This window comes from Siphateles boraxobius, unplaced genomic scaffold (assembly GCF_051911475.1).
Source record: "Siphateles boraxobius isolate OS27281-9 unplaced genomic scaffold, OSU_SipBor_1 1, whole genome shotgun sequence".
Lineage (NCBI taxonomy): Eukaryota > Metazoa > Chordata > Actinopteri > Cypriniformes > Leuciscidae > Siphateles > Siphateles boraxobius.
The window spans coordinates 18,231,944-18,335,649 of NW_027508699.1; the positions used below are offsets into that span (position 1 = coordinate 18,231,944).

General features: G+C 36.3%; 9 protein-coding genes across 17 annotated transcripts; 4 read left to right on the plus strand and 5 right to left on the minus strand.

The window, feature by feature from the left end:
• The first annotated feature begins 2,411 nt into the window (after window positions 1–2,411).
• cldn18 (claudin 18) lies at window positions 2,412–4,136 on the plus strand. Its single transcript, XM_077227738.1, has 5 exons — window positions 2,412–2,634; window positions 3,004–3,168; window positions 3,296–3,446; window positions 3,554–3,652; window positions 3,801–4,136. The coding sequence occupies exons 1-5, from the start codon at window positions 2,415–2,417 to the stop codon at window positions 3,904–3,906; spliced, it is 741 nt and encodes a 246-aa protein (XP_077083853.1). The 5' UTR covers window positions 2,412–2,414; the 3' UTR covers window positions 3,907–4,136.
• A 148-nt stretch (window positions 4,137–4,284) lies between these two features.
• On the minus strand, window positions 4,285–22,477 carry hfm1 (helicase for meiosis 1). Of its 5 annotated transcripts, none has more exons than XM_077226387.1 (41): window positions 22,369–22,447; window positions 21,715–21,770; window positions 21,534–21,625; window positions 21,297–21,409; window positions 16,415–16,634; window positions 16,030–16,280; window positions 15,769–15,810; window positions 15,262–15,332; window positions 15,052–15,184; window positions 14,314–14,465; window positions 14,160–14,237; window positions 13,907–14,062; window positions 13,607–13,807; window positions 13,433–13,521; window positions 12,983–13,026; window positions 12,777–12,878; window positions 12,506–12,651; window positions 12,127–12,221; window positions 11,853–11,986; window positions 11,720–11,767; window positions 11,522–11,602; window positions 11,294–11,385; window positions 11,082–11,188; window positions 10,943–10,990; window positions 10,730–10,827; window positions 10,440–10,574; window positions 10,191–10,276; window positions 9,963–10,046; window positions 9,429–9,586; window positions 9,236–9,339; window positions 8,939–9,103; window positions 8,530–8,616; window positions 6,657–6,763; window positions 6,410–6,492; window positions 6,205–6,305; window positions 5,998–6,081; window positions 5,626–5,898; window positions 5,441–5,483; window positions 5,162–5,192; window positions 4,909–5,039; window positions 4,285–4,835 (listed from the first exon to the last, which is right to left on the minus strand). In XM_077226387.1, the coding sequence occupies exons 3-41, from the start codon at window positions 21,602–21,604 to the stop codon at window positions 4,769–4,771; spliced, it is 4,311 nt and encodes a 1,436-aa protein (XP_077082502.1). In that variant the 5' UTR covers window positions 21,605–21,625; window positions 21,715–21,770; window positions 22,369–22,447; the 3' UTR covers window positions 4,285–4,768. The 5 variants fall into 5 exon arrangements, with proteins under 5 accessions (XP_077082502.1, XP_077082508.1, XP_077082493.1 ...); XM_077226393.1 differs by lacking the exon at window positions 22,369–22,447 and adding an exon at window positions 21,950–22,014; XM_077226402.1 differs by having other exon boundaries at window positions 4,631–4,835; window positions 4,909–4,997.
• A 213-nt stretch (window positions 22,478–22,690) lies between these two features.
• znf644a (zinc finger protein 644a) lies at window positions 22,691–33,661 on the plus strand. 3 transcript variants are annotated; one of them, XM_077226424.1, is made up of 6 exons: window positions 22,691–22,810; window positions 26,528–29,156; window positions 30,458–30,988; window positions 31,537–31,662; window positions 32,371–32,473; window positions 32,671–33,661. In XM_077226424.1, the coding sequence occupies exons 2-6, from the start codon at window positions 26,552–26,554 to the stop codon at window positions 32,861–32,863; spliced, it is 3,558 nt and encodes a 1,185-aa protein (XP_077082539.1). In that variant the 5' UTR covers window positions 22,691–22,810; window positions 26,528–26,551; the 3' UTR covers window positions 32,864–33,661. The 3 variants fall into 3 exon arrangements, with proteins under 3 accessions (XP_077082539.1, XP_077082547.1, XP_077082556.1); XM_077226432.1 differs by having other exon boundaries at window positions 30,461–30,988; XM_077226441.1 differs by lacking the exon at window positions 31,537–31,662 and having other exon boundaries at window positions 22,701–22,810.
• A 612-nt stretch (window positions 33,662–34,273) lies between these two features.
• Window positions 34,274–40,059, minus strand: lrrc8da (leucine rich repeat containing 8 VRAC subunit Da). Its single transcript, XM_077226466.1, has 2 exons — window positions 39,528–40,059; window positions 34,274–38,222 (listed from the first exon to the last, which is right to left on the minus strand). Exon 2 carries the CDS (start codon window positions 38,218–38,220, stop codon window positions 35,743–35,745), a length of 2,478 nt encoding a protein of 825 aa, XP_077082581.1. The 5' UTR covers window positions 38,221–38,222; window positions 39,528–40,059; the 3' UTR covers window positions 34,274–35,742.
• A 1,800-nt stretch (window positions 40,060–41,859) lies between these two features.
• Window positions 41,860–45,877, plus strand: gtf2b (general transcription factor IIB). The gene is made up of 7 exons (XM_077226621.1): window positions 41,860–41,957; window positions 43,009–43,115; window positions 43,209–43,342; window positions 43,426–43,572; window positions 44,381–44,510; window positions 44,862–45,143; window positions 45,236–45,877. The coding sequence occupies exons 1-7, from the start codon at window positions 41,941–41,943 to the stop codon at window positions 45,367–45,369; spliced, it is 951 nt and encodes a 316-aa protein (XP_077082736.1). The 5' UTR covers window positions 41,860–41,940; the 3' UTR covers window positions 45,370–45,877.
• Window positions 45,878–45,944: 67 nt separating this feature from the next.
• Window positions 45,945–72,072, minus strand: pkn2a (protein kinase N2a). Its single transcript, XM_077226452.1, has 22 exons — window positions 71,710–72,072; window positions 66,580–66,871; window positions 59,274–59,428; window positions 58,156–58,285; window positions 57,921–58,066; window positions 56,637–56,865; window positions 55,852–56,034; window positions 55,625–55,734; window positions 55,385–55,528; window positions 55,078–55,153; window positions 53,390–53,549; window positions 53,172–53,289; window positions 52,779–52,915; window positions 52,615–52,702; window positions 51,896–51,987; window positions 51,624–51,800; window positions 50,570–50,632; window positions 48,963–49,039; window positions 48,744–48,886; window positions 47,915–48,022; window positions 47,735–47,815; window positions 45,945–47,632 (listed from the first exon to the last, which is right to left on the minus strand). Exons 1-22 carry the CDS (start codon window positions 71,728–71,730, stop codon window positions 47,429–47,431), a joined length of 2,934 nt encoding a protein of 977 aa, XP_077082567.1. The 5' UTR covers window positions 71,731–72,072; the 3' UTR covers window positions 45,945–47,428.
• Window positions 72,073–73,467: 1,395 nt separating this feature from the next.
• On the minus strand, window positions 73,468–75,989 carry lmo4 (LIM domain only 4). 3 transcript variants are annotated; one of them, XM_077226653.1, is made up of 5 exons: window positions 75,781–75,989; window positions 75,326–75,578; window positions 74,593–74,689; window positions 74,245–74,449; window positions 73,468–73,962 (listed from the first exon to the last, which is right to left on the minus strand). In XM_077226653.1, exons 2-4 carry the CDS (start codon window positions 75,559–75,561, stop codon window positions 74,285–74,287), a joined length of 498 nt encoding a protein of 165 aa, XP_077082768.1. In that variant the 5' UTR covers window positions 75,562–75,578; window positions 75,781–75,989; the 3' UTR covers window positions 73,468–73,962; window positions 74,245–74,284. The 3 variants fall into 3 exon arrangements, with proteins under 3 accessions (XP_077082768.1, XP_077082749.1, XP_077082758.1); XM_077226643.1 differs by having other exon boundaries at window positions 73,853–73,958; window positions 74,239–74,449; XM_077226634.1 differs by having other exon boundaries at window positions 73,468–74,449.
• Window positions 75,990–78,757: 2,768 nt separating this feature from the next.
• On the minus strand, window positions 78,758–94,313 carry hs2st1a (heparan sulfate 2-O-sulfotransferase 1a). Its single transcript, XM_077226607.1, has 7 exons — window positions 93,871–94,313; window positions 85,201–85,433; window positions 84,793–84,878; window positions 84,202–84,340; window positions 82,309–82,406; window positions 82,058–82,215; window positions 78,758–81,974 (listed from the first exon to the last, which is right to left on the minus strand). Exons 1-7 carry the CDS (start codon window positions 93,992–93,994, stop codon window positions 81,748–81,750), a joined length of 1,065 nt encoding a protein of 354 aa, XP_077082722.1. The 5' UTR covers window positions 93,995–94,313; the 3' UTR covers window positions 78,758–81,747.
• A 533-nt stretch (window positions 94,314–94,846) lies between these two features.
• On the plus strand, window positions 94,847–97,768 carry selenof (selenoprotein F). Its single transcript, XM_077226666.1, has 5 exons — window positions 94,847–94,968; window positions 96,013–96,180; window positions 96,435–96,498; window positions 96,720–96,769; window positions 97,097–97,768. Exons 1-5 carry the CDS (start codon window positions 94,921–94,923, stop codon window positions 97,226–97,228), a joined length of 462 nt encoding a protein of 153 aa, XP_077082781.1. The 5' UTR covers window positions 94,847–94,920; the 3' UTR covers window positions 97,229–97,768.
• Window positions 97,769–103,706: the final 5,938 nt, after the last annotated feature.

The following is a 103,706-nucleotide window of genomic DNA, read 5'->3' on the forward strand; positions in this document are numbered from 1 at the left end:
CACAGCTGACTGTGTTCACGTAAATCTAGGAAGTGGGAAAGTGGCTTTATGTGCACACACTCTGGGTGTGAGCACAAAATACGACGAAATTCAAGCCCTGTAACACCAACAATATTCATCCGGAGCAAATGAAATGAGTGAGTGAGGGAGGCGGGTTTGTGTGTCAAGTCGCTTTCGGGGAGACGAGAGAGCGAGAAAGCACAGCTGGTTCTGCAGAAAATTAGTACGGGAAGAGTTTCAGATATTTCAGCATAGCGTGAGCTTAGAATTATATGGTTCTATCTCCACTTTTGGTCGAAATTGAGTTTTTGACATAATCTTATCCATTAGGTGTTTATTAATGCCTGTGTGGTGTTATTTTTGTAAAAAAAAATATTTTGTTAGTAGTTATTAATAAAATAAAAAGGTTCCATCTCACAAAACAGCAGGGATTTAAAAACTTTGATGCTCAATATCTCAGAACTACCCTAAACGGAGATAGAACTGTATAATTCTAAGCTCACGATAGATGTATCGAAAAATCAATATTTCTGACAACACTACATTGCACTTAGTTTATTATTTCAGATGCCTTTTAAAAAGACTTCAATTGAAAAAATATATAATTCAAGACTGCGTTACACGCCACTGCTGAAATCCACCCGAATTTGGTGGGTTGGCGGGCCGGGTGTATTTCACTATTTGTCTTTATTTGATTATTGCTGGTTATTGATGTGGTCTTGTGGTCTTATGTTTCATGAATTATATTCAGGCAACAATCCTCTAGTCTAAAGCTGTGATTGAAATACTAAATACCAATACTAATACTAAATACTAATACTAAAGAAAAAAAAACATATCAATAAAAAAACTTTTCAATTGTAAACAAATTGTCTGTTCTGTTTTTTTGTTTTTTGCATTCCCTGTTTTTAACAAGAGCAGATTTGCATTTGTGTGTTTGCCAAAGTTTTTTTTCCTCCCTCCTATATCCTGAAATCTTTTACATTTTATTTCTTCTCTCTGTCCTGTCCATTGTAATACATTTATATTGTATGTTCTAGACAGTAACATGTAGGCCTATGCATATTTAGCCTATAATAAAGCTTTGTATGGGTTATTTTGGGAACAACCCCTAATTTTTTGTTAATTAACAGTTTTCTACAATTTAACTGTCTATCAAAATATTAATAATTTATAAATATATGTTATTGTAATAGGTGGAATAATATAGAAGGACAAGAGGTGGTACAAGTGGAAATCATCTTCTTCATAATATGGTTCTTACAAGCCTTTCTTTAGTTTTGTTATGTAATGTTCATCTCATAAGATTCTTGTAATATTTGTACCTTTTTCTTATGTTATATAGTGGCTTGCGAAAGTATTCAAACCCCTTCATTTTTTTCACATTTTGATATGTTGCTGCCTCATGTTAAACTACTTTAAATGACCTTTTTTCACATTAATCTACTTTGCAAATGTATTAAAAATAACCAAGCCATGAGGTCAAAAGAACTGCCTGTGGAGCTCAGAGGCAGGATTGTGTCAACACACATATTTGGGGAAGACAGTGACAGTGACTGGGGGATTCATCAGAATTGAAGGAATGCTCTACACAGCAAAATATAGACATCGCCTTAATAAAAACCTAGTTCAGAGCATTCAAAACCTCATACTCTGTGAATGTCCTTGATTGGCCCAGCCAGAGCCTGGGCTTGAACCCAATTGAACATCTCTGGAGAAACCTGAAAATGAGTATACAAATCCAAATGATTAATTATAATAAACAAGCCACAACTGCATAATATCACGCACAATCATGAAGGTGTTCACTGGTTTTTCATAATTTTATTGAATAATGTACAGTACACCTTATCACGTGCATCTTACCACATGCAATTAAATGCTATAAAACATTTTTTAAATCTATGCACATTCCATTTATAATGTCTCATATTTTGTTTTCTGTCCTCATAAATGTAATTACTTACTCATTGTTATCAGACTCTTTTCATCATCTGCTGATTCTTCATGCATCAGTATTAGTAAAGTATTCAGCGGAGCAACAGTCAGAGAGGTGAAGGAAAAGCAAAGCACAATTAATCCTGAATTAAATGTTTTAACAATTAGGAGTGCAATTTAAGGCCTGTCTGAACTGTTCTTAGATGTTACACATCAAGTGACCTCAGGTATATGTGTGTTAGTTAATGCTCAGACAGATTATGGTGATTAAAATCCTCCTTTTATGTTTCTGTTAGAAGTAGGTGAAACTATGGCCACTCAAAGCTTATTACAAGCACCACTTTATGAGTGTGCAAGTGAGCCTTCACACTATAAAAAGCAGTCTCACCTTGTCCAGCTTCAGTTAAACTCAACGCTTGTGCAACAAACTATCAACTTCACCAGATCTTTAACCGAGAAACGAAGACAGAAGCATAATGAGTGCCGCCGCGCTGCAGACCACAGGTTATGTATCAGGCATCATTGGTGCGGCTGGAGTTTTTGCAGCCACGCTTATGGATGTCTGGTGCGCCAGAAACCAGCAGGAGCACAAGGTAACTTCCATCTACACTTATAAGGGCCTGTGGAAGGATTGTGAGGTGTCCAGCTCTGGATTCACTGAGTGCCAACCTCTCTACAGCCATCTGAACTACTCAGGTGGGTTGAGAGATTTTTTTTTTAGATTGAGAGTGAGATTTTCTACAAACCCAAAATGTACATCAACGTTTATTTTTGAACCTCTCATTGCACTTAACATTGAGAGTTAAATTTGTGCCAGAAGTGTTAATTTTTTCACAAATTTTTCACCAAATGTTTCTCTTTGTGTACACTTTTCAGTAACTGCTAGCCTAACAATGAAGGTGACAAGCAACGTGAAATTATTTTTATATGAATATACTTGTTTTGTCTTTGATTTTGTTGTCATCTGCTCTACTCCATACTTAATAAGGTAGAAATAAAACTCAAAGGCACTAATGAGCCTCTAACATCCTGTGTTTTTTCTTTTCCATTTGTTTTCCTTTTCAGGACTCCTTCAGGCTACAAGAGCTTTGATGGTAGTAGCAATTTTAGTGAGTGTGATCGCAATTTTAATCGGATTCTTCTGCCTTAAGTGCCTCAAAATGAGAAGTATGGAGTTATCGACCAGGGCCAAACTGATACTAAGCACAGGGATCATGTTTATCATTGCTGGTAAACAAAAGCTTATTCATTACTCACTAACTAAACCCCACTGATCTATCAGTTATTAAATTCTATTTATTATAACAATAATTCCCATTATAACACACAAGGTCCATATAATCTTTTTTCTTTTCAGGCCTTTGTGATATTTCTGGAGCATCAGTGTATGCTGATCAAATTGTGCCTAGTTTCATGATGACCCCACACAATCAAAAGCAAGGAGAGAAGGGAGGGGTACACTGTGGGAATAACATGGGCATGGGAGGAATTGATTCATTTGCTTCCAGGTAAGATAAAAAAACATCGATTTTCCAGTGGCAAATGTTCAACGGGTGTCTGTTATGTGCTGATCACATCACTTCCTGTTTTCTCCATCTTTGTTTTTAATGGTTAGGTACACATTTGGTCCCGCCCTCTACATAGCCTGGGTAGGAGGAGCTTTGTTACTCCTGGGAGGAATTTTGAAGTGCATCGCATTCAAAAGAATGCAAACGTAAGTCGCTGCATTTTAAAGCGTAACGTAGACCTTAAATATTAGATCTGTCTATCTATTTATCTATCTATCTATCTTTCTTTCGCTCTGTGACACATTAAGTTGAAATGTACATGGGTTGTAAACTAACTAGCATGTTCCATTTTAGCAACACTGATATAAGGGAAGGATATATTTACAACGCCCCAGCCCAGTGCAGGGCAGAAGATGAAGAGTCCCATGTCCAGAGAGTCCAAGGAGAACAAAGAAATTAATGGGGTGGGGGTGTTTTCCCAAATCATGTCAGGCCTATATGTAATGCCTTGCACTGATGAAATGAAGTAGATTTTTTGTGTGCTGTTTTCGATAATTGCAGTAAAAATGTGTTCATTGTGTTTTAATGTCTCTATTGAAAAGTCTTGATTGTATATGGATAGATAAGTTTGTAATGTCACAGGTGTTTAAGATTCAACAGCCAATTAATTTGCTGTTTGGAATTATAATAAACTTTTGCCACAACTGTACTTGACATGTAGCAGCTGAATTGTTTGGCCTAGCTCAGAGCAATTTCTTACATTTACAGAGACTGGAGAAGAAAGGAAAGTCCTGACAAACAATTCTCAAAGTGCCTTACAGCGATCTGAAAAAGGGGATATATCATAGACTTTTATTGTTTTTATTTAGCTATTTAAAAACTCTACCCTAACCCAATTGCTAAAAGAAAAATGTGCATTGATAGAATAAAAAACAGAGACAGAGACACAAACACTTCTCATTCATTCCTGACTTTACCCTTTTGACAATATATTTTCTTCATGTGATATTTATAGATCAATTTTCCAAAGAATTTTTAATACATTTAAGAATAAGATAAAAAATATTGAACATCAAAATATAGTTCAGCCTTTTTAAAATAGATAGAAAGCTCTTTGCCAACATATAATAACTTGCTAAAATGCAAAAGAAAATAACTTTTTGTCATTGTCTTTTTGCCATTCATTTTCACATTCGAATTGTTTGCTGCAAATTGTCCATAAAGTGCAGTTAAACCAAGAACTTCTTAACACCAGAAAATAAACAAATGGCAGAGTCTTTACAACGTAGTGCTAAATGTGTCAAGAATCCTTCACAACAACTCTAAAAAAGGCCATCGAACATACCAAGAAAAACACTGGCCTCATTGCTGATGTCCTCTGTGTGATCCCTGCAATTATTAAGCAATGTTAACATTGTAAACTGGTAATATGATAACTAAAGTTAATTATTTATTGAAATACCTGCTAACAGGTGTGTTTTCCTTTAGAGCCGCATCTGTCCTTGAAAAGAAATCAAATCCTCTTTGGACTGAAGGTGTTTTGGCTTGACTCTGGTTTGAGAGGGAGTTCATACGAATCTCTGAGCACACAGCCTATGAAATGAATTATAAAACTGAAACAATCATTGTGTGCTTTCTAAGTAACCAAAATGCATGGTACCATATTCGTCTTGAAAAGTTTGAGGGAAATGTTAAAAGTATTTATGTATACTTACAGTCTGGGGTGTCATAACAATGGGTGGGATCCTGAAAAAAAGTAATCATATTTTCAGAGGCATTAGGCCAAAAGCAAAGGAGATATTATACAGTAACATAATGCACCTTCTGGACCCTGATATATATATATATATACACTGCTCTTGAATCCCTATTAAACAAGCTTTTAATCAGGGAAAGTGGGTGACTTTATGAGTGATATTAAAAGTGCCCCATAACATCTATTTCTGCTGAACTGAAACATGTGAATGAAGAGGGAATTGTCTATTTTCAGTTACCTTTGTGGCAAGACTTCAAAGGTTTGGGCTGGACATTGTATGGCTGAAGCCAAAACAAAAACAACAACAAAAAACATCAAGGAAGTTTTAGCATTTCAAATCTTACAGATTTACAACGATTCTACAAATATCTGACATACAAAAAACATAAAAAGAAAAAATAAGACTATGTGAGTCCAACAAACCAGAATTTGTAGGTTGATCATGGTCTGTCATCAGGTTACATATTTGGGATTCATAGCACACCTCACTAGCATCAACCAGGTTACCATCATCAAAATCATCCCAATCATTCACTCCCAGGTCAAAGGTCACATCCAGGAAACCAGACCAGAGGTTATCGGTGTCAGTTCTGTGGTCTGGGTTTGCATGGACTGAATAAACACTGGCTTTATTAGGACTAATTCTGTGCATCTGTCCATCGTTGGGTGGCTTGAACTTACTGTGAAGCGAAACCCCTGAAAATATGATGGTCCCATTATTATTATTATTATTATTATTATTATTATTAATATGAACAATATGAGGCAAACACCAGAAGCTCTAAAGTACCATACTTTGATGTAAAGCAGAAGGTGGAGGATGTTCCAATGCTAGGTCTCCAGTTTCAGAATTGAAGTCTCCAAGCTCGTCATTGTAACCTGTAAATAGTTTGACAACATCAGAGTTCTGAGATTTCTAATTAAACTCTAACCTCACATTCACTGTAACTGCAGTATTTTTTGTCAACAATCTTGAGTGTATGTGAATCAGAGTAAACATACCATCATGGTATGAAGACAAATTCTCGTGTGGAGTGAAAGAACTGGCCTCTAACTTCTTGATTTCATATGTACTTTGAGTGTAACACTGACTTCCCTCAAACCTACAAGAAGGAATGTCAACTTTAGGATATAATACAATATCAACAATGACAATTTCATCAACAATAATAGGGCAACTTTTGTTGTCAGCAGAAAACCAAAATACTTCTTGGCAGCAGGCAGTGTGTCTTTGGGTTTGTATGAGAACTGCTGCATGCTTACAGCTGCTGTTCCATTATTCATCATCATCTAAAGGGAAACTCAAGAAAATTGGATTGAGGCTTTGACACATTACAGTATATCTTACAGAAATAAATTCTAGGCATTGAAGTGTACTATTATTAGACTATATTGAATCGTATATATTTTCTGACAGTTGTGTACATGTAACCCTCGACAGTTGGAATTCTGACCTTCAAACGTTTCACAGGAGTCTCACAGAGTCTCTCATTTCTCATTTTTAGATTGTTAAGGTATGAGGAGAAACACGACTGAGCCCTTTTCATGACTCCAACTTTGCCTAAAAGGGAAACAAGGTGAGATAGCAGCACAGATAGTATCTGTTTCCATCCACATTTTGTGCATCATGGGATATTGCATTAAAAGAAATGCTGGATGGAAAGGGTAAGATGCGCATAAAAAAAAAGCACATACGATTTTTTTTGCGCTCAACTGAGTCAGATAAATTACTAAATCCGATAAGAAAGTTTACCGAATATTAATTCCTCAATGTGCATCAAAAAAGACATGACTTTCCGATGGGAAGGCATTACTGGATGAACAAGCAGACTGATATAATTACAATTATTATGATATATAATTATAATATTGTAAGACTGGAGAAACTGGAAGAACTGGAAGAGCAACTGGGCAACTCTCTGAGAGAACAAAGGAAATCAACATCTGAATTTCTCTCTTGTACTATCATGCTGAGATCACCTGAAATTTACCCAAAAATCTATATAGGTTAACTTGAATAATTATCATACGGTATTACACATGTTTGATATCATTTGAAATGTCTCAGTGCGACTGGTACAAAGGTCTCATTATCAAAGTAGTAAACCAAAAGGTAATAAGGTATTTAAGAGTTTAGAGATAATTCACACACAATGGAGGGTGTGTCTTCCAGGCAAATGGTCTCCTGCTCTCAGAAGGTGTAAACTCAAATCAAATTCCCATTGTTAGCGAATGGTTCCATGTAAATCAACTTCTGCCCCCAGTAAGTCTGGGACGGTGATTAATGTGAATTCCCACTGTGAACTCATGTTTACATTTGAAAAGAGGTTTCTGCCTTGGTCTGTCTATATAATGAAATGCAACCATAGGCTGGCGCAATTCTGTAACCCAGACTAGCCCGTGATGCGAAGTGTAAGGAAACACTTCGCATTATTTATTTTAAAATGGCAAGGTATTGCATCTGCTCTCTTTATTTCAGAGAATTTGCTGTTTGTATCTATTATCTTTGAACTTATTATGCGATTGGCCTGACATAATATATTGTAAGCATTTGATTTTATTCTAATCGAATTAATGATGCACAGATATCATTAAAACTTTTTAATTTATGGAGTCAGATGAAATAACGAGTTAATACATATGAGAAAATGTATTTCATTAATCAAATTACTTTGCCACGCGGAAAGACGGTAACGCGCAGAAACCTTCACCCGCTGATCGGAAAACCTCCTTTGGGCCGATTGAGTCGGGCTTACAATAGTGGCTTCTCCTACTGCATCATCTTCCATTTTTCTTAGTGATATTTATTGCCAGTTTATCATTAAGTGACGAATTTGTTCTCTTCTAATCACTAGATGAAAACAATGCTTTATTCACAAATGTTTTATGGGATATTCCATTTTTGCGCATAAATTCACAACTTTGGATGGAAACATAGCTAATGATATGGAGTTTATAATATGACAAAATTATTTGAATTGTGTAAATTTGAATTATTGACAGGTGTAATCTAACAAAATTGAATATTGTATGGAGTTTAAAATAGTTCTGAATTTGATTATTTTAAACGAATATTGAACATTTTTAATTTAACGAATTGAAATGTTTTTATAGCTAAATTTTACGGACATTGAATTTTTAGACTGCAAATATCCAGTTTTAAAAAATACAGGTTCAAGTTTTCAAGATGAAGAAGAAATTCGTAACTTCAAATTCAGAGCCGCTATTAATTCAGTTTTCTAAAAATCTAAAAGCGGAAAATTCATATTTTACAGAAAGTAGATCACATTGCACAATCCAGGATAATCTAGAATCTCTCATACTCACAGCACTCGTGTCCACAGAGCTCCTTGTTTTTGCAGAGATGATGGCACTGTCTCGTGTTTGGAGCAAATTGATCCGTGAAGAGAATGCCTACATTAAGTTAGACATAATATTTGAAAGAGTCAAGCATTTATATAATTAATTTAGTTTAAGCCGATTTATCAGACCATTTATATCTAGTATTAACATTCATCTCGGGGGAGATCTGAAATCTGATCACAAGTGGTCAAAGAAAATTTCTTTGAGATAAAAGTTACAACCATGCAAAATCTTTGATGTGTGTCTGATGTGTGATGTGCTAATACCAGGTATAAACAGGGCAACTGATTTTCTTAAGTCACAAAGTCGAGTTCAAATATATTGTAACTATCTGAGGACTGATTAAATTGTTGTTGTAGTCAAGAAGTCTGACCTCTGTCTGAAGAAGTGGCAGTTGTGGACGTCGGGCCTTGTCTCTTCCCTGTGTCGAGAATCCTCTGCACTTTCCATGTAGGGCTCTTTCTGATGTAGGACTCATCTGCAAACCTCTTTGCTCCTGAGTAGTAAGCGCTGTACTCCTGCTGTACGTCCAGACCCACTACACAATCAACAATTATTAATTTTTCTAAAATATTATCAGATAGAACAGATCAATCTACATGTAGATGTTTATGCAAAACAAATATAATTCTGTTTAAGTGGTTGCCAGGCTTTGGCTATGGCCACTGACCATATTCAGAGCTGATCAAATGAATGCTGAGCTCCTCTCCCTTAGGTGATCTTGTCACCTCGATTCTCTTTGACCAGCTCCCAGACCTCAAGAGCATTGTGTCCCTGGAAAAACAAATAATACATATCTTACATATTTTTATTTCTTTTTTTAAGATAACTTGCCAGTGATTATTAAATCACATAGATCTTACATGATTTTCTGCTGGAAAACTACATTATTGTCACAGTCCCCAATAATGAGAGTTACATAATGATGGTCTGGTGCTGTCCGTTTCGATGCCAACTCCATAAAGTTCTGCAAGTTCACTGTCACCACAATCTCAGCTGTGGACAGACTGTATCGAGGAATCTAGAAAAATATTTGATTATATTAAATGATATCTGAAATTATAAAATTATAATGGCTCAATCTGCCTATCATCGTAAAGATTTTAATATCTTTGTTGGTGTGAATATGTAATGAAATTCTGTAATCCTGCTTAAAAGTCTATTTAAAATAATTACAGGTTGTCAACTTTCCACAACTTTATTCCATGTCAACTACCCAAGTCTGAGACTCCAATGTAATATATATATATATATATATATATAAATATATATATACACACACACACACACACACACACACACACACACACACACACACACACACACACACACACACACACACACACACACACACACACACACACACACACACACACACACACACACACACACGTTACCTGTTCCAAACTAACTTCATATTTTGGAAGTTTGCTGACAGCTTCCTTAATCTGGTTCCCAAATGGAGGGTGTCGGTTCACAATCTGGCAAAAAATTTAAAATAAAAATAATAATAATTATGTGTCAGTACTACTACTATAACAACATAAAGGGACATCATAACATCATCATGAATAAATGTATTTCTAAAACTTCTAAAACAATTTATGTAGGATATTCTGGCTTACTAGCTCTAGTTCTCTGGGACTAGTCAGCTCAATTTTGCTGAATGTTGTAAGCCCTGCATTCACCATAGCAGTAGCGAGTTGTAATCCTAGAAAAGAAGACTCCAAATATATAAACACATTCATCTGTCACAACAAATATACTCAGTTTTAATCAGTAGGTTCCATTTATTCACTTTTGTCTCAATTAACAAAGACACCACTTATCCTTTTTTAATGATGATTTATAAACTTTTAGATGTGCTCCCTGACCTATCCTCTCAAGCTGTCTGGAGACGTAAGACGAGTTCTCCCACAGTTTAGCTCGAAAACATTTGGCAAGAATTAAAGAGTTGAGTTGAGCTGAAAAATTCGATTTTGAGTGATGACTGAGAAACTCAGTCAGATCTGGCAAAGATCGAAAAGAGTATTTTGTTAAATTTATGTTAAGTAAAAAGTGGCACGAGAATTTTACATTTGCAATTACATGGGCATATCATCATCAGACAGACAGAATAAAAGCTTAAATAGAGACATTACACAGGATTATGTTAGTAACATACATCTGCTGACTCGATTTCCATTTCTGAATATTTTTCCAGTGTCCTGTATGAGTCCAAACTCCTGAATGGGGATGCAGCTGAGCTGAGCTTGAATCAGACTAGGATGAGATTATAAACGCATGCATAAATAAATAAACAAATATGCAGATCATGGAATAAATTGTAAATTCAACAAATTGTACATTTAAACAGTAATAGCAAGCAAGACCTTACCAATTCACTTTCATGTCATTACTTTTGATCTTTCCATCCATAGGAAACCTATAAAGAAAATATTACAGCTGACATTCTTTAGTCCACCTATATACAGTACGTTAACTATGACAATTAGGTAGGTAAAGACAACTTTGACCTGATGGTGTTTCTGTTCTTATCCTTGTTCAACATGTTCAAGGTTTTCTTCTCATTTACTCTCAGTTGCACATCACTAAATTCTTTACCCTTCGATATCATTTCAATCTATAAAGTGAGAAAAATATATATATTTCTTTCATTATATTTTGTTCTGAAGAAGTAAACATGAATGGATCAGGAAATGCCGGAAGAACAACAATGCTTTCTTACCAACTCGGGTAAAGTCTCTGTTCCAGTCACCCTACTGAACTGCCTTACAGTGTCAAAGGCAACACAGTACCTGGCCATGAGTTTTCCAGTCTCTGTGTGTGAACATTTCATTTATATTCATTTATTTATTTTAAATTGGTAGAGTCATTAAAATACTCATAAAAAGAGAAAATGAGAACTATATAAACTTTTATATTTTTTAATGGGAAAAAGAGTGTTATCAGTAACCTGTGGGCTTGATGTTAATGTCTTCATCCATGGTAATCAGGTTAAAAGAGGCCAAAGAGTTGAGGTTCTTCAAGCAAAGTTCTGAAACACACCGTGTAAATCGTATTTACACCACAAGTTCCTCAGTCTAGTAGGTTTTTCAAATGAATCATTATCAACTGATTCACTGATTTAAATCAGCTAGTCGTTTTTTCATACCTTGTAATTTAGTCTCAATTCCACATTTGTCAAGCTCAGGAGAGAAACCTGTGACAAGATATGAGATTAACAAAAACAGCTAGTGTCACTTTTGATAATTATACCTTTAGAGTGGAAAAGGGTTAGGAATTACCGTAGTGCTTGGGGTTTTTCAAAGCACGGATGTACAGGAAAGTGGAGCGGATCCAGTCTAGAGCCATGTTCACATCAGATATGGTGTGGAGAACTATCTCTGCATTCAAGTGCTCCACCAAGTTTGTATGCAAGCTGAAAATAGTCATTCTGTTGCACTTATCACATAGATAACACATAAATCAACTAGCCTATATCATGTCTAGGGAATATGAAAAGATATTCTTAAAAATATTCTCTAAGACTGAACAAAATGTATTTTAGATGGTATATACCTGCTCTCTATGCTGTCTATGCCAGTTAAGAAATTTGTGTATTTGTCCTTTGTCTGAGAGCGGGTCATGAGCACTGCAGTCGCTGTCGTATCAAACTAAACAAAAACAAAAGCCAGCATGTACTGTAGTCTCAATCTTAATGTTTGCATTGCCAAGTGAAATGTAGCCAAATTGCTTGACTTCATTTATTGCTGCTTATGGAGCAGCCACTTATTTTATATTTAATATATGCATGTTTTTATAGGTACATGTCTTCCAATTGAGAAAAATACAGGTAATTTATTTCTAGATAATTATACACATAAAGACTTCAGAACACCAGCAGAGACCTCCTGAAGTCTCTACTTAATAAGTCATGCTCTGAATTTGTTAGCAGTACCTGTGGCCTGCCAGCTCTCCCAATCATCTGTAACAGGTCAGCTTCACTGTACTCTTCACATGCACCACCAACATAGTGCAATGTGGATTTGATAACCACAAGATGGGCTGGCAAATTCACACCCATGGCTAGGGTGCTGGTTGTAACTGAATAAGAGAAAAAAAGGGTTTCCTATGAAGGCTTTTGTTTAATAATACATTATGTACTGAACAATGAACTGAATAATGAACAATCGAGAGTAAATGAGTGAAAATATATTTACAGAACTTACATAACACTGGCAAGTCACCCACTGTAAATGCTTTTTCAATCAATTTCCTGTCTGACACATCCATGCCAGCATGATGATATCCAATGCCACGAATAAATATATCTGGAAGAGAAATAGAAGAAAAAAATATAGTTTACCTTCATAAAACAGTGACCAATGTATTCATGAATGTCGTACAGCAGAAGAAATCTCATTATCGTACACACCTCTGAGTTTTGCATCAAGCAGAGAGTTTGCATATTTCATCAGTCTATGAAAAAGAAAAGTTAAACTAAGAGATGGACACATCTCAAGAGTAATTTTAAAAGTACATTTAATATCTGGCAATTAAATCTGTGGAAGTTCAACAACAATATGCTCATATATTCATTTATATCAGAGGTGTCCAAACTACATCCTGGAGGGCCATTGTCAACTGCCTGGAAGTTTCTAGTATGCCTAATAGGACTTTGATTAGTTGTTCAGGTGTGTTTAAATGGGATTGGAATTAAACTCTGTAAGACAGTGGCCCTTTACGAGCAGGATTGGACACCCCTGATTTATATGTATATATAGATTTAATCGCCAGACCAAAAATGTTTGATATAAGTGGCAATGTTTAATTTATTTCAAAATGGAAATGTATATTTACATCCTAAGTAATTTGACGATAGTACCTTTGTTCGTGGTGAATACTCATAATGAACCTGGCATCCTTGGCAAGCACAGCAGCAGACTGTTGAACTCCTTTTCTTGTGGAGCAAAACTGTTAATTTCAAACAAATGTATCATATCACATTTTTATTTAAACTACACAACCCAACACATTGACACTGCAAAGATTCACTTACCACAAGGGTTGGTTTTTGATCAGAGTAGGTCTGAATAATGTTGGCCATTTTGTAGTTGAGAGAAAGATCAAACTTAAATTCATTCTGATTACTTCCACAGGGGAACCCAAGCACCACCTTCCTCAGTTTCACTGGCCTGTGACTATCATCCATCTCCAGACAAGTGGCAGGCCCTGACTCATCCGAAAGCCATTCAGATACCTTCAAAATTGTAGAACAGCACAGGAATTATCAAAATGAACCTAAACACAGATAAAGATATTAATTTGAATGGCTTTGGTACTTCATGAAACTACATACATCGCGGATGTTTGGGATGGTAGCTGAGACAGCCACAAATCTCACGGATGCTTTTGATTCTGGATTTACAGCTAGGTGGTGCGAGTGCATGGTTTTCATTCTGCTGATCACAACCTCAAGAGTCGCTCCACGGGTTTTGTCTTTCACCACATGTATCTAGAGATGGTACGTAGACAAAAAAGTCATTGATTAATTAACAAAACACTGCAATCAATTTTCAAATACAGATCACATGGGAGTAAATAAATCAGACCTCATCAATGAGGAAGAGACGAACAGATGGCAATAAACAGTTGTCTTTCCACCTCCGTGTCATGCTGTCCCATTTTTCCTTTTAGGGAAAAAAAAAGTTCAGACCTGTTGGAATTATGTTTGATGTTTAGACTGTACCATATGTGGCAACTTACTGGAGTTGTAAAAATTAGATGAGCATCCTGGATTTCAAAAATGTCATCAATTTCTGTGTCTCCAGTTAACTCCTTGCAGTTTAGTCCAAGAGGTCCAAACTTCTGTTTCCAGTCTTCATATCGTTGACTGCAAAGAGCCTTTATTGGTGCCACTAAAGCATAAACCAAAGAATGACAAACAGTATTTGTTATAAATTACTGAATAAAATGTCTCCAATAAAAATGCTTAGTTTATAATCCTATCAAGCTTAAAGGTGCCGTGTGTGATTTTTAGCGGCATCTAGTGGTGAGGTTACGAATTGCAACCAGCAAAAGTTACGGTGGCCGACAAAATGTCATCATCTGAGACAGCAGAGAGTAGCCAGTTCAGCAATGTGGTTTCTTTACAAGGATAAGTTAAGAAATTATGTTTACTTAATTATTCAGTAAAACTATATTTTATTGCGAATATTATTGTTACTTGATCATCATTGTGTCAGTGTTTTATTCGCTGAACTAAGCTTGCTTCCTTGCACGAAGAGCAACATAGTAACGAAATGTGTTTGTCCGTTTAGGGTGCCCGCGGTTATGGAGATATAAATGTCTCATTCTAAGGTAATAAAAACATAACGGTTCATTATGCAAGGTCTTTATACACCACTGAAAACATAGGATCTTATATTGCATTTCTGTCAATAGATCCTCGGAAATATTACACATTGCACCTTTAGATAATAATAATTATCGTTTGTAACTCACTGTACACAGCTCTGACATTGTGCCAGGGCTCAGAAGCCTCAATCAGTAGTCGAACAATGGCCAGCTCAAAGAGGACCGTTTTCCCAGAGCCCGTGGGAGCACAGGCAACAAAATTTTTATCGGTGTACAGAACCTGAAATAGAGCAATAATCTACCACATACTGTGTTTATGAACTTTAGATTATACAGATATAAATGCTATAGACTTACATCATCCAATGCCTGGGACTGCACATAGTTAAAGTAAGGGAATTCTTTAAACACACTCCTGAATTTAGCAGCTACACGTATATCAAGGAAAACAATGAACATGCCAATAAAAGCATCATTGACACTCCAAAGGTATAAAAGTACACTGAAGAAGGCTTGCATGCATGATTTAAAGTCCCCGTGAAATCAGAGTTTTCCTTCCTATATTTCTGATTGAAACAGGAACTTTGGGTGGGACGTATCAAAGAACCTGTCCTGTTTAATTTGACTAAAATATGTGTAGTGCAACATGAATCATCAAAGTTTTTTGATCTGTATTCCCAGATGAGAATCTTTTTCATGTGAATATTGTCTAAAAGTTAATTTTGTCAGCGTTTAGGAGTACATTAGCATTTAGTTAAGCTCAATGCTAATGAACATGGATTAAAAGCCACAAAAGTCTGATTTCATGGAGTCCTTAATAGAATTAAAATGTATTTATTATCAGCTGTGCTGAATGGAGGATACGAATTTCAGAGACTGAGCGAAGTGTTCCTTTTCCAGATGACCCTTTAAAAACAGCATCAATATTAAAAACCTAACACTAACTGTTATCTATGGACATTTTTATAGTTTTTACGTATGCCCTAAAAGACTGCATATTTTACTTTATTAAACCATAAAAAGATTTACCTTCAGATAGAATAGCTGGTTAATGTAGTAAATTTGTGGCAACATGGATTGCTCAACATGAACTAACTCTACGTCATGGCATTCCAGTTAACTTACCTTCAAATTCTGCAGGTTCGAAACCAAGATGGAGATTATGGTTTGTTTTTGAAGGTACATCACATGTTTTTTCTGTTTGGGCCAAGTCAATAAAGGGACTACAGTTAGCAAAAGCATGTGAAGCCTGTGGGCCGCTGGTTGTCATAGCACCCTGACCAAGGAAACCAGTGTCATTTATTGTTGACATCATATGATTTGGGATACCGTCTTCACCATTCCCTGAGATCCTTCTTGTAGGAGCTCTGAACAACCTATGTTAATAACAAGGAGAAGGCAGTTTATTTACCCACTTATTCTTCTATTGCCAATATCCATTTTAAAAACAAAGAACTGCTTGTAACACCAGCAAATTTTGTTAACTCAATCAAGATACAGCAAAGACTACCGAGTCTTGAAGGGAGGAGCACTGGCAGTAGGTAAAGGCCTCGATTCCACAAAACCCTTCATGCCGACAGCCTGATTTCTTTCTCTAGAGGGTTCATGGGTCCACAAAACAGATTCATCCAGCTCATATGATTTCACAGTCTGACCTTGGACATTTTCATTAGGATTGTGAAATGGTTTTTGAGCTGGAGCCAGAAATTTCTTCGATCTCTGAGAGTAACCTTCATAAATAAGGAAACAAAAACGTAACAGCTTTTTTGTCCTTTGAGTCACTGCAATCTCTAATAAGACATGGAAGTGATTTAAATTTTCACTCTAAACAAGCAGTGAAATTTGTTGTAAAATTTGTAGCAATATAAACCTGTACCAACAAATGTAGATACAGACATTTTTTACTAATATATGTAATGATAGTACGATAATAATCAGTTTCTCACCATGTATTTTTTGCATGTGTGTGTGTGTGTGTGTGTGTGTGTGTGTGTGTGTGTGTGTGTGTGTGTGTGTGTGTGTGTGTGTGTGTGTGTGTGTGTGTGTGTAGTCATGTGAAAAAGAAAGGACACCCTATAGAATTCTATGGTTTTATGTATCAGGAGGACATAATAATTCAATTAAAAATATCATCTAATCCTTGGCAGGTCTTAAAATTATGTAAATACAACCTCAGATGAATAACAACACATGACATATTACACAGTGTCATTATTTATTTAACAAAAACTAGGCCAAAATGGAAAAGCCATGGGTGACAAACTAAGTACTGTACACATTGCTGCTTCCATAGGAATTAAGAGGGTAAGTAGCCGTCAGACGCTGCTAATCAAATGCCTTTGATGAAGTGTGATCACCTCTGTAAAAGTTTTGGCAGTTTGCTGGTCTGGAGCATTCAGGTGTGTGTTAACACAATGTCAAGGAGCAAAGACACCAGCAACCGTATGACCCCAGTAAATCAAACCAGTGACTAAAAGGTCAACTTCACATGGTTTCTCTTAGTAAGTAATAATCAACGAATCTCTTATTTACAATGTATTTTCACTATCATTTATGATGAAAGCATTCGTTAGTGTGCAGAAATCGAGTTGCAATGCTCATCACTGCAACCTTACAATGCAGTTAATGACCCCCTTAAGTATTGCCTTTAGAATTCGAATATAATTCGAATTTTGCTAATATTTAAGAAAGAAATTCGAATTTAGCTTTTCATCCAAATGAATTTAGCCATTTCAGGCTTCATTTTTACAGCCCTACAAACCTCAATGAACTGAAGCAACGTTGTAAAGAAGACGTGGGCCAAAATTCCTCCAGAATGATGCGAGAGACTGATACTGTCATACAGAAAATGATTCCTTCAGATTATTGCTTCTAAATGTGGCTCTACAAGCATGAATCACAGGGTCTACTTAGTTTGTCACCCATGGCTTTTCAATTTTGACTATTTCTATTAAATAAATAATGACACGGTGTAATGGCATTTATTGTTGTTCATCTCAGGTTGTATTTATCTTATTTTAAGGCCTGCTAACGACCAGATGATTTTTAAGTTCTGATATGTAAAACCATAAAATTCTAAAGGGTGTCATTTGTTTTTCACATGACAATATAAAGTATCTCACAAAAGTGAGTACACCCCTCACATTTCAGCAAACATTTTAGTATATCTTCTCAAGGGAAAATACTATAGAAATGAAACTTGGATATATTTAAGAGTAGTTATTGTGCTGCTTGTATAGCAGTATATATTTACTGTCCTCTGTATTGACTCAACATACAGCCATTATTGTCAAAATAACTGGCAACAAAAGTGAGTACAGCCTAAGTGAACATGTCAAAACTGTGTCCAAAGTGTCAATATTTTGTGTGAGCACCATTGTTTTCTAGCATTGCCTTAATCCTCCTGGCCATGGAGTTCACCAGAGCTGCACAGGTTATTGCTGGGATCCTCTTCCAATCCTCCATAATGACATCATGGAGCTGCTGGATGTTAGATACATGGCGTGCGCAATAAATGGAGTACATGGAGTGCTCACAGGTGCTCAATAGGGTCAGGGTCAGGAGAAATACTTGGCCACTCCATCACCTTCACCTTCCTCAGCAAGGCAGTTGTCATCTTGGCGGTGTGTTTGGGGTCTTCATCATGCCGTTCGGGACAGTTTCTGAAGGGAGGGCATCATGTTCTGCTTCATGTCACAGTATATGTTGAAATCCATGTTCCCCTCAATGAAGCACAGCTCCCGAGTACCAGCAGCACTCATGCTGCCTTAGACCATGATGCTCCCACTAGAGGTCTTCTCGGGTCCACTTGGATCCGAAAACCCGAGGTCCGACCCAAGACCCGAGTGGGTTCGGGTCCAAAACTCCGACGAGTGTCTCGGACACGGGTCGGGTTCGGTATTAGTGGCCTCGGGTCTCATGTAATTTAAAATAAATATGCCTTTTCCAAATGGACCGGAGAAGACCCGAATTCTTTTAAACTATGTTGGGCATTTAACAAAATTGCAGTATTTAAAACAACTCTATGACAACGTTCTCTCACTTTTTCTAAGTTAGAGAGCGAATCCGCGCTTCTACGTGCAATGGGCTATAAGCATAAGCACGGCAAACAACCAGCAAACAATAAATGATAACAATTTCAAAACAAATTTTGAACATTTGTGAGTAGGGTAAAACATCTTGTTTTGTACGTGCGTTGTGTGACTGTTTACAGTAAGCAGACACGTTGCTCAAATAAAGAAAAGTTGCGAAAATAAAGACATGCCTACATGGTAAATTTGACCTGCTATGGCAGTGGTTCCCAAACCTGTCCTGGCGACCCTCCAACACTGCAAGTTTTCTCTGTCTCCCTAATCAAACACACCTGATTCAACTCATCAGCTCATTAACCCATGTGATTATTAGCTGATGAGTTGAATCAGCTGTGTTTGATTAGGAAAACAGAGAAAACGTGAAGTGTTGGTGGGTCGCCAGGACAGGTTTGGGAACCACTGTGCTATGGCGGTTCTAATGCCCTGTTTTTAATCTGGTTTTATCTAAACAACTTTTTCACAGCAGGATTGTAGGCTAAATAACAATAACAATAACAATTTAGTAAAAGTCAATGACTGGGAGAATTTGTTTGAAAATCTGTTATAGGCTACATTTGAAAAACAGCCATCGGTAAATTTTACCCTGTGGTGGTTCTAATCATCGTATGGTCCGGTAAATAACATTATGCCAAATTTTATAGGACGTAATGGGTTACAGTGATGTGTGATTGACATTTTAGCACTTCAGCGCGCTTACACTTGCGTGTCTATGTTAAGTGCATTTTTGAGAAACGCAGGGCTGCAGGCTGTGCACAATGTAAATGCCGTTTATGTTCGGGTCCAGTCGGGTTCTATACGAAATGGCGTCAGGTCGGGTTGGACTCGGGTCTAATTTTATCGGGTCTGTCTAGGGTCGGGTTTTTCTTTAAAAAAATATTAATTTATGCGAAGAGCCGGATTATCCATAAGGGCACTTGGGCCAGTGCCCAGGGGCACCAACCATTCACAACCACTAGGGGAGCATCACATGACACAAGCTTTAAAAATATTTTTCGTAAATTGTTATATTATTAACTTGAAATTCTTGAAAGACCATACATAACTCGTTTAAGAACACTGATTTAACAATAATAATAATAATAAATTATAAATAAATAAAGATTACATGACCACTATCGCTCCCCCCTCCCCAATCTGTCAGAGTTGAGTTGGTCCACTACAAGTACGCGCAAATGTGTCATTTTTTTAACGGCTACAGAAAATGAATCTAAATCCAAAATGGACAGACGTCAATTGAGTGGTTTTGCAAAAAGAAAGACAAGGACGCTAGACGTTTAGCTACAATTCAAAATGTTCCAGGGATCGAAAGAAGGATCGACGGCCCTGTTTATGCACGTGGGGTTCGGGTAAGTAGTGATTCGGGTCGATTCGGGTCAGGTACAGTTTTTAGGACCCGAGAAGACCTCTAGCTCCCACCAACATGCTTGACTAGGCAAGACACAATTTTCTTGGTACTTCTTTGACCCTTGCGAGGCCTGTTCTGAGTGGAACCCATCTTGGAAAACCTCAGTATGACCCTGGCCTGTACTGTAACTCAGTTTCAGGGTGTTACCAATCTTCTTATAGCCTAGGCCATCTTTGTGGAGAGGAACAATTCTAATTCTCAAATCCTTACAGAGTTCTTTGCCATGAGGTGCCATGTTGAACATCCAGTGGTCAGTATGAGACAATTGTACTCAAAGCACAAATTTTAACTGCTCTAATACAAGATACGGACATGTGGCTTTGCATGGTTAAACGACGTACAGCTATTATCACTTAGGGTGTTAATAGGTCTTGTTGGCAGCTATTTTGACAATAATGACAGTATGTTGAGTTATTTAGGACATAAATATATACTGCTATACAAGCAGCACATTGACTACTCTGAAATATATCCAAGTTTCATTTCTATAGTATTGTCCCTTGAGTAGATATACTAAAATGTGAGGGGTGTACTCACTTTTGTGAGATACTGTGTGGGTGTGCTGGGTAATGATTAATCACATCCAAAATAAAAGTTTGTGTTTACATAATATACATGTGTGTACTGTGTATAATTATTTTTTATATAAATACCTGCATATGCATGTATATATTTAAGAGATATTTGCATGTATATACTGTATATATGTATACATATAAATATATATATATATATATATATATATATATATATATATATATATAAATAACACAGTACACACACATGTATTATGTAAAAACAAACGATTATATACATACAGTATGTTGATTAAAAATGCACATGATATGCTTAAACTACCCAAACCTTATTTTAGCTTCAATCCAAACAAGACTCACTAAATGAGGAAAGGTGTGCTGCCTCTCCCTGGATGTCTTGTGTTGCAGGTATTTGTGATAATGAGGGTGGAGCATCAAAGATCCAGGAGCCTTGTCCCTGACATAATGGTTTCCTAAACAGAGCCATATAGACAAATGCTGTCATAGACGAAATAACCAGTTTCTCAACATGTATTAATTCTCAGATATCTGGCGTGTCTCTGATCAGGTATCATGACTGTGTAAAGGCCTACTCACACTTTATGAATTACTGGCCTGTCATAAAACAGGTTATCCAACGACGAAACGCCTTCTTCAGACTCTAACATCTTGTAGGTGTCATTGAAATCCTAAAAGAACAACTTTAATATAGATAATAATAGAGACATAAAGCTGCTATAAAGCAATACAATATACTGATGTAAAGCGAGTTATTTACTGTGAACCCTCGAGTTTAGCTGTTAGCCGGCTGGCTAATGTTTCTCCGAGTGAAATCTGTGAAAATAATTAACGTTAGCTAACTTAACGTTAATCGCTTAATGTATGCGGTGTAATGTCTTGTTACATTATGTGTGAACATAAATACTAAAGTGACTATTAAAAGTCTAACAAAATCACATATATGTATATTTTCATGGATTGTGTCTAATAAAACAGCATTTTGTGAGGAATACTTGGTAAATGGCGTTCTCGTGAGGGCGCCAATCTATTGAACCCGCGAGGCGCGAGCCAGTCGATGGGCGCGAGCTGTGAACTGTCTGTCTCGACCAAGGTCATGCAAATCATCATTAAGACATTAAACATAGTCGTTTTATTACAGAGACCAGATAATATCAACAGGAATGGCCTTGCAAGGCTTTAGACGCTGTATTTTACAGAATTAAATAACAGAAAGCAAGAATATTTTAATTAAATTAATAAAATGTAACGCCTTTTACGTTCTTTAGAATGATACTGATAACGTTAGCTGTCTTACTAACGTTAGACCTATAATGGGGAAACACAATTGAAGGAATTTCTTGTGTTTCCCCAGTTCAAACTTGATGTGCATATGCATTCATTATTTAACATAAATCATTTTACTGTGATATACCGTGTTATGAGCGTTATTTTATTCAAAATAACTGGTTGAGCGTGCCATTGTCATTCTTTCTGCTTATCTTCTTCTGTTCACTTTACCGTCAGTCAGTACTTCTACTTGCCACCTATTTGGAATAGTCCACTTTTTGTTTGGGGGGCAATATTTACATGATCCATACAAATGATTAATTTTCTCCCGATTAAACGTATTCAATATGTTTTTCTTGACTAATATTGTATCACACATAAGTAGCTGCCTTTAGGCAGTGACAATATCAACACTTTTTAAAATACATTTAGTCAAGTTTTTGGAGTCCCCCTCAATGAGGTGAGATGCCTTTGTCTGTGGACCATCGAGCAAATATGGCGGCTTCGCAATAAATGGAAAGCTTGAGCGAGCAAAAATGAAATGATTTCAGTTCAGTTTTATTGTCCACAATCGCACCTGCAGAAAGGTAGGCTAAAATTCATTTGCCAACAACATTGAAAGGTGAAACTATCAAAGTGTCCCCAACATTATCCTACGGGCAAGTGTTTTTAAGCTTGATGTTGAACATAATGGGCTTGATTGCTACCTTGCTAGCACACTCTCATAGCACACTATCATGTAGTAACAGCAATGCCTTAACAGAAAGATGTCAGAAATATATTTCAAGTTATTAATGCACGTAATTCTCGATTTTCACTGCCAGTTTGAATTATTAAAAATGACTGTTTGTGAGTAAATTCGTTGCTGGGTTGAAGACATTTGCTGTTTTGTGAACCTCTAATTATGCAATATACAGAACTTGATCCAGAAAGATATAATGTGCTGTTTAAGAATTGCATCACAACAATTATATATCATGACAACTGTTAAAACTTTTAATGTGTTATTTAAACTGTTCATGTGTTATTTATACATTTAGGCACAGATGTTGTCCTAAAGATTATTTTCTGAGAGCATGTGATTTTTCATAACGTTGTCACATGAAAAGAAGAGATCGGAGCGATTTCCCGTTATCTGTTGGTTATTCTTTGTACATTGTTGTCAGGTGTTTTATATTTTATTCATACAGTGTGTCATAGTGCACATAAGCAAAGTGAAATCCTTCCTACATCTTGTGTGCACAGTGAAGTGGTGTCCCTGTAACTGCTCTGTATCAGCCACAATTTATAATGCACACTCTAATGTCATTATAGTATTAAGCTAAAACTCTGCCTAGTTGTACGTGTCATTTCCACTCAATTTAAGCATGCAAGACCAACCAGTTAGGGGTGCTTACCGCAAAAATGCATGTTACAATAGGAATGGATTGGCTTACTACATTTATGCATGTTCAAATTTGCTTTGAATTTTAATTATATTGCTAACCAGCTGTCAAAAGTAGCTATAGCTACATAAATAATGTTTTTTTATTAATAATAGTAGTAGTATTTTTGTAGTAACCTGGCAGTGCACTTATATAATAGCATAATATAAGTTAAATACAGTTATGACTAAGTCCAGTTATGATGTTTATTTATCATATAGCCTATACTCAAGAGGCAATTATGACTATCACTCATGCCATAAGCAAAAGGTGAATGGCAAAAACTTATTAAGCCTCATTCAGACTGTCAGTCCTAATCCGATTTTTGTGTATATCTGATTTGAATCTGATTGTATTTAGTAAGTGGGAGCAGCAAAAAAAAATCACATGAAATGCGATTTTTACAAATCCGCTTTGAGATGCATTCATATGTGATTTGAAGTCCTAAGCTATTCAAATTGCATTTCTCGAAATCTGTTTCAGTCTGACCGCTCGAATCGGATTTTGCGTAGTTTTTCACTTTCTCTCACCACGTAAAAGGTAAACGCTTTGTTGTCGTTTGCGTATGCCTACCAACGTAATGTCATTGCCATGCCATAAGGAAAAACAAGGAAAACAAGGAAAGGAAAGGAAAAGGAAAGGAAAAGGAAAGAGCACCACACAGGACACACAAATCAGATCTGAACAGTTGCAATACACAGTGTGAACAGTCAATAATTTAGATAAGATTCCAATCGGATACTCAATTAATCGGATTTGGACTGACATTGTGAACATAGACTTTGTTACCCATGCACTGTTAAGTCCATAAAGTGTAGGAAAGATTTACATTGAATTCAGTTTGCATTTCCTGTATTTTTAGTTATTGTTATAGAAATTATATATTTTTTAACAATATCAAATTCAATTCGATCTGAAGTTACTTTGAGAGTAATACAAGCAGATATGATTATTTAGTTTAATATTGTTCAGTGAAAATAAATAGGCTACATCTTATTGCTGCTGCACAATAGTGACATAGAAGCTGAAATGTTTGAAGCTGCCACCATTTTAATAAAAATCTAGCCTTACCAACATAGCTAGATAATGTAATGTTACCTTGGTGACAGCATCACATAAAACCAGAATTGATCAACTGCCTATGCAGATTTAACCCTATTGTATAAATTTCATAAACGGCATGTTGTGGGCTAATAAAATGCAGCAACAATTTTACGATCTCTTCAGTGATAAACAAGGGCTGATGTTGATGTCTGTATGTGTTTTAATAGTTGTAAAGGGGTAGTTCACCCAAAAATGAAAATTCAGAAAGGTAGTAAAGACATCACGAAAGTAATCCATGTGACGCCAGTGGTTTAACCTCATGTTAATGAAGTTACTAGACTAGAGTGCTGCACGTTCACGCAACAAGGTCTGCTCTCACATCAACACAACATGCATTTACATTTCATTTAATTAATTTCATTCATTTACATTTATTCATTTAGCTGACGCTTTTATCCAAAACGACTTACAATTGCTATATATGTCAGAGGTCGCACACCTCTGGAGCAACTAGGGGTTAAGTGTCTTGCTCATTGCACATTGGTGTCTCACAGTGGATTCGAACCCGGGTCTCTCACACCAAAGGCATGCGTCTTATCCACTGCGCCATCACCACCCCAATGCATGCGTCGTGGTGCTCTCATGAGCGCATTCAAGATTAATATTTGTAAATAAAGTGGTAAAATGTTTTTATTTTATTTTCTTCCGCAAACAAAGCACTCTCGTAGCTTCATAAAAGTCACTGATTACTTTTATGATGTCTTTCTTACCTTTTCGGGGGCTTGAAAATGGTAGTTGCATAGCTGTCAATGGAGCGAGAGAAAGCTCTCAGATTTCATTAAAAAGATCTTAATTTGTATTCCGAAGATGAACGAAGGTATTACCCCTTATTTACACTGCACACATCTGTGGTGTATTACAGCTCCGACACGGCCACCACTGGTCATGGCCACTCCTGTCAATGCTTGTGTTTATACCAGCCGCGCCGCAGAATTTTTCAGAAGTGTCCCAGAAGCGGCTCTCCGTGCTGCTTCGCTAAAGATAGGTGCCTGGTCTATTTTTGACGGTTGCTGCATCCAAGCCGCACAGGCACTAATTTGACATTTAGATACAAGATAATTGAGGATGCATTTTAAACTACTAAAAAACACAGCTAAAATGTATCATCCATGTCGTTCATAACTGGACTTTTAAGCGTATTAGCATTGTCTGTAGGCTACAGCACAACAAAGTAGGACATAGCAATAAACAAAATTAAATTGGACAAAACATAAGCATTTAGCCAACGAACCCATGGTAGAACCCCAAAAATCAAGACAAAAAACACGAAAAATCAGGAAAAACAACGTCGGACAGGCAAATCTCGTGGTCTTGCGAATCCAGTGCTTCTGGAATGCTCCTGGTGTGAGTTGGCAGTGCATGGAGCAGGGAACAAAACCATCGGAGCCAGTAATGTGCCGCAGACGTGTGCAGTATAAATTAGGGGTTACGAGTTTTGAACGACATGAGGAATTAATGACAGAATTTTCATGTTTGGGGTAACTAGGCCTAACCCTTTAAGTAAGCAGAATTTTACAGAAAGTTTCCAAAAATGTGGTGGAATGCTTTTAAAATGCTTTTGCTGGAGCACTTGAAATAGTAACCAAGAGAGGATATAAAATAGTTTTTCCTTTTCCAATCCTAAATTAAATTCTATGAACGGTATGCTATAGATCTAACTGCATACATTTGCTGTAGGGTTATTTAACTTTAATGTCTCTAACTTAACATGAATTCATTTATATATTGATTTTAATGCTCATCTCATGTTTTTGTTTTGTTTTTGTTTTGTCCCAGGAACAGTCCTTAGGACTCTTAGGAATGTCTGGTTTGAAGGAGAGTGCCAAAGTAGAGGAGAATGACACCTCAATGTCAAGAATCTCCCAAGACCTTTTGAACAGCGAGACATTCTCTGCAGAGGGGGCTACACCAGGTCCATCAGTGCATTGTCCTCAAGAGACCATGGCACTACTCAGTGACCAAGGAGACCTCCTGACCAGTGTCGGTTTTATGGACTCCATTTGCTCAGATGGACCAGCCAAGGCTGCTTACGTTAATGGATCCACCTCACCCCATATATCAGATGAAATCTTGTTGGATATTTCAAAAAATGTACCAGTATTCCTTCCCAAATCATTACAAGCTCAGAATTCTGTCACAACCAACGTCCACTTTGAAGGACCTGATCCACTCAGAAAAGAGGGGGAAATAACAATCAGGCAAACATTGACTGCGGAGGATGTGGAGAACAGGGGTATATGGGGCTTTGATACAGAATCTCCAGAAAGTTCATTAGATAATTATGATGATGGAAATGACCTTAGCTGGAATCCCCAAAGGGAATTTATGAAGTTCTTGTGGGATGATGATAACGGTCTCGAAATGGAGGAAAAACTGTCCCCCGTTCCTTCACCCATCAACCATAAAAGAAGAGTTCCATCACCACTCGGCCGTCAAAGAAGAAAACGTAAAGAAAAATTGGTCTTAAAAGTCGATCCTTCAGAGGACCTATACTCTGATTTGAATTTTGATTCAAAAAAAGATCATCCAGGTGAAGGAAGCCGGACAGAGTGCAGTCCTGTTAAGAAGACGCGTTCCCCAAGAAAACCATCCAAATTAAAGTCACCCATTGTAAAACATTCCAAGTATTTAAATGGAGCTGCTGAGGCAGTCAAACACCTGTTTCCCAAACAAGCAAAAAAACCAATTAGCAAGACTCAAAAGATGGGATTGATTAGAGAAACTTTGCCATCAGACACTAGGGAGGAACCAACTTTTTTTCAGCATAACAGCGGTTTTAAAGATAAATCACTAGAAAACAGACAAAGTACAGGTAATAAAGATACAACTAGTTCAAAGCCATTCATATGTAAGGAATGTGGGCAGTGTTACCATGATCGTAGTTCGCTGTTAAATCACATAAGTGTTCACCAGGGCAAGCGACAGAAAATTATGGAAGAAATAAATGAGTTGCCTCAAATTAAAGATGAAGGTAAAGATGCAAATTTACAATGCCCCCAATGTACCTTTGGAACGAACTGTCCGAACACCTTTGTGCAACACGCTAAGACCCACGAGAAGGACAAGCGATACTATAGTTGTAATAAGTGTGATTTTGTTGAAATGAATGAAGTTGAACTGAGACGCCATTTGCTTCATAAGCATGGCATCAGTGGTGCTGATCTTACTGTTTGGAAATCAGATGGATTTCAGGAGCGCAAAGTCAATAAATCAACATGTCCAGTTTCCTACTCCTGTTCTGTTGAAAGAAAACCTAAAGACATAATTGGAAATCATGTTAAGGCTTCATGTCAGCCGCATTTTAATGAAGAACAGGCATCCTCACATTCCCTTGACAGTAGTGATGAAGAACTATCGCTAACTGAACAGCCGACCTCTGTTTGCAAAGTTCTTACTTCATGTGCAAAACCAACAGCAAAGTCACCAAAATTGTCTGTGAAGCTCCGTGCACCAGACAAAAACGGGAGTTTGTTGTCTGATCAGAAGTGCGGTCTATTACGAAAGAAAAAGGTGTGGATGCACAAAAGTGTCCAAAGCCAATCAGGACTTGACAAATCATTTCACACACTTTTATCCAGAAAGAAACCTAGTGACCAGAGTGCCTCAGAATGCAACACTCATCCTGATGGAAGCAGTACAACAGAGTTTCTTGACAATTCCCTCAATTACTCTGGAACAGGAACAAGTTTTTCCCCCTCTAAGTGTCTGAAAAGATCAGCTCATTTTAAAGAAGGGAACACCAAAAGAACTTTTAAGTCTGATGGAAACGTTACTTGTTCAGATGTTGGAAACTCATATTATACACATTTAGGTTTGGAAAAGCAAACATTGAAGAAGTCACCTTCTAAAAGGAAAATGTCAACTCCATTCCACAATATGCAGGGCCAAGATATTCTTTTAGATTTCCCGAAATGTCGACAAAATTTCAAGAAACCTGAAACATCCAAGAGGAGTAAAGAATTTATCAACGACGTTGACTTTATGTGTGATTCTAATGATGATCTTAGACCTGAAGAATGTGAAATCAACAAGAAGGCCAATGCACGTTTTGTAAGAAAACAGACTTCACCTGCAAAGGCAAGTCTTGTTGCCTCAACTAGTCACTTTAAGAGAAATCACAGTTCCCTGAGGATGTTTTCTGTTAAAGATGAATACAAGGAAGAAGAGATCTCAGAGTCGATCGCCACTGTAAAGCGTGAAGCGAGCTCAGATGTTGAGACAGATCTGAAGGCTTGTCCATACTGTCCTGCTGTATTTGAGTCAGGAATTAGCCTCTCCAATCATATAAGAGGACATTTGCACAGAGTGGGCCTAAAAGCACGGCATTCTGTATCTGCAGCTAAGGTGACTTCTCTTGACAAAGTACCTCCAGTTCGACGACGAAAATTGCCACAAATCAAAACAGGTGATGCATCTCTTGTACTTGATAGACTTATAGTTTTCCTATTCCATTTGTTAATAAAATCAATTAAGGTAGTAGTTATGTAGCAAAATCTTTAATTATGATAAATTTCCTCTTTTTCAGATTTAAGAGATTAACATTTTGATTGTAGGCTAGAAATTTTAGCGGCTGGTTTTACCAGTTAGCGACCATAACATGAAAATAATTCACGGCTTATCAGTACCGACCAGAATTGTTCTTTTGGAGCATCTCTAGAATATTTTGTGTACTGCTAGGCATATAGCTAAACTTACTGACAAGCGATACTCATTTAAAGTTTAGTTTTTTAATATAGACCATTACAGAGTTTTTTTGTTTTGTTTTTTTTTGTTTGGAAAATGTCATTTAGCAGGTACAACCCAATGCATTTTTCAGGTGTCGTCCAGATTTACTGATCGACCTGTATTTTTTCCAAAATTAACAAAACTTGGTGTAGACGTCAGAACATAGTGTATGCCAATTTTATTGAAAGAACTATCATATTTGGTATATAAAAAGAATGTCTAGAAGAGGCAGTGGGCCAAATTTTCTGATAATTGGCTAGAAAGTGGTGCTGCAATGAGGGAATTCCTTGCAATACTTTTTCATACTACTAGGTTGTCATGCCAAATTGCATAAAATTGGTTGTGTATTTGGTGGTCAATTATAATTTTATTAAAAATGTAGATTGTGGGTGAAATGTCCAAATTTCAGAGTGCTTATGTATGTATAGCTTTATCATAAACGCATCAAGATTTATACAAGAAAATAAAAATGGTGTATAAATGTGTGCACCATCCACAACACATTTAGAATAATAATACCACCCTCATGAATGGTGTGAAGCGTTCAAATCAGACATACTCATAGTCATTCATTTGACTTGTTATAATATCCTAATGACAATCATTTCTAATTGAAAATCCATTAGTATATAAGCTGAAAATGGAAAGATTGGAGATTATCTGAGAATGGAAATGTAGAAGAGTTGGCAAATAAAACATTTCTTTGAGGTGTTCCGTGCGGTTGCTGATGTTTCAATTCTCCAAGCTGTTTTTCGGTGCCCTCATGCTGGCCACATGTACTTGAATTTGTTTACAGTCAGGAATAGTCGTGGTTTAAAATTCCCACGCAACCATTGTGGTGCAAGTTAACTGACATGCAGGCTGGTTAATCTAGATGTTTTCAGTTTTAGTTTGGACAGATTGAATTGGCTTTAATGTAATAAATATTTGTTGCAAATTAGGCTTATTACTTGTGGTTTCCCTTTTGCTTTCTGATCCCAGCAGAGGACACATCCCAGACTGATCATTCTGCAGAGCTCCCAACCGACTGCCAACAGACAGAGCTCATCTGTCCTCTCTGTAGGGAGTGGTTTGACAACAGGACTGGGCTGTCCAATCATGTACGAGGCCACCTGAAGCGACTGGGCAAACCTACTTCCACCGCATCCAAATCTCCAGTCATCATATTGAAAGAATTGATGCGCGACAAGAAACAGTTTCAGATGAAGCTACAGGTTCTTGAGAAGAAGTGCCGTGGCACCAAGTCTTTCCATCCTATTAGTTTGAATAACGGACTAACCTTCGCCTCTACTGTCAAACCCCATAAAGATAAGGAGGAAAAGAAAAGGATAGAGATTAATAAAGGCTCACCACCAAGTGATCTGATTGGAATTTTGAAGAAAAGAAGAGCCCATGAAGAGACCAAAGCCAAGCACTCATCCCACATGGCGAGAAAGGCTCTCCTTTTATCTTCAGGCAAAGACTGTGGCCTTGAGATAGAACCTTTCAAAGCAGTGCCAAATTCACTAGAAGGTAACTAGGTTTCATTTGTTCCACTGATCAACTGTAATAAAGCTGAACCACTCCTTGAAGGGACAGTTCTTGCAAAAAAAAGAAATTCTGTGACACTTTGCTCAGTCTTATGTTTGACCAAACCCATATGCTTGAAATGCAGAAAAAGAACAAGCATACTCGATTGGAACAACATGAGGTGGAATAAGTTATGTCAAAATTATTATTTTGAGTGGAACTAAACATGAAGAGATTATACCCTCATCGTTTAATAATGAATGGTTCAAATGTTGCTTTAATTATTTCAAATGTAAATGTATAACTTTTATTTTCGCTATAGCCATAAAATGTAGTCTGCTTTATATACTTATTATACACTAGTGTAGTATTTTATATAAATTGCAAATGTTAGGCTTCTCCAAATATAGACTGATCGCTACTGCTAAATGATCATTTGAAGAGAGGCCTGAATTTGAGTGGTTTGAACATGAAGAATACATTGACAGTGTATTACAGTATCTATTATGACTATAAGTGTTTCATTTTTATGTGTTGTGTTTTTGTTACAGAGAAAAGTGAACTCAATAGAAAAGTTTGCGTCCACTGTAATGCCACCTTCCACAGTGGTGTTAGTCTCTCCAATCATTTGAGGGCATATGCACATAGAAAGAAAAAAGCTCTTCTGGATGGAACTAGTATGCACCTTTCTTTCCTCCTATGTAAATGCACCTGTGTACTTGAATTTGGCTTCTTGTTCTACTTTCCTAGGGCTTAGATCTTGCAGAATGCATGTCACATGCTCACTCCCTTTACCAAACTTTGCTTAGTAGTAAAAACATCGTTAAAATAGTCCATGTACCTACAGAGGTTCAACCTTAATATTATGAAGCAATGAGAATACTTTTTGTGCGCAAAACCCCCCCAAAATAATAATTAGGGGAGTAATTAATGACAGAACTTACATTTTTGGGTGAACTAACCCTTTATGTAATGCAAACATTTTGAATAGATTTTTTTTATAATCGCAAGGATAATTGAGGTGCTTTTAGAAGCAGAGATTTATACGGACACCTGATGGTTAATCAGATTGTAGTTCCTGCACGATGCCATTGTAAAAGTATTGTTATCTTTAGATTTTTTATTATTTTTTTATATTCACAATCAAATGCCCAATAATAGAGGGTTACTGAGATAAAGCGAGTGGTATTCGACTGGTCATGTGAGCCAGCCACCACAAGGGTAAGACTTTATTTGTAATATATGGAATAGGTGCTTTTACATATTTTGCTAAACATTAAAAACCTGAGAAAAAGCCTTAAATGTTGTTATAGGTTAAACGCATATGATGTACTTTTTAAATATCTTTATTTAAGTTCTAACAAGTGCATTGTTCATTATTGCAGCTTATGACTGTAAACAGAGAAAGCAAAGATCAAGGTCGATGTCAAAGAAGAAAATGTACCCGCTGCTGCACAGTCCAGAGGAAATCTACAGACTTACTTGCAGGTAACCTCTGTTACAAATATATACATGCTTATTTAATATACAATATATATTTAACGTGAATATTATGAAATATATATTGTAATGCATGTTGTTTATTTTTAAATTCTTTTTGTGTAGTTTTAATTCTTGTTTTTCCATTCTTTTCACATTTGTCAATGCATCATTGTAATCTAATGTGTAATTGTTTCCACATGCAGGTTTTGTGACCTAGTCTTCCAGGGCCCTTTGTCAGTGCAGGAGGACTGGATAAAGCATTTACAGAGGCACATTATGAATACCGCTGTACCGCACACAGGGGCTGGGATGGTGGAAGTCACCTCCTTCCCCAAGGACTCATGCTCCAACACAGTACCACAGGCACAATCTTCAGTGATGCAAACATCCTCATGAGCCCAGGAACACACACACAAATTGTCCTGGGAATATCACTTGTGTGTAAATTGTTTGGTTTAACTTTTATATTGCCATCAGTAAGGACTTCTGGTTTTAATCTGAATGAGGATCAATTCTTATCACAGACCGCTTTTTAGATATTGTTACATTGTGCTGGTGTTGTACATGGTCAAAGAACGTACGAAAGGTGGGTGAATATGTTGAGATTTCAGTGGAACCCACCACCAAAAGACAACCTTTACCTCAGATGCTTCTCACTTTGAGTTTATTCTGTCGTCATCACAGATCTATGCTCTACAAAAACTAAAATTATTCTGTATGTGGATTTTATAACAAGCCATTTTAATTTGAGAACAAACACAATTTTGTCTTTCTGTTGTCCCATCCATGGGCCTTGGAAGGTGCGCATATGATGCATATGTGTAAAAATGTAAGTCTATATATTTACCTGATTCAGAAGTTTAACTCATGTCAACACATCAGTCATTGTGTAAAACACTCTGTTCTATTGATATTTAGCGGTTCAGACAGAATGCATGTCATAACTCCCTGTTTACACCGTTTCCGCTCCGGTAACATTTTGGTTTTCCCTTATTACCCTGTTTTGATTTTATCTTAAATCTGTAAGTTTGCCATGTGTGCAAAAAAAAAAAAAACATTAACTGTTACTTGTGTAGGCCATTTTTTACAGTTCAGATATTTTTGTGTATAAACCTTTTTAGGTAATTTATGTGAAAAATGTAAATCACTATAAACATTTTTGCTGTTCAGAATAAAATGTTTTTGTCGTCTTCAGCTTGTTGGTATGTTAAGCTATGAATGTAACTTACTTAGTAATTGTTGATATTAACAGATTACACCACATAATTCGCATATTGCCAACAATACTAGCAGATGTATTCTAGTCTAATATAACCTAGATAATCTTTGCAGACATTGTGAAGATATTACTAGTGATACTAGTGGAATACATGCAGAAAGCAAAATCATCCAGTCATGTGAAAAACTTGTGGTTTTAACCGGGATCCTGAAAAGTTTGGTTTCAACAAGTTTATGGGTATATAAAGTAGTTTTTCCCCCATATACTCCTTTTTTCTTCAAATGAAACATGAGCAGAAGTAACTGAAGGGTTTTGTGACTTGAGCAAATTTCCCCCCAGCTGTAACTACAAAGTACAAACATGGTTATAAAGGTGTAGAAGTGTCTAGGGGAAACAACAGCAAAGTCAACTGAAAGGGGGTGGGTAAATGCTCTATAAAACGTGTTTGAAATAAGAAGGCAGACAAGTTAAAACATGTATGTAGGCAAAAGTGTAGTATTTAAACAATTGAATTTACTCAAGTAGAGTGTGCCTGTTTGACTGTTGAGCCAAAATCAACTAGAGTACAAAAAGCAGAAGTCAGATTCTCGTAAATCAAATTAATTTAATTTTTTGATATTTGCAGGTATCGTTCTTTGTAAATATCAGTTTTTAGTGCTCAAACTACCTAGGTTGAATCCTAGGTTGAATCAATCATAGGTTGAAACCTATGTACCATTGTACTTTTGAAAAATATACAAATCTAATTTATACACAACATTTAATAATAACAATCAGAAAACAGAAAAAAATAAGACATTAATAATTACATTGCAAAGGGCAGTATTACCAGATTTTCTTTGCCAAGCATGTGGCATATTCTAAGATACAATCATTACGACAATGCATAAGTAAACCTCGAGCAGCTTAACAAAGTCACTGTGGTTCTAATCATGAGGTGCAGCATGCACACCCCCCCCATCTGACATTTCTTAGTGCTTGATAGGCCTCTTATCATCACAATACAGCAAAAAGAAAATGTATATGTTTCACTGTTAACAAAGGAAATTCAAAATACATTCTCAGACTCGAAAGCGTGTTGCAATTTTGCAGTTATTGCTAGAGAGAACGTGAACTTTCATAAGGTATTTCATCATGTCAGATCATTTCTTTTAGAGTGTATAAAATGTTGATAAGCACTGCTCCTAAACTAAAATAAACAATACATATAAAAAACATTTTGTTAAAAATTAAGTTTGTTTCCATAACTAAGGACTTTGCTGAAAACTGGTGCTGATACACTTTTGAAAATTTAGGACATTTAGGATAACTACTGACCTTTATACATAGTTCAACCAGAAATGGTAATTCTTCCATCATTTACTCAACCTTGTGTTGTTCAAACTATATGACTTTCTTTCTTTTGCGGAACATAGAAGAATATCATTTGAAAAATGTCTTAGTGTTTTTCCAGTCCATACAATGAAAGTCTGTGGGGTAGAATGTTGTTTTGGCCCCCACTGAGGGACAAAACATTAGTTGAAACATTCTTTGAAATTTCATCTTTTGTGTTCCACATTAGTAAGAAAGTCATACAGGGTTGGAACAACATGAGGAGGAGTAAATGATGACAGAATTTTCATTTTTGTGTGCACTGTCCCTTTAAAATACACATCAGTCTGCATATTAAATACAGTAACTTAAATTTATATAAATAACAATATACAATATACAAGTAAATGTGTAACAGGACATCATTTAAACTAAACATAACTGCTAATAGGCAAACAGAAGCAAACACAAATCTGTTATTTGCAACGTTCTTGTTATATTTTGCAACAAGTGTTCCTGTCTTTGAGGCACATTTCTAGACCATATGTTGATGACATATTAGCAGGTCCTTGAAATTTCTGCAGATTTCCAAAGAATTGAAACATCCATCATTTATAAGAGTGTACACATTCCGCCCCTTGCATGTTCATTTATTAAATATTTTTGGCTAGTTTGATTATATTTTCATCTACCAATAAGATTGAATTATCATTAATAATGCTTAAATCCATTCTGAAGAGTTCCATTAGTCACTACTGATACTTTCCTTGACCTCATTAGGCAGTGTGTCAAAAAGATGATCCTCCACGAAGAGGAGGTTTTTCCGAAGAAGTTGACACTGGCCAAGCTGAAATGGAAGGCAATCTAAGCAGTTCCCTTTGAGCTCAAGTTGGGACAGCTGAACTAACTGCCCAATGGACTCTGGGATGGAGGTGATGCTGTTATGACCCACAAATAAAACCTTCAGTTTGGTACATTTAAACAGTTGATTAGGCAGAACTTCTACCTTGTTCCCTGTGATAGCAAAATGTTGAAGGTTGTGAAGGTGTCCAACCTCCACTGGTATACTTGAGATGGAGTTGTTGCTGAGGTCAATGTGCCTCAGTTTGGGCAGATGAAACAAAGCAGGAGGAAGGGTCTCCAGTTTATTGTGACAGATAATGAGGGACTCCAGACTCTTTACTAGGCCTATCGATGGGGGAATGGCATTGATCTTGTTGTACCACAGCTTGAGGCACACTAATCTTCTTAGATGCTGAAAGCTGATGATTTCCTCAATGGTCCGGATATTGTTATTCTTCAAATCCAGTTCTTGCAAGTTAGCCAAGCTAAAGATGGCATGGGGGATCCTCTCCAAATCACAGTTCTGGAGATCCAAATCCACTAGGCTGGTCATCTTCTTGAGACTGTTCAGTACCAGTAATTTAGTCCCATCATTGTGAATCACCAGTTTGACGAGATGTGGCGACAGTTCTGTTAGATTTGTGGGTATTTTGTTAAGATTGCTTTTGAGATACAATGTCCGCAAGTGTCTCAGATCTCTCAGTGACTCCAAACCAATCATCTTGTTGTGTTCAGAGTTCAGGTTCCCAATCAGGTTCAGTTCCTTGAGGCTCCTCAAAAGATAAATCCACGTTGGGATTTCTGCAACATCAGTAAACTTAATGTGAAGGCATCGCAGATGGTCGCGGAGAAAAGTGAAAGCGGATTGTTCGACTTTAGCAGGGCAGTTATATAGATGTAGTTCTCGTAGGTTAGTCATCTGAGAAACTTTAGCTGAAATTCTGACCTCAGGAATAAGCTCTAACTTGAGGATTTCCAGATCAGTGAGGTCAAATACCGCATTAGGGAGTCCTGACAGCATAAAGAGGTGAAGTTCTTGTTCATCTTGAGAATTGGATGTCACATGCTGACGTAGTTTTTCAAACGTCCACTCGTGGTTAAGGCTAATTTCTCGTAGTTTGTTCTCACTGACCTCGGAGAGAAACACACCAAATCGCTTGGAGTACAGCTGATCGTATTGGTCGACCATGTGTAGGAGAAACGCAAAGTCATTCTTGACATCAGGAATATCACTAAAGCTACTTTCCTCTCTGACTTTTTCAAAAGAGTACTCCTTAAGAGGTCTCCTGAAGAGCCAGTAGAGTGTATACAAACACACCAGTCCATAGAGACATATCATAGCCATGAAGGTGAAGAGAAGTTTCCTTAACATGAATGCCATGTTGTGCGTGCAAATGAATTGATCATACCCGGTCAATTTTTCTATTTTAGGATGGCATATATGGCAGAAACTGATCTTTGCGGCAAACGTTGACGTATAGCTCAAAATCAAAATGATCTTCAGAGCTTTTATTGCTGTCTGAGCCACATAAAGTTTGTAGATGAAGTCACTGTCTTCAATGTGAGCTCGAAATTTTCGCACTTTTTCAAAAAGAGCCTTGGCTTGTTCTCCATCTTTTTTGTCTAAGGTGGTCAGGCTGGGAGCTTCTGCAATGAGCTTTTCGGTAGGAAACTGCACCGTTGGAGTTTCCATTAAAGGAGTAGACTGACTGCTGTCCTCTGAGGATACATGTTTTTTGTAAACCGCACCGCCTGTGAACCTTTGCTTGTTTTCCTCAGAATCTTCACAAGCGGTTTCGGACAAAGCTTTCGTCGTCCATGGCGATTCAAAGCACCGTCCCAAAATGGAAACAAAGTGTTCAATCTTTGAGCTGGTCTTTGGGTACTTGAACCAAAAATTGCTGCTTACCATCAGCATTATGGTGTGTATGAGGGCAAGGTAAGGAAAGTATTTGTTATACCATGGTAGGGCATCATGGTAGCACATTTGGTTGACAAAAATATACTGCTGATAGTCCAAGTTTGTTTTACGTCCTCTGGGTTCAGGTTGAGACTTCACATCCTCTCTTTTTAAGGGGGTAGTTTGAGTGTTAAGAAGTTCATGTGCAACGCTGTCAGGAAGGTCTTTAGTGGTTGTGGGTGCAGTCCCCAGAGCTGATGAGCATTCTGGTAGATTTTGTGCTGCCTCAGGGTTTGTGCTTTCCTCAAGAATGGGAAGACATGCCACTTGGTCTTTGGAAAACTGCATAGTCCCAGAAAAGATGGCTAACATCAACATTATCACCCCAATATAATCCATGAACACATCCCACCATGGTTTCAGAATACGGTAGGTTGGCTGGATGTCATTAAGGGAGGCAACTTCAGTGAGACTAAACATCCCTGTAATAAAGAGCAGAGCTGTCAGTGCATGTTTGAACAGAACTAATTTGAGTCTTTTATTTCATGTCTCAAATGTTAATGATGTACACATCGGAAAGTCTTGGGTGTTTATTCCCAGATAAAATAAACAAATACCATATTTTAAAGAGTAGATTTACATTTAGTCATTTAGCAGATTCTTTAATTAAAAGCGACTTATGTACAAACGTGCATATAAAGGAGTGAGTTAACCAGAGTGCATGTACTGACTGTGAAGTTCGCACTATTCATCAAATACCTGCTAGCCAAATGTGGCTTCAAGTTACAACATGAAAGGTCCGAACCATCACAAGAGTGTGTAATGTTTGAAATGGCACTTCACTGCGATGTCTTACATGTTCGTGTGGCATGAAAAACACGTGTCCATACACTTTGGATACGTTTTCTGATTCCTGGTTAAAACATTTTTAGCAGCAAATGTGATATTAATATCCCAATTTTGTTTTTAAATGTACTCCCAGTGGCATGCACACAATTTGAGTGCAGCTTTATTCGTTGTCTGCTATTTTCTCAGATTGTTGCGTGAGAAATAGAGTCTGGAAACACATGACAGCTGTTCATCATTAGAATGGTCTGTGTTAACTATTTAAGGATTTTAAGAAATATACAAGCTAAGCCCATTATTCTGACTTAAGGTGAACATAGCTGGTCATTCTATAAAATGAGTGCCTTGTGTGCCTTTATTTTGAAGGCATAGTGAACTTTTCAGGACAATTTCAGGCTTCCTCCCTCACTTAAATTCATATTTGTTACATTTGTCAGTAGAGGGCGATCTTAAAAAATACAGAAAACTAGGATATGTTTTAATTTAATGTCAGTTAAATTCTCAGTCTAAGGAACACATTGTAGTGTCATGACAGCAAATGGATAAATGGCTAGTTTAATTACAAAACTGACAACCATGTTACTGTTTTTAAGTAATTAATTCATTATTTTTATTAAATTATTATTATTATTATTAAACTTTTTAAATTACCTTTTCCGAATGGAAATGTAGCCTACCCCTTTAATCGATGACCCAGTAAATGGAAAACGTTTCCAGGTTGTTCTAAAATGACTAATCTCAGGCTAATGAAACGTCTTAAAATAGAAATATATTCGTATTTGCAGTAATAGCCTACGATGTCAGAATCTACATAAGGTAGCTCGAGTCTAAAACACGAAACTGACCTAACATAACCTGCAACCCCAGGGAATAATATATTTCTAGGAAGCAGGAAAAAATAAGCCTCAAAGACCCAGATAACTGTAAAGCGGTCTACTTACTGTCTCTGGTGGCGTTTTCACTGGGATAGAAGAGCACGCACTGTAATCTTGCTTGTCATATTGCTGTAGACGCTAGATTTGACAAAAGTTGACGTAGAGCAGGAAACGGACTACAAAAGTCAAATACACAATCGCCACCAAACAATCTTCGTTCAGCATAGTAATGTAATTTCCGTCAAGCACCGCACACTCTGCCACAGAAGCCTGAACTCGTAGAACGGTTAAAGATATGCGATTCTTTGTCCGACTTGCTCCGACTTGTAGTTCAGCAGTCAAAATGACGAAGTTGTTCCGCTCGTCAACTGCGTATCTCATTGGACGGTGACTGCGTAGCGTTTATGAACCCATCGGATAAAGGTGATTATCACCAAAAAGTCATAGCCCTGAAGACGCGCCCTGTACAAAAAGCAGTGTCTTACATAAAGGTGTATTTTCAATTATAGGTGGAGTCTTGTGAAATATTACAATTCTGACTGCCATAAGCATTTAATAATTGAGACTAACCCCACTCAGTCTTCTTCTTTTTTTCTTCTTCCTTTCTTTCATGAGGAAACTATAGGACCAAGTGCAGCATTGTTTGGCTGGCACAGGGTGCAGGAAATGTCTTGGTAACTAAAATCAACCCACACTAAATGGTTTTTTTCTAGTTTCAGCTAGTTTGTAAGAGGAACATAGTTTTACTGTGTCTGGCTGAATCATGAACACACTTATTTGTCTTCCTCTTCTGTCATTTTTTCCCCCAACCATTGTTTTGGATGCTTTTAATCATTCTTTTTCATAAAATAACATGATATTTAATATAATTATGGCACGCACATTTATTTTCATTAACAGAAGCCCAAGGCAATGAGGAATGACATATGGATTTCTACTCTTTATGCAAGTTCAGCACATTTTGTTTTACACATGCAGTTGCCATAAAAGTGTTACCACCTGTTTATCAGTGTATTTGCTTCTTTAGTGCTCTGAGTGTCATTAGAAGTGAACAGATGATCCCTTTAGAGAGATATGAGTGTTCTCACCATGCATGGCTGGATTATAAGAGGGCCCAACCCTTGGTTTTTGAGAGCACTACAAATGGAATTAAACCCATAATAACTTTGACACATCTGCATTATTAAACACAAATGATTAATGAATTTAGGGATGGTATAATTGCAGCTTCAAAAGCCTTGTCAGTAAACAGCAGAAACGTGACAAATTGTTTTAAAATGAGACTGCAAATCACATGCATTTTCCATTGTAGTCAAATAAAGCCATGCGCAATTCTGCACCTGCGTTATGTTTCAGTCCAGACAATGTTGTTTATTATTCTGTACTATTTAAGAACACATTTGAGTTAAAATTACACAATTAGCGGCATATTGTAGGCCAGACTATACAGCCAGTTGGGCTATAATTTATGAAATTTAACTAGGCCTTTAGATTTTGTGTGTGTGTGTGTGTGTGTGTGTGTGTGTGTGTGTGTGTGTGTGTGTGTGTGTGTGTGTGTATGTGTGTGTGTGTGTGTGTGTGTGTGTGTGTGTGTGTGTGTGTGTGTGTGTGTGTGTGTGTGTGTGTGTGTGTGTGTGTGTGTGTGTGTGTGTGTGTGTGTGTGTGTGTGTTTGTGTGTGTGTGTGTTAAACCTTAAAATTCTAACCTATAAATACCACAATAAATACGGTTAGTTTATGCATACTATTTCCATGAACATTATTCACTAGTTCGTTTTAGATTAGCTTTAAACTATTACAAAAATCATTTTAATACAAAGAATTTTGTTTGAGGAAAATAGCTAATCAAATGTGAAATGTTAAAGGGATGGTTAAATTTTATCAATACTTACTCACTCTCAAGTTGTTCCAAACCTGTATTCTTTCTTCTGTTGAACACAAAAGAAGTTATTGTGAAGAATGTTGGTAACCAGACTGTTGACTGTAGCCATTGATTTCCATAGGGAAAAAAAATATTATAGAAGTCAATGGGCGCCGTCAACTGTCTGGTTATAAACATTCTTCAAAATATCTTCTTTTGTGTACAACAGAAGAAAGAAATTCATACAGGTTTGGAACAACATGAAGGTGAGTAAATGATGACAAAATGTTCATGTTTGTGTGAACTATCCCTTTTACATGATCAAGACACCTTAATTGAATTCCTGGAAAATCAGATGAAGAGAATACTTTATTTGAAAATATTACAAATTGAATTCATGCATTTTAAGGGTTAAATTGCCCATTTGAAACTTTAAATTGTTAAATTGCCACATGTTGTTGACATGGAAAATTTGCCGAATCATAAATTCCTAAGTTTGTCACTTGTGGCGCTCCGTCTCCACCATGTACACGTGACTTAGAAAACCTATAAATAAGGGTAGCCGGCGTCCATTGTGTTCACCATAGAGTCACTGCCGTGGACAACAGATACTAACAGTATGGCGTCAACGAGCCGGTTAGTTTCATTTCTGCTAGTTTTGTTCTTCCTTGATATCAATTGTAAACGCATGGCATAGATGACGTTTGAATCTTTCCGGTGTGGGTCTCTATAGGCTTTTAGTCGAAGTTTGTTGTCATCGTGACGTGATGCGTATTAAGGAGGTCTTGGGTAACGAACGCTGTCATTTTCTGCTAGCGCATAATGGCTAGCCGTCCGCATCTCATGAAATAAGATAAAATGAGGGCAGCAAGTGATTTTGAAAGTCTAGACGTCAGAGTTGTTATTTTAAATCTGCGTGGAAGGTTGAGATATGTCAAAATCGAACCAAATAACAGTCGTCACAGAGCTAACAGCGCTAACTACACTTACATGAGTAACGTTAACCAGAGGGACGCTTGAAAACTCTCAGGAAGTGATGCCGATTGATTATCCAATAAATAATTATTTGTATCTGTGCCAACTCATGTCTGGGTTGTAGAGGCTACAACATCTGTTGTAAAGGTCCAAGCCTTCCTGTAGTCCACTGTTATTTTTTGAAAATTTAAACAGCTGGAAGATTATATTTTGCTATTTTTTAATAATAAATGAAGACGTTGTTGTGTAGTTGAAGAGTTAAACTATGGATAAGTTATGAAACACTCAAAACGGATTTTTTTTTTAGTTTGATATTTTATAGATCTACAAATAATAGAACAAACCCTTAACTGGGCATATGGCATAACGTATTCCATAATAGTAATAATAATAATAAAATAATAATAATTTCAAACAATGTATTGGAATAAGTCTGGTTTGCAGTATTTATTTATATGTAGAATTGCGTATATGTACTCTGTGGTTCTGCTGTGTTTGAAAAAAATGATGCCTCAAGAACCATCTCTAACGTTAATTAATCTATACAATTAAAAAAAAACTTTTATTTTTTATATGCACCTGTTTTAGGTGAATGTTTGGGCATCTTCCTGTACTGTTTATGGTATCCTAATCCACAGACAAACAATTGTTTTCTCACGTCAGCAGAGTTCATGAAGATTTTTACTGATCTTTGGAATCTTGTCTGTTTCAGTGGAGACTCTCTTCCCAAGGTGCAATGCCCCAATCACCCCGAGGCACAGCTGGTGGAGGACTACAGGGCAGGAGACATGATCTGCCCTGAATGTGGCCTTGTAGTAGGTATGAGTTTCCACCTGAATATTAGAGCTTTGATTGGATCTTTTTCATCGCTGACAAATAAGACAATAAGCGTGCATTTCCTTTCTTTTGCAGGTGACCGTGTAATCGATGTAGGGTCAGAATGGAGAACGTTCACCAATGAGAAAGCAACTAAAGACCCCTCTCGTGTTGGTGACGCCCAGAACCCTCTCCTCAATGGAGGTGACCTCACGACCATGATCAGCAAAGTAGGGAACTTGTCTACCTATTGATTTTGTGTTTTGGTGTTCTCGTCATGGTTTTTAAATACATTTTCCTTATGCTATTTCAGGGAACAGGTGCAGCGAGCTTTGATGAGTTTGGAAATTCCAAGTACCAGAATCGGAGAACCATGAGTAGCTCTGATCGAGCCATGCTGAATGCCTTCAAAGAGATCAGCACCATGGCCGACAGGATCAATCTCCCCAGAAACATCATTGTGAGTATTCCAGCCTATTGTTATTGAATATGAGAGGTAACGTAATTATGCACAACACGGAAGAAGCCTAAGCCAAACTAAAGAATTATGAACAATAAACCCAAATAACTACATCTTAATTATGCAACCTATTTATTTCCATCACATTTATTAATGGTATTAAAAAAAAATCTTTGTTTTTTTTATAAATCAAAACTTGTAAGTTGAGTGGTTAACTTTACACTTGTTGTTTATAAGATGCTTTGTACATAACACCAATCAAATTATTGAAATACATTATGTAAATTTAAAATAATTAGCAAAGTAATTTCCATTGAATATAGACTTGCTTTCTGCTCACTGATCTTTATATATAGATATATTTGACTCAAGCGCATTAAACAGCGCAAGTATTTATCTGTCAGTCAGCAACAGTATCTGTCAGAGCATCTGACAGGGCAAGCTGCTTTAAACATCTTACCAGTTATTTTGAAGCCATTAATATAAGCTTGTGTCATGTTTAGGACAATTGTACTATGCACTTTCACTGCAGCAGCTCATACTGCGTCCTCCGCTATTTTTCAGATGTGCTCGTATCAAACTACCATCGATATAAACGGTATTGCCTCATTCCATATTGTTTCTAAAAAATATATCGATATATATCGTACAAGCTCGATATACCCAGCCCTACTATATAGTATGAAATTCGGACGTACTACATCAGCCATGTTTTAATGTTTTTCGCATACTATTTACGAAAGTATTACGATTTTGGACGCAGTGTCAGTGAAGTGGCCCTGTTTAAAATAGTTTTTCTCTGTTACAGGACCGAACAAACAACTTGTTCAAACAGGTTTACGAACAGAAAAGTCTGAAAGGCAGAAGTAATGATGCGATCGCTTCGGCCTGCCTTTACATAGCGTGCAGACAGGAAGGCGTCCCTAGAACATTTAAAGGTAAAACCTGCATTTTTTTTATGATGTTGGTGATGGATAGACTAATTTACTGAGCTTTTGGATATGAAATCATGATATTAAGTATATCCTTTTTTTCCTGTGTTAAAACATTGTCTCCAATCCCATTTTAATATGCAGAGACAACTATAAGTGACATTTTTAGGTTAATTCTGCTAAAAGTGTGAACACTGTGGTTTTGTTACTCCATTTGGTGATGCTAGTGATGCAGAAATTGAATGCTTTACCTTTAGGATTATGCTATTAACTCAAAATATTATGCTTGATGAAGATATTTAGCTATTATCTTGATATACAAGTTTGTTTAATAATTCATATCTCCCTCCACCCCAGAAATCTGTGCCGTGTCTCGGATCTCTAAGAAGGAGATTGGCCGTTGCTTCAAGCTTATCCTGAAGGCTCTTGAGACGAGTGTGGACCTCATTACAACCGGCGACTTCATGTCACGTTTCTGCTCCAACTTGGGCTTGCCCAAACAGGTGCAAATGGCGGCCACTTACATCGCCAGGAAGGCCGTGGAACTGGACTTGGTTCCAGGGCGCAGTCCAATCTCAGTGGCAGCCGCAGCCATCTATATGGCCTCGCAAGCGTCTGCTGAGAAGAAGACACAGAAAGGTAAGAGAAAACAATCCACTCGCATATCGTGATAATCAAAAACAATTGTTGTTTGTGTCCTTGATATATGAAGTTATTTTTCTCTCGTGCAGAGATTGGGGACATTGCTGGAGTGGCAGACGTCACCATCCGTCAGTCTTACCGTCTCATTTACCCCCGTGCTGCCGATCTCTTTCCTCCCGACTTCAAATTCGACACACCTGTGGATAAACTGCCTCAACTGTAAACACCCATGTGCCCCACACTCACCGCTCTTTGTGCTTTCAGAATTTTTGCCCTTTTCTCTTTAATTGCTGTGATGGCACAAGCCTTTTGAAAAGACAACAGCAGGGATTCGGCAAAGTGCAGAAGACACATTCCAAAATTAAACGCAGATTACAGGCTGTACTTACATTTGTGTGTATATAAATTGTACATATGTCCAAGTGGGAATTTGATTGGTGGTTCCAACTGGGCATATTTCTTACTGTAACATTTTCTTTTGTAGGAAATTATTTTGTTAGCTTGTTTGCATTATATTTAGTAACTTAAATAATGAATGCTTTTCAGAAAAGCATGGAGAACATCTTGGAAACCCCAAAATCAGGTTTACAAATACCTTGAGATTTAAAAGTGTGTAACTCACAAATGGTTTTATTTCCCTCTTTTTTTATTATATGAGGGGAACGGTATGAAGTGGAAGTTTGTTTCTGTACTCAGTTCAGTTATTATAAAAGTTTTCATGAAACACCAGAGAATCCTTTTTGAAGTGACAAATCATTTCATTAGGTCTACAAATTGTTCAGAAAGAGGCTCAAAACGTACATAATGAACATTTAATTTTTTGCATTTGGGATGGCTGACCGTTTTAGCAAAACCTGTTATTTACAAACTTAAGTCAAACTTAACTGTACCATTGAAACATTTCCATTGCATCATGTTTAGACATTAGAGGGTAGAAAACCTTTGTACAGTCCATTTTTTCCCCACAATTTAGATAAAACGTGAATATATTAGACAAAAATTAGTGCTTCCAGCTTGATTGATAGTGTTCATGTAGTGTGGCCTATATAACACACCAGACTTCAAACTAGTATCTACCCCTCCATTTGGATTGCTTATTACACCTATGAAACTTCAGGTGCATGTTTGAACATCAGGGTTATAGTATATTGTTCATGTTGATATTTAGTGTCTAGCATGGATTCCAGTCTGTCATGACTAATGTCCATCATTTATGAGTTTTTTTTGTGAACAAAAGCTCATGAAAATGGAAGAATTTCAGTAGGGAACAACTAGTGCTAACTCAACAAATGAGGTAATGTGATTGCCTATCACACGCACACACACTACCATTCAAAGGTTTGTGGTCAGTAAGATTTTTTTTTTAGTAAGAATGTTTTTGAAAGTCTCTTACGCTCAACAAGGCTGCATTTATTTGATTTAAAAAAACAGTAAAACTGTATTTTGAAATATTACTACAAGTTAAATAAGTTTTTATTTCAATACATTTTAAAATGTAATTTATTCCTGGGAGGGCAAAGCTGAATATTCAGCAGTCTTCAGTGCTATGTATATTATTACTGACCCCACACTTTTGAACGCTAGTGTAAATCCACTGACAGCTTAAGTCTGGTTAAAAAACAACAACATGATGCTTAAACTTGACAAAAATAACTTAATGAATGAAAGAAGATACATTTCCTGTTTCAGAGCACTATGACATGTACATATATATATATGACTAGAGTTATTATGGTAGTTATCATTTGCGGTTTTCATTGTAACTATAATGCACTAATACTGTACTGTAGGGAAGAGTATAGACTCCATTGCATAAAAATGGCTAGATGTTTTGGTAATGGTGGCAAATTGAACATTCACTGGATATCAGATACCTATTATTTCAATCTATGGCTTTAAAATACTTTTAAATAATTAACATTGACATATGACAGACTTTTTTTAACCAGTCACATTGTAAATGCTTTAAATACAAAAATATCGAAATCAATATCCTTCTCAGTGTTACTGATTCAATTCTGTGGCCTCTTGGCTTCCACAACACTAGGGGGCGCCATCAAGGCACCTGATCACATGGTTCTCATGAGCTGTGGTTAGTTGTCAGTATAGTTAAAAACTGTACTGGTCAATTCATGTTTTTCTCAGTCAGTGCTTAGGTCCAATCATCTCTGATGAAATGTCAAAACAGAAAAGAGGTTGTTGTATTCCTAAAAAAATCAGCAAATAGTCTGATTCACATTATCTGCATCTGTGTGTGTAGAGGGAGGGATGCCGACACACGGCTAACACCAGTCTGCAATATAGTCAAAGTCTACAAACAGGTCCTGCTCGTCCTGATTTAAGTGCCTGGGTTCTCTGGGCGGTGTCAGCACTGGAGCCTCTGAGGTAAATTCATTGTCAAAGTTACTAACGTCACTGGAACCTTGGATTATGGGTACAAATGGCGGCTTCACTTTCTTTGCTAATAGTCCATCCCAGTCAATATTCTGGAAAAAATAAGATACACATAATATTTATATTCAGAGAGAGAGAGGTAAAAAAATTCTTGTAAGGATTCAAGATATATAGCTAGATGGTTCGGAACTTACCCTGAAGAACAGATGTTTCTTCACATCCTCTGCGTCGCGTTCACCAGCTCCAAGTCGTCGCTCTGGATTCCTTCTTAATAACTGTGTACAAAGTGAAAAAAATTGATAACGAAACTGATACTCCTACAAAATGTGTCAACACTTGGTAAATCCACACTGGTAAAGGCTCCTGGTACCAACCCTTCTCATAATGGAGATGGCCTCCGTTGAGAGGAATCTTGGGTAGCGAACCTCATCATTTACAATGCTGTCAAACACCTCTTCTTCATCATCACCGGGAAATGGAGACTATGAAAACATGAATCCATTTAGTTGCACAAAATGCCTAAAAAACCCTAAAACTACAGACAACCTATGATTGATATTGATTTAACTTTCACACTTATACATTTATTTGAGTGTGAACATTATTTTGTTGATTGTTTTCTTCTCTGGTCTGTTTTCATGTGTCAAGTAGAGTCACAATGCCATACACCTTGAGCAGAATGATGGTTATGAGGTACACTACCGTTTAAAAGTTTGGTGTCAGTAAGATTACATAAAAGATTTTATACTTTTATACAGGAAAGACACATTAAATTGTTCAAAAGTGACAATAAAGACATTTATAAAATTACAAAAGATTTCCATTTCAAATAAATGATTTTTTCTTGACTTTCTAGTCATCAAAGAATCCTGAAATGACCAAAGAACAGATTTCAGAAATGTTTTCAACGTTAATAATTATAAGAAATGTTTCTTGAGCACCAAATCAGCATATTAGAATATTATCTGAATGTGAATATTTTCATGTGACTGAAGACTGGAGAGAAGATTTTTAAATATATTAAATTATAAAACAGTTCTTTTAAATTGTAATAATATTTCACAATATTACTCACGGGAGGTTTTTTTTCAAAATAAATGCAGCCTTGGTGAGACTTCTTTCAAAACATTCAAAAATCTTGCAGACCCCTATATTTTACATAATAGTATATTTGGAGAGATGAACAAGTAGATGAGCTCTGACCTCCCCGACAAGCATCTCAAAAATGAGCACGCCGAGCCCCCACCAGTCCACTGCACGTGTGTAGGATGTTTCGGTTAACACTTCAGGAGCCAGAAATTCTGGAGTGCCACAGAAAGTGCTCGTTCTGTCCCGGTAACCCATTCCTAACACAGAAAGAGGTAGAACATGTGCATCTGGTGCTTGTACAGAGGGCAACACAAAAAACAAACATACCCTTACCTTCTTTGCAAAGACCAAAGTCAGCAATCTTGACAAATCCCTCTGTGTCAAGCAGTAAGTTATCCAACTTCAGATCTCTGAAGAATACATTTATTAATTCTCAAATAAATAAATGAAAAGCAAACATTCTTGTCAAAATTGTAATTGTTAATAGCCCCGATATACTTGCGGTGAAGTTCTTTACTTTAAAGTATACTGTTAGCGAACATACTAGACTCACTAATTAATCATCTTTATTTATTCTATATGGTCATTTTTAGACTATATAGTGCTGGTCTACAACAGCTTCTGAGAATATGCACGCAGTATGGTGCTGATTTTTATATAAAATACAATGCAAGAAAGAGTAAGATCATGACTATCAGAAGAAGAGAGGTTAGACAGTCAAACTTTCCTGACTTCTATCTGTCTGGCGCTGTACTTGAGGTGTGCAGAGAGACTACATATTTGGGCCATATTATTGATGATAAGGATATCTATAGGCAGCGTCAGAAGCTGTATGCCCAAGCGAACATGTTGTGTCGTAAGTTTAGCATGTGTTTGGTATCTGTGAAGATTTTACTCTCTAGAGCATATTGTACACCTCTGTATACTGCACACCTGTGGTGTCGTTATAAGCAAGGCAGCATTAGAAAACTAGTGGCTTATAATGACTGCATGAGGCTGCTGCTGAGAGCTCCAAGAAGCTCCAGTGCAAGCAATATGTTTGTCAGTGCCGGGGTGCCTACTTGTTCTGCAGTGCTACGTAACTTAATGTATAGATTTATGTGTAGGGTATCCGAGTCAGAAAATGACTTAATCGCCGTTTTGACTAACCCTGTGCGAAGTTCTGTCAGATTTTTTTCCAGACTGTGGAACCACTGGAGAACATGTCTGTATGTTAGACACTGAACATTGTGGGATTTGTATTTTTCTCTGTTTTTACTCTGTGTGTTGTTATTGTGATATGGATCCTCCTGGGTCTGAAATAAAGTTTATACATACTGACGGCGCCCACACTGATGAGGGCGGCATTTAGATGAATATGTGCTGCGCGCTTCCCTTTTCAATATTTTTTCAATATCAAAATAAACAAGAAAAATGTCAGCGGTGAGAAAACAGCAGTTAAGAAAGCATCTGATCATAGCAATGTGTATGTTTGCATGAACTCTTCAATTAAGCACTAAGGTCAAGTAAAGCCTTTTTTATTTATATAGCACTTTATACCTAAAATTGAGATAAAGCAGTAGCTTTACAGTATTAAAGTGTCAATGTGTCTCTTTCTATTAGAATTACAACTTCAGTTTTTACTATAAAGCAGCTCCAACGTGTTCATGTTTTTACTCGTGGACGTCTGATCTCAACGGACTGAACAGGATAAAATAATCTTTCCACGTCAAAGACGGCGGAGCCTCAACACACACCAACTTAATTTGTCATCGACACAAACCAATGGTAGTTCGAAGGTGTTTAGCAGCTGGAGTAAGCTTTTCTGGATCGCTTTGGCAAGCCGTTTCAAACTACAGAAACAAACTTTGTTTTGACCTGATTTTGTTCAAATTGGCGTCACACCAGTTTTGAAGTATATCGGGCCTTAAGTACAAAACACCACCGATTTTTCCACATACCTGTATACAATCCTGTGCTCGTGTAAAAACTGCAACCCCAGGACGACACAAGCAGCATAAAACCTGCAACAATCAAGAACAACAGAAGATGTAGTGCTGATAAAGGCTTGATTACAACCATTTTAACTCTGTGCATCAATTAAAAAAAGTTACACATAGGTAAATAGAGGACAAAAATGTCTGTGTCAAAAAACTTTAAGCACAGACTTAAGTTTGGTATAATTTTAAAGAAAACCCATGGCAGATTATTGCTGAAGTAAAAAAAAAAAAAAAAAAAAAAAAAAAATCCAAAAAAAAAGATATATAGGTTTAAGTTTATGAAAATTATTTATGAACATTATTTTATATAAAATATATATTTTATGAAACAAGTTGAACTCTAAAACGGCTAGAAAATCAAAGCCATAAATCTAAATAAGTTGCGTCTCAAAAAATTAGCTTTCGGTAAGATTTTGTTTGGGTGCAGTAACAGATTTTCCCCATTGGGTGCAAGCAAAACTCCACTACAAACATACATATTTTTTTAACACACACATACTAACCACACTCTGACATCCATACCAACACACCCACACAAATATTGTTGCATAATTTATCCAATTGTCAGTATAATATGCCGAAACAGAAAACAGGAATAAAGCGAGTATTTGTTTTATAGGCCAAACCTGAAAAAAAGGCACCATCTGATAAAAAAATAGTAAAAATTTTAATTTTGAAGCCTTGCCAACAGAATGAAAGCATCTTAACAAAGATTGCATAATTTTATAGTTAAATGGCCATGGGATAAAAAATTGCAGTTTTAATGGGTTTCAATGGGGACATTTTTGTTCAAAAGGCGCTGGGAGGGAGTATTTTGTGTACCTAGTGCAAAATAGATTTTTAAAGGAAATGGCGGTGAATTGGTACAATTCCAATAAAAATACACACCTTTGCCAAATTTTATGCAGTTTGCATTAACACAGACAAAGTGATACAAAATTAAAAAAACCCAAAAGGACAAAAATGTCCATAAGGATGCACTAGGGTTAAAAAACACGACTTTTGTGTCACTCACGTGGCCCGTGGCTCTGAAAACACATCGGCGTGAATGTGCATCATGAGGTCTCCTCCTGCTGCATACTCCATCACAAAACACACATGCTCCTTTGTCTGGAAACACGCAAAAAGATTGACCAGGAACGGGTGCCGCACGCTGTTCACAGTCTCGAATATCCTCTTCTCACACATCAAACTGGGAAAATAGGAAACAAGACAGGATCAAATAAGTTAGTAGTTGATATATGTTGCTCACAAATGATCATATAAAAACTTTGAAAAAAGTTTTACCTTTCAACCTCATCACGGGCAACAATATCTCCCTTCTTAAGGGCCTTAATGGCAAACATTTCACCTGTAATACTGTATTCAGCTAGTAACACCTAAGGAAAAAGGTAAAGTGATACAGATGTTAGATGTTTCTGTGAATAGTGTTTGCCTTTCACTGCCACCATTTTGGGTATTTGGCAGGGAACCAAAATGTGTTGCTAAGGTGTTGTTAGGGGTCACTATGATCTGTGTCAGAAAAAAAATCCTGGAAAGCCTGATCACTTGCTAAAAAAGGTGATAAATGGTCAATATTAAATAAATAATGTTAATTATATATATATAATTAATATAATTAATTATATCTTAATCTAGAATCTCTAGAATATCTAGAATCTTTACATTCTAAAGATTACATTTAACAGTGTTCATTTTTTTTAACCTATTTCTTTTCCTTGGCTTTCAATTCACTGTGAGCTTCTGTCATAAATGAGTGGTTTGCCCTGTGTTTTTTTGTTTTTTTGTGTTGTTCAGCACTTTGTTCAGCTGTGCTTGCTGTTTTTAAATGTGCTATATAAGTAAAAAAAACTAGAAACTTGAAGTGAGCATAAGATGACGACAAATACATTCTAAAAATGAGCATGTACAAAAATAGCCAAAGTATAGTAAATATCCAATAGTAATATTGCCTTAATCACCACTAAATAATAAAACAACTTTTTTAAGCATGAACACCCTCGTACCTTTCCAAAATGTCCCCGTCCTAACACTGCAACACATTTAAAGTCTTTAAGACTGAAATGAAACTGTTCTTGCTCTTCTTCTTCTTCCCTAAAGCAACAAAAGACCTTCAGTCAAGTGTATATTTGTTAGTACAAGAAAAACATATGAACTATAAAAAGTTCACCTTATTTCTGTGTTCTTTTGAAAAGTTATAAGCTGTAATGCTGACGGTTGAGTCTCACGTTCCACGACTTCCTCAAGGTCAGACTGAACAATGATGCTATTCCTGTCAATTCGGTAGTCAAACGCGGTCAAAGTGTCCTGTAAAAGAAAAAAAGACATTCTGTTTATACAAGATGAGACTGGATCTTTATGTTAATAAAAGTAACGATGAAGGGATTTCCTATTGCTTTCAAATGCAAGGGGGCAGATGAGAGACTGAACATGAATTATATGTCTGCTTCAGATCTTTATCCTCAGAGTCTTTTAACTGTGATTTCAAGGAAACAGATGGCATCAATTCAGATGCCTGGGCGGCGTATCTCTACAACAACCACATGATAGCGTGTGATGTTACCTGTTCTCGCTCTTTGTTGGGGATCTGGTCCTCAGGCAGGACTTCTCTTATACTAACAGGAGAGTAAGGCTTTGTTGTAGCATCTTTGTCAAAGTCCAGTTTTGCCACTATTGGGTCACTAGAGAGGCCAGACAAATACAAACAGACACATAAAAAAAAGCACCACCTAGACAAAAGTGACTTGTTTACCAGTGTTAGTGTGAATTCTATATTCATACCTCCTCAGAGCAGGGGTTCCTGGGAGACTGCTATGTCCAGTCTCAGCAGCCAGCTCGGCCATTTGAGGACTAAATGAGTTATTGGGAGAGGGAATGGCCCTCTTCACCAGCCGGCCCCATGTACCAATGCCAATCTGAGGGGCCCGCAGAAACGTTCTCCCTACAGACATGGGAGACGAAAAGACAAATTCATCAGACCCCTATAAACCCCTTTACTTTGTAGCTTCTTGTTTTTATAACCATGATCTCTATGACAATAACATAACTTGCACTAAATGGTGTAATGGTGCAGGAGCAGATTTGGGACTGAAGCCCTGGTCTGTTAACAGGTGGGAAAAAATCACTGTTTTGCTTTATTACAAGCAAAGTGCCTGCATTATAAAAAGGCACTGCATTTGTAATTGACCCATTATGAGTTAATTAGGTTGAAATAACACATTTTTGGGGTCAATTTTTAATTTACCCCATCAATTCATGAGGATTTTAGTAAGTGGTGTCCAGTTGTCATCTTGTAAAAAAAAAAGGTTATTTAGCATTTTTAATCAAATTATGTGTAAAAACATTTTAACTTTTTACAGTTCAATCAAATAAAAAAGGAAATTGTGACTTATTACTTTTGTTTCATCCCTCACACTGAAAATGAAAAGTTGAGTCTTGAGTGTAGTGCATTTTGGAATACAGTACAATAATTGTTGCATATTACTCTTTTTGGCAAATGTATTAGGCCATCTGAGCATTTATTCTATACACAAGCAGGAGTTCAAATAGAAATTTTAAATATCCACTACCAAAAAAAAAGGCCGCAATTTCATTCTACAAGTCAAGCAAAAACTCCTGCAAAGCTATTTTTTTTCCATTTGTTTTTGGTGCAAGTAACCCTAAATATGCCCCTTGGCCTCTGTCCATCATGTCCTCCTAATCATCCCCATGTCATGATTGGCTTCAGCACTGTCTCCTCTCCACCAATAAGCTGGTGTGTGGTGGGCGTTCTGGCGCACTATGGCTGCCGTTGCATCATCCAGGTGGATGCTACACATTAGTGGTGGTTGAGGAGATTCCCCCTTTCATATGTGGAAGCGCTTTGAGTACCCAGTAAAAAAATGAAAACCAAAGCGTTTTTTTTCCCGAGGCTAGCATATTTTTCCAATTGTTTTCAATGGGAGCACCAGCAACATGCCGCGTTTATTTCACGCTGAGTGCTCGCCATTTTTTTACTGGTCATCAAGAGTTGAAGAATGTTCAACTTTGGGTATCCCTGTCACTTTTTACCCAGCTGTCAAAGAGGAGGGGGGGCGGGACGAATACAACACGACCAACCACCACATCCTGCTTGTACAACGGCAACTGTGACAACAACAAGCATAATAAAAAGCATCAAAATTTAAAACAACAGCCAGAAAAAATACTATACATTGTATCGAAATTTCGAAGAAAAAAAATTCAGAAACAAACTATACTGTATATGAAATGAGATAGTAACACTTCCGCAGATATTCCGTATTATAGCAAGCAAAACGAAAAAAAAATGCTGCGCTGCCGAAGCACTCTCAAGTGCCCACAGCTAGGCGTTTCAGCAGAGCGCCTGACATTTTCAGCTGGCTTAAAAACGCTTTGGTGGACACAAGGCCTAAAGGGTCTGATGAATTGACAATTACAAAAAAAAGTCAATGTAGTTGAGATGTGTTTACCTTGTTGCTTTGAAAATATCTTCTTTTGCCTTTGGAGTTTGGTTCTTCGCTCAATGACCGGATTAAAAAAGGTTACCTGTAACAAAAATGGCTTTTAGACCAAGCTCTAAAAATTAATCAAATTCCACTTCAGATCTACTAGGCTCAGTTTCTTTAAAGAAGAATAGGTGGGAAAACCTGCTCAGGGGTTTCAGGGGCCACCGAGCGTGAGGAATTCCTCTGACTTTCTCACAGAGCTCCAGGCTGCTAATCAGAGGGCTCTTTGTGAGAAAGTATTGATCGCTGAGAGACAATATTGTAAAGGTACCTCTGCAAACAGAGTCCCTTGTGGCTCAAGGTAAAGGCACATTCCATGCCGCTGGTTGTCCAGGAAGTCCTCCAGTCGCAGGAATTTCACCGCACAAAGAGACCGCCAATCTCTCCAATACACAGAGATCTCCAGCTCACGAGACTACGGTACACAAACATTTGTCACAGCATATAGAAACAAGATGCATGAGTGTTTTGAATGCATCATGTTTAAATAAACATGTACTGTGAGTTTTACCCGGTCTAGCTCTAACGTAAACTTCTGGTCCCATGACTGATTACTGACAGGTTTCCAACTGGTCTGACCAACTACAGTGTTGTCAAGCTTCAGAACAGCACTAATCTCATCTGGAGTCAAACAGAAACACATACACATATTAAGCTCCTCAACTGGCACAGTTGTATAAAGTCAAATAAAGGGCTGGTGAAAACCCACTTAAAAGTAAACACTAAGAACTACTCAACTGGACAAGTCATCATTTTTGGAGAGATTTCGAACACTGGTTCCCCTGCGGTTCCCACGGCTCATGAAAGAGGAGCGCGTTTCACTGGGGCTCCAACCAGGCAGCGGCACCGATGTGGCTTTTGACCGTCCAGGAACCCTGTCTAACAGGTCCTGACATCCCATGAGTCGAACCTCTAACTTGCCTGTTTTAGTCGATAACAGTCACCATTAAAAAAACACTGCTGTTAAAGAGTTTCTGGTTAGTATGATTTTTTAAAAATGTTTTTGAAAGAAGACTCTTCTGCTCACCAAGGCTGTATTTGTTTGATCAAAAATACAGTAAAAATGTTATATTGTGAAATATTGTTTTGTTTTAAAATAATTGTTTTCTATTTTAATATTTTTAAATGGAAAAGCTGAATTTTCAGCATCACTACTCCAGTCTTCAGTGTCACATGATCCTTCAGAAATCATTCTAATATGCGGATTTGCTGCTCAAGAAACATTTCTTATTATTATCAATGTTGTGCAAAAACAGTTGTTCACCTAAATCTTTTTAAGGAAACGGTGAAACATTTTTTCAGGATACTTTGATTAATTGAAAGTTTGCAAACAGCATTTATTTGAAATATAAATATTTTATAAGATCATAAATGTCTTTACTGTCACTTTTGATCAATTTATGCATCCTTGATAAATAAAAGTATGCATTACTTTTTTTTTAAGAACAGACCCTGGTTAACAGTTAAATTTAACACTTATATAACATATTAAGCTAAATCTGAAGGTAATACGTGTTAGTCACCTGTGAGTGCAGCTGGTTTGGAGCTGTTCTGGTTCTTGACAGTGCTGTTGTGTTTCTGTGTGGATATGAAGCTCTGGCGGGGACTGAGGGCCGGAGAGGACATGAGCGATAACTCCTCCATGATCAGACTGCTCTTGGGGTGGTTCTTCGGAAGCTCATTGAGTCTCTGCTCCAGGGAATACTTCAACAAATCCAGCTTCTGATTGGACTCATTGAATCTGGCTTGGGCCTAGAATTAATGACAGTTACATGGATGCACAGATGAACCTTACTTTGTATATGGTAAGCTGAAAACAATGGCAGTAAAAGAATAGTTCACCAACAATGTCGTTTCAAAACTGTTTAATATTTCTGACATGAAACACAAAAGGAGAATTTTCATGCAGCTCTTTTTTTGCATATAATTCTGGTCCATCTGGTTGTGAAGTCTGACTTAACGAATTAACATTTCCGGGTCCAAACGCTCTATCAAATCCCAAAAGCAAACAACAAACGGAGCTAAAATACACTCTCACGGTGTGCAGTAGTACTATCAAAAATCACGAGTCTCACTTTTATCTTCATACTGGAATCTCAGATGGCCAGAAAAAGATTCATCTTTTATGAATCATAAAAATATTGGTGTCCGGGACACCACGAGACCAGAGACAGTAGTGTACATTGTGAGTTTTTAAAGCTTAGCTTTAAGGGATGGTTCACCCAAAAATTAAAACTTTGTTATGATTTACTCATCCTCATGTTGTTCCAAACTTGTATGAATTTCTTTCTTCTTCTGAATACAAAAGAAGATATTTTGAAGAATGTTTGTAACCAGACAGTTGATGTTAGCCATTGACTTCCATAGTATTTTTTCCAACTACGGATGTCAATGGCTAACATCAACTATCTGAGTTTGGAACAGATTTTTGGAACCAGTATTTGTTGTGCCACAACTTAACAAGGAGATAGTGACTATGTCTGTCAAGAATGTCTGTCAAATTTTATTATCTGATTTTTATTTCACACTAACATGCAAGCGTACAAATTTTTTTAAATTTTTATTTCACACAAGAAAGCTTACAAATTAAATTAGTGTCAAATAAAATAATAAAAAAATATTTTATTCTATTCTATGTCAAGCTCGTACATTGCTGGTGTTCTCTCTGGTGGACACTCCTGTTTTCGAAGACTGCAAGGGTCAGAAGGTGAAAACTATACACATGTTAAAACTTAAAAATAGTGCTAAAAGTCAGATGCCCCATGAGGTCCAGTTTTAGACAATGATGACAATACGGTTGAAGATACCTCTGAGTGCGCCCTCTTCTCAGCCAGTTTACCAGAGCCCAACAGCTTCATGACATTCTTGGCCCCCTCGGCCACAGCGTACTCTATCCGTGTGTGATGGCAGAGCTCCTCCACCCGCAGGTCCAGTGGGCTGATGATGGGTTTGGCTGCACCACAACGCCACAAATATATTTATTACTTTGTGTTTTGTTGAACTGTGACAGCTAATGCTGGAGGAACTACATTTGAGTGTTACCAATGACATCATTGTTGTCGAAGCTGAGCTCGCTGGTTTGACTGGCTTTGAGGATCTGCATTCGGATGAACTCGATTTTTGTTTTGCTGTCTTGAAGCATCTGCTGAGCTGTTGCAAGCAGTTTCCTGTCCTGTGAAGTCAACAACATAGTCATAGAAGTCATGCAAATACAAATACAGATTTTATGTTATGAAATGTTGTTTGACAGGAAATTCTCTTCATGTTTTTTATTTTCTCTTCACTTTATTAGACATTTATCATATTTTTAATGTTGGAAGCACTCTCGTGCATGCTGGTCAAAGGCTAAACATATTCCAGGGACTGCGTCCCGTCTGACAGACTGTGAGAAGGAAAGGCTTCCGTTTACAAGTCATTTCCTGGTTGACATCAGCCCTTGTTTAATTTCCCATAGGGCTGCACTGTGCTTCAGGCCTGTTAACACTCCACATCCTCCCTGACGGTGTGTGTGTAGTCAGGGGATAAGCTCACCGTCAGCACCACTCCTGTGGCCAAACCTCTCAGGAAAGCTCCACTCTAACATGACATTAAAAGAGAAGCAGGAGTTCTGGGGTCCGTGTTTCTAACAAAGTGAATTTAGATGTATTTCATGTGTTGGACTTTTTTCCTTGCTCGTACACTACCATTCAAAAGTTTGGAGTCAGTAAGATTTTTTTATTTGAAAGAAATGAATAATTGACAGTAAAGACATTTGTATTGTTACAAAAGATTTCTATATCAAATAAATGCTGTTCTTTTGATCTTTCTATTCATCAAAGAATCCAAAAAAAAAAATCTATGACCGTTTCCACAGAAATATTAAGCAACTGTTTTTAACGTTGATAGTAATAAGGAAAGTCTCTTCAGCAGCAAATTGGCGTATTAGAATGATTTCTGAAGGATCATGTGAAACTGAAGAGTGGAGTAATGATGCTGAAAATTCAGCTTTGCATCACAGGAATAAACGTTTGACTGGTTGTGTGTGTAGGTTAAGGGCCAAAAGGGGACTATAGTGTTCTCTCCTCTGCTTTGTAAACAACAGAGTCCCGGATTCTACATCACTGGAAAAAGAGAAGCCTCAAGCAAAAAGAGTCATTAAATAAAACCAAATGGTACATTACCTTTGAGGAGCCATTTGAATACATCTGGATCATGTTCTCGGCCCCCTGCTTCACCTTCAACTCAATGTCGTTCTGTTTTTTCAGGGCCGCTAGTCTGCTGCTGCTAGTGCATGTTCGTGCTTCACTTTTGGGGCTGGTCAGTGTAAGTGGGCACTCTGGGAAACAAATGATAGAAAGTTAGTAGGATCTGAAGAGAATCTGAGGAAAGACTTCCTGGAGCAACCCGTTAAACAGATCCCAAAAATGAAAATTCTGTAATCATTTACTCACACTTTGTTGTTTAAACCTGCATGACAGAAGATATTTTGAGAATTTCTTTTTTAATACAATGGAAGTCAGTGGACAACAATGTTGCTTGGTTGCCAACGTTCTTCTTTTGTGTTCCACTAAAGACAGTCACACAGGTCTGAATGACATTAGGGTGACTAAATGATGACGGTTTTCATTTGGGTGGTTTATCTATTTAAGTGTCTTTCTCAAGGGCACAATGGTGATGATGGATATCCCCTGTGGGAGGCTTGAACCCATTTTGTTTAGTAGACCATGTCTTAAACTACTTCTCCACACAGCCACCACCCTAAAGGACCAATTGAATAATGAACATTTCTTTGGTTCAGGAGTCAGAAGAAGCTGAGTAATATGAGAGCAACATAAATTAAGTTTATGTAGTTTTCTGCAGATAGGTACAGATTTTTGGCTCAGCCACAAATAACAGGAAGGATGTTGCAAAAAAAGTACCCTGATTCTTTGTTTGACCTTTAAGAGTCACATTTAGAAGCTGCACTAATCCAAGTATGAATATTTTTATTTTATGCTTTGAATTAATTTGTCATTATTGGTGCAGCAAAGTTTAAAAAGCGGTCCACGTGGTGAAGCACTCTTATGAGTCTGACTGCTTAAGTCTTGCAGTTTTCCAGGATGTTTTTGTGTGGCTGTGAAAACTGAAATTATTTCAGTGAAGCACAGCACTACTTTACATGTACAGACTAGAAAAACAACTCCCCCACCTCTATAAGTAAATGAAACCAGTTAGACTTCTGCTAATAACAAACAAAAACATCAGCTCACACTAAGGCACTTAATGTGACTGCAGAGCTGGATAATATAAAAAAAAAAATATGGTAGCAGGCAACGCGCGCACGCACGCACGCACGCACGCACGCGCGCGCGCGCACACACACACACGCATGTGTATATTTTTTGATAGCTGATGCTGTAGACTTCAACAGATGTAATGGCAAAACAGTTTTTATTTACATGAAGCACTTTTCTCTTCCTCCCCACTTTTCTGTTAAATCAACAAGGTTAATATATTAAAAGGCAAAATATATGATAAAAAAGTTTATAAAAAAATGTTAATTAAAAAAGATATCCCTTCCATTAATTTAGCAAAGCTTTAATTTTTAAACTTTTTGTTGGATTCATCAGATTGAAGAAAAAAAGTTTGGGGTCATTAAGATTTTTTTTTTTTTAAAGAAATGCAATTTTATTTCAGATATTTATTCAGCAAGGATGCCTTAAATTGATTATTGACAGTAAAGAAGAGTTTAAACTTTTTTTTAAAGTTCTACTATTCAAAGAATCCTGAAAATAAATGTAACATGGTTTCCACAAATATATTAAGCAGCACAACTGTTTTCAACACGGATAATTAATTCCTTCTAAAAAGTGTAAAAAAAAACCTCAATGCTTGAAAATCAATTGCTGCATATCCAAAACATGATTACATGCCAAGATACTAGCAATCTTTTTATTATTATTACATGACATGCAATAAGTGCCTTTAAAAACCTAAACTAATATTTTGGTCATGCAGGGCCTTCCTCAGTGTACACATGCTTTTGAAACATTTTATCTTTATATACAATTTGTTACATATAAACACGTGTGTATTCAATCAATCAATCATAGACCAGTTACTCAATTGACAATTAATCAATATCCAAAAAGGAATGAGAAAAAAACAGCTTCACAATATAAAAAACTAGACTAAAAGTCTTCATTCAAACCATGTGGTTGTAAAGTATCAAGACGAAAAATTAATCTGCTTTCAGTTTGTAATCATTTCTGTTCCCTATTCATGTTACGATGCATCGAAAATACAATATCTATTCCACAAAAAAAACAATTCATTAACTGTATGATATACATCTGTGAAATGTCGAGCAACTGGTTCTATTTATAGCACTTCTGTGTTCATTAATATGGAATCCCATCTGACGATTGGTCTTACACACATATTGAAGGCTACAAGGGCAAGAAAGTTATTATATCACATTTATTGAATAAAAAATGAAATGTCTGATTTCAAATTCCTCTTTTATTAGAATAGCTCACCAACGTATTAACTTTTTTTAGGTCACGACAAGCCAAAAAATGTCTGCATGAACCTTTGATTGTTTTTGAATACATTTGAACAGAAGTGGTGTTGGTATGTACCAACTACTCCCCTAAATTTCTTCCCCTAGAATACATAAATAGAGGTCCATCATTGACCATATTCACGGCAGCGCCATCTTTGATTTTTAATGGTAATAAAAGCGAGGCTGTGAGCGACAGACATACATCTCTTCAGTGGGTTGTACTGTTATTTCATGTTTTTGGATTGTTCTGCTTACTTCACTGCAAAAATATCTCTGAGAAATTTCAGTAGACAAAAACCCCAGACAATATGATCTTTGGAAAATGATAAGAGATCTAGGAGCTTTATATAGCTTTTTACAGAGGATGCCACTGAAAGCACGGTAAGTCTATTCCTCACAGCCTCGCTTTCATACCGGTCATGGCGCTGCTCTCATTAAGATTCACTAAATAATTCTTTACATTTCTCGTTTGTGTTTAAAATATGACTGTTTTTAAAGATTTTTTTGACACATGTATATGTGGTACAACATAACATCAACAAAGTTTGCTTTATTTTGGAATATTTAATTGAGACATCTAAAATATTAACTTTCTCCAGAGACGACTCCAATCACTGATTCTTTTATCCACATGCAAAAAATTGATCATTCAATTTTCCTGACTCAATATTAAAGTCTGTTCTATTTGATCAAATATGTCTTATTCTTAGGAACTGACTATAAGGTAAACCCTGTTTAGTAGTCAAATATGGCTACATGAGACTGTAGTTCCTTTCTTGAGCCCTTAAAAAGTTTGATAATAAGAAATGTTTCTTGTATGCTCCATATTAGAATTTCTGAAGGATCAAGTGACAATTAAAACTGGAGTAATGATGCTGAAAATTCAGCTTTTTCATCAAAATTGTGCCTCTATATATACAGTCAACCTCAAACAATACGAACCATAAATGAAATTAAACCATTTAATCTGAAGTTAAAGGATATGATAACATCACAACAATCCCAAAACATAACATATCTCCAAAAATGTGTTGATCTAAATAAAACTGCTACATAGGCAACACATTCAAATTATGAAGGTTGTTGAGGTTCAGAGAGGAAGTGAGAAGGTTGTCTGTGCTTAATAAATCTTAACAGAGAACCTTAGTATGTGGGAAGCACATGTTAATGATGAACCAATGTGTTTTTTTGAGGACCTGGAGAATCCTCTGAGTCACATCATTACACAAGGCATAAATACAGATGCATCTGTTGTGGTTATTATAATTAGAGTCCGCAGGGTAGGAGAATAATACACCCACACAGCAGATATTACTAACCTACTACAAGGAGACTTAAGAGGTGCTTAAAAGCAGATTACATGCCTTTAACATACTGGACTAGCAATTTATTTCCTACAGGTCAAAAGACGTTTTTACAAGATGCCTCAAGCTTATCAAAGCTGCATTTATTTGATCAAAAATTATTTGATAAAAACTGTAATATTAAGGCATATTATTACAATTTAAATAACTGTTGTCCATTTTATTATATTGTAAAATGTAATTTATTCCTGTGATAAAGCTGAAATTTTTAGCATCATTAGTCTTCAGTGTCACATGATCCTTCAAAAATCATTCTAATATGCTGATTTGCTGCTCAAGAAACATTTATTATAATCAATGTTGAAAACAGTTGTGCTGTTAATATTTTTTCTGGAAATCGTGATACACTACCATTCAAAACTTTAAGACAGTACAATAAAAAAAAAAAATAAAAAAATAAAAAAATATATATATATATATAGCACAAACAATAATTGATAACAACTGAGCAGTAAATAAGCATATTAGGATGATTTCTGGAGGATCATGTGACTGAAGACTGGAGTAATGATGCTGAATATTCAGCTTTGCCATCACAGGAATAAATTATATTTTAAAATATATTCAAATAGAAAACAGTTATTTTAAATAGTAATAATATTTCACAATATTAGTGTTTTACGGTATTTTTGATCAAATAAATGCAGCCTTGGTGAGAAAAACATTAAAACCTTAATTATTAATTAATTTAAATCTTAATTATTTATTAATGTAAATCTTAATCAAACTTTGGACCGGTAGTGTACATGCTATACGGAAAGCCCACCGTCTGGGCTCCAGTCCTTTCAAGTGCTGAGCAACAGATAGCACGATTACATCATCAGTGAGACACTAGCACTGGCATGCTGTTCTTGTAGCGGCGTCTGGAAGCAGATCTGCTGACTTCTGCTCAGTGGACACAGACTGAGGAGGTCAACACAGAGGTGTGACACGCGGTGACATTCCTCTTGCGCTGAGTCACCAAACAAAAGCCCCTTCACATCAGATAAGGTTTCCATGCCAGGCTAAATCTTGTCCCATATAAGGATGTGGGTAGTAAAGCAAGAGATTTGACCAAACTTCTGGCAGATATCTTCACCATAATGTATTATAGTTCAAAGGGGGTTGCTCTGTAATCACTTAGTTTAGATGAACTGTTACACCTGTATTGTGTTATTGTGCTCACATATCTCAAATGTAAAACCTACTTATTATCTTCAAAGCAATCAAAAGGTGCTTTGTGGACACTGTGGAGCAAGACATTTTTTTCAAACATAGCAACAATAAGGATGGCCCAGTGGAAACCGCAAGACTGCACCATTTAATCATTTTTGTTCTGTATTTCTGATCAAATAAATGAAGCATGTTTTAAAATATTACCCGCACCAATATATTGTACAATATAAAGAAAAAACAACTATACTATTATAATTTAAAATGACTATGAAATGACTAAAACATAGTACTATTAAACTTTTTTTTTTTTTTACATTTTTAAAATGTATTTATTCCTGTGATGTCAAATCTGACATTTCAGCATCATTACTCCAGTCTTCAGTGTCACATGATCCTTCAGAAATCATTCAAATAGGTTCGCTGCTCAGAAACATTTCTTATTATTATTATCAATGTTGAAAACAGGTGTGGTGCTTAATGTTTTTGTCAAAAACATGATGCATTTACTTTTTCTGGAGCCTTTATGAATAGAAAGTTCAAAAGTATTTTGAGCATTTATTTGAAATAGAAATCTTTTGAAACATCATAAATGTTTTTGATCAATTTAATGCATCCTTGCTGAATAAAAGTATTACTTTCTTTAAAAAAAACTGATCACAAACTTTTGAACAGCAGTGTCTGTGTCTATGTACGCAAGTACGTGTACACACACACACACACACACACACACACAATATAAGGTTGGATATAATGATTTAACACCCATTGCAAATCAGATTTATTGGCAAAATTTACAGACATTCAGCTGTTTTCAATGAACAAATCAAACAAAGGTAATTGAAATAGCTCAACGCAACTAATGTTTCACCAAAGTCAACTGAAAATGCAACTTTTAATGACTTCTGCAGTTTCAAAATTAATCATCCCCCTGAATAGAATCCATCACAACAGCACAAATCTGCAAAACAGGTGTTGTCTCAAACACACCTGATGCAACTAATCAAGGGCTTCATTAGTTGCACCAGGTGTGCTTGAGTTAGAACACATGAAATATCTGAACTGGCTAGGGGCTTGTCCACACTAACACCTTTTTGTTTGAAAACGCATCTTTTTCTCTCCGTTTTGGCCTTACGTACAGACCGAGACGGCGTTTTTAGCAACGAAAACAAAGCTTTTTGAAAAGCTCTCCATAGAGGATACATTTGTAAACTACATTTTTGCATTGTAATGTGAACAGTGAAACCGGAGGTATTTGAAAACTATGATATAAGTTTAGTCATGTGAGACATATTGAACCCATAGATATTCATGATTATACTGGCCTTTTGCCTGTTATGTGCTATTCAATTTCACACAGTGGCTAAAATATGTTACTTTCCAACCTCTTCATATCACTCTCCTGCAAAGATTACAGAAAATTCACTCGCATTTGCTGTCCTGCGGCAAAACATGAGAGCAGTTGCGTTTTAGACCAAACAAATAATGATGAGACCTGGACGCATGAGTGAATGATGAGATATTTTGCTAAATAAAATGATCCTGCCAGAAGAATTGCGTGATAACTTGATGTCTTGTTGTATCTATCATCTCAGTGAGCCTTTATGGAGGTTTACGCATGAGCTGTAAGGTGAATTTAGCGTTTTCCGACGTTTCAGTGTGGATGAGAAACTTTTGGAAAACGCTAGTGTGGACGGAGAACGCTTTGAAACGAAAAATCAGTTTTCAAATCTATCTAAATTAAATAAACGTAGCCTAGTTTTGTTGAGTGTCACATTTGACTGTCAAAAGAGTGGTCCAAAAAGATTTCAGGAAATCCTAGGACAAAACGTCATGACGTCAGTGAGGAAGCTGAAGCTTGGGTGTCAGTGGACCTTCCAACAGGAAAATGATCCCAAGCCTACCTCAAATTCCACCAAGGCTTGGTTGCAGAATAAGTCCTGGAAGATTCTACAGTGGCCATCACAGTCACCTGACTTGAACCCCAAAGAAAATCTCTGGTGGGATTTGAAGAAAGGTTGCAGCATGCAAACACAAGAATATTACTGAACTAAAGGCCATTGCCCATGAGGAATGGGCTAAGATACCTCAGAAACGCTGCTAGAAGCTGGTGTCTGGTTATCTCATTTACAGAAGGCCATAACAGCAAAAATGTGTTCTACTAAGTATCAAAGATGCTTGCCATGAAGGGGGTTGAATAATTTTGAGACTGCAGAAGTCATTAAAAGTTGCATTTTTAGTTGAATTTGGGGAAACCACTTGAAACATTTGTTGTGTTGAGCCATTTCAATGACTTTTGTTTGTTTTGCACATTGCAAACAGCCGAAAGTCTGTACACTTTGCCAATAAATCTGATTTGCAATGGGGGTTGAATCATATGGGGCACAGCAGATGGTTGAAGCTTACTTATGACTGCTTTGCTCATACCTAAGAGAAGATCCTCCGGATCCTTTACCACAATATGAGCGTTGAGTTCCTGAAGCTCTTGATGCAGCTCCTCTAACTTCTTGTTGGATTTCTTGAGCATATTATCAACATATGCCAGTCTCTTTTTTTCTGTGGTGACCTTTCTGAGGTTCTCCACCCCCTCTTTGATCTTCAGCTCTTTGCGGATCTCCCTCTTGATCTGCTCCTTGATTTCATCTAGCTTCTGCTGCACCATGGTATCAGACAGGTCAAGGTTGTGCCCCAGGCCCAGCTGCTCCGAAACCATGTGAGCCTGTACAAAATAAAACTTTTAGTCATCACAAATAAATACAAAACTTTCACATAAAAGGTATTTTTTCCATTCAAAAAATAAAATAATAAATAAAACATTCTTAGTCAACACATGAATGAAATTCCAAAATAAGGATTCATTTTTGCTTACAGTAACATGAGTTATATATTTTATATTGCATTCACATCTCGCATTGCACCTTGCGCACAAACCCCATAAGCATGAACGAAAACACAGACAGGTACACAAACAAAGAAACACAGTATCACTGACATCAGCAGGGAGGATAACTGGTCTGAGTGGGTGAGCCAAATCCTGCTTAGCCCAGCTCTTCATGGGCTCATGACAACATGTAAGAGAACTGACACAGCTCCTCTAATCTTCCTCCAGGGGAAATTGTAGCCATAAATAAAGCTTCATAAAGTACTGAAAACTTTCAGCAGAATGTGCTCATTCAGGTCTAAGGGAGGATGAAGGTGAGGTTCGTCAAACATGCACAGACAATTAGCCAAACATATCTGATTCTATAATACTCTCATATAATTCAAATACATCTACATCTGAACATATATAGGGATGTGCTAATAATATTCTGTCCGATACTAATGTCAATACGTAATTTTCAGTTATGGCTGAAAAATGCTAAAAAATTCAATACTATTTGGTCTATATATATATATATATATATATAAAATAAAACAGTAAAAACTTGCCAGAAGTGAATTTAGGCATCACATTATAATGTATTTATTTATATATATATATATATATATATATATATATATATATATATATATAATGTATGTTATACTGGTTGAATGCATTAACTAAGTTAAGTGGTCCAAATCAATCCAAGTTGCTGATGATCAGATGCTTTTATGATGCTTGATTAAAAAATGCTTGCGGTTTTCTCTATTTTGTTAGTGTGTTCATTTTGGTATTGAGAGGAAAACGAGCACATATTTACATAAACTTCCCTCTGTGGGGTGTCGTCAGTAGGGATGGGTATCGTTAAGGTTTTAACGGTATTTCTACTCTTACCGATAATGCTTATCGATCCGGTACTTTAACGGTATTCTTATCGGTTCTTTATTGTGTGCGTTTTTTTTTACATTCGGGTAATAATTAAAATTTGCTTTATATTTTGAAATATAAAATATCTATAGCAAAAGAAAAAGCAATGCTTTAACAAAACGAATAAAATACCCACAGCTTTTGTTATGCAGCAGTGTGCAGGCTTTTTTGTTTTATATACATGAGATAGGATACGATAAGCAAAAACAAGTACAAACACATGGTCAAAAAAAGAATACAATTAAAAAAGATACAAATTATATACACAGTGCTTTAATTTCAGGAAGGTCTACTAACATTACTTTTCAGGTAAGTGTTTTTGTCTGAAAAGAAATCTAATTTAGTAATCAAATGTAAAATAGCACTGCATAGTTTATCATAGATAGATTAATGCTTATTAAAGTTTAAGTTATTCATTCAAGAGCTGTGAGTGATTATCTCTGCCTTTTGTTGTTTGATTCGCATTAATGGCTCAATCGTCAGCAGGTTTATTAGACTGCTGCACCTTTAAGCCCGAATACACACCTAATAGGTGACTGATGCACCATCATTTTCTCCCAACTATTTACGTCCATTTAAGACATAAACTGTGTTTGAGTGAACAAACTGTGTTTCAGAGAATCTCAGAGCTGGTCATTTTTATATTTTTATGTATATTTGATAGTTAAGATGCGCACATGAAGCCCAAAGTACTTTTCTTGTCTGGTTGCAGTCCGTTTCGGAGCGCGCCTCGCCTTGTGAACAGCGCCTCTTGCGCAGATTTTTGTGCTTTTAATAGCTCTTTTAATGATTAAATGCCTCCGCAATCTAGCAACAGTAGAGACTGCATTTTAAAACAATCACCGATCGTGCTGATTCTGACGGTACGTTTGGGTTTTAGGAAGAAATGACAGCGCATCGCTGTGAAGGGAAGGAAGTTGCGCTAGACAAAATGCTTCTAGTTTGTAATGGTTTCATCTCAAATATCTTCTTTTTATTATCTTTGAAAGCCGAAATCTAAAATAAAATTAGAATAATATCCAGATCTAAAGTGTAACCACGTTTGAATGTTTAGTTCTGTCCTCATTGTCGCTCATTAAGCAGGACTGTAGTGTTGTGCGCGCTGTGGCTCTGCGTGAGAGATCGCTCTCTCTCTCCCTTCTGGACTGCGAATAGCAAAATTGCATCACAGACAAATGGTTTAATATTATTGTATATAGAAACGTTTGGCGAGATAAACATGTTCAGGATTACATCTTTATAGCAATAATAAATAGTAGGCCTACGTGTATTTTCTTAATTTCTCCAGTACCGACAGCAGAACTGATAAGGCATAAAAAAAAAGTTTGGTTCCGGTTGGTTGTCAGTTGAGGTCATGGGTCGGTAGGGACTTTTTTTTTTTGTCCAGTGGCAGCAAGGGATAGGAAGGAAATTATTCATATTATTTTTTTAGTTTTTATTTACAGTAGCGATGGAAAAGCTACTCTATTTTTTCATAACATAGCCTACCTATACATGTAGGCCTACTCTACCACCTTGTGGGTCCCAGCATGTTACACACACACGCTGATTTTAAATGTGTGCACGGGGGCAAACGGGACGTCAGACGTCTCGTGAGTTCAGTGTTGGAAAGATCAGTTGTTTTAACCATTCATTAAAACGAATCGGTTCAAATGAGTCATTAGTTCGCGAATTAGACGTGTCATTAGACTTTAGACTTACTGACATTAGACTTTGTTTTATCCCTAAACGAAGAAGAACTTCGCCGTGAGTATATATGGGCCCTATAAGCTAGCTCACTATTGCGAGCCTCTCCAAAAATTGCCTACCCTACCTTTAACTAAATATCCAATCTCAACCAATATAGATCAAATTAAAATATATCTAATATTAGCAGATAATCAATATGGTACAGATATATCATGCTTCATTAATCAAAATAAATCTGCATTAAGCTGATTAAGTTTTTCCTGTCAGTAAGAACTAAAAGCAAAACTGGGCTGAATCGTCTGAAATTTTAGATTTGGTTCATGCATGACTTCATACATTTCACTGTCTGCAAAAAAATAAAAGAAATAAATAAATAACTGGCACTATGTTTACACGTACAGCACTGATTCATGGATCAACTGAAGGTCATGGAAAAGCAACTTCTGTACTTCATTTTAGTTACTATAGGAAAAAACCAGTTGCACCTTATCTCTTCCTCCCTGGCTTGCACTGCCTGCTGTGCTACACTCAGGACAAGTCTCACACACACACACACACACACACACACACACACAAAACAGCATAATCCGCAGGGCAACATTTTTTTAAATAAATAACGAGCTTTGCTTATTAAAACAAATTGATGGGGTGAAAATCTCCCTTCATACGCTAAAGTGAGTCTTAAAGAGCACTTTAACGAACAACAATGTCATCAGACCTCTCATTCACCACATAAAACCAAACTATGCAGCAGTGTCTCTTCCACTTTCCATAATACTCTTGGACTTATCAGCTCTGGGAACAATGCTGACAAAACATGTTTTGATAACAACAGTGTCATTTCCACTTTTAAATAGCTGAAAAACACACAATTCTGCTCGTAAATTGAATACACTGGCAAAATGTTCAGATATGATGATTATGTCTGTGAACAACAACATCAAAATTGATAGGCTAATGGGTGGATTTAAAAAAGTAACTATTGTAGAAAGGGTTAAAGTCCATATCTAGATGTCTTCCACAAAAATGCACATTATAATTTGAGTTACAGCTCATTGCAGTTATTGAAATGCCATCCATTTGCCACAAATATTATCTTGACATTTAAGACGTTTCAAAAGCAAATAAACAGTTAATAAAAAAGAAAGAAAGAATTGGATTTAATTTTATTTTAATCTGTTACGGTAATTTCTATTATCACTGTAAAGCTGCTTTGAACTAATCCATACTGTTAAAAGCGCTTTATAAATGAAGGTGACTTGACCTGGAATAGTTCATGTATAAATTGTTTCGTTTGTTAGTTTATATTACCTAACAGACCTCTTAGAGCGGGTGTTAAAAGATGTGTAGGCTACATATTATAAACACATTCAGTTTAGCTTGATAACTAGCTTAGTTTCAAAATGTTAGAAAGAAGACTGCAGTTCAGCACCAAACAAAAAGACAAACCCCAACAACCAAATAACTACAAAATGATTTGTAGAAAACATCTCAAAACAAGCATTAACCACGAGAACAGAACTTCATACTAAACTTCCCAGTAAACTTTATACTACGCCTCAATATCCAGGAATGCTGTGGTGGTATAATGGTGGAGGGCGGCAGTGGACTGACTAAAATACTGTGTATTAGCTTTATTTAAATCTGTTATAGGTTTTGTCTTCATCCCATTTTGCAGTCTAAAGTTAGTTAGGCAGCTCACTGAGTTAGGTTAAGACAGCCAGTGGTTTCAATTCTAATCCATCAAAACTCCTTGTTTTCCAATAGGCAACGCCGCATAAAATCGGTCCAATTTTAAATGGAGACAATACTATGACTGCACGGGAGAAAATACATGCTCTCAACTCCTGTCATAAGTGTTTTTCATGCCCCGTTCCCCGTTTTCTCGTGTTATGAGCTCTTCGGCGGAGGGAGAAGCTCGTCCCAAAGGAAGAAAAGAAGTAGTTTGAAAGTGCGCCAGAGAACTGCGCTTAGGGCGCATACTATGTTTGTGAAGCATAAAAGTCGCCGTGCACACTTTACATCATTCAAGATTCTTTACATCAATATTGCACAAGATAACAAACTTTTCCTACCTGCATGGGATCGGCGGCCATCTTGGTTGTGAACTCTTTTGAATCAAACTGGGGAAGGGGAGGTGAGTCACTCCCAAAAAAAACAAGGCTGTAATGTTTCCGTCTCAAGCGAAAAGCTCTTTATTTTTTTCCGTACGATCATGGCCGGGAGACGGAGGGGGTCCCATGGTTGAGCTGAAGGTTTGTTGTAAATGTAGGGGTTTAAACCCAGAGATCCGCGCATTTGGGGTGAACTTTGAGCTCTGCTGCTGCTAATATTGGAACAAGGCAAGGGGAGGCGGGTGGCAGAACGACCCAAGTGCAAGTTTCTGTTCCCGCACCCAGTTCAGCCACTGCTAGTCCACCCTCGATCATGTGATCAATAACAGTTTCATAAACACAGAGGCTTCAACACAACAGTCTGGTTCTACAGGAGCAGCAACACTAATTATAGGACTTAATCTACTGTATTCAGGTCTAATAATATCTAATAACTGTATTCAGAAATAACACTTATTTGAGCGATTTTACTGAGATTTATTTCGTAGGAGCAGCACAAGAAACCAAGCTAGGGCTTATTTTATTGGAGAGGTATATTCATTATACGGACTTTTTGTGTAGAAGTAAAAAAAAATCGCGACGTATTCTATCGCAGTAACACATTATATATAGGCTATAATGATTTTGAAACACAAATCATTCTGTTTTAAATTATTTAATATAGTAAATGATTCTATAGAATCCTATAATGACTACTTGTATCAGTGATTCTCAATTTGGGGACCAGGGTCCACTAGGGGGCCCCCCATCACAGGATGACTAAGTAATTTAAATATTAAAATTTAAATATTAAAATAAATTAAAATGCACAAAAAAAATTCAAGCAAGATGTAAATTAAAATCCTATTTCTATAGGATTTATAGAATAACGATTGTTATTATTAAAAAACGTACAGTTCTTGAGCCTTCTGGAATTATGTATGTTGGGTGGGCGTGTCTTTAAATATGTGTTAGACTTAGATTTGACTCATTAAAATATTCATTTGTCATAACAATATTCATTCTATTGGGATTTCTTTTCTGTAGTAGCAACACAAATAATTGTATTGGGATGTATTCTATAGGATTAGCTATACTTATTGCATATAGACTTATTCTACAGAAGTAGCACAACCGTCATTCTATTGTGATTCTATGAGGAAGGGCCACATTCTTTTATTAGGAATTATTCTTTAGGGACTTATGCTTTTAAAGCAGTGTAACTCATTCCTTTGTGATTTATTTTTTAGGTGCATGAACAACTTTCTGTATTATTTAATTATTTATATTATTTGACAGGTAAATTAATGACATGTATTCAGAGTTACTATATGCAGGAGCAGCAACTTTTATAATGCTTCGATTTTAACGTACCATCCAATTTATTTTAGTTTATGGGCAGAAAATATAAACTCATTTAAAGGACAAATCCTTACTACAGAATAATGAATCAATAATACTCATCAGAAATATGGACTGATAGTCAGACTGGTTAAGAAGACAGATGCATAGAGAAGTACATCAATCATTCTTCTTGGCTGCATGAGTCACAAAAGAATATCCATATTACAATAATTACAGATAAGGACATGATGGAATGGTCCTAAACGTATGACACGTCAAGCCTTTAATAATTTATGGTATTTAATTTATTTTGCTGTAAACATTAATAAAAATGTTCTCACTGAGTATTTTTTTTTCTGAATGCATAATTTAATTAATTAATCCTGCACATAGCTATCATGTTAATGGTTGCTTTTACTGGGAAATTCTCTTATCTTTTAACAAAGGCTTATTTACAGGCATTTCTAAAGTTACAGAATGTCACTTCAGCCAACAGAGGGTGGTGTTCTCCATGAATTCTGTCAATTATGTTTTGTCGAAACCATTTAATATGAATCATAGTAACTTAAAACACAGCTCATATCAATGAAGAGGTCCTTAATGGAGTTTAAGGTTTTTAATTATTCTGAACAAAGCAAATATTACTTCACAACACACTTTAAAGATTGGTACTTAATAGCAAGCTTAAAATTGATTTAAAAAAACAAACAACCCATTATGCTTTCCAAGAGATCATCTGGAGTGCTGTTTAAAGGATACAGAGAACATGGGCTCTCTGGATGCTGATTTATGGCAGTGATACTGTAATTGTAGACCAGGAAGAATATCCGTATCATTACCAAAAGATAAACGTCACTCACATACACCAGTGGAGGATGGTGTTTTCACTGCCTGAAAGTGAAGAACACATCACTATTTCAAAACTAACAAACTGCAGGTCCACAACATATAAGAAAGGTCATTCTGTGCAAAACCAATTCATAATTGATTATGATACGCAAGGATGCTCGCTGATATTGCTTCATAGCTTCGATGGCTAACCTCATTTAAACTGCCAGATATTACCATATATGTTGAATTTCCACAATATTAGACCTTCACAAAATAGACTGTAGCTGACAAAGCAACTACTGGGTTATATGAGGTCTTGAATATGAAACTAGGTACTGATACCATTAGTATCTCTTTCTCGGAGCTCAGCAAAAAGATGAGCTCAGGACTTCTGTTCAGATATGTTGTGCTCCCTGAGTGAATCCAAGTGGTCGTTTCTGTGCACACAAGCTGTTGGCCTGTCCTGTTCACAGTACAGTTTTCCATTCGCATAGTGAAAGCGGTCACCAGGTAGTAGCTGGTTATGGCAGATGTAGCATACAAAACACTAGAGCAAAGAAAGAAATTCAATGAAGAAAACATATTACAAGGCACCCCAAAACACACTTCAGCATGTAAACTAGGAGTAAAAATGTAGATCATTTATGAATTAACTGTAGTTAAATAGGTCAGTTTAATGGAGTAAATTACCTTGACATGGAAAACATTGCCCTGTGCTCGCATAACCATTTCATTTGCTGGGATAGACTTGCTGCAAGCCCTGCAGGCTCCGCTGTTACCAAATAATCTGTTGTGAATATCATCACAGATGTCTTTTAATAAGCAAGTCATTAGTCTTTTTTCCTCTTTCACAAACTCATTTAATCACCCCAATTTTTTTCAATATCATAAAAGGAAAGTAAACGGGGTCCAGTGTTGTTTTGCGGACCCCCATTTACTTGAATCGTATGGACAAAAAACTGAAGTATTTTCAAATGATATGTTCCCCTTAAAGGAATAGTTCACACAAGAATGAAAATTCATAATTTACCCACGTTCATGTCATTCCACACCTGTATGAATTTTATTCTTCTGTGGAACACAGAAGACGATATTTTGAAGAAGTCCCATTGACTTCCATTGCATTTTTTGCCTATACAATGCAAATCAATGGTAACCGAAACTGTTACTGTATTTTGTGTTCCACAGAAGAATGAAGCTGATACAGGTTTGGAAGGACATCAGGGTGAGTAAATGACAGAATTGTCATTTTTGGGTGAACTAACCCTTTAAGTCCATCATATTTATTTATTAAAGTGACAGAAGACTATATTAGAAATACAAAATAACTGCTTTCATTTAATCCAGTACATTTGTCTGCTCAGGATGTGAATGGTGGTAAATTATTAAGGATGAAGATAGAGTGTTGTTCCTGTAGTCTGACCTTATATAGTCACTTTTGCAGAGGATCAAGCCACGCTTTGTGAAACACGATGAGCCGATTTCTGCCAGCTGGGCTTGGCAGCAGGAGCACTTGAGACAGTGGCAGTGCCAGTATCCATCCAAAGCAAACAGGAGGAAGCGGTCCAAAATCTTGCATCCACATCCAACACACCTCTTCCATGCCAGGGCCCCCATTCTAACATGAGGCGGTTGCGTATTACAAGCAGTGTTTACCATAATAAATGGGTCATTACCTATAGAACAGAGTGAATGTAAACTGAACAGATGTTTCAATTATAAAACTGCACAAGAAACACAGACTGTATTCAGTAGATAAGTAGGCAATGCATTTATTTAACCAATGGGCCTCTATCTGTATGACACAGATAAATAATCTTCCTAAAGTAAACAAGTTCACACACTTATATTAGTTTGGCACAAGCATTCGCCACTTACCTGCTTCGCAATTTCCAGATCATTTCACAGGCTCATAATGTTACAGAACAGAGGATCGCGTTCAGTCTGTCAGCTCGGATAGACGCAGACGCAAAATGTCACGAATAAAACTTCTTTTACCTAACGTTACATTTAAACTAACTCTCGTTGGCATATCAGCATGATGTCTGAGCATTGTAAGTTAACGGCGCTGTTTCCACTGCTCGGTTAACGTTGCCAGACTTCAATCCCCTTTAAGCATCTGTGAGCTGACGTCAGGTGCGCTTCAGCCAATCAGCAGTCACTTAAATTTTGGTCTCGCGCTGAAGCATATGCAATATTTAAATGCTGCATTATTGATGCTATCTGAGTTAGGTCGATCGTCATTTGACTATATGTAATGTACTATTTCAATTTTAATAGTAAATTACAAAATTGTCTCGCAGAAATTGAATTGTCAAACTGACTTTAAGTTTAGAAGAAGTGCCTCACATTTCTTATTCGGAGTAATTTAAATCACAATGGAGCCTTAATCACCCAACACCGGCACACACACAGCGTCATGGCCAAATCACTATGAAAAGAAACCTTGACAGCAGTCTGATTGGGAGATAATAGAAAATCATCCGTGAGAAAAGGATCCTGCCTTTCTTATCATCTGTCTGTCATTTAGCCATGATACCATCAGATTAAATACAATCAAAGCAGTTTGGTTGAAAAGTGGTAGTCATGGAAAACAAGGAAAACTGTATATCTTAATTCAAACATGCGCACTCTAGATTACAGAGATGTAGGAGCTGAGAGGAAGGAAAGAGGGTTGTGTTTGTTGGCTTCTGTCACTCATTATGGTGTATTATGTCACTATTCAATGCAGAAAATTAGTCTCTGATGACATGACAAAGCCGTAAGAGTAGCTTAGTGTTGATATATGTGCTGTTTGCGTTGAGAAATTAAAACCTTCTAACTTCAGGTTTGCTGCTAATATCTGCAAACTGCAATCTGTTGTATTAGAAAAGTGCATTATACTACCATTAAAAAAACTATTTAATTCACATTCTTGAAAAAGAAATGCAATTTGCATATTGGTGCATATATATTTTACAATTTAAACCATACATGTTATTGAGATATACATTTAATAGCCTATAGGAATCTACTTGATCTGCTTTATCTTAACATGTTTGTTAAAACAGGTGGCACAATAGAAAGCCATATGATGAATTCAACTTCATTGTCAATACTCTTATATAGACGTCATATACGACGACAACACAGCAGCAACACGTCATTACAGAGCAACACACATGACACTATAATGAAATAAACAATAACTGAAAATGTAACACAAAAAAACAACTTATGTACAATACTGATATCAAACATTTTTAAAAAGTTGCTGCCTTAAATTTTTAAGTTCAATTAACTTGGATGTTTAAGTAATTTCAACTTAAATTACATTAAACTGACTTTTTAAAAAATTGTTGAATCTTGTATAACATAAAAAAATGGAAAATTGCAGTTAACGCAATGTACAAAATTTTTGTCATAACTTATTGATCATATAATTTCTTTGCATGCAGGGACTTCTGGGGATGTCCTTTTACTGTTTTTCAGTGTAAATTATAATAGTAATTCATAGTTTTTAGTATTATAGTATTTTACAGGAAAATTACATATCAGATGATGTTGAAACAATTTGATTTTCAAGGTCACTTACAATTAATCAATTAACCTTCTTTTTTTTATTTAAAACTTACAAACATTTTAACAGTGTACAGTAAAAGAGACATGACACATGAACATGAATTGGCATGAAGCCAGACTAACATCAGCACAAATGTAATTATCAATGTTCTGCATGAGCTATTACTTTTTTCAGCCCTTATGTTAGTTTGATTTCCTATAAACAAGACTAGCCCCCCCTGATCATTATGTTTATGTAATGAGGTCACAGTCGTTGATCTAATGGCAGAGTTTGTGTGGGTGTGTGGGAGGGGGGGGTTGCGTAATGGAAAAATAAGTCATTTTCTCCACATCTCCATTACTTTAATTGTGTACTGAGCAGAGGCATGTTGTGATGTTCAAGGTAAAGCACAGGAGTCACATTAACAAAGAGTGTGAGCTGTCTGAACACATACAGTTAGATAAACATCAGATGGAAACCGTGAGACAGAGGCCTCATTATTTAGAGCTGGAGCCAACCGATGTCTTTATAGCACACGATTTTCATTATTGCTCAATAATTAAATCTGCGAAACATTTGACAATGATGTGCGTTTCTGTCTTGGTGATTAAAAGAACATTTCCAAACAAATCTACCAAATTACTTTAGCTGGTTGTTTTAACGAAACAATTACCTCTAATTAATGTATCCTTTCCCCACTGACTATAGCCAACAATTATGACGTTCATTAAAAATGTAGGGAAGCTGGACTGTCGATCAAACACAGAAAGGGATTGTTTGAAAGGCCCTTTATTTGTTGCTGTGACAGCTCAATCACCCATCATGATCTAACCGGGGGGAGGTAAAAACCGCCAACAATGACCATCAGAGGCTACAGACAGCCCCTCATTTGAGTGCTAATTAGAAAAATTATATCTCTGAAAGGCAGTCTGGTATCTGTTCCCAGTGTGTTGAGAGAGACAAGGTGAAGAGACAACAACGGGTTAATAGAAAAATTAATTATTTACACTATTATCTAGGCCATGCCATTGAAAGAATGACTCAATAATGCTTTAATTGTGTTGCTGATTACATTTCCACCCAGATGGACTCAAAAGCATATCACCCCTCTGATGTTTATTAAATGTATGTGCTCCAATGAGATAACAGGGATATTGCACTGCACATAACTTCTTGAGCACATCTCGTGTGTTCATGTCAGCGGTGAGCTCCTCTATGGAAGAAGAGAGGTTACAGACCATTGGGTCACACAGTTATTCTAGATCAAAGAAGTTTATGCTGGTTAAAAAAAAGGCATACACCACTGTGCAAAAGTTTGAGGTCAGTAAGGTTTTTTTTTTTATAAAAAAATTGATATTTTCATTCAGCAAGGATGCATTAAAAATATTGGCCTTTGAATCTAAAATGACCTTGATACTGATGTCACTTTCACATTTAATACATTTGCTTGAGTGTGAACATGAATATGATTGTCTTAGTCTGTTTTCATGTGTTAAATAGTCATACGCCTTGAGCAGAATGATGGTTATGTTGTACGCTACCATTCAAAAGTTTGGGGTCAGTAAGATTTGATTTTTTTTTTTTAAGAAATATATTCTTCATCAAAGAATCCTCCAAAAAATGTAAGATGTTTTCCACAGAAATATTAAGCAACTGTTTTTAACATTGATAGTAAGAAATGTCTCTTCAGCAGCAAATCGGCATATTCGAATGATTTCTGAAGGATCATGTGACACTGAAGACTGGAGTAATGATGCAGAAAATTCACCTTTGCCATCACAGGAATAAATTAAATTTTAAATTTTAATATTTCACGATAATACTTTCACCACATTTTTGATCACATAAATGAGACTTCTTTAAAAAACATTTAAAAAAATAGTACAGATCCCAAACTTTTGAACACTATAGGTTTAATTTGTGTTTTTTTTATTTAAAAAAAAAGGCAAAGCATATTAAAAAATAAACAAATGAAGTCTAATATAATTTTCTCATATGAATGCACTACTTCTGATGGCCCTCCATATATTTTAGCTTCTCCTTTTATTTATTTTTTAGAGAGAAACAAAATTATAATAATAACAGAGAAGAAAAAAATCTAAACAAATCAAGCTCTTTTTATTATAGCTGACATATCCAAAATCAATCTGTTTTCAAATCTACATCAACACTGTCAGCAGAAAAGAGCAAAGTTCCTGAAGTCTCATTTATTTAAAATGAAAAAAAGAAAAAAGAATAGAGCAAATACAGGCTCACATGGTGGCACTGTGAAAGAAAGATAGTAAAACTGATAGCTATAGCTAGTGTTTCATTTACAGTACAGATTGGTTTTGATTATCTAAACACATTCAAAAGATCCTGTAAAACCTCAAAAAATATATTTTTTTAAGTAGCCAAGTGATCATTTGTCACAAAGACCATATTGTTCTACACATATTTGTGACCCTGGATGACAAAACCAGTCACATGGGTAATTTTTTTGAAATTGAGAATTATACATCACATGAAAGCTGAATGAATAAACGTTCCATTGGTGTATGGTTCGTTAGGATAGGACAATATTTGGCCGAGATACAACTATTTGAAAATCTGGAATCTGAGGGTGCAAAAAAATCGAAACATTGCGAAAATCGCCTTTAAAGTTGTCCATTTATGTTCGCGATTGTGCTGTATTCACTCACAAAAATAATTTTTTTATAAATTTACAGTAGGAAATTTACAAAATATTTTCGTGGAACATAATCTTTACTTAATATGATTTTTGGCATAAAAGAAAAATTGATAATTTTGACCAATACCATGTATTGTTGGCTATTCCCACAAATATACCCGTGCTACTTAAGACTGGTTTTGTGATCCAGGGTCACATTTTGTCTTGAAGATTTTAGAGGGAAATGTGCAATGCAACACCCATTTCATGCACAAACGTGTGGATAGTAAAGATCATGTACATAGAAAAACTGAAATTGTATAATAAACTCGGGAGACAAATTTCCATTTTCAAAAAGACATCAGTACCTGTTGTAGTACTATTAACAAGGCAAGCAATTTCATATGATGGTTGCCTATTTCCACATTGATGTTGATAATGGAATCTATGCAACTGTACCAAAATTTCACCCTGTAAAACAATTCTTCACCTTTTTAAACGCCGAGGTGTCAAGTCATAATTACACTGGCTGTAATAATAGCTCTGTGTCATAGGGAAAAAAAGGCACAGTCTCCATGAATCAGTCCCAGTCAGTTCAATTAACATATTTAAAGTCTATGATCTTTAAATCATAAAGCAGCAAACTAACGGTATGTTGCCATAAGAGGCTTGACAAGTCTTTGAAATGAAGTATGTTTGAACAATATGTATAGAAAAAACAAAAAAAATGATAATTCAGTCATAAAATATGTAAAATCAAATTTAAAGTCACAAAATTGTTGCCTACCAAGAACTAGTAACAGTACAATGATCCACATGCAGATCTACTCATTTTTGCGTTAGTTTTTATCTTCAAATTCTTTATCTGCTCCCCCTCCCCCTCTTTCTCTCCCTCTTTATTTTTGGTCCAACTGTAATGACCAGTATTTACATACATATTTGATAAAAATATATTTTCTGAAATTGCTGAAAAACTACAGGGATGAACCCCAGGCAGAAGGTTCTGATTTAAAAATGGCAAACCGCAATTCTGGAAACATTTTAAAACAAAAATCTGATCTGCTATATTAAAGGCAAGATATATGTTAACAACGTAAAATACATACATCCACATCACATCTGTGTATTTCCAATATATAAGTCCAAGAAAAAGTACTCATTTTACTATACTGAAAAAAATACTATTCTTTCTCAGCTTGATAATGAACTTCAAGAATGTTTAGTAGTCATCTGTACTCTTTTTACACTTTAAAATAAGATGTATAAAGCCCCAAAACAGCATCAATCGGTCAAAAACTAATCAAAACAATAACCATTCATGTATTAAATAAGGATCAAAGAAAGAAATGTGACAGCACCTGTATAAAACGCAAATGGCAGAAAGGTGGTGGTTGTCTTGAATAATGACACAAACAAGATCTCAGTCACCTTTAATGCACATTTGAGAGCTTTTAACCCTTCTTTGAAATGATATGTATTGGGGGATAATGCTCATGACAGCTGTTTGGCCCAAAGACTCTTCCGTGTGGCACATACTAGATTCAGCTGTTTGAAATGTACACATCCAGATGGAGAAGAGTCAGGCAGAATGCACATATAAATGTAACGTGTCCTCCTCCAGTGTTTCCGACCGCAGCATACAGCGTGTATGGTCTCAGGTAGTCTTTGGGTAGATTTTCTCGTAGAAAAAGTTCTGTGCCAGTAGGTAAAGCTCTCCATCTTTTTCTCTCACTGCATGAGCCCGAACATACTGGAATTGCTCTAGTGCAAACTCATAAAACTCATTCTCCATTTTCCAGATGTCTGACTGCTGCAGTCTGGCTATAGACTCTTTAGTGGGTGGCTTCTTCTCGCTCGTTTTCCTTAGGTGCGATTTCTTCCCTTTATAAATGGAAAAAATAAAAGTTGATAAGTGAATATGTAAAACATTAAACCTAAAATTAAGAACTTACATTGCATCATACCTGTCCGATAGAGCTCCGTGGCCCCCTTAAAAAAGCGAGGAAGTGCCGCCTCCAACATCATAACAAAGTCTTCCAATTCCTCTGTCACCCCAACTAGCAAATATTCATTCACCAGGTTGTATTTGGCTTGCTCCAAAGCCCATTTGCTGCCAATGTTCCTGTAAAAAATAATTAAGAAGATGTAACAAGATGTAACAAGAGTCCTAAAAGTGATATAACCGAAATAGGCTTAAAGACACTGAAAGGCCTACCAGCACTCAGAGTAATGACCACAGAAGAAGGGAATCTGAAGCCACAGTTTCTCTGGAGCACAGTCTGATCCTCCGGCAGCAACACACTCATCAAACGTCTGAAACACACACAGATCGTACAGTTAACAAATAGACTTTCTGGGTTCAATATTTGATGAGACCAAAAGTTAAGCTCAATTGACAGCTGTGACGAGCAGTGCGGGGCCGAGAGCCGTGGGAAATGAGCGAGTGCTAATGAGCGACACCTGCGCGCCACACGGCTCTCCAGCCCTACGGAGGAGCTCCAGAAGGATAAAAGGACAAGTGAAGACAGTGAAGGATGAGAGAGGACCGGGCCTGTTTTATCGTGTTTATATGCGGCAGTCGTCCGTGAGGGGCTGTCGTTTACTTTCGCTTTGTTGTTTGTTTATTTTTGGGATTTAAACCCTTTCACACGTGAGTTTAAAATATTCTGGCTGACCCCCCAGCGTGAGTTTTTCAAGGCGACCGTTATTTAGAATGTGTCACTTTATGGTTTCCATGGTGACGCGTCATTGCTTGTCACGTGACACACCGCAGCAACATCAGAGCTGAATGAATGATGATCTGCTTTTATGTCATATTTCCTTTTTTATTCAAAATATTCACAAATTTGTTAGACATGGCATGAAATATCTGATATTCCGGTTGTCAAATATATGCAAGTGGATGTGTTTTGTTGTTTAAACACCTTTATAACGATCGCGATAGTTGAGCTGTATGCGCGATGGGCGCCGCCATCTTAGTTTGTGCTGCAGACGCAGTTCAGAGAATCGGATCTGTTGGATTTACAAAACGTTAATTTATCCACTTCTCCCGAAATACATACAAGTAAGTGGCTGGTGAACTGGGAGAAGAATAGAGTAAACTTTGAAGTTACTTACACAATGTGTATCTGATATGAATAAAACTAATTATAATGGAAAGGATTATTATTGCCTCTTCCTTTGACATCAGTGTGTATTTTACGAACTCTAAATGTATTGTTTTTTTAGTACTTATATGTCTGGAACCTAAAATAAACATTATGTGGTTGAAAACACTGAAAAGTTGTGATATATGACAGCTCTGAGCGCGCCTGTCTCTGGCTCAGCGTCAGCCAACGCGCGAAAGCATATTTGAATTTAGCAGTTGATCACGTGATGCACTGACCGTTCTAATCACACCGGTGTGATCGTACGTGCGAAAGGGTTAAGTTTATGTTGAACATTCACCGGTTCCCGCCTCCTTTCCTGAACTTGAACATTGCAACACCAACAGCAAAAAAACTAAATAAAAAAAACCCAATTGTGGTAAAAATCATGGTTACAGTAACGCACTTAATATGGTAAGTAAAAAACAGGGCCAGCGTTAAAGAAAGTTTAAAAGCACACATCTGAATATAATTTTTTGTATTCAAAAAATATTTTATAACTTTATATTATTTTAAATGGTATTTATGAATCTTATATAATATATAAATAGATAATTCTTATGTAATAAATATTAAATTATATTTTAAAATATGTATTAATAACATTAATATCAACTAGATTTATTAATAATATATTAATATTATTATTTTATCATATTCGTCACCATAGCTTTTGTAAAAAAATTGAATTTATAATAAACTAATTTTATAATTCAATAACATTTTAAATAAAATGTATTAATATAATCTAAATTTTAGTGATATTTAATGTATTGATAATATTATTAAAATAATTATATTTATAATAATATTGCTATTATTTTACAAAAAAAATTCCTAGCATCGTAACTTGTTTTGTGAACTTAAACTTCAGTACCTTATAGTCAAGAAATTCAGAATAATTAAAAATAGACAAAACAACTTTAACACTTGAACTCCCAAACCAAAAACACCAGACTCACCTTTTTGTCTCCTTGCTTTCTACGTCGTAGGCCAGGTCTGTAGTCATCACCAAAGCGCAAGAAATAGTAGTAAGACACCAGGCGCTCAATGGGGTCCCGGATAACATTTATGTAAACAGGTTTTTTCTTCACTCCAAATCTGATGAAGGGATGGGAAACTGTCAAGCTCTGTATTTCATGTATCATTCCTAGTAAATATATTGTATTAGTACAGTAGGATTAACAGTACAGTAGGATTAACAGATGTTTTTGGCATCAAGGCATGATTAAATATTTACTTTATGCATGAAGGTGCATAGAAGTATGTGAATTTGATAAGATTTGTAAAAGGTACAGGGAGACCTAGAAAACAGGAAACTAGTAACAATATGATTGTTTCATTCAAAATCAGATGCTAGAAGCAATTCTTTTCATAGCCACCAGGAGTCAGCAGGATACTTTTTTTTGTTTAGTTTTTTTTTACACTTGATTGATGTTGGCACAGAATGTAAAACCTGAAACCACTCTAAATAGCATTTTTCATGCAAATACAATGACCCCAACAGACTGAGGGAATTTGCACAGGGAACGACGAGAGCACATAATACACACTTGGTGAAATCCAGGAAGGAAACATGTCCGTGGTAGAACGCAGGCTTCATCTCCTTCCATAATGTCACATTCTTTACAAACCGTACCTGAAACATTCATAAATAATGTTAAAAAACAAAATAAATGACTTAAGAAAATGCTCTGAAAAAAAAAAAAAATCAAAAGGTCAACCTTCTTAGAAATTCATGATAGAAATGTACCCATTAAGTCCCCTAATACCATAAAGGCACCATACCATAACATCTCCTGACTGTATTGCTCTATTAAGGAAATGCTTTGTGTCATTTAGAAGCTGTTTGGAGAATTTGAGTAAACATTTGGATCCTTCCAGCATTATAATCTGTTGTTTGGATGGCTGTAAGCGGGAGGCACAAACAGTGAACATGCACAAAATGATACAAAACTGACCTGATCCTGAAGGGACATGACAGGATTGTTTTTGGTGGTATTGATGTGCAGCACATGGTAGTGGTTCTTGTTGCACAGGTCATAAGCGATGTTGGTGAAGGAGGTACTGGCTGTTTTGGGCACTCGGTTGTAGATGACCACCAAATCGTCCTCCTTTACCATGGCCTCCTTCGCCCCCTCTTGAATGTGCCGCTGCTCAATCTCTCGTACCTCATGTCTGGCAATGGCTCGTTCTGAAAAGTATGGGGAGAGATATTTAAACTAATTTGTTTAGCCTCCAAGATCAAAAGATTTTTTGCATAATTTATTTTAAAAAACAACAACTTTCCAACAAAATACTGCAAATAAACCTGCAATATACCAGATTCATACAGGAATACTCCAAGTACTGTATGTTAAGGGAACAGAACTGCAAAGAATACTAGATTAATAATTATATCCTGAAGGAAAATATGTCTTTTATTATAATTCTGCACAATACATACTAATTATAAAATAATATTATAATAATACTACATATAATCAACTAGTAAGGGATTCACATTTGATAATATTCTTAATTTTTTTTTGATAAAGGTAAAATAACACTTAATTTTCCAAAATGGTCCATTTATATACTGTATTATTTTTTTATATATCTTTTTATATATTATACACAGTAACACTTAAAAATGTAAAGCAGCAACAACTGTTTTCAACATTGATAATAATAATCAGAAATGTTTCTTGAACAGCAAATCAGCATTGAATGATTTCTGATGGATCACGTGACACGAGTAATGATGCTGAAAATTCAACTTTGCCATCACAGGAATAAAGTACATTTCTAAATATATTCAAATAGACTACAATTATTTTAAATTGTAATAATATTTCACAATATTATGGTTTTTACTGTATTTTTGATCAAATAAATGCAGCGTTGGTCCCATTAGAGTAATGCAAAATACAGAGAATTCATGAACAAAACGTAGAGGTTGAAACAGAAAGGTCCTATGTAATCCTCGTGAGATAGAACTTTGACCGTATACACGATGCGGTGACAGAAGTGTGTGAATGTGAGCTGGAGAACGGGCAGCTGCTACTGTGAGGTGATGATGTCAAGCCAACCACGGCACATTCCCGCTCAGCTCTCGAGTCTCTAACCATCACATGTGGACAACTGGTATCGCCCATGACAACAACTGTTGCTATGCCACATTATGATGTCAGATTCTCACATGACAACAGAGAATATCTTGTCACTCATGCAAAAAGCATTTTGCTTTTTTAAAATTGTGAGAAAAAAAACAAAGACTAAACCTAGATAATAAGAAATTTGCCTCTGACAATTTACCTTTTTACTTGTTTTTGTGTGCTGAGCTGTAATGGAAAACATTTGACTGAGGTAAAAGAGTCGTCAGGGTTCAAGGATTTATGGGTAGACGTGACTGTTCCACCATCTCATTACGGGTGCAATACCCAGCCTAATGTAATAATATAATCGCGCATTAATGAGAAAAACACCCTAAACTATTGCCTTTTTCCTACATGGACACACAACTGCTGCTTTATGCTGAATGAAATCGCTCATTTAAAAACAGACTGGCGGCAAGAGGGCCCTCAGGCTGCCTGTGTGTAACTGATGCTATGGATGACTGCAGATATTCACTTCTATTGGCCTTCACACACTATTCACAAGTACAATTACTTATTAAATCTTACTGTTTTTTCTTGTACCCTGAAAACATTACTTAAATTCACATCACATCTACACTTTCCCTAAGAAAGGTAATAAATATGTAACAAAAAAACACCCAGAAAAAATCATAATAAGCATTTATTAAAAACTGGGCCAATTACACTTATTTTTTTTGGTCCAGATCTATTATGTTACTCAAAAACACATGAAAAAATTATGCAATTCATACATACAAAGTTTTGAATACATCTCTACTAAGATGATTATCTTTATAAATTCAAAATTATTTATATTTTATAGGGGACATAATTATTCATGATCTTTGTGGGGGGGGGGGGGGGATGATTATTCATTAAAATGTAAACTTTTGTCAAAAGATTAAAAAAATCATATAAAAATATTAGGTGTAAGCAACGATATTTAAAGCTTTTTTAAAATCAAAAAATTGTTGATTTTGTCATTGACCCAATCATACATTTACAGACAATACAAAGATCTAAAACAATTCATGATGTGAAATAACAGTGCAAAATCTGAGTGTCTTGTTCCAGTAAAGGTCAAAAATAATAAGATGAGTGAATGAAATGTAATATCTACTAGTGTCAAGCTGCTCAGGAGGGGAGGAGGATTTATGGCAGTCAGCTGCCAAACCTGACGAATTATACTCCGAGTGATGTCTTTTCAATAGGCTACTTCAAATCAGGTTACAGTCTTTCCCTAGATAGAACAAAATAAATCCAGTCAGATTTGTCTCTGAGAGTCTCTACAACATGGAGGTCACTGTGGGGTCATTTTTATGTTAAAAAAAATGATCATGCCACAACAACATTTACAGCGTTGGTAGAGTGAAGGCTGAGTGAGAGAAATGAAGTGCGTTCCAATTCGCACACTATCCGTCCTAAAAATTGTATTCGAAAAAAGAAATAGTACGTACCAAATCGTAGTATGTTGAAATGAGTGTTCCAAAGACACCCGGATGGTCTACTATTTACGGTCAGAATCCAAAGTGCAGATCGATGCGCACTCTAACGGCTAATATTGCCCACAACCCATTGCGAGTTGGACGAGGATTCAATTAGAACTACAGACACGAGTAAAATGTGTTAAAGAAAACTACAGACATGGAGGATGTGCGAGTCCTCTCTTATTTAGATGTAGAGAGGTTTAGATAAAGGGGTTTGAGAGTGATTAATTATCAGTATTTATTGATTGTTCACATTATCTTCAGCAGCATTGTGAACTTTTGTAATGATACGTTGGTTTAGCCATTAACTTTGAAATGCACCATTATATTCAAATTGCAAACACATGAGGCGAGTCTCTGCACGAAAGACCCACGACTGGCAGATCAACGTGCTACAACATTTCTCTCAGAAACAGTAGGAAATTAAATTAGATTGAATGGAGGATTTTAACTGTGACAAGATAATTGACAGGGCAGTTTACGATGATAGGATGCACGTAACTAAGCGACAGATCTGTCTGTTAAAGATGACAAAGTAATATGTCCCAAAGCTTGCCTACTTTTTTGCAACACACTCAAAAGTATGTACTTTTTCTTCACAAAAAGAGTAAATACTTTTAGGGCGTAGTATAAGTAGGCGAATTAGGACGCAGCATCGGAGTAGTGCAGTGTGCTTTCACAATTGCCTCGATTGCCTGGTCCGAAACAGAGTTCGATTGCTCCCCGCTCCCCCACTAAATTGAGTTCACATTATTATTCGGGTCTCAACCTTGGTACGCGTGCTTCAAAGCAGCAGCTGTTTGCCCCTGTTGCATGGTAATGACGACGCAGGAGAAGGCTGCAAAATGCAGCGTTGCTCACCTCACTTTTATATTTTGGTTTTTGAACCTTTGTATTTGTTTTCAAAACGTCAGCACATAACGTCCATCTACCGCGGCGTAAATGTACAGCAAATATTTTAAAGAATGCAGAAGTCCAGCAGAAATGAGATTCTTTCAGTTTGCAGTGAGTCAGTCACGCTTGTCAGAAAAGTGACACAGAGTTTTAATCGAATCATACGTCATCAATAGCTGTTCACTTCCATGATTTAGTATACGTTTGCGTTCATATCAGCAGCGGAGCATACAGGAGTTCACATGAACCCTACCTACTTATGCGGATTCGGGGTACGGTTTATCCGGAATAGTACAGCATTCACAATCACATCATGCAAATTTACCGAACTCTGACGTCAATCGAACCCGGGTGCATGCGCACTAAAAGTGCTAGTGTGAAAGCACTCTTAAAGCTACAATATGTAATTTTTTTCGCGTAGGTTGATGACGCATAAGTGGAATTATGGAACTTGTCATTATGCCGATAGATCTAATGATGTTTATGGATGAGTGAATACATTGATTTTTTTTAACATGACTGTGGTATAAAGCAGGGCGCAATTGGTAATGAGAGACAGATATCAGCGCCATACGCGAGTCCCACGGATATAAAGGAATAAGGACATTTCATTTTACCGAACTACCCACAAGTGCAGAATTACTACTCACACAGGTCAGTTTATTAGACGAATGAAACTTGTGAGGTAACTCAGCGCTGTTTCACTTGGTCTACACTATCACATTAAACTGCATTTGAGTGTGTTGAAAGTTATCATGTAATATCATGTAATGTGTTAGTTTGTTGTCTGTATGAGACTAGCAGTAAGCTAGATCAACATTAGAATAACATCTAACAAACAACAACAGCGTAAGCGTGATGCTAGACGTAACGCAGTTGTCCACGCCATGGTTATTATGGCAGTACAAGCGGAAACCAGGGATAAAGCGGATATTACGTCAGACAAGCCATTATTTAAAACTGGAATTTCTCTGAAATTAAAAATCTTAGGGAATTTTTTGGGATATTGTACACAACTGCAGGAAATATATCACACTGTGCAAGTGATTTTATTACAAAAATCTTACATATTTTACCTTAAGAATAAGTACATAAGAAAAACAGACATGAAGTATGTCAAAGAGGCCATAAAAATCGACTAAGAAATGCAGGCAGCTGTATGCCTCTTCAAGGGGGGTTTGACGTTTTAATAAATAGCTTGTAAAGCATTTAGTTTAGAATCTGCCCCAGGTTGTGTACCATCTGGTTATACTTAGTGAGATTTGCTATGCATAAGTAAGATTAGTATAAATTGTGAGCACATTACCACTCATTTTTTAGTTTGTTTGACCATTAGGTTGAAATTATCATCATCACATGTAGACTAAACGGTATTGATTTGTCTTTCAGTTGACTCATAAAATTAATTTTTACAATTTACATCTAGAGGTATTAGAATAATTTATGCAACAACTTGTAACCCTGACTAAACGCAATGTCACACATATTTTAGGCATATTTTAGAAAGAAATTAATGCTTTTATTCAGGAAGGATGCATTAAATTGATCAAGTGACACTAAAGACATGTATAAGAATACAAAAAATACATCACGTTTTGCCACAAAAATATTAAGCAGCACAACTGTTTTCAACATTAGTAATAAGAAGAAATGTTTCTTGAGCACCAAATCAGAATGATTTCTGAAGGACCATGTGACACTGAAGACTGGAGTAATAAATGCAGAAAATTCAGCTTATCCATCATAGAAATGAGTAGCATTTTAACATATATTCAAATAGAAAACACATTATTAGTCACATTATTACTGTTTTTAATTTTTGATCAAATACAGAAACTTGATCAGCATAAGAGACTTATTTTGAAAACATCTTACCAACCCTTAACTTTTGAATGATTACTTTACATATAATATTTATTAGTTTGATAAATAAATGAAAAATTATCATAAACACATACACTTAAATTTTACATAAATGTTTTATATGTATAAAGACTACAATAGGTATTTGTTTAGTTGGTCATCCACTGGCTCTGAAACATTTTCAATAACTAACAGTGCTTTCAAAGTCTTTAAGCTTCATAAACACATGGCTATTTTGGATCTAAAAATGTACAATAGTCAATGTGTTGGTGCCAAGCAATAACACATGGGCTTATGTTCTTTCAAAGCCTCATCAGGGCTAAAAACAGTACCAATTTGCAGCGTGTTTAAAGGGAATCCCAGAACTTCCATTAGCAAACTACTATCAGGTTAGATATCAAATAACTTTTCCGATGTTGATGAACCGTGACAGTCTATGTCAGCTGCCATCATTAGAGAAAAAACGGAAAGATAATGAATCAACATTGTGACACGAAAAATCGTCAGAAAACACTCCTGAAATTTTGAGGCACATACAGTTTACACTAGATATGTAATAAAGCCCTTTGTTCACAGTCAAACAAGATGTGCAAAATGACAGTTTCAAAAACATCATCAATTTATGCAGTGCAAAGACTGACAGCTTTCTCCGGGTCTAACCAGATGGAAAACCTTCCTCACACCTTTCTGCCTGTTAACGTCTCTCTCATATAACTATTCATAGTGCAAAAACCTGTTGGTTGATGTAACTCAGCGTGGATGGTGGGAACCAGCTAACCTAAACAACAGCTTGCCAATTTTTAGTGGAAAGAACGTCGCTTATTCAAACAAACAAAGCATTATAATAACTTGAGTATAGCACAGATATAGCTCTGTGAAACGGATATGATGCAGAAGTGATGTGTTACAGTCAAACTGGTGTAGCATTCAGAATAGCCTAGAGGACATGAAATAGCCCATATCTGATCGCTCTATAGGCATGTGCGTTTGACATGTCTCACTAGTTAGACATGTGGCCTGTGTGTGGAATTACAGCAGCACTCAACTAAAATACAAAAAGCCCCGTATTGACAAGTGTGCTCCACAGATTTTAAAATAACTGATCTTGTTCTTTTCAATTGATTAGTTGTAATGAGCAGAAAACATTTGAATTTCACAGACAGGATTGCAAAAGGGTTTTAAGAATACCAGGCTGAAGGTATTCTTATTCTTCTTATTAAGCGCTAATGTCTATTTGTCTGACACACACAGCCATGCTGTGCAAGCTCTGTTAGGGTGACCTTTGCGTTGTACCGCACAGCATTTTCACCCCTTGTCCCACATGTTGCATATAGAGAAAATGTCCCGCATTTTAATCAGTCTGTTGGTTTTTGAATATTATATTAAGAAAACGTGCATGCGCTATTTGGCCTTTTTAAGAAAGCATTTTATTTATTCTTTTTGCGGCGTAGTTTTTCACCCATATTCAACAAGGCTTCGTCAGAAGTAGGCCTACAAATACAAATCCAAATTTTTTAAATCCTATCCAATGGTTGAAAAGAAAGGAGTAAACACAGTCACTAGTGGGTTGTGACGCTGTCAATCAAAATGTGGAGTTGTGATTCGTTCCATGTGTTCCCTGTCAGAAAACAAATGGATAATTCGGTAAATTAAATTTCAAATTTAACAGAATACATCAACTTGTTGCCTGCTGTGGTTGTTTTAATTCACATCCTTTCTAAAAAATATGAAAGTTTTTGGTTTAATATATTTTTGATATATAAGACTGTCAATGATCTAAATTCATGTTGGTTTATATTTTATTTGTTCATTATTTATTTTGTTGAATTTAATTTGGACTTGGTCAGAACTGTTTCAAAAATAGTTATCTGCATGATGTCTGTTGCCTTTGTGGTCAGTGATGTTGAATTTAAATGTCATGTAAAATAAAGACATGTTATGTTACATTGTGATGTAATGGTGTTTTCTGGAAGGGACTAAAGAACTAAGTTTTTTTATCAGCTGAAAGGCAGAATACAAATGTTTTATTAAGTTAGATAACATTATATAACAGTTTCAGGTTATGTTTTAGTGTTGGTAACATGTCCCACATTGTCCCACACAAACTTATAATCGTCCCACATTTGGTTTGTATGATGGTGGTCACCCTACAGACCATTCAAATTTTTGAGGTTAATAGTTTTAATGTTTTTGAAAGAAATCTCTTATGCTCACCAAGGCTGCATTTCTTTAAAAAGTAACATTGTGAAATATGAATACAATTTAAAATAACGGCATTTGAATTTCTATTTGAATATATTTTAAAATGTAATTTATTCCTGTGGAGGCAAAGCTGAATTTTCTGCATCATTACTACAGTCTTCAGTGTCACATGATCCTTCAGAAATCATTCTGATATGCAGCTCAAGATCCATTTCTTCTTATTAAAAGTTTTAGAAATAGCTGTGCTGTACATTTTACAAATCTTTAGTAACACATTTTTACTGTCAATTTTGGTTAATTGAATTCATTCTTGTTGAATTAATTTCTTTTTAGAAAAATATTACTCACAGATCCACTCATTTTACGCAGGTCCTGTTAATAACAAGATACACCAGAAAAACTTAAGAGCTATTAGATTTAATATGCCTTTATGGTGATTTTGTCAATACTGTAAGTTCTTCTGGCTGTTGTGACATGATAGTGAAATCAGTTTGAAAGCAACATGTAGTCTCAATTCATTCATTCATTGTCAAAATTTATAGCGCTGTCATGTTGTTATAGCCTAGGCTATCTGACAGTGTTATATCTGACCCATATTGAGTGACGGGCAAGGGGAAAAAACACTAGCAGGTAGTAAGTCTAGCAGGAGAATCCTGCCAAAAATGTTGAATAGATGAATCCAAAAAAAATGTGCTTGTATTTTCTTCAGTTGATTAATAGCCTGTTTTGATCAAGTCCTTAGAATCTGTTCTGATGCAGTAGTAAGTCAAGAGATACATGCCAATATACTGACGTAGGAAAAAATCCATTGCACAACTAGGTGAGTCAAAACTGATATTGGATCTTGCTTGACTGAAAATGCAGCTGCTGTCTGAGACATGTTGGACCATTTAGTCCAAACATACACACGAATGCCCATTACCTGCCTCAAAACAGTACTTTGGACACAAATCACACATTTATAAAGTTGCTTAATGATCATGTTAAGAAATTGGAACCATACGACAGACTACGCTGATTCTTACTCAAGAAATTATTTCAAAATACTTAATGGAAAGACTCTTACCCAGCTTCCCCCGTGACTCCTCAAGCTTCTGAATTTGGTTTTCCAAAAAGATCATCGCAATGGCGAAGGCCAACAGAGCCAGGAGCTGAAACTTCGGCGGCATCTTTAACCTTAAAAGCCCCATCAAAAAATCCAGCACAGGGAGTGCATACCGTGACCGAGAACTTTATAACACAGTTCTATGGATGCAACGAGGAGTGCTGTTATTTTATGATCCCCATAATCAGTCCTCAAACATAAACACAGCGAACTACACTACAATGGACGCTTCCTATCCCAACAAAAACGACTAGGCTTATATTGTATACTTTGCTGCATGAATCAGAACAGCTCAGACTCTACCGTACTTGAGTAGCAGCTGTAGTGTACGTTCAGTTGTTGTTAGATCCTGGGAAGTAAAGGCACGTTGTGTCAGTGCGCATGCGCAATTACCGGGTGCGTTTGACGTCATGCGGTCAGCTGTCGCTCTGGACAATCTCACTTCACTCCTCTACATTCACTGTCTTTACAACAACACGTCATATTTACCTACATTATATTGATATATTTACATATACCTGACCGTGTATACATGCAGATATTTTCAATTAATTTTTTTAATATTTAGCGCATATAAATAAGCAAAAGCTCACCTCATAAAATAAATCCCCATAAAGCTATAACTTATTTCATCAATCGTGTTATTTCATACACTTAAGTCTTTCGTCTTGTGTGGAGAAACAAAATATGCATATAACACATCTTTCATACGGGCTTGTTGATCATATTTAGAAATGACAATATTATGGGGTATATAAAAAGAAATTGCAGTCAGGTTTGTCCACACAATTTTGCAATGCATTGTACTTTTAAAGGTCAAAATTCAAATAAAAAGAGGGTCCAATCTCCATTTCTTCCTTAATTAAGGTAACACCTATTATTATTATTAATAATAAACTGATATTATTTGGTTATGCTAATACTTTTATTTAGCTGTCGGTGTATCGGGTGTGTTTGACGCACTTCCTGTTCCTGCTGAACCCATTGAGAGCGAGAGGAAGAGAAACACTCATGGCGGGGGAAGTGTACCTGCTTTGGTTACTGCCGTTATTACAAACGGTAGGTTAATGAAACACATTTGTACACTTTTATCTTTGAAAGTAGATATTCAACAGTGACAAGGAATCCACATGTCTTTGTAAAATATGGGCTACTTACGTTAAGTCGATGGTTAGCTGGCTCGCTAATGTTAGCTAATGACGTGGCCCAACTGGCTGATTATGTAAATAATGTAAGGGAAATCTTCACAATATCGCAGATATTTTTCTACCCGTGACATTGACTAACTAAGCACCTACGGTAAAATTGAGATTTTTTTTTTTTTGCATAATCTGTAATGATTCGATTTTAAAGCCGTTAACTAGTTTAGCTTACCTGCAAAAAAAAAAAAAAAAAGAACGAGTACGTTGCTACGTTGCATACAGTAGCATGGTTACTTAGCTTTAAAAATGAACATTACAGTAATGTAAAATATGTATTCCTTTATGTTTACACAATTCTTCCCTCTCTTGGTGATTTCCCGAGATCAGCTGGGCTTGCATTCGTAACTAGGAAGTTCACCAAGTGATATTCCACAGATTTTTCCTGTGTGGAGAAAAATGCCCCAAGGGCTTGTTGATTATTTTAAGAAAGGACCATATTATGGGGTATAAAAAATTTGATTCAATCACGTTCCAGTTCAAAACTATTCTTAAGCCTTTGGAATTCATATAAAAATAATTGCAATCCTTGATATGTTGTGCTTTTTCTTTAATATAAACATAACAAAGAAATACATTTTTACTGATTTGTTTATCGTTCGAAACTAGGAAGCAAGTTCACCAAATGTAGATGTGTCACTCACCAACTATAAACGGTACACTCTTGTTATCATAGCTGTAGCCAAAGTTTGCAAATTCATGCACCTGTCCTTTACCCTCAATTTGCCTTTTTCTTTGACATTGCATCTGACGGTCATTAAAATCAAAGTGAACAGCTGAGAATTTCCAACAGCTTTAAGATGTTGACATAAAGGTCAACTGCTGTTAGTGCTTAGAGAATTACATCTACTGCTTGTTTTCAGTGTAAAGTGTCTAAATTGTGGTGTCGTTCCTCTTGGCTCAGCTGTCGTCTTATGGAGCGGAGCTGTCCTCCGAGGCATGCAGGGAGTTGGGCTTCTCCAGCAATCTCCTGTGTAGCTCCTGTGACCTCCTGGGTCAGTTCAGCCTGAACCAGTTAGACCTTCCATGCAGCCAGTGCTGCCAAGAGGAGGCTCAGCTGGAGTCTAGGAAGGTGAGTTTGCTTCTGTGCCCAATGACAAGGTCTGAACACACAGTGCTGGAGCTTTAATGAAGTTTCCTGCTTTTTACCCCCCCCCCCCCCCCCCCACAACAATGAAAAATGGGTGAAACTATTTGTCACAGCAAAAACAATTAGATGCAATGAGCTAAAGGCTGCGGTTTGCTCTCATATTACTTGACTTTAACTCATTTGATATTTACCCATATTAATGTGCATTTGTCTGTGATTTTTTTTTTTTTTGACAGCTCTACCCAGGAGCCATCCTTGAGGTCTGTGGATGAAAATTGGGGAGGTTCCCTCAAGTCCAAGGTAGATTGAGGATTTGGCCTCAAATATGTGTAACTGCTACTTCAAACTTAATATTTCTTGTTGATGATTGTTCAAAAATGGCACAGCGATATAGAAAAACAAGTTTTTTTTTGTAGCAGCTGTTACAACAGTTCAGCTGTTGTGTTGCACAGATTTCCAGAGTGTTTGCTTTTGCACAGTTGTTACAAAGCAGTCACTTTTGTGAACATGTTTCCCTTCAGCTTTTGTCAGGAGTGACAAGCCAAAGATGTTCAGGGGTCTTGAAATCAAGGTAATTATTTTTTGTAAAATATTTTAGTTATTAAACATGGCCATGGAAATTATATATAAATTGCTGTTCAAAAAGTTTTGGGTCTAGTTGGGTCTATTTTACAATATTACTGTTTACTGTATTTTTTTTAACAAGTAAATGCAGCCTTGGTGAACATGAGTCTTCTTTCAGAAACATAAAAAAATCTTACAGGCCCTAACCTTTTGAACAGCTGTGTGTATATTATTTGGTGCAAAAATAACAATATTTGTCAGGAAAAGAGTATTAATCTTAGACGTGGCTTTAACACTGGTTAATTCTAGATGCCTTTTTTTGCATTTCCTCCAGTATGTGAGAGGCTCGGACCCTGTTCTAAAGCTGCTGGACGATAATGGGAACATTGCTGATGAGCTCAGCATCCTCAAGTGGAACACAGACAGCGTTGAAGAATTTCTTAGTGAGAAGTTAGATCGAATTTAGAGTCCCCGTTTCATATTTAAATTCAGATTTTGCTTTTTTTATTATTATAAATTTCAAACTGAATCAAAGGACCACTATTCATTTTTGTGCTCAATAATGGACGTTAAAAAAACATACATTTTGAGAATTTTTTTTTTTTTTTTTTCTGTAAAACCTGTAGCGTCTGGTTTGAGTTTAATTGATCAGGACATGCTTTACTTATTTTGAGTTGACGTTTTGCTAATTTTTTTTTTTTTTTGAATTGGTTGATGTGCTGAGGCTTTTTATACATCTTGTGTCTGAGTGAAAGAAGTGAAGCGTGTTGAATGTGCTGGTTTGGTAAAGCTTGTCTGACTCCACGTAGCTCATGCTTTTGTAGATTTGCACATTAGTGAAGGCCTGACAGTAAACCAGTCCCTGGAATGTGAGGCCTGAAGACCCCGTGTATCTCTCTTAGCATGCTGTTATGGTGGAAATCTCCAAGATCTACCCCAGTATCAGAAGGTGGAATCTGTTCATTAAATGTTTCATTAGTGCACACAAATAAACCTGTTTTTCATATTCATGTTTTTGTTTGACTTTTTACATTTCATAAGTAAATGTGTGAATGGTTTAAGTGATATTGCTGTTCATGATAAACAAATAGATTTAATACTTAAATCACGTCAAGTGTTTTCATTTCAGGGCACTTTGGGGAGGTGTTTAGGTAAATCTAAGAGTTCTACTGTTCACTGATAAATGTTAGTTAACTAGATTTTATTACAATGTTAGAGTTAATTAGTATAATTCTTTGTCAAACCTTCCACATATAGGGTGTGCCTCCAATATACAGACATTTGGAGCATTAACATTTATCCCGTGTCATTTGTATTTTCACCACTAGATGTCAGCAGACTTGTTGGTTGTATTCTCGTTGAACAAGTGTTGGATGAGATTCCGGTGTTGTGCCGAATTTCGACCCCCGCCAAATTATTACCCCCCCTAACATTGGTAGGTTCAGGATTAGTTGTGGGGGAGGGGTTAGGATTAGGGGTGGGGTTAGGATTAGGCAATCAGGTACTGACTTCAACGAGGGGGGTAATAATTTGGCAGGGGGTCGAAATTCGGCACAACACCGGTTTTACAGACGAGGCTTAAACCTAGTCCCAGATTAAAACGTTTTAACTGAAAGCAACTTGTATTGACACATCTTACATTATGTCAGTGCCTTTGCTTTGTCTCAAGATGCACACCAGTAATGTTTTTTGTTTTTCTAAGGCACGATCTTATGTATGCACTTACTTAAATGACCTTATTGAACTAAGGTCAATTGTCTTGTCAAACCAGGCCAAAAAGTCTAAACTAGCATCTAATTATAATTTTAAAGTAAATTTATTTCACATTGAATGTTCAAGAAATGTCAGCCTTATCTAACTAACTAAAGCACTAATTTAAGGACAGAAAATATTAGAACCTTTTCTCAGTGGATAAAGTTTCTTTGTCAGTTAGAAAGACTGAAAGGCAATAAAATATATATTTTTAAAGATATAGGTCTGGTTTCACAGATGGCTTAGATTAAGCATAGTATAAATGTATTTGCAATTTTATAGTGTGTGTTTATAATGGTTTAATTAAATAAAGTCATATACACTGCCGTTCAAGAGTTTGGGGTTGGGAAGTTGATTTTGAAGTCTCTTATGCTCAGCAAGGCTGATTTAAAAAAATAAAATAAAAAATTAAGTAAACATAGTAATACTGTGAAATATTATTACTCTTCAAATAACTGTTTTGTATTTTAATATATTTTCAAATGTAGGCCTATTCCTGTGATGGCAAAGCCGTATTCATCATTACTCCAGTTGCTCATGCTCAAGAAACATTTCATTATTATCAATGTTGAAAACCGTTGTGCTTAATATTTTTGTGAAAACCGTGATAATCTTGATAACATTGTTTTACTCTTACTTTTGATCACTTTAATGCATCCTTGCTGAATAAAATAAATGATTTCTTTCAAAAAAGAATTTACTTGTAAATAATAAATGTAAATAATAAATGTACTTTTCTTGTAAATAAAGTAAATTTGTATAGTCGGCACGCAGATGTCTGCAAATGGAAAGCTCTGAATCACTGAGTAATGCCGCATGTTTGGCACATCATGCTGCTCACAGATTTACACAATGTATTTAGAGTCAATTTTTTGAATGGGTCCTAACAGTATTAGTCATCAGTTAGTCACCAGTTAACAATGAAATTACAAGCACATTTTGATAGCCTGGTCTTGGACAAATTGCTGAGCCATTCACCTATTTCCAGAATGTACGATGACATCTTTGTTTTTCTAAATCTGAACTTTAAAAATGACTCAACATCACAGTTCCCATTGTAACAGCACACCCTTGTGGAATTTACTGATAGCGAGTGCTTTCTGATCTACTTTTTACTTTATAAGGTTTCATCTACTTTAGTTAACAAGAACTAAGAATGAACAATACTTCGACATCATTTATTTATCTTAATGTTAATTTCATCATTTACTAATAGACATTCAAATCAAACGTTGTAGGTATTTGTTAAAGCTGCAGTACTTTACTTTTTTGCGGAAGAACATTGTAGCTGGAACTACTTCTCTCTGTTTATGTCTATGACGAGTCACGCAGATTGGGCTATTCCGCAGAAGTACGACCCGAAACAGTCTAAAATAGTCCGAATATAAACACTTATTATGTGAGAATAACACTTATTACTTAGAATGTAGTGATTCAGGACCGTAGTGATTCAGGATAAGATAAAAACACGTTTTGAAAAATGTATTCATGATGTTCTTGCTCATTTTATAATTTTTGTCCCTGAGTTCAATATTGGCAACCCCCTTTTTCCTGAGCATGTTATTGGCCAAGGTTTTCCGTCCCGGACAAGAGCTTCTCATCTATTACAATCCTCTGTAATACACAGTAGATGGCATCATGAAGCCAAAAGTTTTTTTTTTCACAGATGATTGCTTTTAAAATATATTACTTGGGTTTTAAACCATTTTGCTCAAATAGAAGAAAAAAATTAGGTAGGCCTACAGTCTACCTAATATTTTTTCTTCTATTTGGGCAAAATGGTTTAACCACCTTTATAAGGCTAGTTAATGCACAGTGAGGACACAATCAACGACTGTACTTTTATTAACTAACATTAACAAAGATTAATAAATCATACAGTAATAAATGTATTGCTCACTGTTAATGCTGGTTAATATATTAAGTTAACAAATTAGACTGTATTGTAAACTTTACAATAGCCTTTAGTCTAATTTGTTTGCTTTATATATTTATCATATATTTTTTAATTAGGGGTAGGGTGTTACCGACTTCTTGTAGCTACCCAAAATATGAGAAACTTTGTTGTTATCGAGTCCCACAAACAGGTAATGTCTACATAACACTGGACGTCATTGTCGGTAGGATGTTACTAAAGTTGCTCCGAAAGCATGCACAAAAGCAATACGCTGTCTGTCATGAATTATCAGTGTGCGTGGGAAAATTTAACTTATTTTTTACTTTTTTCCCCCTATCAGGATAAGTAAAAACATACTAGCCCTCCCGGGGACCAGGGGCAGTAGTTGTGGCAGATCAAGCAGCACAGGACTGCATTCTCCTCCTCATCTCTGATGAATTCCATATGCGCTCTGCCTGCAGTTACTGCTTCTCTTCAACATCATAGCACATTTCTTCCAGATTTCACCTCATTATCTACTATGCCCCTATCATCCAAAATAATAACATTTGCAAGCACATACAAGACACATTGTGGGAGGGCTAGTAGTATATTTTACTTCTTATTGGGGCGGCAGTGGCTCAGTGGTTGATGTAGGTTGTCTACAAACTGAAAGGTTGGTGGTTCAATCCCTGGTTCCACCTGACCAAGTGTCGAGGTGTCCATGTGCAAGACACCTAACCCCGGCTGCTCCCGACGAGCTGGATGGCGCCTTGCATGGCTGACACCGCCGTCGGTGTATGAATGAGTGAGTGAATGGGAGGAGACATGTAAAGCTCTTTGGTGGCCATTGGGTCTGTGAAAGCGCTATATAAATGCAGTCCATTTACCATTTACGTTCACAGAACGTTTTGTGGGGTATTCCTGTATTTCAGTTATCATAATCTATCTATAATCATTTTTTGTTCCCAACAAAATTGTAATCATCTTAAGGATTTTAATGGCATTCAATGATTTTACTACAAAAACATATCAATACATAGGGTATATTATTAGGCTACATATATATTTGGCTTTATTTGTATTGTGTGTAATCATTTTATAAAAGCAATAAGAGAGGTGTGCTGTATAGCCTATATTACTTCTTGTCCACTTTTTGATAATTCATTCATTATAAATTTTGCGATTATGTTAATGGTAACATTCAGCTGCACAACTGTTTTCCACTGTGATAATAAGAAAAGTTTCTTGAGATGATTTCTGAAGGATTATGTGACACTAAAGACTGAAGTAATGATGCTGAAAATTCAACTTTTGCCATCACAGGAATAAATTACATTTTAAATAGAAAATAGATATTTTAAATTGTAATAATATTTCCCAATAGGCTATTACTTTTTTTGATTAAATAAATTTAGCCTTGTTGAGCATAAGAAACTCCTTTTTACAACATTTTACCGACCAGTTTTGAAATTGCGATACCTGGAAATTGTTTGTGCTTTATATGAACATTGAATGGAACATTCATACAAAAAAGAGCTTTTTCCACCCCAGTTGCTCAATGCACAAATGTGAGACACGCACATCACAGCCAATACTCGGAGCGGGTTTCTCTCAGATGAACATATTGTAGGATTAAGCTACACAAAAACAGCAAGTCCCTCCAACTGATATTGGCAAAATATCAACACCCCTTTGACCTCTTTACACTGCGCTGTGAGCATAACCCCCAAACGACCTTTGTTCAAAACATCAAGTGGGGCTGACTATATTCACTGATTCTGATTTTTCCTGACAAAGCCTCGCTTGTCTCGGCGAGTGTCCATCGAAGTGATGCAGATGCACAGGATAAAAGCTTTTTTGTACTCGGTATCGCTGAATAAGAAATTCTGACTCTCTCATCCCTCACTTTTCCTTTTTCTCTATCCATCTCTGTATTTCATTGGACTGTTTCAGTCTCCTGACTATGGGCTGCTGTTTCAGATAATGCTTCCTTCCTGCATGATGAAGGCTTGTCAGTGTTGTCTGATCAGTGCTGTTATGAGAAATGTGAAATGGAGCAAAGCATAAACAGTCAAAATGAGGCTTTCTGTCTCTAGAATGCTCTGTAGTTCTTCCCATTCCCCGTTATGGTTCAGTTCAGGTCTTGGTTTCCTTTCCCTCCTGATCTTGACCTCATGCACATTTATTTCTTGTTATGTCCTCAGATTCAAGGTCCTATTTTTTTTTTTTTTTCATTACAGTTGTGGGAACGGTTCAACATTGAGCTCTAGCTGCAATCCCTTTGTGTAATGAGAGCAAGATATTTTGTGGATGTGCCAGTGCTCAACCAGTCTTTATGGAGGGTGGTGGGAACTTGACCTACATAGTGTTTTGGATTGGTTGCAGATGCTGCCTGTTGAAAAGGGATCCTGCAATTGATTCAGCAAATGCTGAAGATCCAGCAAGCTTTGTCTGTCAGACCTTTAAATGAATCCCAGAAGTCATTATTGACATTGATTGTTCAACACAGAGGTAGAAAATTAATTTAAAATCATTTCATTGAAGACTGCATATAAACAATTAAGCTGAGGTTTGGTGGCTTTTGCAGACTAAAATGCATCATTTCACCAATATCATGTAAAGTACTCAGGGATGCACAGGAGCAGACTGGTGTAGAGAATCAAACCAGTCAGTCTGCATAGCTCTGGGTCATTCTCAGGCCCAGAAGGTGGAAAAAAATTAAGCAAAGGAAAGCCCGGCTCCTTATGGATGAAAACATTGTTCTTTTCTCCAAATACATGACTCAGTGAGAAACTACACTTTTCCACTTTTGCGGTTTTCCAGCGGATTTGTCACTCAGTCCGTTTTGCATGAATACATTTTCCATGGATTAAAATCACATGAGTATGACTGTTGCTGTGGTATGCACTTCAAAGTAACTTGTAACTCATCTTAATAATCAGATAAATCGCCTTATAAATAAGGTTTTATATATTGGACCGTTCTTTTTATATATTTTTTGTGTGCACTAAATCGCCCTGATACATGTTTTTTAAAATGTTTTTTTGTGCTGTTTTCATTTTATTATTGTAGAAATAAATGTAAATTATTTCATAATTTTTCTCACTCTGTGTTATGTGATGTTGATGCAATGTAAGCTATAATATATATATATATATATATATATATATATATATATATATATATATATATATATATATATATATATATATATATATCACTTTCTGTTATTGATATTGTTCAAATTTCCTTATCATTGTTGGTTACCATGGTTTTTTATCAGTTACTCAACTGTTTCCTTTTAGTTCATTAA

Bases quoted from the DNA above. Each gene is read 5' to 3' on its own strand.
- cldn18 (XM_077227738.1), top strand. From the start codon at position 2,415: ATGAGTGCCGCCGCGCTGCAGACCACAGGTTATGTATCAGGCATCATT. The intron at 3,169-3,295 runs GTAAACAAAAGC...TTTTCTTTTCAG, and splicing joins GATCATGTTTATCATTGCTG to GCCTTTGTGATATTTCTGGA. The intron at 3,653-3,800 runs GTAAGTCGCTGC...GTTCCATTTTAG, and splicing joins GCATTCAAAAGAATGCAAAC to CAACACTGATATAAGGGAAG.
- hfm1 (XM_077226378.1), bottom strand. From the start codon at position 21,604: ATGTTAGAGTCTGAAGAAGGCGTTTCGTCGTTGGATAACCTGTTTTAT. The intron at 15,185-15,261 runs GTAAGTCTATAG...GCTCTATTTCAG, and splicing joins AGTCCCAGGCATTGGATGAT to GTTCTGTACACCGATAAAAA. The intron at 14,238-14,313 runs GTAAGTTGCCAC...TTTCCCTAAAAG, and splicing joins ATCTAATTTTTACAACTCCA to GAAAAATGGGACAGCATGAC.
- znf644a (XM_077226424.1), top strand. From the start codon at position 26,552: ATGTCTGGTTTGAAGGAGAGTGCCAAAGTAGAGGAGAATGACACCTCA. The intron at 29,157-30,457 runs GTGATGCATCTC...TTCTGATCCCAG, and splicing joins ATTGCCACAAATCAAAACAG to CAGAGGACACATCCCAGACT. The intron at 32,474-32,670 runs GTAACCTCTGTT...TTCCACATGCAG, and splicing joins ATCTACAGACTTACTTGCAG to GTTTTGTGACCTAGTCTTCC.
- lrrc8da (XM_077226466.1), bottom strand. From the start codon at position 38,220: ATGTTTAGTCTCACTGAAGTTGCCTCCCTTAATGACATCCAGCCAACC.
- gtf2b (XM_077226621.1), top strand. The intron at 43,343-43,425 runs GTAGGGAACTTG...ATGCTATTTCAG, and splicing joins TCACGACCATGATCAGCAAA to GGAACAGGTGCAGCGAGCTT. The intron at 44,511-44,861 runs GTAAAACCTGCA...CCTCCACCCCAG, and splicing joins CGTCCCTAGAACATTTAAAG to AAATCTGTGCCGTGTCTCGG.
- pkn2a (XM_077226452.1), bottom strand. From the start codon at position 71,730: ATGGCCGCCGATCCCATGCAG. The intron at 51,988-52,614 runs GTACGAGGGTGT...CTTTTTCCTTAG, and splicing joins GACGGGGACATTTTGGAAAG to GTGTTACTAGCTGAATACAG. The intron at 51,801-51,895 runs GTAAAACTTTTT...CTATTTTCCCAG, and splicing joins GCCCGTGATGAGGTTGAAAG to TTTGATGTGTGAGAAGAGGA.
- lmo4 (XM_077226653.1), bottom strand. From the start codon at position 75,561: ATGGTAAACACTGCTTGTAATACGCAACCGCCTCATGTTAGAATGGGG. The intron at 74,690-75,325 runs GTCAGACTACAG...TATTCACAACAG, and splicing joins TGCAAAAGTGACTATATAAG to ATTATTTGGTAACAGCGGAG. The intron at 74,450-74,592 runs GTAATTTACTCC...TCTTTGCTCTAG, and splicing joins GCAATGTTTTCCATGTCAAG to TGTTTTGTATGCTACATCTG.
- hs2st1a (XM_077226607.1), bottom strand. From the start codon at position 93,994: ATGGGGCTTTTAAGGTTAAAGATGCCGCCGAAGTTTCAGCTCCTGGCT. The intron at 85,434-93,870 runs GTAAGAGTCTTT...CATACTTTTCAG, and splicing joins GGAGTCACGGGGGAAGCTGG to AACGAGCCATTGCCAGACAT. The intron at 84,341-84,792 runs GTGTGTATTATG...TCCCTTCATCAG, and splicing joins TCCTTCCTGGATTTCACCAA to ATTTGGAGTGAAGAAAAAAC.